Here is a 144,179-nt window from a genome sequence, read left to right as displayed (position 1 = left end):
TATGGTAGGGCAACAGAGCTTTGCTCTGATCCTTCAGTAATAGGATTGCTTATCCCAGCCCATAGCTTGCTGCTCTGTGTTGTAGATTTACTAGGCTGAGGTAAAGTTGACTTTGTTCCTATCATTTCATTCTGCATTGCCCATTGAGTTAGAGGGTTACAAGTGTTGCATTATTTAGTTCTATTGTTCCACAATACCTTATAGATGTCCAGATTTGACTACTTCTATCCCACTTAATACATTGGTATGCTACACTGCATGATGGAAGGAGTCTTCAGTGTAAAGACGAAACTTTAAGCTAGAAATTAATCTCAGGAAATGGCATAAAACAGGGTGTTATCGGATCAGCCACCTGTTATTCACCGCTCTTGATATACAGTTCCATTGCAGTCAGTAAAATTAAATGGGCGCTGCATATAGCAGGCAGCCAATCTGATACCATACAGCTTAAATCACCGCCCTAGACAAATTTCTCTTTACCTTCACAAGGTTGTGCGTTGAGCATACCTACTACAGCTATTGGGGACAACCATGTTTCTAATAGGTAATTTGATGAGGGCAAGGTCAAGTGGGCTCTCTCAAAGTGGATCTGGTGGAGAGGGGTGCCATCATGGCAATGGGTGAGAAGTGGGAATGAATTGAGTGGACTCTACTGTGGACAACCTTGGCAGAGAACAGTGATCTAAGGCCACAGTTCTGGTACCCTGTTTAAAATGGCAGACAAGATTGCATGGCAATCATCATGGCCTGAGTGGACTTTTCTTAGAGCCATCCTTGAAGCTCTATGATGGCAGATATTCACTCCATGGCAGACATTCTCACAATTGCCTGTGCCACCAATCCTTTAGTGGTCGAGTTGGGCTTTTCCAGCTTTCCCACAATTTCAGTACTTGGCTAAGTTGCTGATGCACAGCCAACATTTTCCTTCTTAACAATAGCCTCAGGGTATCAGCATACGTGCTCAGCCAAGCAAAGCTTGGAGAGTGTTCTGCCACCCATATGCTGTCCCTGCTATGATTGTCTGTGCTCATTGTGAATCACCAGGTGAAAACCCAAATAACTGTTTAACAAGACCACCGTAGTGTGAGTATTTACACAGCTGCACAGCTGTATGTCCTGTGACAGTGGGTCCTCAGAAGGAATGAGGTCCTCTGAAGAGTTGTCCTTGTGGGTGTCCTGCAACAATTGCTGTGTGTGTGAATGCCCAGGATGAAGAAAGAAAGGGATACGATTTTGTCATGGCAAGGTCACAATCTCGACAGTCACCATACTCAGCCTTCTCATAGTTCAGTCATTCATATACAGTCAGCAGATGTTTGTTAAAGATATCTGTAATTCTGCCATCAGCTACCTGCGAGCTCATGGTTGCTCTTGCTCTGACTGAGCAATGCAGGTGTGCCACTTAACTCACCTCCAGGACCTCTTACTCTGCATCTGTGGGCTGAACTATTTGTGGTGGTCAATGTCCAGTCCTCTCTCTTCATCTCCCTTGCATTTTTCTCTCTCCTCCTACTGGTGCAAAAAAATAGATTTGTGCTTGAGCGAAGGTCACCTGATGGATGCAGTGCCTTTGTTGAGGGTGATTATGAGACTGATGCATTGCTTTGCATAAGGATTGGGGTGAGTGGCAATGGGTGGATGAATAACTGGGGAGGTGATGAAGTGTATAGAAAATGAAGGCTGGGGTTTTTTGTGTGTGATGTGTGCATTGCTGGCTAGGCTGACATTTATTGCTTATCTCTAATTACCCTTGAGAAGGTGGTAGTGAGCTGCCTTCTTGAACTACTACAGTCCATTTGGTGTAGGTACACCCACAGTGCTGTTAGGAAGTGAATTCCAGGATTTTGACCCAGCAACAGTGAAGGGATGGTGATGTATTTCCAAGTCAGGATGGTGAGCGACTTGGTGGGGATGTTCCAGGTAGTGGTTTACCCATATGTCTACTGCCCTTGTCATTCTAGTTGATAGCAGTCATGGATTTGGAAGGTACTGCCAAAGGAGCCTTGGCGAGTTTCTGCAGTGTATCTTGTAGATGGTGCACAATGTTGCCGCTGGTGGAGGGAATGAACGTTTGTGGATGGGTTGCCAATTAAATGGGCTGCTTTGTCCTGGATAGTGTCAAGCTTCTTGAGTGTTGGGACTGCACTCATCCAGGCAAGTGGGGAGTATTCCATCACACTCCTGACTTGTGCTTTGTAGATGGTGGACAGGTTTTGGGGAGTCAGGAGGTGAGTTACCCACCATAGGATTCCTAGTCTCTGACCTGCTGTTGTTGCCTGTCATAAAGAGATATTAATGTCTATAATGTTATTGAAAATTATTTTTAAATTGGAATTGTAGTAGGGTCTGTGCCCATGTGGGTGTCTGTGTGTGGCTTAATTAGATTAAAGTCAGCTAGCCTGGGTGCTTTGATGTGTATTAGTTTTGAGATGTTAATTAGATAACTGTAAGGAGGAGAAGGTAAAGTGTAAATTTGCATTTGTTGAATAAACCATTCAAGAGAATTTGTAAACTCTTGCACCTAGCTGGGAGACACCAAGCAACGTGTTTACATTACTAATGGTGGAATGAAAGGATTATTGTTAGGAGAGGTAAAATTAAAAAGCCTAGAATACAATGGAAAACTTACATTCAAAGGAAACGCTAGGTATAAATGGAAAGGAGTTTGTGTGTGCAAGCCAAAGGCATTTAAACAGCCTGTAAGCCTACAACTGTATCTGCAAAGGAACCAAATTGAAAGGAACCTTATTTTGAATTTGCAAGGTCAAATGTGCTTTGCCTGGTGGCTGTTTAAAGTCTATGGGCTGAATTTTCCGCTGAGCAGGTGAGCGTGCGCCCACCCGCTCATGCGTAAAATGACACGCGATGACGTTGGGCTAGCGTCCCAACATCATTGCACACTTGCGCAATATTTCGGTCAGCAGGCACCCACCGGAATCGGCAGTGTGCCCGCCAACAACTAAACGGCCCATTAAGGCCATTAATAATGTAATCAAATGTTATTTTTTTGCTGCCCATCCAACCTTAGGCTTGGCTGGCAGGCAAAAAGACCAAGCGGCTTTTGCATTTTTTAGGAAAACTCATGCACAGGAAGAATGAGGTTTCCAACAGCAAATAAAAATAAAATTAAAATTTTAAAATTGAATTAATAACATGCCCCTGCTGATGTGACAGGGTCACATGAGGGGACATGTTTTATAACATTTTAGAAATCTTTACTTTTTATTTTGAAAAATGTTCATCTCCCTGAGGCAGCTCTGTTGTTAAATTAATAAATGTATAATTCAGTTTTATATAAAAAGCATTTCGCAGCTCAGTGATCTTATTCCAGAATTCAGAACTGCATCTCAAACATACCAATTGAAAAATATAGGTTATGACAGTTGTTCAAGTTTCCCTCTGGGATTTAAACAACACAGCTTTTACTAACTGCTGTGTCATAACAATTGGGGCGCTTGGTGGGATAATGTTTATAATTCCTTGATTGGTTTGGAATTGGTGAATCTTAGGGCTATGAGTACGAAGCGTACTTTGAATTCGAGAGTTAGAGAGGTTTTTTATAAGCGGTGAGACAGCAAGGTGGGTTTGGCAATTGCTAAGACTTTTCTGGGAGTAGAAGATATAACTCTGACTGGGTTACAAAAAGTAACCAAGAAAAAGTTAACAGAGTTGGCAGATAAGTTAAAATTAGGGTTACCTGTAGGGATGAAGAAAGCAGATATAATTAAAGGTATAGCTCAGCATTTACCATTGGAAGTGATACCTGACACTAGTTAGTCACAGCTGGAGGTAGTGAGACTTCAGTTACAAATGAAGACACTTGAGCTTGAACAAGCAAAGGGACTGAGAAAACTTGAATTAGAAGCAAAGGAAAGAAACAAGGCATTCCAAAGGGAATAGGCAATAAGGCAGGAAACAGAAAGGGAGTTTTAAGTTGTGAAGATAGAGAAGGATGAAAGAGAAGAAGAGAGAGAGAGAATTCCAACTGAAAATGTTGGCAGTTAAAAAAGAGATGTCAGGAGATGAAGAACTTATCTGCCAGCTCTGTTAACTTATTCCAGAGTAGAACCCAGCTGGGAGATGTTTAAATTTGTACAAGCTCTTGCAAAGCTTAAGGAAAAAGATATTAAAGCATTCAATGGGTGGAATTTTCTGAGCCGGCTGGTGGCGGGCATGATAGGTGGTGTGCATGGAAAATATGGTGCCACCTGCTTCATGATGGTGTGGAGACATACGCGATCATCTGCTCAGCCCGCCAATGGTGTGCCATGTTTCCCGCTGTCAGTCCGCAGGGAATTAATTGTAATACATCAGCATGTAATTGAAAGGCCATCCCGCCAGGCTCTTGGAACCCCACCATATTGTCCATCCACGTTGGCGGGAAAGCACGCTGATGTGTTTCAAAACAGCACGCAGGTGAGGGTCAGGGTAAATGAGGAAAGTAGCCACACGTAAGCCACCTGTATAAACTGACCATGCCTCTGGACCAAAGTCTCCATGGCGGCTGCCATCCTGCCAGTGTTGACCTCGGTGCACTGGCATGCCGGCGCTATCACCTCAGTGTCTCATCCATCATGCTTTGAAATCTGAAGAGTGCAGCGGGCACCCCTCCCTGATGTTCCCAAGCTTGCTTTTGTAGCTCCAGCAACTGTACCATGCCCGAATCCAGAGGCTCGTCACCTGACTCGGACTCAGCAACATTCTGGCCTCCAGCAGTCCTCCGATGCCGGAAACCTGGGAAGTCTCTGCTTCCGCCTGCTGTGAATCAGAAAATGAGATGCACTGACCAGATTGTGATCCCGAGGCTACTCTAAAGCTAGGTCCCACTGAGGTGTGTGTCTCTGCACTGATGGAGGGTGTGGGTGAGTGCTGTGATGAACTTCAGGGAGGGTGCCTTCAGGTTCCTCTTCAGAGGTTTCTTTGGGGCTTGATTGGAGGCCCTGGGTCATGGACTCCGTCACCTGTTTCCCAGATATGCCTGCGAAAGCAAGGGGAGATAATTAGTGCATGGCAGTGGCCTGTGAAACAGGAAACATCACTCACAGCAGGGTGGTCTGATAGATGTTGCATTGCTGGATCCTCACTTGGTAGAGCAGCACCGACCCCACTGTCAACACAGGAATGCTCCCGGTCATCACCGGGCCAGCTGGATGGCTCTGTTTTTGAATCCTGTCAGAACTTTGATCTCTGGCATCTTTCCACTTGCCTACAGCCTTTCTATCCTGTTGTGCTCCAGTTTGTCCTGCATGGATAGAAATGGGGAGAGTGTATCAGGATGCCTGCCAGGCCAGATGGTAATTATGCCTGGCCTGTGTGGATGGTGATGGACGGGATGAGGGCAATGAACATGTGTGTGAAACAGTTAATGGTGATGTCCCTTGCACTAGCATTGAGTGAGGGCCCTGTGGATGTGTGATGGGTTTGTGAGTGTGTGAGTTGAGAATGATTAAAAGAGTGATTTACCTTGATGGAACTGAGGAGATCATTCATCCTTATGCAGCACTGGGTGGCTGTCCTCCTCTGCAGGGCATTTTGCTGACCACCACTGCCACAGCTCCCAAAGCAGGTTGGTGACTTTGCCATCCATCCTGCGGCCAGAGGGCGGGGGTTGAGCACATCCCAGCGGTCCTCCACAGCACCCAGCAATCGCTCGAGGGATCCTTCATTGAAGCAAAGGGCTGCAGTCTTTTTTCCTTTGCTGGCCATGCCCCCAGTCAGAGGTGGTGAGCTGGTGGTGATGAGCGCTTTGCTGGCGGCTGCCTTTTAAAGATGGCGGCTGGCATGATGCAACAGTGGGGTGATGGCGGGTGGGCGAATGAGAGCCCGCCCACCATGGAAATGGCATATTTTGTGGGACTGAATAAATATTGAGGGGAGCTAAGGACAATACAGCATGAAAACCCGCCATTTTCATCAGTGGGTAGGACTCCATTTTACCAGCCTGCTCCCGTGCTTAGTGCAATTCTGAGAAAATTCTGCCCTTTATTTCATTTGAGAAGATAGCTAAGTGGATGAAATGGCCACAGGAAAACTAGACGTTATTGTTACAGTCTAGGTTGGTGGGTAGAGTGCATGAGATATATGCTTCGCTATCTGAAGAAGTATTGGTGAGTTATGATGTGGTGAAAAAGGTTATTTTGAGTGCTTATGAGTTGGTACCTAAGACATACAGGCAGAAATTTAGGATAATGTGAAAATAGCCTGGGCAATCTCATATTGATTTTGAGAGAGTAAAACAAAATAATTTTGATGGTGGATACGGTCATTAAAAATAGAACAACATATGCATCTCTTAGAGAGGTAATTCTATTGGAAGAATTTAAAGATTCAATCCCTTCGATAGTGAGAACTCATGTGGAGGAACAAAGGGTTGATTTTGTAAGGCAAGTGGCAGAGATAGCTGATGATTCTGAGTTAGTTCATCGAGCTAAACCTTTTATCTGTCACCCTTTCAAATCGGAAAAAGGATAGAAAGTGGGAAGATGAAAGGAAGGTAGGTGTTCAGGGAAGAGAAGGAATAGCTGGAATTTCCCAGGAGGCTTTTCTCAGAATAGAAAGGAAGGTGCTGAGGATGTAAGTGACATTCAAAAGTTGAGGTGATTTATTGTAATAAAGTAGGGCATACAAAGTCAGTGTGTTGGAAGTTACTAGGAAAATCTGTTGGAATTATAGGGGTGCAGAAAAGTTCTGCAAGTAAAAGTACTTTGAGTTCTGAGGTTCAGGCACAGGAACCGAACAATGGTTTGTGTACAATTAAAACAGGGAGAATCAGTAATAGGTAAAGAAGTGGGAATGTTTCACAGTCTACCCAAGAGAGTTCTGAGGAGCAGGTTGCAGAAATGTTTAAAGATTTTGTGTGTGAAGGGAAAGCCTTTCCATGTGTATAAGGTGAAGTAGATAAAGATGTTAAAATTTTAAGGGACACAGGGGCTAGTCAATCCTTAATGTTGTGGGATAGTGATATCTGTTGGTCAGAGGGAGAATTGCAGGAGCAGGTGGTAATAAGTGGGGGTCATGAAATTGAAAAAATCTTTTCCATTGAGGAAGATAAATTTAAAGAGTAAGTGGAAAATAGGTTAAGTTACTGTTGGAGTAGTGGAAAAATTGCCCATTGCAGGGGTTCAATTTATTCTGGGTAATGATATAGCTGGATTAAAAATGTGGATGATGCCTATGGCAGTTGAGCAGCCTGTAGAAGTATTTTCAACAGAGTTGTTACAGAGAGAGCATCCTGGATTGTTTCCAGATTGTGTGATAATGAGATCACAGGCACACAGGTTGAAACAAGAAAAGCAAGAAGGGTGCCAGTTCAAAGGCAAGAAGGTGTCAAAATCCAATTAGCTGACACTGTTATTGATAATAATTGACTATAGGACAATTCAGCTGAATTGGTGGTTAGTGGAGTTAAAGAAAAAGATTTGCAACTAAAACAGTTATATGAGGCAGCTTACTCAAAAACAGAAGCAAAATGTATTCCGGTATGTTATTACCTTAAGTGTGATATTTTAATGAGAAAATGGAGGCCAGATTATGTCTCAGCAAATTAAAGCTGGAGGGTGATACATCAGATTGTTACCTAATTATGGTTTGGAATTGAGATTCTGAGGATTGCTCATGTAATTCCAATGGGGGGACATTTAGGAATTAGAAAGATACAGGCAGAAGTACAGAAACATTTTTATTGACCATAATTGCATAGGGATGTAGTCAAATCTATAGAACATATCACACTTGTCAGGTAATAGGGAAACCACAAGCAGTGATTAAGCCAGCACCTTTAATTACAATTCCTGCATTTGAAGAACCTTTTTATCAGGGTCATAATTGATTGTGTAGGACCCCTCCCTAAGACTAAAAGTGGAAATCAGTACTTACTGACAATAATGTATGTATCTACCAGGTTTCCTGAAACAATACCTTTAAGAAACATTACAACCAAGGAGATTGTGCAAGAGTTAACTACATTTTTTTACAAGATATGGTTTAACTAAAAAATTCAATCAGGTCAGGGTTCAAATTTTAGCTGTTTAAGGAAGTAATGAACAGTTTGAGGATAAAACAATTTAAATCAACAGCTGATTATCTGGAATCACAAGGAGCTTTGGAAAGATGGCATCAAACTTTAAAAACCATGAAGACACCATACTGCCAGGATTATCCTCAAGACTGGAATACAGGAATTCCAGTTTTGTTATTCACTATTAGAGATGCCCCTAATGCGTTGACTGGTTTTAGCCCTTTTGAACTAGTTTATGGCCATGAGGTAAAGGGGTCACTGAAATTGACCTATGAGAAATTTGTGGGTCAAATTCAGAAACTATTCTCCTGGATTATGTATCAAATTTCAGGGAAAGATTGAACAGAGCATGCGAGTTGTCTAGGGAACATTTAAAGATGTTTCAGCAAGTAATTAACAAGAAGGCAAACAAGAAAGCAACAGTTCAGTTTTGTTTCTGGAGATAGAGTACTAGTTCTATTACCAGTACTAGGTGATTCATTAAATGCAAGGGTTCGAGGAACTTACAGGGTTGAAAAGAAATTGAGTGAAGTAAATTATTTAATAAATACTCCAGATAGAAGAAAGAAGCAGAGTGTGTATCATGTAAATATGCTTAGAAGTACTTTGAGAGGGGAGAGGAACAAAAAGAGGTGTTAGTGATGGTGGATGATAAGAAAGAGGTGCAAGTGTGGAATATTTAAATGGAATGTTGAGTTACCTTCCAAACAAATGTCAAAGTGATTTGGAAAAGCTATTGCAGTCACACAAACCCATTTTTGGGAATAAGTTGGGGAAGACAGGTTTAGCCATACATGATGTGTCTGTACAGGTTTCATCTTCAATAAGTCAACATAGTTATAGATTAAATCTGGCAAAGTTATCACAAGTACAGAAAGAAATTGATTTCATGCTTCAAAATGATATAATTGAGTCTAGTTGCAGTAGCGAAACCGGATGGGACACTAGGACTGTGGGTGAACTATTGAAAAGTGAATGTGAGAACAAAAGCTGATTTATATCCTACACCACAGTTGTAAGATTGCTTTGAGAAAGTGGGACAAATTGAAATTTATCACAAAGATTGACTTGCTAAAAGGGTATTGGCAAGCACTGTTGTCGGAAAGAGCAAAGGAGATATCGGCTTTTGTGACACCAAATGGACTATATCAAGGGGCAATGGTTAAGTTTTAAGTTTTCTCTTGTTGGACATGGTCATTGCCTGGCAACTTGTGTGGCACAGATGTTACTTTCCAATTGTCAGCCCAAGCCTGGATATTGTCCAAGTCTTGCTGCAGTCTTGAACATGGATTGCTTCAGTATCTGTGGAGTCACAAATGGCATTGAACGTTGTGTAATCATCAGCGAACACCCCCACTTCTGACCTTATGATGGAAGGAAGGTCATTGCTGAAGCAACTCAAGATGGTTGGGCCTAGGACACTACCCTGAGGAACTCCTGCAATGGTATTTTGGAACTGAGTTGATTGACCTTCAACAGCCATAACCATCTTCCTTTGTGCTAGGTATGACTCCAACCAGCAGAGGGATTTTGCACTGATTCCCATTGACTCCAGTTTTGTTGGGGCTCCTTGATGCCACACTCAGTCAAATTCTGCCTTGATGTCAAGGACAGTCACTCTCACCTCACCTTGGGAGTTCATCTTTTTTGTCCATGTTTGAACAAAGGCTGTAATGAGGTCAGAAGCTGAGTGGCCCTGGCGGAACCCAAACTAGGTGTCAGTGAGCAGGTTATTGCTAAGCAAGTGCCATTTGATAGCACAGTTGATGACCCCTTTCATCGTATTATTGACGATAAAGAGTAGACTACTGGGGTGGTAATTGACCAGGTTGGAATAGTCTTGCTTGTTTTGTACACGTCATACCTGGGCAATTTTCCACATAGCCTGGTAGGTGCCAGTGTTGTAGCTGTAATAGAACAGCTTGACTAGGGGGCGTGGCAAATTCTGGAGCACAAGACTTCAGTACTATTGCTGGAATATTGTCAGGGTCCGTAGCCTTTGCAGTATCCCACGCCTTGAACTGTTCCTTGATATCATGTGGAGTGAATTGAATTGGCTGAAGACTGGCATGTTTGATGCTGGGGACCTCTGGAGGAGGCTGAGATGGATCATCCACTTGGCACTTCTGGCTGAAGATTGTTGCAAATGCTTCAGCCTCATCTTTTGCACTGATGTGCTGGACTCCTCCATCATTGAGGATGAGGATATTTCTGGAGCCTCCTCCTCCAGTGAGTTGTTTAATTGTCCACCACCATTCATGACTGTATTTAAGACCGAGATAGATAGATTTTTGATTGGTAAGGGGATCAAAGGTTATGGGGAGAAGGTGGGAGAATGGGGTTGAGAAACTTATCAGCCATGATTGAATGGCGGAGCAGATTCGATGGACCAAATGGCCTAATTTTTGCTCCTATGTCTTATTGTCTTATGGACTGGATGTGGCAGGACTGCAGGGCTTAAATCTGATCCGTTGGTTGTGCAATGCTTAGCTCTGTCCATCACTTGCTGCTTACACCTTTTGGCACGCAAGTAGTCCTGTGTTGTAACTTCACCAGGTTGGCGTCTTAATTTAGGTATGCCTGGTGCTGCTCCTGGCATGCCCTCCTGCACTTTTCATTGAACCAGCATTGATCCCCTGGATTGATGGTAATGGTAGAGTGGGGGATATGCTGGGCCATGAGGTTACAGATTATAGTTGAGTACAATTCTACAGCTGCTGATGGTCCACCACACCCCATTGTCCAGTCTTGAGTTGCTAGATTTGTTTGAAATCTATCCCATATAGCATGGTGGTAGTGCCACACGACACGATGGAGGGTATCCTCAATGTCAAAGAGGGTCTTCATCTCCACAACGACTGTGCAGTGCTCATGGCCAGATGCATCTGCGACAGGCAGGTTGGTGAGGATGAGTTCAAGTATGTTTTTCCCTTTTGTTGTTTCCCTCACCACTTGCCAGTCTAACAGTTGTGCCCTTTTGAACTCAGCCAGCTTGGTCTGTGGTGGCGCTACTGAGCCACTTTTGGTAACGGACATTGAAGTTCCCCACCCAGAGTACATTCTGCACCCTTGCCACTCTCAGTGCTTCCACCAAGTGGTACTCAACATGGTGGAGCAAGAGGTTTCCTTGCCCATGTTTGACCTGATGCCATGAGACTTCATAGGGGCCGGAGTCATTGTTGAGGATTCCCAGGGCAACTCCCTCCAGACTGTATACCACTGTGCTGCCACCTCTGCTGGGTCTGTCCTGCTAGTGGGACAGGACATACCCAGTGATGGTGATGGTGGTGTCTGGGACATGATCTGTAAGACATGATTCCGTGAGGATGACTATGTCAGGCTGTTGCTTGACTAGTCTGTGAGATAGCCTTCACAATTTTGGCACTAGCCCCCAGATGGTAGAAAGGAGGACTTTGTAGAGTCGACTGGGCTGTGTTTGCTGTTGTTGTTTCCAGTGCCTAGGTTGATGCTAGGTGGCCCATCTGGCTTCTAGCTTTTTTATTGACTTTGTAGCAGTTTGATACAACTAAGTGGCTTGCTAGGCCACTTTAGAGGGCATTTAAGAGTCAACAACATTATTGTGGATCTGGAGTCACATGTGGTCCAAACCAGATGAGGATGGCAGATTTCCTTCCCTGAAGGACATTAGTGACCCAGATGGCTTTTTATGACAACAGCCAATGGTTTCTTGGTCATCATAAGACTTTTAATTCAAGATTTCTATTGGATTCAAATTCCACCATCTGCCATGGTGGGGTTTGAACCTGGGTCCCCAGAGCATTACCTTGGTCTTTGGATTACCAGTCCAGTGATCTGCGATTGAGTGGAGGTCACATGTTCACCTGTTGCCAAAAATTGGGTGGGTGTGAGGAGTGGTGATGGAAACACTTAGCAAGACAGAATGCAAAGGGAAAGGGGGCTTACAGCACAGAATTTAACTGAATCAGCAAATATATTCATTTTTCTGACCTAGTTAAACCACTTCCTGCATTGCATCCAAGACCTGGGCACAGCATTCCTGCCCCTCACCTCCTCAGCTACCTCCACACCTTCTTGGTAAACCAGAAGTTTCATCCGCTCATTGTTGGGGCAAAGCCTGTCTATCCTGCTCCTCCTGATAGCACCAAGTAGCAATTCCAATGATGCACCATTGAACCTGGGAGCTGTCCTTGCTGTCCATCACCCATCCTGAACATCTTTCATTTTCTATTTTTTTACTGTTCCTTTAAATATAGCTGAGATAGTATCAAGTCTGTGTACAAAGGTCTATCTGGTTTTAATTTGTTGCCTCAAGTTCGTCCAAATATTATAATAGTAATCAGTTATAATTCTATTTTAGCTCTTGTTTTTACAGGTGTCAGAATATTACATAATGTATTTGAAATGTACTTCAATTTGCAACCTTTAATTACAATGGACTAGTCATAATATGTTCCTGGTTTTTGATAACATTATTCATATGCACTCTCACCATAACAATTTTGTTTTGTGATTTGATACATATAGCTAAATGAGTAAGTAATTGTGCATCAGATAGAAAGCTATCTTCATGTTTGTCATACGATCTTTATTTCAGTGACGGTTGTTTTCCCACCCAGCATAGTAGGTAGAAACCCCAGGGCATAACATAGCAACAGGAATGTAATCTCTTGTTAGGCCACCAGATGGTGCTCATAGCAAGACATGCATATCCACAGGTACAGTATTCTTGAGCATTCTATCGACTTTAAAGTGGTGTCACAGACAACAATTTAAAATTACATCATCCTCTTCTGAGTTTATTGTTGAATAATAGTGGATAACTAATGTTGGCATTATAAGATTGTTCTACATATTTTAAGTTAAAATGTTCACCAATAAGCCTGCTGCATTGTCATTTAAAGAGAGCAGTTCACCTTTTAGTTTTCATATCCAGTACAATAAATGCAACCTTTACAGCAAATCAGCTATCTAGGTGTATTGCTAAAGGCTGTGGAGGAAACAAGAGTCTGATGACATAAATGTATGAATACACAAATAAAAATTGGTCTTGTATCTGCAATTATTCTCAGACTGTATTCCCATTGGCATATCAAGAAAATGCTGGCAAGAAGATCAAGACTTCACATAAGGAAGCACAGGAAAACGACAGGGCACATCACACTGCATGATTCTCATACACTCCCCACTTCCCAACCGCCAGCTGGATAGCAAAACTACCAGAAATCTGGCAGTAGCTTCCTTGTCCTTCCCTTTGCTCTGTCACTTGAAAGGGGAACACAAAATCTAAAAGCAGAAGAAAATAAAAAGTAGCAGGGAAATAACTTATAATATTTATAATTAAAGCAAAAAAAAGGAAAATTGTCCTTCCTTATTCAAATATGCTTTGACTATGTAATTATAGCCTGTGGTACTGCTCATGAAGTTCTGCTGTTTATGTGGTCAGCAGCATTATACTATGTCACGTTCAAAGAAATAAGTGGTGTGCTGTACAGTTGGCTGATTTCCCAATGCTTATTTCACACTACCTCATAAGACCAATTTTACTCCCTATGGTGCCTTTCAAAGCAGATAAGCGATGAACAGTCAAACATGGTGCTAAAATTGTTGTAGTTCCTGTGACACATTACTCTTTTTGTGTCATGTATAAGCTTGCAAGTTTCATGTTTACAGGAGACTTTGTTTGCCTAAGAGTACTGCCTTTTTGCTGTGAATGTGAGTTGAAAGTGTTGTGAGAAAGCCCAAATTGTAAAATGGCCGCCTCCTGGAAGTAGTCTTGCACTGCTTCATATTCACACTGACTGCAGTTTAACTGAAACCGGTGCAGAGCAAACATTAAATTAATTGCAAGGCAGCCCAAATACTAACCTGAAAAGAAATTAAACCACATTATTAGCTGCAGCAAAAAAAGCTTGATTTTCATTAAAATTGAAATTCAACTGGTATTGGGCATTTTAAGTGAAGCTGTGAACTTTCATACTTGTGCCTACAAGTACATGGGCCCATTTCCCCTAGACACTGTCTTGCAGAGCTGGCGGTCCCACGGTCTGCCCGCTCCATGCTCAATCAACCCATCACTAGGCTCAAACTTGTACCTGTAGCACGGGAGTATCATGGGCCACTTAATTGTGCACTTTATAGGACAGAGAACTGGGCATTGATAACAAAAAAGATAAACTTTGAGGTACGGTAAATGACAAAGATTAATGGCATGGTTGAGGTGATTGGTATCTTATAAGAAGTTGGCACTCCATCTGATGCATAAAAGCCTACAGGAACACAGTCACTGATCAATTGGCCTTTGGTGGAGGAGCAGACTGGGGGAAGAAGAACTGTAGCAATTTAAAATTGGAGGTGCAGAAGGCATGACCAGAATGAATAACTCAGTATTGTGTAGTAAGTCCGTGAAGACCTCTGAATAAGAGGGGAATGAGTTGACTTAATTTAACTGTATCTCACTCAGCTGTTCATTCTGTTTGATGCCTCAGTGATCTGAAATAGACCCTTTTCAAAGATATGGAATATAAGAGTGAAAAAGGTAACTGGGATGAAGGAAGGCGGAAATTAATGGTGGGCATATAGTGAGGGACAGGGAAATGATAGGTAAGGTGCACACTGAGGGGAAATACACTGATAAAAGGATATTGGCATCTAGTTGAAACAGTAATTCAAGATAAATTTAGCAAGCATTCAGGAACCCATGAACTAATCTGAGATATCCAAAGGGGGGTGTTGATGGGGGAAGTTGAAGGGGCGTTGGGGGGAAGTTAGCTACAGATTTGAATTGTTTTGTAAATGTAGTGATTTCTTTGCAGCCACTTTCCTAATATCAGTTGATTGCTCTGTGATTAATTATCTTTAGAGAATCAGCATTGGGCCCCCAATGTCAACATTGGTACTGTCAATTTGCCTACTGCATGCAGGTGTAATGAAAGAAAGACAAATCCTTATTTATACAGTTCCTTTCATTCTGCCCCAAATCATTTTACAGCCAATTCAGTACTTTTGAGTTGTAGTCTCTGGTATTATGTAGGCAATGTTATCAAATAGGCTTGAGGGGCCAAATGGCCTGCTCCTTCTCCGAATACATATGTTCATATGTCATTCTGGATGGATGAGATGAGCTGGGCTAGATGGCCTTTATCATCCATAATTATCTTGCGAACAGAGGATGGAATCATGGTTGGATTTCCGTTTATTTTGTTACTAATGAAAGTTTACTGTGAGCAGGTTTTGTGCTGTAAAATCGCAAGGGCAGGAGTGTGTAATGGGCTCATAGTAAATCAGTGACCTGTTTTACACTGCACATGATTCCCATTTCCATTGACTTCAATCTTGTCCTTTTGTCTACTTACCTATTATCCTAATCTATCTTGGTGCTTTTTATGGGTTTTTTGAGGTATTGAAATATCATGATAAATTTGTGTTGCATAGTAGATATTGAAAATCTATTTTAGTGAGAAGCAGCAATCAGCGGAGTCTTCAGACTTGCTGATTACAAAAACACAGATACAATTGTGAAACATTCAGCCTTCGTTCTCTAGCCTCTTAAAAGTTTTGTTCCATCCAGCATGAATTTGTTAAAGATAGATTGTGTTTAACAAATTTAACAGAGGTGCTTAAAGTTATGAAGAACTTTAATTCTGTGAATAAAGGAAGTCTGTTTTCTCAAATTGGGAATCAGTAATAAGGGGTTATCAATTTAAAATTGTCGCCAAGTTAGGAGGGGGTTAGAAGTTGTTGGGAGCATCACGTCACAGGAATACTTCAGTGTATAGCTCGTGAATTTCTATCTATTAATTATCCAAAATGTATGTTTTTAAACTAACACTGCAATTCAATTAAGAGTGTGGCAACTCTGTATTGTCCCTTAAATGTTTAGAATGCAGATAGCAATGCCTGTACTGTCTGACCATTTAAATGAAGCATGGTAGGCAAAATGTGCCCAACATTTGATGCTGCATTGGGTGTTACTCCAAGTCAAAACCAAGCAGTGTGCAACCATTCCATCCAAGGATTCTCACTTGGATCAAGTTGAGTATTGACTCTGGATTTATACAGCAAGGGTAGAGCTGGTGTGAAACAGAAACAACTTTGTAGCACTGCAAAAATGTTCAAGCAAATAGAATCTCAGGTGAATCATGGCATCTGCACAGCTGTTAGTGTTTCAACTCTGGGTATTTAATTAATTACAAAAAGAGGTTAAAAATCTGACATAAGTCATTAGTAACCTAATCAGTTAGACAGGTGTTTAGTTATATAAAACTGTAAGCACAAAAGCAAAATATTACAGATGCTGGAAATCTAAAATTAAAAAACATAATGAAACCCCTCAACAGGTCTGGCAGCACCTGTGACAGGAAAAAGCTAAATTCGGAACATTGGAACCTGGAACTCCCACCCTAACAGCACTGTGCGTGTACCCACACCACATGGACTGCAGTGGTTCAAGAAGGCAGCTCACCACCACCTTTTCAAGGGCAACTGGGGATGGGCAATAAATGCTGGCCCAGCCAGCGAAGCCCACATTCTGTGAATGAATGAAGAAAAAATGTTTTTTTTTCTCTCTCCACATGTGTTGCCAGACCTGCTGAATGTGTTTGCAGCATTTTCTGTTTTGTAAACCAAAAGTACTTGTCTACAAAGTTACACGCTGTATTGCCAGGGTAGTAAGTTCCACGTTTATAGCAAAAATAGCTCGGCTAAAGGGATACTGGCAGGTCCCCTTAACAACCTGGGCTGAAGAAATATTGGCCTTTGACGTCTCAGGTGACCTGTTCCAATGCCGAGTTATGCCATTTGGACTATAAGAAATGCTCTGGCCTCCTTCTAGGGGCTAATGAAGTAGGGAGTGACCAGGCTCCTTCACTGTGTAGTGTACCTTGATGACCTGCTAGTGTACAGTGACATCTGGAGGGACCACTTGGAACAGCCGGAAGCCCTTTCTGGAAGGTTACAGTTACCTGATTTAGTGGTAAATCTTGCAGAGAGCAAGTTTTTAAAGGTAAGTAATCTGCCTTGGGCACATAGTGGGTCATGGACACGTGTGGCCAAGACCTGCAAAAGTGCAAACATCGATGAACTTCCCCACCCCAAGGCTGAACAGGAAATCATGGGCAGAATTTTGCCCTAGGTTGGCAGACGGGCCCCACAGGTTCGGCAGCGGGCGGGCAGCCGAACTCCACCACCAAAGCAGGCTCCACCGCCATTTTGAGTGGGCGGGCTATGTGCTTCCTGTGACGGGGGGGCGAGGGATTCCCCATCTGTCAAAGTGCACTCTTTCGCGCGTGCGCAGGAAAGAACGCACTGCCCCCTGAGACTAAGTGCTGTCTCAGGGAAATCACTGAAAGTTTTACAAACTTAAAAAATAGAAAAATAAAAAAATTATTAACATGTGCCCCTCATGTGACAATATCACACGAGATGGGACATGTTAATAAATATCACATAAAATTTATTAAACATTTTTAAAGCGGACATGAAACCTCATCCCGCCAATGGATGAGGTTTTATGTTCTTTCTATTGCCCGCTGGGGCTCCTGGCCTGGCCGCCAGCCTTAAGGTTGGACGGGCAAGGCCTTTAACTACCTTAATTATCCTGTCAATGCCCTTAATTGGCCATTGACAGGTCGGCGGGTGGACAGCTGATTTCGCCCTCCGTCCGCCTTCCTAAAAATTTAAATAGACCGGGATGACATCGGGGGTTCCTCCCGACATCATCCCACGTCATTTTCCTGTCAGCGAGCAGGCCCCACCCCCAAATCGCCGACAGGAAAATTCAGGCCCATGCGTTTTTTAGGGATGTGTGCCTTCTACCACAAGTTCGTCTCAAACTTCAAGCACCATTGCTGCCCCTCTGACATGCTTGTTCCAGAAAAAAATGAGGGCAGTGTGGTCAGGGGTGTGCCAAACAGCCCTCGAGACCCTAAAAGACACCTTAGTCAATGAACCAGTGCTGGCCACTCCAAACTTCAATAAACCCTTCAAGGTAGCTTTTGAAGCTAACAACATGGAGGATGATACTGTCCAACTCCAAGAAGATGAGTCGGGCATAGAGAAGCCAATGAGATGCTTCTCCAAAAAGTTAAAGCAACATCAAAAGAGATACTCCACTGTGGAATAGGAAATCCTGGGACTATTAAACACTTTGAAGTATATGTCCACCGTGGATACAGGAAGACCTTAGTATACTGACCACAACGCCTAAGCTTTGTGGAGAATTTCACACTCAGAATGCCAGGCTATTTTGGTGGAGTTTGCTACTACTGCCAGTGCCAGGGAGAGAAATCAGGGGCCCTATGCTTCCCCTGTTTCCTGGCCCTTAGGTGTGTCTGTGCAAAAGAACGTTTAAGAGACTAGAGAATGAAGACTGAATGCTTCACAATTGTATGGTTTTCATGATCAGCAAGTCTGAAGACTGCTGATTGCTGCTTCTCACCACAATAGATTTTCAATATCCACTATGCAACACAAATTTATCATGATATTTCAATTCCTCAAAAAACTCATAAAAAGCACCAAGATATTGACAAAAGGACAAGATTGAAGTCAATGGAAATGAGAATCATGTGCAGTGTAAAACAGGTCACTGATTCACTATGAGCCCATTACACACTCCTGTCCTAGCAATTTCACACCACAAAACCTGCTCACAGTAAACTTTCATTAGTAACAAAATAAACAGAACACCAGCCATGATTCCACCCTCTGTTCACAAGGTAATTATGGATGAAAAAGGCCATCTAGCCCAGCTCATCTCATCCATTCAAAATGACACACAAACACAAGTATTCGGAGAAGGAGTAGGCCATTTGGCTCCTCGAGCCTGCTCTGCCAATTGATAACATTGCCTTCATTATACCAGTGACTACAACTCAAAAGTACTGAATTGGCTGTAAGAGTGATTTGGGGCAGAATGAAAGGAACTGTATAAATAAGGATTTGTCTTACTTTCATTACACCTGCATGCAGTAGGCAAACTGACAGTACCAGTGTTGAAATTGGGGGCCCAATGCTGATTCTCTAAAGATAATTAATCACAGAGCAATCAACTGATATTAGGAAAGTGGCTACAAAGAAATCACTACATTTACAAAACAATTCAAATCTGTAGCTAACCTCCTCCCAACAACCCCTTTTTAACTACCAACCCCCACTCCAATCTCTACCCAACCCCCTCCAACTTCCCCCCAGCCTCTTCTCTAACCTATCCAAACATCCCCTCCAACCACGCCCCCCGCAACCTTTTCCCCAACCACCCCTCTAACACTCCCCAACCCCCCAAACCTCCCCCCCAACCTTCACCTCAATCACCCTCCAATCTTCCCCAACTCTCTCTCCAATCTTGCCCCAAACCTCCTCCAACTCACCCTCTAATGTCACCCAGCCCCACTCCAACCTCCTCCCAGCCTTCCTCCAACTACCTCCACCAATTCCCCAATCTCCTCCAACTTTCCCCGCCTTCTAACCTACCCCCCAACCATCTCCTAAGCCCCCTCAACATTCACCTAACCCTCCCCAACCCCATTCCAAACTCCCTCAACCCCATTCCATCCTACCCCGAACCCCCTCCAACCACCCTCCACCCTCCCCATCCCACTCAAAACCCCCTCCAACCTTAACCTCAACCCCACCATTCCCCCCAACCTCCCCCAGCCCCACTCCAAATTTCCCCTCCAACCTTTCCCCCAAACCCTCCGTCCATCTTTTCCGTTCTCACAACCCTGAGGTGTAGGTACATTGTGCGTATACCTACACCACATGGACTGCAGCGGTTCAAGAAGGTGGCGCACCTCAACCTTCTCAAGGGCAACTAGGAATGGGCTATAAATGCCGGCCTAGCCAGTGAAGCCCACATTGCATGGGTGAATTTTAAAAACCCACACAAACATCCAATTGGTTCTAAAGTTACAGAGATTTGGCTTAGAATTTTTCAAGCAGGAACACTCTCAGTTGCTGCTGCTGCTTCCCAACTTCAGGCAGATTTGAGGGTTCCTGGCGGGCTTCCCAAAAAAAATTGGAATTTTGAAGTTGCCCAAAGGTCCAAGGTTGCTGTAGCAACTGAAGTTAACCTGACGCTGACAGACTGGCTAAAAGACATAGGGATTCTCAGCGCGGACGATGAGAAACTGTTTGAAACACTGAGCCTGGGCCCACCTAGACCCCGGGCCCCAGTGTTTGGGATGATCTGCGCTTCCCTCTGCTGTGCCCTGATTACCGCTCTATCACTTGAAGATCACCCACATTGCTGGGTGAAACAATGGGTGGAATTATCTGTGCCCGTTGGCAGCAGGGCATGTTTGACGCTGTGAGCATACAATATGACAAAAAGGCCAAAAATCGGTTTCACGATGTCATGAAACCAGTTTGCAATCGTCCACTCTGGCTGTCAATGGAGGGCTGAGTTTCCACCGTCAGACATCAGGAACTTCCTTGTAAAACATCTGCATATCATTATAAGCCCAGATCCCGGAATCAACCAACCCCCCATGTGCTGGATCAACCAGGCACATCGGTGTAATTGCACGCCAACATGTTTCACAACAGCATATATAAGGTGTGCACCTAGAGAGCTGCACTTCAGTGGGGACTCGGAGGTGAGTGCACACTAATGCTGCACAGCGCTAGTGAGGGTCACCTGTTGAACTTCAAGGTTGAAGCACCACACATTCAGGCACTAGCACAGGGAAGTCGCTTTTTCCCAGCTTACTGACAGTGCGGTGCCAAGACAAGGGCTGCCCTACAGTTGAGGGAATTTGGGAGGGTAGGGAGCAAGGGCTGCACTGCAGTTGATGGTAGCTCACAAACACGTGCAGGGTGGGTGGAGGGAAGCAGCCACACATTAGGAAAACCTTGTATAAAGTGACCATTCCTCTGCAGCTGAGACAGTTCAGACTCAGCCACATTGCTAGGGTTGGAGTCAGGTCTCTAGCTTATCTGCCCACTCAAACAAAGCAGAGGCATGAAAATGCCAAGGTCTCCAGAGCTTTTCACCCCTTGGACACAGACTGCAAAGTAATGAGAATTTTAGTGGACTGCAGAACAATCGGACAACTGGGCAAGTTGTACAATCTCCTTGCTAAAGCTGGAACAGTCACTGGTGGAGGCACTCACAGGCTCTTGCAACATCATCGTTCCAGTTTGAACTAGTTTCCCCCATGGTTCAAGCTAACAATGCAGCCTTGCAGTGTGGGTTAGGAGAATGCCTGCACTGAGCTGAAAGCACAGCATGCAGTCTAGTGGGCAAAGCTATGGCCAATCGGTCAGGTGGAGTGGGGCGGAGGTGGGTGGGGTCTCGGGCAGCCATGCAGTGCACTGAGCTCTGGCCATCCAAGTGATGACCAGCACTCTCTAGGGTGTGCTAAGGGTCCTTCAGACTTAACCAAGACAGGTTCTTAGAACACTGTCTCTCTCTTTCATCCTGCGGAAGGAGTACATCAGGAGCATGGAGACTGGTGACCTAGCTGTGTGCCTCATGGCGTACAGAGAAAAGAGATGAAATCTAGGGAACAGGTCGGTCACATCTGCCACAGGGACAGGGCATCCACTGCCCGTGGCCATTTATACTCGTTCATGGGATGTGGGCATCACTGGCTAGGCCAGCATTTATTGCCCATCCCTAATTGCCCTTGTTTAGGGGGCATTTAAGAGTCAACCATGTTGCTGTGCATCTGGAGTCACATGTAGGCCAGATCCAGGTAAGGACAGCAAGTTTCCTTCCCTAACGGACAGATGGGTTTTTACAACAATCAGTAATGGTTTCATGGTCATCATCAGACTGTTAACTCCAGATTTTTGTTGGATTCAAATTTCACTGTCTGCTGTGGGATTCATGCCCTAGTCTCCAGAGGACTGGGTCTCTGGACTACTAGTTCAGTGACAATACCGCTATGCCACCACCACTGCAGAACTCAATGGTTACTTTCATGGCTCCACAGGTGACCTCTGTGGGATCTCACAAGCCTCCACCCAAACCGCATCCATGAGTTCACAGACACCATCTTCTGGAGGGCACACAGCTTCGTGCATTTTGCCCGGGACCAGGAAAGCCAGGATGCAAGAGTGTTGGGATTTGCCCAGATCTCAGGTTTCCCACAGGTTCAGGGTGATATCGACTGCACTTATGTGGCACTCATATCTCCATGACAAGAAGTGGTCAAGTATGTCAACCACAAGGGCTTCCACTCGCTGAATGTGCAGCTGGTGTGCGACCACCACAAACACATCCTGCAGGTCTGCACACGGTTTCCAGGGAGTGTGCATGACTCCTACATTCTCAGTTAGTCACAGATCCCTGACACCTCCCAGGGTCCACAGAGGCTGCAGGGATGGCTCCTTGGGGATCGGGGCTACCCACAGAGGCCGTGGCTGATGACACCCGTGCAGCGGCCTCAGACTGCAGCAGAGTGAAAATATAACGAGGCTCATGCTGCAACTCACACTTTGGTGCAGCAAACCACCGGGATGCTGAAAATGAGGATCTGGTGCCTGGGCTGGTCTGGTGAAGCCCTGCAACATAGTCCACAGAGCGTGTTACACATTGTTGTTGCCTGCTGCACTCTTTACAACCTGGCACTGCAGTGGGTAGCGGAGTGGAAGGGGAAGCCGAAGTGAGATCAAGCTGCCCCGCACCCCTCCCAAATTGATACTACTGGAGGCCAATTATGGTGTCAGCGATGGAGCTCAGCCCACGCAGCAGTGCGGGGCCAATGTCCTGGACCAAGGTCACCATGATGGCCACCATTCTTCCAGTGTTGACCTTGATGCATCAGCATGGCAGCACTATCACCTCAGACTGAAGGCGGACGGACTCTTCCATCGTGCCTTGCAATCTAAGGAGTGAAGTGGACATTCCTCCCAGATGTTCCCAAGCTTGCCTTTGCAGCTCCAGCAACTGAAGTATGACCGAGTCCAGAGGCTCATCATCTGACTGGGACTCAGCAGATTTCTGGCCTCCAGAAGTTCCCTGAATGCCAGAAACCTGGGAGGCCCCTGCCACTGCCTGTTGTAGATCAGGCAGTGCGATGTGCTGACCAGACTGTGGTCTTGAGGCTACTCTAGAACTAGGTCCCACTGAGGTGTGTGCCTCTGCACTGCTAGAGGGTTTGGGTGAGCATATGATGGGTCTTTAATAAGCATGCCTTCAGATTCTTCTTCCAATGTGTCTTCAGTGCTTGATTGGAGTCCCTGAGTTATGGATTCCCTCAGTTGTTTCCCAGATGTGCCTGCGAAAGCAAGTAGAGATAATTAGTGCATGGCAGTGGCCTGTGAAAGAGGACACATCACTCACGGCATGGGCGTCTGAAGGATGTTGCACTGCTGGACCCTCACTTGGTAGAGAAGCACCGACCTCACCGTCAGCACAGGAATGGTTCAGATCCTTGCCGGCCAGCTGGATGGCTCTGTTTTCAAAGTCTGCAAAGGCCTTGATTTCAGGCAATCCTCCACCAATCTGCGAACTCTCCCTCTTGGTGTGTGCCAGCTTGTCCTGCATGAATAGAGATGGAGAGAGTGTAAGCAGGATGTCTGCCAGGCCAAACAATAACCATGCCTGGCATGTGTGGGTGGTGAGTGGTCCCATGGACAGGATGAGGACAATGAAGGTGAATGTGAGAGAGTGAATGGTGATGTCCCTTGAACCGGCAGTAAGGGCCCTGTGGATGTGTGATGGGTTTGTGAGTGTATGAGTGGAGAGTGATGAGAAGGATGGCTTACCCTGGGGAAATGGAGGAGATCATTAATCCTCTTTCGGCACTGGGTGGCTGTCCTCTTTTGCAGTGTATTGGCGCTGAGCACCGCTGCCACTGCCTCCCAATCTGGGTTGGTGATGTTGCTGTCCCTCCAGCAGCCAGAGTGCGGTTAGAGGATATCACGGCGAGCCTCCACAGTGTCCAAAAGGCGCTCAAGGGACGTGTCGCTAAACTGGGGAGCTGCAGTCTTTTTGCTTTTCAGGGCCATGTCTTATTTGCAGCAGTCGTGGCTGGAAGCACTGAGAGGCGTTTGTGCGGCTGGACTTTAAATATAGCGCCCGGCATGATGAAGCAGCGAGGTGATAGCATGGCAGGTAAATGAAACCCCTCCCGCCATGTAAACGGTACCTTCCCCAGGGATGCATGATTAATGAGGATGGATTGGGACAACACAATGTGAGAAGCCACCATTGCAGCCAACGGGTAAAGCATTCTTTTTCCCGTCTGATAAAGTACTTAGTGCAAATCTGGCACAATTGCGCTTAACGTAATAGCTATGACTAGAACTTAACTCCAGTCATAACTACCTGGGTACCAAGAAATTTAGAGAGCATTGTTGTATCAGTTAGACTGAAAGAGTAGATGGCTGTGCAAATGTTTCACATTTTTATATTATTTTTTGACACCTTGTAGTGAAACATGTCTACAACTCACATTTCATTCTCTGTGAGGTGGAGATCTTATGAAGATGTGTTATATCGAAAATTAATTTATAATGTCATCAGCTGGACATATAGAGGTGAAATTTTTTGAAAAGAACACTTTTGCTAAGCAAAGGGCATTGATCAACAGAAGCTATTATTTTGCATTTGTGAAGGATACATATTGGCTTATGGAGACACAGAAAGCTGAACTTTACGTCCCACGGCCGACGCACGCCCAGCCGGATCGGGTGTAAAATCACCCGAGAAAACGTTGGGTGAACGTCCCAATGTCATTGCGCACTTGCTCGATATTCCGCTAAGTGGGCACACGCAGGAGTTGGAATTGCTCCCCCCGATAATTAACAGAGCAATTAAAGCCCAAAAATGATGCAAGTGTCTCCGATCTTTTGTGGTCTGTCCGGCAGACGAGCAAATTGGCCAGGCAGACTTTGCATTTTTCATCAAACCTCATCCAAGAGCGAGATGAGGTTTCCATTAGCAAATAAAATTAAAATAAAACTCTATGGACAGCATCTTTATCATTTATATGTTCGGGTGCCTGATTGTGATGCTTGGACATTTTTTTTCTGATTTTCAAAACTTTATTTCATGGATTTTGGGTTGGCAATTCCCTGAGGCAGCTCTCTGCCTTCTGGGAGCTTTCTCTCAGTGCTCAACCGTGCCTTTGTTAACATCATCGCCCGCCTTCCTCCCACCCCCACCCCAGCAGCACTGAGCTTTTCAGTATGCACTTCACGCTGACTGACCATTAATTGGAGGATGTTTCTGCTTATGGTGGAGACTAGAACTTGGGGACATAGTTTAAGAATAAGAGGTCTCCCTTTTAAGACAGAGGGTCATTAGCCTGTGGAATTCTCTTCCACAGAAGGTAGTGGATGCCGGGTCTTTACATTTATTCAAGGCTGAATTAGATAGATTTTTGTTAGACAAGGAAATAAAGAGTTTTGAGAGGCAGACAAAGAAGTGGAGCTGATCGAGACCACCATGATCTTATTGAATGGTGGAACAGGTTCAAATGATGTACTCCTGCTCCTAAGTCCTATGTTCTTATGTTACCAAGTTAAACAAGACAGAGATCAGGACAATTTTTTTTCACTCAGAGGCTTGTTGGTCCATGGAGTTCTCTTCCCCAGAGAGCAGTGCAGGCAGGGTCATTAAATATATTCAAGGCTCAGTTGGATAGATTCTTGACCTACAAGAAGTCAAGTGTTTTTGGTTGGGGGGTTGGGCTGCGGGAGGAGCAGGAAAGTAGAGTTATGGATGTAATCAAATCTATGACCTTATTGAATGGTGGAGCAGGCTCAAGGGGCTGAATGGCCTACTCTTGCTCCTAATTATTGTGTTCTTGTTTATGTTCTTATATTGTGGATGTTACAAAATATTTGGGTTAATTCCTGGGAATAGGACAGGATCTTATGATTTTGAAGTTAGAAAATCACAAGCCATTATTGAAAAGAGTAGGATGTTACCATACAAGGTTAAAGACTATGAAACAGAACATCTAGCATCCTCAAAAATGGACAGTTGCATTCCTGGAGAGATCGTAAGAAAGAGAGATTCTGAGAATGAAAGAGTGAGACACCGATTTTAACTCTACATGAGCAAACAGATTTTGAGTGGGTTAAAATTTCATCCTGAGATTGCAAGCAAGAGAAAAACTAGTTCAGAGAGGAAATTCCAGAGCTTGGGGCCCAGGTTGCTAAATACAAGTCGGTGGTGAGAAATGAGTGGGGGATGTAGAAAAGAGTTTGTGCCAGTAGTTAGAGGCAATGTCCTTGGTTTTCAAAATTTTATTGGAGGAAATTGCATCTCATCCAGTACCAAATGTCAAAAGCTGACAGTGCAAACTGTGGAAGGGTCAAGAAAGATGGTGGCAAAATAGAGCTGGGTCAGAGTTCATGTAAAACTGGACATAGGGCCAGATTTTCAAATTGGGATTGCGGGTTTGGGACCTGGTGCAGGTGCAGACCCAGAGGTCATTTTGGGATCCTGAAGCTCACTGCCAATTAATGGCCCAGTAAGCTCCTTTAGGAGCTTGTCAATGGGCTTGGGAGGTGGGGAAGGCGAACTTTAAATCTTATTTCATCAAACCCAAACAGGCTGGTACATGTTAGTGCACAGATGTCTGAGTTTACTGAAGGGGCAAAGAAAAGTTCTGCTCGTGAAGGTAAAAGTTGGGCAATCTCTGGCAGAATGTGCACCTTACCATAGTTTAGCCTGGTCACCCTCATTATCCTTCTAGCCCTTTGAGGAGCTGTCTGTTCTCCTCAGCAAGGCTGTGCAGAAAGCCACTGCAGAAAGGCTCCCATTGAATAAATAAGGGTAGAACCATGCAAAGGTAATCCCACTCACCTGGATAACAAAGGAGAGGCTTTGATAACCAAATCAAAGGCTGCAGGAAGGAAGGCTGGGTGGTCAGTATTTAATGCAGGAAGTGAGCCTCATGTACAATATGAGCTCAGAGGGCACATAAAGGGACATAAGAGAGAAACTAGAGGGATTAAGGCTTCAGGGCTATTGTGAGGGCAGGGGGAAGCTTGGCTTAGTAGGCAAGATGAAGAGAGAAATTTGGCAGAGGCAGCTGAACGAATGGTGTCAATCTTAGTGACAATGAGGTGGGGTGAATTTTCCTTCAGGAAAAGCTGGAGTCAGCCGCCTACTTTACCATGGGCAGAATTTTACATTCCCCCACTGGCAGGTTTGTAGTCGGGGGTGTGGGGGCATGGGGCACTGGTGGGAGTGCCCGTAAAATTTCTCAGATGGCCTTCCCACCACTCCCGCCCACCCCGACATCTCTGCAATTTTACATTTGAACAGGCTGGCCCACCCACCCTTACCTCAGTTGAGGCCCCTAAGTAGCCAATTATTGACCACTTAAGGGCCGTTTCCCATTCAACCTCAATTTTTAGGCTGCCAGGAGGAATTCAGGGGTGAGCCCAAAAATGAATCATGTTTAGGCTTTGGGCGGGAAGTGGGTCAGTGGTGGGGGTTGGGGGGGGTGGGGGGGGTGGGGGGTGCGGGGGGGGGTGTCTCCATCAGAAGCCCCCTTTTAAAATCGGCCACCCGCCCAGAAGGTCTGGCCCTTGCAGGTCCTCCCTTCCCCCCAACCTCTCTACCAACTCCCCCAACCCCCTCTGCCCACTCCCCTGAGCCTCACCTCCCTCCCTGCTGTGAGACCCCCACACTTGGTTGGTTCTTGACTCCAGTGACTGCATGCAGTCCCAGTCCTGTCCACCATAGCTTCTGGCATTGCAGGGACGAGAGAGCTGCTGATCCATCAGATTGGCTGACAGCTCTGAGGCAGGACTTGTTCCCGAGTGAGGGGCGGAAATCCCTCCCCCAGCCAATTAACGTTTGTTGGAGCATTAAATGGCTGCAGAGCAGGCAATAACAGCAAGGATGTGTTCTCCGCCAACACTTTGGGTCACAGGAAGGGAAACCCCACCATTTCAAAGATCCTGGCCCGTATTCAATTTGTTATGATTGAATTTTAATAGTTACTCTTGTAGCTATTTTCATGAGCAAGAAAAAGGAAGACAAAAAAATTGTGAAAACTGAAATAAAACACTGAAAGTACCAAAAACAAACTACACGAGAGGCTCTCTGCTTAATGTTAACTTGTCTTTTGCAGATGTTGACAGATCACCTCTTACATGTTCCTACATTTCCTGAATTATGAATTTAAACATTTTTAAAACATTCAATCAATTGAAAGATAGATTTTCTTCAGTAGCTGAATGAAGTGTAAAGAGATGAAACAGGATAGCTTCAGGAGCAATTATTATGCCTCAGGGCCCATATGAAGTCATTTTTCTAATTATGAAGCTGGGAGTTGGTGGTTAATCTCCATAGATACCAGCAAAGGATATTGTAGACACATAATTCATTCACTCAATGGAGCCAAAACATTACATAGGTGTTGGTCACATGATTTCAGTAGCTTGCTAGCTTTGGTATTTCCTTAATTAACTTGCCAGGAAAAAGTTTATTTTCCATGCTGCAGCTAGGATCAAATTTGCAGTTTTGACCCCATGCGATCGAGGACTTAAATCTGTGTAATATGCTCAAATCTATTTTACAGTATAATGAAATACATAAATATATTTCTCTTCTTAATTACATTCCCTAGTAATAACTCAGACACATTTTACTTAAACAAGAAGTGCAGTGTCATTGTGCATTAAGGTGCCAAATCAGCTATTGAAAGTTGTCCTTGCCCAATTTGTAACTCAGTGGAAAATAGCTTTCAGTACAAAAGGGGAAAAAAAACAAAGAATAATCAACAGCAGTCAATATTAGCGTCGATCAGGAAAGTATTATCAGGAGTAATAGTAAATTTATTTCTTTCAACAATTATAATTAACTCTCAGACATTTTAATATATTATGCACCATTTCGACGGCTACAGTTAATGACAGCTATGAAGCTAAGACTTGCAATATGCTGGGAGATGGAGGATTACTAAGCAATTGTCAGGTAGTTTTTGTGCAAAGTAACAAAAGGTCCCTTCGGAAAAACCCATACAAAGTTTACTACTCCCTCCCTTTTAACAACAGAAATCTACAATTTTGAGCATTAGAATGTGAAATGTATTTGGAAATCAAACATTTAATTCTATGAGTACATTTTGTATTAGTGTACAGACTCACTGAGAATGAAGATATTTCTCATGTCTGCTTTGTGCAATAGTCAATCAACAAGAGTCATTAGGAACCACTATTATGAGGTGACACCCAGAACAGGAGTGATTGACTGCAATGAGGAACAAGATAGCAGTGCAGCAGCTCCCCAGTTTGTCATGTCAGAAGCACTCACTATGAAGAGAGGAAACAATACAATGTCAAATAAAAATGCTCACAAATGAAATGAAGGAACATAGGAATGGGTGAGTTCAATAGACAAAATGATCTGTCGCACGACTCGACTCCTGGCCTCATCACAGCCTTGGCAAAACTGGACTCAATGAGGATCGGGGGAAAACTTTCCACTGGTTGGAGTCTCACCTAGCACAAAGGAAGATGGGTATGTTTATTGGGGGTTAATCATCTCAGTCTCAGGACATGGCTGCAGAGATTCCTAAGGGTCGTGTCCTAGGCCCAACCATCTTCAGCTGCTTCATCAATGAACTTCCTTCCATCATAACGTCAGAAGTAGGGAAGTTGGCTGATGATTGCACAATGTTCAGCACCATTGGCGACTCCTCAGATACTGAAGCAATCCATGTCCAAAAGCAGCAAAACTTGGATAACATTCAAGCTTGGGCTGATAAATGGCAAGTAACAATTGCACCACATAAGTGCCAGGCAATGACCACCTCCAACAAGAGAGATCTAACCATTTCCCTTTGACATTCAATTGCATTACCATCACTGATTCCCCCACCATCAACATCGTGGGGGTTACCATTAACCAGAAAATGAACCAGACCAGCCAAATGAATACTGTGGCTACAAGAGCAAGTTAGAGACTGGGAACATGGAGGTTGGTAACTTACCTCCTGACTCCCCAAAGCCTCTTCAATATTTACAAAGCGCAAGTCAGGAGTGTGATGGAATCCTGCCTGATGAGTGCGAATCCAAAAACACTCAAGAAGTTCCACACCATCCAGGACAAAGCAGCCTGATTAATCAGCACCTCATCCACATTCACTCTCTCCACCACCAATGCACAGTGGCAGGAGTGTGTATTTTATACAAGATGCACTGCAACAACTCAGCAAGCCTCTTTTGACAGCACCACAACTTCTATCGCCTTAAAGGACAAGGGCAGCAGATGCATGGGAACACCACCACATGCAAGTGCCCGTCCAAGCCACACCCCATCCTGACTTGGAAATATATCACCGTTCCTTCACTGTCGCTCAGTCAAGATTCTGGAACCCTCTTCCTAACAGCACTGCGGGTGTACCTATACCAGATGGACTTCAGTGTTTCAAGAAGGCAGCTCACCACCACTTTCTCAAGGGCAATTAGGGATGGGCAACATATGCTGACCCTGCCAATGATGCCCAAAAGGTAGGAAAGAATTTTAAAAATGCATTAGCAAAATACAGTGCACATCATCAGCACAGCTGGAGGAGTTCTACAATGGAGCAGTATTTATGTGAAAAGTGGATGGTGACCAATCTGTCCAAATATTGTATGGGATGAACAGATAAGCTTTGGTATTAAAATTACATTATCAAGCAGAATCTGTGCTCAAGAAGCATGATTTTTTTTTTCACTCACGGAATGTGGGCTTCACTGGCTGTGTCAGCATTTATGTCAGGAAACGTTCATGAACAAGAAATGACGTTTGCCAGTACAATTGATTGAGGTATTGTATGATGGTGTACATCAGATGAAAAGCTGCAACCTGCATTTATTTTCAGTCAGACAGCTTCACCATAGAATATTCAGGCCTGGAATATGAGCAGGTCTATAGTCCAGAATTTGATGTAGAGTACCATGATGCGGAGAATGAAAGGAATGGTGTGTGCTGGTTCAGAATTTTGTAAATGCCAAAACAATGTCAATATGGAAGCAAATATAGAACATCTGAAAACAAATCACCATATTGCTCTTAGATGGTCCTCAGAAAAATCTCACTCTGAAGCGGAAAATGTGGCTCCATCAGAAATCACCGAGTGAAGTGCATTGGACGCTACGTCCCAAAGTGTTTATATCTAATCAGATTAAACAAAGAGATCCACAAATTGTTTGCATTTAACTTAATGTCAGATATTGCCCATTTATTCAGGCTTCACTCTGATGGCTCATTAAACATAATTATGCTCTATGTGTGTACAATTCATTCCAGCTACAAAAATATTCCGAAACCTAATATATTTATTAATAGGTCCGCTGTGGCCTAGCTCCCGGCGGCCTAGATTTTTGCCGAGTCCGGCTGACTCTAGAGCCCTGTAAAAATGGCTGGTAGCACCCTATTCCAGCATTCCTGCCCCCTATTCCCATTTTTCTTCCTGGCACAGCATAATGGTGCATGTAGCCCACCTGTAAGCAGTACTCATGCCCTTGCTGACTCCTTTGCAGGGATGGGCAATTTGAAATCAGCACCTGAATCTGAAAAAGAAACTGCCTGGGAAATCTACAATCATGATCTGAAGTGATGTAAATGTCCACAGCAGTTTAAAATTGAAAACAAAATGGTTTACAGCTTTAAATTAAAGCGAAGAAAACAGCTACCTGCTCCTGGACTGATTTTATTGATAAGCCATCTGGTATAGCATGGGGGAAAAAGAACCATCTGTTTTTGTGGTTTCAATAGCCTACATTGTTTGCATTTCCAAGCCATTTGGTTTGCATTTGTTTTGACAGATGGGGTCATTATGAATGGTTGGCTGAGTTTCAAAAGCTACAGAACCAAATATCTCAGCAGAGGGATGTGTTCACTGTTCATTTGACAAAGTTTGGTTTTAAGAGGTTAAGAAAGGATTATCTGTCTTTGATGTGGTTTCTGAATAAATGTGTGTTTGTTTTAACAACTGGATGCCGCTTGAGGGGGCATAGGTTTTTTTCCATTGGGTCAAGTTTTTTAAAAAGTGTGGTTGTGTTTGACAGTGATAACTCAATTATATGGTTAGAGGTGTACTTTTTAACATCCATTTGAGGGATTCCCATTGCTATTAGCCATCTCCTGAGGACTGTACATATGACTATAGAGGATGTGTAGGGTATGAGGCGGCAAGGGAAGTATGAGGGAGATAGAAGGGGAATGGGAATATGAGGGCCCATAGAGGGGACATGGGGGTATGAAGAGGCATGGAGGGGGCATGGGAGTATGACAGCACATGTTCATGTGTGAGTGGTTGTGAGGGCGGTGAGGGGTGGTGAGGTGGCGAAGAATGGGGTTTGAGGGCCTGACATTCATCATTACAACTGGGATGATGTCCCAGTAAATGGAGGTGAGTGCTTTAGCCTGCTAGGCTGGTCAACTATCCACCTCCATTGCCACCTCGAAGCTGCCTCCCCAAAATGAAAATGTGGCGGGCAGGGGCCTTTTTAAAGGAGCTGGGGCTGCCAAGTCAGGAAGTTTCCTGACTCGACCTTTCCACCTCCCTCACAAAAATCCAAGCCAATGAGTCAGAGGATTTGCTATATTACGATGGAATTGATTATGTCATGTTGGGGATAGCATTAGGATGGCGATTTAACAAGGGTGAAATAGGTCAAATTCGCATTTAATTAAATAGTTTTCTATGATTTTTCCACATGTTATCAGAATTTAACTCCATGACTGCCCATCATTTAGTGAGACTGTCCATTACTTAATGATAACAACAGGTTATTTGAAATTAATGAGGCCCATTTGTAACCTTCAAATGCACTACAAAGTAAAAGAAGGACATCATGGAACACTGATTGGCACTGTTTGTATTGTGAAGTCCAGCACAAATGTATTTTTAAATGATACAAACCTGCAATAAAAGATGAACAATTTAGTCTTGGTGCCAGAGGGTAACGATGACACGCAAATTGCATCAAACATCTTGGGCATACAATGCACTGTGAATGTTTAAAAACCAGATAGAGTTATTGTAATAGCTGACAACAACTTTGGGTGAAGAAAATGTATAAACTACGAACAAATGTACAAAATGAACAAACTTGAACCGTAAGGTCTGAAGGTAGGTAGTGTTATGGTAATAGATATACAATAGGAAAGGAGTTATAATCAAAACCAACAGCTATCACAGTTAACCAAATGTAATACATGAAGTTCCCTTTGGCTGTCTCAATACTGCAGCAAATAATTGCACTACTGTCGCAGCACCGAGTCACACAGGCCAGGAAGCTTCCAGAACAATTCCTAATCTATGCTGAATTTATTGATTTCAGCTAGGAGTAGTAGGGATACAATAAGCCTTCGGCCAGAATTTTGAGTTCGACAGGAGGGCGTTGTCAGTGGGCTGGAAGTGGCCCGCCGCCTGCAATTTCATGCTGGTGGGCCAACTAAGGCCCGCTGAGCATGGACAGTGGTTGGGAAGGGGCGGGCTGGGGCGGGGGCCTCTTGGCCACTGGGTCCAATGGCGACCCAGCGGCAGGTTTAAAACAGGCCTAGTCAGGCCCTGGAAGGCTGTGGGAGAGGCAGACATCTTCAGCTGGAGATTAAAAATGATGGATTCCAATGTAGTTGCTGATGCCAGGCTGGAGGGTAGGTCAGGTGGGCACTCAGGCGCCCCCCCCACCCCCCCCACCCCCCCGGCTTTTGGATGAGTGCCTTGCGGTGCTCCTGAAGGAGGTGGCTACCAGTAGGGACACCTATGTCCCCAGGGATGGAAGGAGGAGGCCACCACACCTAACAAAAAGAGCTTGAGAGGAGGTGGCAGCGCTGGTCAGCAGCCATGATATGTTGTGGCGCACCTGGGTGCAGTACTACAAGAGGTTTAACAGTCTGCTGTGCTCAGGAAGGGTGAGTACCATGGTGGAATGGATCAGTGTGTTGAAGTGTTAAGGGCTGCCGTCCCCTGTGGAGCTCAGGGGTGCTACAGTCTGAGTACCAATTGTCAATGATGCTGGAGTTGGCCAAGGGGGTGAGCCCTGGCTGCTTGGACTGAGTGCCTTGTGGCTCAAGGGGAACAGCTCAGATGTACCCTGCAAGGTGTTCCTCAGGTGGGGTTGGCCAGGCTGCAATGGCGCTGCAGGTAGAGAGTGGACTAATCAATGCTCCTCTGTCCTTTCAGTAGAAGACGCCCCATAGCAACATTGAAAGGTCGCGGACAGGTGGAGGCCCCGCTAACCTCCTAAGCCTAACCAGGTACAAGCAGGAAACCTTGGAGCTAGAGAGGTGCCACACACCTCAGTCAACCAGCTGCAGAGAGGCTGGGGTGTCAGATGAATTTAAAAATGCAATGCACAGCGGTGAGAGTTTCAGATGGTGCAAACATTTATGTGTAGCCTTATCATTGATGGGATCCTCCAGAATGATCATTGAAAGATAATGACACCATGATGTAGATCTCCATGGTCTCACCAGGGTGCCTGGCATGTACAATGACAGTGTAATAACTTAAACGAATGCCATGTCATTGCTCTCCCTTAGGTTTGCCACCCCGCACCCAATCGCAGGACCCTGAAGATCCACCCCTGACACCAGAGGACCTCCTGTCTCCAGATGCAGCTGCGTCACACCTACTCTCTGAACCAGGCACCAGCGTAGATACCAACACCTCAGTGGGCATTTGATCTTCAGCCAAGCACACTGCCTTCCCCATTTAGAGGGTGGTGATTCTCATTGAGAAGCAGCTCCAAGAACAGAATCAGAGGTTCCCGGAGTTGCGCTCTGACCTGCAAGTCCTCATACAGGCGCTGATCTCTGATGGGAGATGGATGAGCCACCCAGTACCCCAGCTAGATGCCTGTCCATCAATAGTGAACAGGGAGGTCCAGAGCGACCTCATGTTGGTGCACAAGCTGCCTGTCTTTTCTGCGGGCTCCTGTTAGGGTGCTCTAGATGACGGCAGCAGCTCCTCCGTCCTTCTACCAGTGACCGTGGCATCTGATGAGGCAGCGGCGACTGGGGAGATGCCAGCAGTGGAACTGGCCGCTTCCTCCAAGGTGGGGCCAGCATAGGCTCCATGGGCCAGAGGACAACCGCCAAGGTCATTAAGGGCAACAGGACTGCAGAGTCAGCAGGTTGTGTCCAAAACTGGTGCCAGCGAGGAAGGAGCACCAAAATGTAGCACTAACAAACGTAAGTTTAAGGCACCATGAGCACAAGAGGGACTGGTCACGGGTGATCTTCTGTTTTGCAATGTTTCATTTATTTTAACTGGTCTGCGGTTGGAGAGCAGAGGAGGTTCTGTTAATTTGTATTGACTGTTAACATGAGATAATTTTTTTGTTGTAATGGCCTGAGAATGCTTCACTTTTTTTAGTTAATGTGGTGCAGGACATGCCACTATATAATGCTGGATGTGTGTGGCTTGAAACTTTATTGCACAGGCAATGAATGGACTTTGGGGTCAAACAAAAGGGCCATTTCAGGTATCCGGGATGGAGACGGCAGACTCAGCATGAGGTGGTAGTGCTTATTTGACAGCCTAGCTGAAGGAGCACTGGATCAAAGTGTCCTTGCCTCCCTGGAGGTTACAGAGGCCTGCCTCCATGCCCTCAGTGTTCTCCTCACTGTACTACTCTTCTGACTTACTGCTGGATTCATCATCTGTGGCTTGTGCAGCTGCATCAACATCCTCTTCATCCACTGCTTCCCCCCTTGCCAGTGCCATATCATAGCGAGCGCAGCATGCGGCCACTATCAGTGACACCCACTCTGGAGGTATTGTAGTGCTCCCCCTGAATGGTCCAGATATCGGAAGCGAGTATTCAGAAGACCTATGATCCTCTGTATTGCCATCCTTGTGGAGGCATGGCTCTGTCTCTGCCTCTGTTCTTGGATGGTGGAGAGGCGCTGTAAGCCACCTTTTCAAGGGATAGCCCTTGTCACCCAGCAGCTATCCATCCAGTCGGGCTGGAGCGCTGAATAGCCTCAGCACCTGGGAGTGTCTCAGGATGTACGTGTCATAGGAGCTGTCAGAGTACCTTGCACAGACTTGCAGAATCTGCATCCTATGGTCACACACTGGAGAATATTTTCCCCTTGGTGGGTGGGCGGGCCTGGGAGTGGCCTTTAACTGACTGCCGGATGCAATTGGGCCCCGACCACGATTTCACACTAGCTGGCCAATTAATGGCCACTGACAGAAAGCTCCCTGAAGGCACGGAGCTGGCTTAGGGAGCTGAAGATTTTTAACTTCACACATAATGATTTTAAAAATATGGAAAACATATCCCCTCATGTGATTCTCTCACATGTTAAAAATGAGTTTTAAAAGTTTTTATAGTTTTTTAAATCAATGGTCAAAACCTCATCCCACCTGTGGATGAAGTTTCGCAAAAAATGCAAAGGCCGCTTGGCCTATTCGTCCGCCCACGAACCGTAAGGTTGGACAGGCAGCGAAAAATTCAATTCAATTTATTGATTAAGGGTCTTAATAGGCCTCTATATTGTCGGCGGGCACGCTTCCATCTCATCGACTGAAATATCGCACGAGTGTGCAATGACATAGGGATGCTCACCCGATGTCATCGTGCACTATTTTTCTCCCTTTTGGGTTGGGAGCACGCCCACCCACCAAGGGAAATATTCTGTCCACTTTCTGCATGTTCTTGGAGTGGAAGCCCTTCCTGTTAACAAAGGCACCCAGCTGACCCACTGGCGCCTTGATGGCCACATGTGTGCAGGCCATCCAGTACCCTGGATGCGGGGGAACCCAGCAATCACTGCAAAGCCTTTGGCTCACTCAGCCTGGCTGGCCTCATTCGTATGGAAATGAATGAAAGTCAATACCCACCTGAACAGAGCTTCTGTCACCAGCATAATCCAACTATCGACAGCTGATTGGGAGACTCCACAAAGATCCCCCACTGACCCCTGGAAAGAGCCGGAGGCTTAGAAGTTGAGGGCAATCGTGACCTTCAGAGCATGGGGTGTCGACCCACACAGTTGGAGCTGATCTCAGGCCCGATCACCTGACAAATGGAGGTCACTGTCTCCCTTGACAGGCGGATCATCCTTCAGCATTGCATATCGGACATATTGAGGTAGCTGCATCAATATTTGTAAACCCTGGCAGCAGAATAGTGGCATCTTCTGTGGCCCCTTCTGCCTTGGACTACCTGCTGGCCCTGCACCCGCTGGGCCTGCGCCTCTCTTCCCACAGGCCGCTCCCCAAGAAGCTGCATTGGGACACCTGGCCTCCTCTCACTTCTACCCCTCTCTTCCTCCTCCTCAGAGGTGCCCCCAACGGAGACCACAATCCCCATTACCGGGGTAACAGAAGGCTGTCTGATACCTGGAAGGGTTCACATGGTCTGAATTCGCCAGGGTCCTTGGAGACACCAAGGAGTCCTGAAATGAAGCCTGGAAATGCTAAGAATGAAGCCCTGAACAGAAATGAAGCTACCATATACCAATAAGGCACCAGGAGCAAACTATCTACCAAACTCCTGGCTGCTCACACTGGCAATGCTGCTGACCCATTTTATCACGCCCATGGATGAGATTTTTGAAATTGTTGGCTGGTCATTTTTCCCATACGACAAGCGCAAAATGGCATGGACAATGAAAAATTGGGGACAATTGAATTTTTAGTTCCCTTAACTGGCCTCTTAATTAATGGCGGATGTGGCTCCGGCACCTGCGCGTGCTTGCTGAGCTATTAAGTTGGGATGCTCACCCACGTCATCATGTGCTATTTTACATTCAAAATTCTGCCCTTGGATTTTTTGGGCTCGAAATTGAAGAATTATTGGAGAAATGATTTTCATCCAATGACACTTTCCTCCCTGGCTATATATGTGCAGGTGCCTGCGGAAGAAGGGATTCGATTTTGCTGTGATATGCTCACATGATTAAACAGCCTGCTGACACTAATCATCTCGCAGCAATACAATGGTCACTTCAATAGGGTATCACTGATGTAGCAAAGCATCTCACAGAGCATTGGAAAAGATGATTAAAAGTTTAAGGTAGATTTTCATAAGGTTTTTAAAAGCAGAGAGATATGTGGAGATGTGGAGATGTGCCTTGGGGAGGGAGGTTCCTCTGAAATCTGCCTCATTCAGCTTTACATTAAACTTTGAGTGCCTTCACAACGGGCGGCAACACTTCAAAAGTAATGAATTGGTTGTGCAGCAATTTAGGATATCCTGAGGATGCAAATGTAATATACATAAATGTAAGTTTCCTTCTTTTTAGTCTCTGCTCTGCTGTGATATTTAAACTTTCAATTTACTCAGGTTGGATTAAATGTCAGTGTTTATTAAGTCATTGCATTCACAGAGATATCAAATGCAAAGCTCTGTACTATTGCAATAACCCTAGCTTCTCTTGTGAAAATGCTAAAATTTGCATTGGGAACAAAAAATGCAAATAATAATGTATTTGGGTTCGTATTTTTAAAACTACTCAATTCAGTTATTTTGTTACTTGACAAATTGGAGCTGTCTCCCTTATACTATGTAATGTTTTGAATCACAAAAGAAGAAAATCTATCAAGAAGTGCCACACCCTAAGATACCGAAATAGATGACTAGTAGTAGTTTTGTAAATTATTGCCTCCTTCCAGTTCCAACCCTATTGCAGAAGTAAATGTCCCTATGACAGCCAGGCATATAAAAACAGAGGTTTCTGCTTTCATTTTCACAGTATAAAAGGAACTGACTTGATTCACCATTCTAAACATCCTACAAGATTCATTTTCAAGAACAATATAAATATTTTTCAGAGTTCAACTCGAAGAGTAAACCCTACCTCACAGATGGAATCTTCTGCCCTCCATAGTGGTGTATTTGGAAGTGGGAGAGACGTTCAATTGGGCGGCAGGGTGGTGTTGAGCACCTAGCTGCCCTCCTGACCCCAATCCAATTAAATCCGAGGTGGGAAGGGCAATTAATAACCACTTAAGGGCCTCATGCCCCCACTGCTGGTATTAACCCAGGTGTGGGTGGGCCTGTCGCCAAGTGGTATGCATCATAAATAAACTTATACAGGCTTCTTTTTGACTCCTGGGTGGGTGGGGGATCCCTCCTTCAAAGGCACTAAGTGCCTAATTGGGGGACCCAGCATCAGAAAGTGGGGGGCCCTGCTGATAGCCAACTCCCTGCCCTTGCTTCTGACTCCCCTACATCCCCTACCCCATGACCCCCACCCTGTGAAAGCCCTCCCACCATTACTTACCTGTGGTCTGGGTCGTTCTTCAATCCTGGGCCTCCAGTGGCTATCATATTAGCAGCAACCACAGCTCCTCTGCCCACAACCCCCTCTCCCCCCCACCACCCCCATTGGCACTGCTGAGCAAAACAGCTGCCAGCCTCTGATTGGCAGGCAGCTCTTGGTAGGCAGGATCTCCGCTCGCCAGTACCCTGATTCCAGGAAAAGGCCCACCACTGACCTCTCCGCTGCCTGATTCACTTGTGATTTGGCTGGTCTTCCCCAAAGGAGGCAATGACTTGTGTTGGCCTGAGTCGAGTGGAATGCCTGAGATGGTGGCTGCGGCCAAGGGCGGTGAGTCCCTCAAGGTGCCGAAACAGTCGCTGACTCAAGTCACCAAGAAGCCGCTTAAGAAGTGGAAGCAATCCCACAAGCAGAACTATTCCGCTTAAGTGTACAGGGTGCTGACCAGGGTCCACCCTTCCACCACGATCTCATCCAAGGCCATGAGTGTTATGAATTCATTCATTGTCGACATTTTCAATTGCATCACCTCCGAGGCCTTGCACCTCATTCACTACAACAAGTGCCACACCATCTCAGCCAGGGAGATCCAGAGCGCCTTCTGCCTCATGCTACCAGGGGACCTGGCCAAACATGCCATCTCTGAAAGCACCAAAGCAGTCACCAAATACACCAACTCCGTTTAGGTACATCATTCCAAAGATTATATTCTTTCGGCATGGCATGTTAAACAAATGGTGTGAAAGTGAATATTAGAAAGGCCAAAATGTGGCTTCCAGTTATAATGAATAGATTTTGCAACGTTTTAGTTTAGTAGGGTATTTATTGAAGAAGCCACAACATGCAATGTCACTGAAGCATGAATAACATCCATAACAAAGGATCATGAATTGTGCTATGATAGTGGAAGTTTGTTCAATGATAATCTGTTTAATGCCAAAATGTGTTTTACAGAAATAATCCTGGTCATTGAAACGCATGAAAAAATGAAACAGCTCATTTCACCAGGGTCATCTTATCAAAAACAAAAACAGAATTACCTGGAAAAACTCAGCAGGTCTGGCAGCATCGGCGGAGAAGAAAAGAGTTGACGTTTCGAGTCCTCATGACCCTTCGACAGAACTTGCGTTCGAGTCAAGCTGTGACGTAAATACAAATTTGGGCTGGATTAGTGAAAATTTTCAGTATAATGAGAGGCATCCAACAACAATATTACATTTATTAATACTTAATTTAACACTTTCATCATTTACAAAATCATTTAACCCTTTTATTGTCTGGTAACAATAAAAATCAGAATGCCTTGCTGCTCCTCCCAACTGTTGCCAACATACAGAAAGAAAATACCTGAGCTAGACAGGAGGATCCACACAATAAAGCCAGATTACTCCTTGCTGTTGTCAGCAGAATCTGATTCTAGGCTCCAGTTTCTTTTAATCATTTATGGGATGTGGGTGTCACTGGCTAGGCCAGTATTTATAGCCCATCCCTAATTTCCCTTGAGAAGGTGGTGGTGAGGTGCATTCTGGAACCACTGCAGTCCATGTGACGTAGGTGCGCCCATAGTCCTGTTAGGGAGGGAGTTCCAGGACTTTGACCCAGTGACAGTGAAGGAACGGCGATATATTTCCAAGCCAGGATGGTGATTGGCTTGGGGGGAGTTTTCCAGTGTTGGCAGGAGCAAGTTCTGGGGTGCACCATCTGGTCCGTGAACAGGTCAGAACAGAGGGTCAAATGCCGATCATGAGTGATTTTTTTTTTATTCATTTAAGGGATGTGGGCTTCGCTGGCTGGGCCAGCATTTATTGCCCATCCCTAGTTGCTCTTGAGAAGGTGGTGGTGAGCCGCCTTCTTGAGCTACTGCAGTCCATGTGGTGTTAGTACACCCAGAATTCTGTTAGGGAGGGAGTTCCAGGATATTGATACAGTGGCAGTGAAGGAATGACGATATTTTTCCAAGTCAGGATGGTGAGTGACCTGGAGACGTACTTCCAGGTGATGGTGTTCCCATCTACCTGCTGCCCTTGTCCTTCCAGATGGTAGTGGCTGTGGGTTTGGAAGGTCCTGGGGAAGGAGCCTTGGTGAGTTTCTGCAGTGCATCTTGTAGATGATACACACTGCTGCTACTATGCGTCAGTGGTGGGGGGAGTGAATGTTTGTGGATGTGGTGCCAATGAAGCAGGCTGCTTTGTCCTGGACAGTGTCGAGCTTCTTGAGTGTTGTGGGAGCTGCTCTCAACCAGGCAAGTGGAGAGTATTCCATCACACTCCTGACTTGTGCCTTGTAGATGGTGGACAGGCTTTGGGGAGCCAGGAGGTAAGTTACTCGTCACAGAGTTCCTAGCTTCTGACCTGCAGATAAAATACATTCAAAGGCAATTCAACCCACAAGTGAGTTTTATTTTTAAAAAAAACTGAAAGTGTGAAGTGGAAAGGTAGAAGGGTAGTTAAGAAAAATAAACATACTGATGAGGAATGGCTGATGAAAAGAGAAAATATTAGATAGCATGTTAATGAATAAGAGTCAAAGCTAAAGAGAGTCAATGCGTCGACAATTTAAAAAGTCAGTAAATTTAACAGAATAAGATAGGTAGAAGATCAATAGATAAAGAACTGAAAATCTATGGAAATAGCTGACAGTGAAACTAATGAAAATAGTTCAAAAACATGAGTTAGAATCAATTTAGAAAAAAACTGATATCACAAAGAGTCAAAGCTGCATGAAGTCAAGCACTTTGTGCCCTGCACCAATATAATATAGCCTGGCCCTGACCAAAATGGTGTCACAATCCCCACTCAGACTGAAGCCATGGAATTAATGCCTTGAATCAATTGGGTTGCCACAAAATGTGCATTGAGAACATGGTTAATGCTGCAGAGAACAAGTGAAGAGGGCACTCAGTAGAGTGCATACCTTTGCCATGCTGTATTAACTCAAAATTATTAGAATGATGGAGCTCTTTCTTGAAGCTTTTCCCTGCTGGTTGATGCTCTATAACTATAAAGCTGAAAAAATAAATATTTTTGTTAAGAACTTACATCCCACCGAGGAGGCTTCAGACCAATCCACGTCCAACAACCTGCTCTGAAAACTATGCTCACATTTTGACAGCTGTGACAAATTCCACCACAACAGCTGAGAGAATTCATAACATTCTAAAATAATCAGCAACATTCTAAATAAAAGAACCCACGACATTCTAAAACAAAAAGTAGCTTCCCATTGTTAATAGAACTTTTAAAAAATACCAAGGTCTGGATCCAATTCCACATCTTTACCAAAAGCTAATTACTTCCTCCCAGGGTCATACCCTGTCTGTGTGCCAAGTTTCATTGAAATCCATCCATTAATTTTTGAGGTATATTGTTTGCGGGCAAACAGGCTAACAAGCAAAAACATTCCCTCTGCCCATCTTCTGTGTTGAGAACTTAAATGACGATGAAAAACAGGAAAGCAAGTAGGGTGTGACAAGAGTAAAGAACTGTGAGCCAGGGAAAGTGGACTAAGGAATTAATCAAAAAGTGAAGTAACTGAGAGGCAGCTGCTGAACATAAGGATAAACTGACAGATAAGTGATTTTGACATTTAGAACTGTATAATTAGTTACTTCACATGCCAGGAAGATATAATAATTTTCATAATGTTACTGGAATTTATTGTAGAATAATAGTGGGGTCTGTGTCTATGGGTTTGTGTGTGTGTGGTACTTAATTGAATTAAAGGCCGCTGGTCTGAAGGCTTTCATGTATCAAAAGATAACCTAGGTTTGAAATGTTAACTAGGGGAAGAATATTAAGCTCAGCCGGCAGGCGTGCGCCCAACCCAACCGAGTGTAAAATGACATGTGATGATGTCAAGAGAGAGTCCCGATGTCATCGCGCAGTTCCATGATATTTCGTTCGGCAGGCGCATGCCGGAGTTGGCGGTGCGCCTGCCGACAATTAAAAGGTCTGTTAAGGCCATTAAAAAGGTAATTAAATTCAAATTTACACTACCCGTCCAACCTTACAGTTGGCAGGCAGGCGAAAAGGCCAAGCAGCCTTTGCACTTTTTAGGAAACCTCATCCACGGGTGGGATGAGGTTTCCTAAAGCAAATAAAAATCAAATAAAAATAATACACTTGAATTAAAAACATGAGGGGACATGTTTTATGACATTTTTATTTTTTTCATTTTTTGCTTAAACAGCACTACATCTCCCTGAGGCATCTCTGTGCCTAAGGGAGATTATGGGCTGAATTTTTCCATTTGCGAGAAGGGGGCGGGGCCCGCTCGCCAGGCGAAAATGATGTGGGATGACATCGGGGGGAGACCCTGACATCATCCCACCCCATTTAAATCTTCAGGAAGGTGGGGGCACAGCGCAATCAGCTGTACACTCACCGACCTGTCAGTGGCCAACTGAGGCCATTGACAGGATAATTGAAACAATTAAAGGACCTGCCCGTCCAACCTTAAGGTTGGTGGGCAGGCCAGAAGCCCCAGAGGGCTTCTGGAAAAACATGAAACCTCATCCACCGGCGGGATGAGGTTTCATGTCGGTTTTTAAAAAGTTTATCAAAGTTTTTGTGCGATTTATTAACATGTCCCACCTTGTGTGACATTATGAATTTTTTATTTTTCTATTTTTAGAGTCTCAAAATCTTTCAGCAATCTCCCTGAGCTTAGTCTCAGGGAGATGTGCGCTGTTTTGTGTGCATGCGCGAAAGAGCGCACTATTGCATTTGGGGAATCCCTCTGCCCGCACAGGAAGTGCACAATGCTTCCTGTCGGGCGTCGCACTGAGCGGGCCTTAATTGGCCTGCTTGTGCAAAATGGTGGCGTGGCCCGTCTTGGCAGCAGTGACTGGCTGCCCACTTGCCACCGAGTCGGTCGGGCCTGCCTGCCCGTCAAGGGCAAAATTCAGCCCTATGTAGCGAAGCTTGACCCACTGGCCCTCCTGCCCCCATCCGCACAGGCAATGCTTAGCGCTACCACTTGCATTCCGCATTAGGTGGGCCTTAATTGGCCTACCAGTGTGAAATCGCAGTGCGGTGCCAATCGCAGGCAGTGGTCAGCTTCCCAACTGCCCCCGCCAGCTCTTGCCGAGCCTGCTCGCCAAGGGCAAAATTGTGCCCTAGGTAAACATGGGGGAAGTTTTAGAATGTGAGACGTAAAGGGAACATTTGCATTTTTAAATAAACCAGGCTAGTTTGAATTCAAAAGAGGGGGTGAATTGTTTCACATGGACAGGAAAAGTTAAGAAACAGTATGTTTATTTTCCCCAAAGATTACTGGTAAAGTTGATACTATGAGAGATTTTTATTATTAGAGGTAAAGTCCAAGGGCATAGTGAAACAATAGGAACTTGCATTCAAAGGGAAAAATATATCTAAAGGAGACAAGGCTGAATGCATGAAATGGCATCCCAAGAAGTTATAAGTGTGAAAAGCCCCCAGCCTCTGTGCCCAAACTGCTGTCTGCAAGCTCTGAAGTTAAGATAACTCACTTTGAATTCAACTGTTCAGAGTATCATGCTACTTTGCCTGAATCTTTCAAAATATATGTGTTTTTACTGTTGCATTAATGGAGGTGTAACTGAGAGTTAGATTAATCAGGGGATCTAGAAGATATTACAGCAGTAATTTGGAAACCTATTTATGTGCTTAAAATATTTTTTTATTTAATAAAGGTTTAATTTAGTTTTTTAAGAACCCTATAAGGCTTGGTTGCCTTCTTTTTACTGAATTCAAAGCCCACATCTCGAAATAAGAACAAATTGCAACTACTTGTGGCAGCTTCTTCAAGTTTCCCTCTGGGATTTGGGCAGCTTGGCATTTACTATTTGCCTGCCATAACAGAAATTGGGGACTCATCCGGAATATTTGAAATTCCTTGACTGGTTTGAGTTGGTGAATCTTAAAGCAGCACTTTGAATTCAAGAGTTGGTGAGAGGTTGTTTTTTTGAAGAGGTGAGACTGCAATATGACTTGGACAGTTGCTAAGACTTGTCTGGGAGTTGAAGTTATAACTTTGGCTGGTTTACAAAAGCTAAATAAAGTTAAGTTAATGGGATTGACAGTTACAACTGGGATCACCTGCAGGCGTGAGGAAATCAGGAATTGAAGGTATAGCACAGAATTTGAAACTGGAAGGAATACCTGAGAGACTGAGTTCTCCAAGGGTTGGTTGATTCAGCTGCAAATGAAAAAAATAGAACTGAAGTTCAGCAGGTAAAGAAAGGGCAGAAAAGGGAAAAGAAAGAGCATTTCAAAGGGAGCAAGCAGAAAGGCAGGAGAGAGAAAGAAAACAGGAAAAGGAATTAGAAATAGTGAGGTTAGAAAAGGAAATAAAAAAAGAGAGAGACAATTCCAGCTTAAAATGCTGGCAGTTAAAGAAGAAACACGACAAGGTGAGGAAGGGCTTATTTCCAGATCAGAACCCTGTGGCAATATGTTTAAATTTGTACAAGCTCTTCCAAAGTTTGAGGAAAGATGTTGAATCATTCTTTATTTCACTTGAGAAGAGAGCTAAACGTACGAAATGGCCTCAGGAAAACTGGACATTGTTGTTACAATCCAGGTTGGTGGGTAGAGCACATGAGGTTTATGCTTCACTGTCAGAAGAAATGTCAGTAAACTATGATGTGGTAAAAAAAGGCTATTTTGAGAGCATATGAGTTGGTTCCTGAGACATATAGGCATACATTTAGGAATATGACAAAACAGCATTGGCAAACTTATATTGAGTTTGAGAGAGTAAAGCAAAGTAATTTTGACCGGTGGATACAGGCATTAAAGATAGAGATAGAAATATGCAGCTCTTAGAGAGGTAATTCTATTGAAAAAATTTAAAGATTCAATTCCTTTGGTAGTGAGAACTCATATGAAGGAACAGAGGGTTGAAACAGTAAGACAAGCAGCAGAGATAGCTGATGATTATGAGTTAGTTCGTAGAGCTAAAACTTTTTACATCACCCTTTTAAACCAGAAAAGGATACAAAGTGGGAAGGTGAAAGGAAGGTGGGTAGCCAGGGAAGAGGAGTAGATGGAAATTCCCAGGGAGCTTTTTGTCAAAATAAAAAGGAAGATGCTGAGGTTAGGTGACACTCGAAAATTGAGGTGTTATCATTGTAATAAAGTTGGACACATGGAGCAAAATTTTACAGTTGGCGTGCATGGGCAGGACCCGCACACACGCGCGGAAAGTGCTGCGCGGTGATGCCGGACGAGCGTCCTGACGCCACCGTACACCATCATGATATTTTGTTGGGCAGGCACGCGATGCTCTCCGATGTGCACCTGCCATTAATTAATGGGCTATTTAAGGCCCTTGAGGCGCTAATCGACCGCGATTTTTTGGCGACTGTGCAATCTTCGGGTCAGCGCATGGGCGCAACAGGCAGGTGGGTAGGGCAAATTTGTATAAACCTCATCCACAGGTGGGATAAGAGGATTCAGAGGGGTCGTGAGTGTGCTCTGAAAATATTGATGTTTTAAAGTTACTAATACTTGCCTGTGACCTGCAATACTTCAAGACGCATACCAGCTGCTTGGTCTGGACTCACAACCTTCAGGTCAGCACTCTACAGTGAGGAATCATTTTTGGACCGCATGTTTCAGGAAGCCTTCCCTTAGCCTAGGAAGGGGAGGCACCTTCTCTGAAGAGGAAGGGAGGGCTAGAAGGGGGAGGAAACCAGGAGTATACATTCGGACTCCAGGGGATCAACCTTTGAGAGGTCAGGCACAGGCACAAGGGGTGCTGGGCCAAGAGGTTCTCCAAGGCGGAAGGGGCCGCAGAAGATGCCACTATCCTGCTGCCAGGTTACAGGCGGCAAAGCAGCTACCTCAATAGGTCTGAGGTGCAGTGCTGAAGGAGGCTCCTTCTCTCAAGGGAAACAGTCAACTATACATGTCAGATGTTTGGGCCTGAGATCTCCGCAAACTGTGTGGGTGGACACAACATGCCAGTGGCTCGAAAGGTCACAGCTGCCCTCAAACTCTATGCCTCTGGCTCTTTCCAGGGCTTGGTGGGTGATCTTTGCCGTGTCTCCCAATCAGCTGTCCCTACTTGTGTCACGCAGATTACAGATGATTTGTCCAGGCCTGCATTGACCTTCATCCCCTACTGTTGGGACCAGGCAAGCCAGAGACAATGAGTCAGAGGCTTTGCGGCCATTGCTGGTTTCCCCCGCGTCCAGGGTACAATAGACTACACATATGTGGCTATCAAGGCACCAGCAGGTGAGCCCAGTGCCTTCATCAACAGGAAGGGCTTCCACTCCATGAACGTGCATATAGTGTGTGATCACAAGATGCTGATTCTACAAGTCTGTGCAAGGTACCCAGGCAGCTCCCATGATGCCTACATCCTCAGACACTCTCAGGTGCCGGGGCTCTTCAGTGCTCCAGCCTGGCTGGATGGTTGGTTGCTGGGTGACAAGGGCTATCCCCTCAGAAGGTGGCTCATGAAATCTCTCCGCCATCCAAGAACAGAAGCTGAGCAGCGGTACAATAGGAGCCACGTATCCACAAGGGCTGTGATGGAGAGAGCCATTGGTCTTCTCAAGATGCACTTCTGATGCCTGGACTACTCAGGGGATGCAGTCCAGTACCCCCCAGATCGTGTGCCGGGGATAGTGGTTGCATGCTGCGCTCTCCACAACCTTGTGCTGGAAAGGGGGGACGCAGTGGACGATGAAGACGTCGGTGCAGTGTCTGAGGCTGCACACGATGAGTCCAGCAGTGAGTCCGAGGATGAGCATGAACAGGGAAATGTTGAGGGGGTAGACGCTGAGCCAGGCATACTCCAGGGAGGCAAGGACACCTTGGAGGCTTTACTCCAATGAACCTTCAGCTAGCACAACACAGATGGACCACCAGGACAAGCCTGGGTTGTATATTCCATATTTGAGACCTGAGTGCAAAATCTGCCTGGTTAGGAACATTAACTAATGTTAAAAAGCTGAATGCCCCACAAAGCACTCTACATTTTTGGAAACCATCCACCTGCAGAACAAAAAAAGCAACCTCAGACACGGTGACATGTCTGAATTTAATATTACAAGCAAAGAAATTTAATGAAACAAAATGAAAAAGATGTTAAAAATCACATCAACTCATAAGGACCTCATTGCAGGCCATCACAAAAACACCAGTGATAAACCCGTGGTGTGCCTAAGGTTCCTTATGTTTATGCTTTTGGGTGCTACATCTTGGTGCTGACCCCTTCGCTGGGAGTGGCATCTGAGGCAGTCTGCTGACTCTGCTGTCCTGTTGGCCTCGATGACCTTGGCAGTCATCCTCTGGCATGTGGAGCCTGTGCTGGCCCCGCCTGGGAGGAAGCTGCCAGTTCCACAGCTGGCAACTCTCCAATGTTGCAGCCTCACCGGATGCAACGGTGATTGGCAGAGGGGCAGAGAAACTGACACCCTCATCTGGAGTGCCCTGAGAGGAGCCCGCAGAGACAACAGGCAGCTGCTGCGCCAACGTGAGGTCGCTTCGGACCTCCCTGCTCATCGTGGATGGATGGGCACCGAGCTGGGAAACTTGGTGCCCAGACCATCCCCCACACTGGCACTAACCAGCTGAGGTCAATGCCGATGTGAGGGCTTGCTGGTCCGAGCGCATCCCCAGAATGCCCTGATGGGTCTCCTGGAGGAGCCTCTCCATGAGAGTCGCTACTCTCTCCATGGAGGACACATGGCGCTCAGACATGAGGCTCATTGCTTCAGCGATAGTCTGCATAGACTCCTTCACCACGGAGACCAAGCCAAGCATAGCCTCATGTATCTCCCCAGATGCTCCTGTATACCCAGCCGTATTTCCTGCGCTTGCTACGTCACGGACAACTGCAGAGGCACATCATCAGGCAATGACTGAGTATGTGCCTGGTACCCTGCAGTCCTCTGACTGCTGGTGCCATGGGCACTCTCTGTCTCTGCCAGCTCCTCCAGCGACTATGAAGTGCCCTCACCGCTGTGCCCTGGGACACTAGCTGATGTTCTGATTTTCATCGAGGTGCTAGTGTCTGCGTTGGTGAGACTTCAGAGCCCTCAGGTGTGAGACAGGGCCTCTCCTGCTCCTCCTCCTGGCCCTGCTCCACTGATGCTGAAAGGCAGAATAGGAAGATTTGATTAGTTAATGTGGAGACAATGTTGATGTGCATCCCTGTCCCCCAGATCATTATGTGCTCATCCTTCAATAAACCATGGTCAAGCCATGTTGAAAATTTCAATCTCTGAACATTCAGCACTGCCATGGCTGCTGGGAGAACAATGGTGACCTCACTGCTGGGCAAGCATACCTGGCCATGGCACCCCAGCCTCACTGACTCTGGACCTGGGCGCATGGTGTCTCTCCAAATCTAGGGCCTCCTGCTTGAAGTGACTCAGAATCACTAACTGTGCTGGGCTGTCACCAGTCCTCAGCCACTCGGTTGCATTATTTGCATTCTCTTTCTGAAGAGGGAGATTGATTAGTGCTAATTGTACCTGGAATCTCTTCGTAGATGGCCCACCCCAACCAGAGTGGGACATTGCAGGGCTCCAGTGCCTCCTCACCCCACTGCTGCTGAACACTCACACAAAGATGCTAGGCCTGTCCCCCGCAACCACCCCCCCACACATCCTTGGCCACATGCTGCCTACATTGCATTAGGCACCACATGGTTTAACCTTCCATAGCAAAGAGGCGCAAGCATGTGGAGTGCAGGGGACAGCAGATCAATTGGTGTCACGCCACCTTGAAGCTCCCTTACCAGCATGTCATCACCCTGACTTTGGCATATCCTGGAGTTCCAGCATTGCGCCTAGGTATAGCTCCTCCAGGTTGTCCCCAAAACAGTAATGTTGGTCTCAGTGCACCACATACTGCGGGGGCAAAACGCATCTCTTCACCACCCTCTCAGGGTGACCTCAGCATGGGCAATATTTGTTGGCCCACCCAGCGAAGGGCACATGCTGTCAATGATTCAATGCAGCTACTACACTCAGACTTTAGTGGGGGGCACCGGGGGGAAAGCCTACCTGCTGGTTTAAGTGACCAATGCCAACATGGTACTCACCCTTTCTGTGCACAACAGATCATTGAAGCACTTGCGACACTGGATCCAGGTGCACTGCACCACGTCGCGGGAGCTCACCACCTCCACCACCTCCTCCCAGGCACGTTTGGTCATGTGGAGGGGCCTCCTCCTCCTGTCCCGGGGTACCAGGACCTCGCGCCACACTCCCTCCTCCTCGAGGATGGCAGCAAGGCAGTCATCGGAAAAATGAGGGGCACAGTGCCCCCCCTGCCCTGCCCTCCAGTCTGGCCTGCTCACCAGCAGCGCTCTGGGGAGCCCTTCCACTGGCCATGATTCACAGCCTTGGAACGGCTGCAGGAGCTTTTTAAAACAGGAACGCCGGGTCGCCACAGGACTCAACGGTCACTGCAGTCCCGCCGCGGCCCATCCACTCCCGCTGTCTTCAGGAGATGCAATTCATGCTGGGCGGGCCTTAATTGGTCTGCCCACACAAAATGGCGGTGCAGACTCGATCGTGGGTGGCGATCGGATCGCCGCCCACCCACGCCCATTCCCACTCCGCCCTGCCCCCATCCCCCACCCCCCTCCACCACCCCCACCCCCGCTCCACCCCCCACCACCCCCCCACCCACCCCCCCCACCAGCCAGAAAATTCAGCCCATGAATGCAGTGTGTTGGAAATTGTAGGGAAAATCTGTTTGAATTATATGGGTGCAGAAAAGTACTGGAAGTAAAAGTACTGTGGGTTGTGAAGTTCAGGCACAGGAAAAGCCAATGGTTTGTGTACAGGTAAAACAGAAAGAATCAGTGGTAGTTAAAGAAGTGGGAATATGTTCACAATTTACCCAAGAGAGTTCTGAGGAGCAGGTTGCAGAAATATTTAAAGATTTTGTAAATGAAGGGAAAGTCTTTCCATGTGTATAGAGTGGAGCAGGTAAAGATATTCAAATTTTAAGAGATACTGGGGTTAAACAATTGCTAATGATTTGGAATAGTGACATGTTTTGTTCAGAGGGAGTATTGCAGGAAAAGGTGAAAATGAGTGGGGTTCATGGAGATGCTAAACCTATTCCATTGTGGAATGTAAATTTAAAGATTAGGAGGAAAACAGGTGAGGTGATTGTTGGATTAGTGGAAAAATTGCCCATTTCACAGTTTCAATTTATTTTGGGTAATGATATAGCTGGATCCCAGATGTGGGTGATGCCTATGGTAGTTGTGCAGCCTGCAGAAGTGTTTTCAACAGAAGTGTTGCAGAGACAGCATTCTGGATTGGTTCCAGATTGTGTGATAAAAAGATCACAGGATCATAGGATAAAACAAGAAGAACAAGAAGTTCAAAGGCAGGGAGAAGCTGCTCACACTGTGTTTGATATCATTGTTCAGGAAGAAAGGCTGGAAGACAATGCAGCTGAAGTGTTTAACTCAAGGCAGTTAGTGGGGTTACAGAAAAAAAATTCACAAATAAGACAGTTATATCAACCAGCTTACTCAGAAACAGAAGCAAAATGTATTCCAGAATGTTACTGCCTTAAGGGTAATGTTTTAATGAGAAAATGGAGGGCTTATCATGCTTCAGCAAATTAAAGCTGGAGGGAGGTGCATCAGATTGTAATGACAATTGAATAAAGAAATGAGATTCTGAGGGTTGGTCATAAAATTCCAATGGGGGAACATTTAGGAATTAGAAAAAAACGGGCAAAAATACAAAAACATTTTTATTGGCCTGGATTGCATAGGGATGTAGTCAAATTCTGTAGAACATGTCACACATGTCAGATGATAATGAAACCACAAGCAGTGATTAAGCCGTCATCTTTAATTCCAATTCCAGCCATTTGAAGTACCTTTTACTAGGGTCATGATTGGTTGTGTAGGATACCTCCCTAATTCTGAAAGTGGCAATCAGTACTTACTGACAATAATTGATATATCTGCCAGGTTTCCTGAAGCAATGCCTTTGAGAAATATTACAACCAAGAAAATTGTGGCAGGGTTAACTAATTTTTTTCAAAGACATGGTTTACCTAACAAAATACAATCAGATCAGGATTCAAATGTCATGTCATAACTGTTTAAGGAAGTAATGAACAGTTTGGGGATAAAACCGTTTAAGTCAACAGCTTACCATCCTGAGTCAGAAGGGGCTTTGGAAAGATGGCATCAAATTCTAAAAATTATGATGAAGGCATATAGTTAGGATTATCCGCAGGATTGGGATAGAGAGTTTCATTCTTGTTATTTGCTATTAGGGGTGTTCCTAATGCATTGACTGGTTTTAGTTCCTTTGAACTAGTTTATGGTCATGAGGTAAGGGGACCACTGAATTGATTCATGAGAAATTAGTGGGTTAAAATTTAGAAACTACTGTCTTGGATTATATATCAAAATTCAGAGAGAGATTGAACACAGCATGTGAGTTGGCTAGGGAACATTTAAAGATATCACAGCAAGTGAGGGAAGTGAAGGCAGACAAGCAAGCTACAGCTTGTAATGGTGTTGCTGGAGAGAGTGTGTTAGTTCTGTTACCAGTACTGGATGACTCGTTAAAGACAAGGTTTAGTGGACCTTACAGGATTGAAAAGAAATTGAGTGAAGTAAATTGTTTATTAAATACACCAAATAGATGAAAGAAGCAGAAGGTGTGTCATGTAAATATGCTTAAAAAGTATTTTAACAGCGAAGAAGGGCAAACGGCAGTGTTAGTGGTGGTAGATAATGAGAAAGAGGTAGAAATGCAGGGTTTTGCAAGTGACTTTCCTCTAATCAAATTGGATAGTGAGGGGGCACTTACAAATTTAAATGTAATATTGAGTTACCTTTCAGACAAGTGTCAAAGTGATTTGAGGAAGTTCTTGCAGTCACACAAAGCTATTTGTGGAAATACATTGGGGAGGACAAATTTAGCTATACATGATGTGTCTGTACAAGTTTCAAGTTCAATAAGGCAACACCCTTATAGATTAAATCTGGCAAAGTTATCACAAGTACAAAAAGAAATTGACTTCATGCTTCAAAATGATATCATTGATTCTAGTTGCAGTAACTGGAGTTTGCCTATTGTACTGGTACCAAAACCAGCTGGAACGCAAAGACTATGTGTGGTTGTTCGAAAGGTGAATGCAGTAACAAAAGCGGATTCATAACTTATACCATGGTTGGAGGATTTTATTGACAAACTAGGATAATCAAAATTTATCACAACGATTGACTTGCTAAAAGGATATTGGCAAGTACCATTGTAGGAGAGAGCAAAGGAGATATTGTCTTTTGTGATGCCAAATGGACTATATCAGTTTAAAGTCATGCCATTGGTATGAAGAACGTACCTGTGACATTTCAAAGGCTGACGCACATAGTAATTGCAGGTCTGAGGAATTATGCTGTCTATTTTGACAGCTTGGTAGCTTTCAGTCAGGTATGAGTGGAGCATTTACAACATCTGGAAGAATTATTTATTCGATTACAAGAAGATAATTTGGTGGTGAACTTGGCTAAAAGTGAATTTGCAAAAGCGCAAGTTACATATCTAGGCCATACCATTGGACATAGTAAAGTGGCTCTGAGAGATGTGAAAGTCAAGGCTATCATGGGTTTCCCCATGCCTACAACAAAACAAGAAGTTTTGCGATTTCTGGGCATGAGTGGGTTTTATCAGGAATTTGTTCCAATTTTTAGTAGTGTGGCTGCTCTATTGAACTATTTAAGAAGAACAAGAAGTTTCAATGGACACAGGAGTGTCAGAAGGATTTTGACAGTTTGAAAATGTACTAACTACGACACCAGTCTTGGCAGTACCCAATTACACCAAGCAATTTAAGTTGGCCATTGACGCAAGAGATATAAGCATTGGGGCCATATCATTACAAGAAGATGCCACTGGAATTGAAAAACCTATAGGGTATTTTACACGGAAGTTGAATGTACCACAGAGAAGATATTCAATGGTTGAAAAGGAAACTTTGGGTTTGGTGTTAGCGTTGCAGCATTTTGAGATTTATGGGACAGAAACAATTGCTCATACAGACCACAATCCTTTAAAGTTTCAGGACAAATTTCAAGACAGAAGTGCGAGGCTGTTTAGATGGAGTTTATTACTGCAACCATTTAATCTACAGAGTTTACATGTGGTTGGATGAGAAAATCTGATTGCAGATGCATTGTCAAGAGTTTGAAGCTTAAAGGAAAAATTGGACATTTAAAACCTGAACACTGGACTGGAATGATTTCTGTCATTACAGAGGATTTGAATATGTATTGTTACATTAATGCATGCATCTGGTAATGTAATAATGTTATAAGTATAGGAGGTAATGTAAGATGGGTTCAGAAAATGAAGCCGTCTTTTTAAATTATTAATAAGGAGGGGGATGTCAGGAAGATATAATCATTTTCATTATGTTATTGGAATTTATTGTAAAGTAGAATAATAGTAGGGTCTCTACCTTTAGGCCTGTGTATGTGGGGGACTTAATTGAATTAAAGGCAATTGGTCTGAAGGCTTTTATGTATCAGAAGATAAGCGAGGTTTGAAATGTTAAGTAGGTAAACATGGAGGGAATTTTAGAATGTGATATGTAAAGGGAACAGTGGCATTTTTAAATAAACCAGACTAGTGTGAATTCAAAAGAAGGGGTGAAATGTTTCATCTAGCCAGAAGAAGTTAAGAAACAGTGTGTTTATTTTTCCTAAAGATTACTGGTAAAATTGGTACTATGAGAGATTTTTATTATTAGAGAAGTAAAATCCAAGGACAAAGTGAAACAATGGGAATTTGCATTCAAATGGGAAAATATGTATAAAGGAGACAAGACTGAGAGCAAGGAAAGGAATTCTAAGATCTAACAAGTGTGAAAAGCCTCTAGCCTCTGTGCCCAAACTGCTGTCTGCAAGAACTGAAGTTAAGAAAACTCACTTTGAATTCAACTGTTACTTTGCTTGGGTCTTTTAAAACATATCTATTTTTACTATTGCCTTAACGGAGGTGTAACTGGGAGTTAGATTAATCAGGGGAGCTAGAAGTTATTATAGTAGCAATTTGTAAAGCTATGTATGTGTGCTTAATGTAATTTTTACTTATCTAATAAAGGTTTAATTTAGTTTCTTAAGAAACCTATTAGGTCTGGTGGCCTTTTTACTAAAATCAAAGCCCACATCTTGAAATAAGTACAAATTGCAAATAATTGTGGTAGCTGCTTCAAGTTTCCCTCTGCGATTTGGGCAGCTTGGCAATAACCATCCGCTTGCCAGAATGCATATTAGAAGATTTAACATTTTCAAAACAACAATAAGTGGACATTAAAACATTTGAAATGGTACTAAAAATTCTGCTGGAATATATTTGCAAATGGGTGCTGCTGAGATGAACAGATTTTACTTTTATTTCAATGCACTGTTTACAAGTTATTAGTGAGTGGCAAATGTGTTCCAGGAAAAATGAATACCCAGGGTATAAAGCTGTTTTACAACTAATTAATTTCTCTTCATGATGGAACTCCTTTGTTTGTATAGCCATCACTAAGCTTTGTGTGGCAGGCAAACATTCATGTTGCTGGGTTCAGTAACTTCCAATGAACAAAATTGAGTTTATCCCAGAGTCATGAGCCAGCACATATTTGCAGTTTTTCAAAATGTAGTAATGTGGTCTAGTTCAATAAATGTATCCCGACTATCAGGAAGGGCAGTAGAGATCATTGGTCGACATGGCAAGGGTTTAGTCAATGCTTTTATTACAAGCTATACACTAATACAAACCTAGGGGCCAGATTTATCCCTCAGTGCATGCAGTAAGTGCCATGACAGGCATAAAAATTGGCACTTTACCTGCTAGCCGCAATGGTGAGTTTTCGTGCCATATCATCTGCTTCCCGCTTTATTAAATATGCATGCAAGGGAAATATGGTGGATCACTGGCGGGCAGCCTCTGATTTGCCTGCCCTGCCGTGAGCTCACTGCTTCCTCACTCCAGGCGCCACGTTTAAAGTGCAGCGACGCACAGTGTTCTCAGTGTCTGTAGCCCAGGTCTGCTCCACTGAAAGCATGGCCCCGAAAGCTAAGAAGACAGCAGCCCCCAAATTCAGTGACGCCTCACTGGAATGCCTTTTGGATGCAATCGAGCCCCACTGCAATGTCCTCTACTCCCGTTCTGGCCACATGAGGTTTAGCAAGCTCATCAATCTGGCTGGGAAGGTGGTGGCAGCAGTTGTCACTGCCAACACTACAGAGAAGAGGTCAGGCACCTAGTGCCAAAAGAGAATGAATGATCTCATCCACCAGATGCCACCAGGGTAAGTCAAACATCTCACTCACTGCCATTTCAAGGGATATCACCACTCACTCTCTCACCCTCACATCTCCATCTGGCCTCATCTCCTCTGGAGACTGTCCCCTCATCCCGTCCATGGCTCCCTTCACCACCCACACATGCCAGGCATCCTTATCACCTGTCCTGGCATGCATCTTCTTAACACTCTCTCCATCTGTCTTTGTGAAGGACAAGGTTGCACACAATCACAGAGAGAGGTCCCAGACCAGGGGTGGAGTGCCAAAACACAAGGTCCTTTCTCAGTTCAAAAACAGAGCCAATGAGCTGGCCAGAGAGGGCGTGGGCTGTGCCTGCGGCAATGATGAGGTTGGCAGCAAACACCAACATGAGGACCCTGCACCAATTCATCCCTCAACTATACTGTGAGTGCATTGTCCTGTTTTAGAGCTGTTTCCCATGCACTAATGATCTCTACTTTCTTTTATAGGAATCTCAGCCAAGCGCCCCAGGATCCAGGCCCCCAGTGGGCCAGGCCCTTAGCTCAAGCTCCGACGACACCTCAAATGAGGATCCTTAGGACACCACAGCAGAAGACCCATCACAGCGCTAATCCACACCCTTCACCAGCATAGAGACACACACCTTTGTGGGACCTAGTTCTAGAGCAGGCTTGGGGTCAAAATCTGGTGAGCGCAGCACACAATCTGGTCCACAGCCTGCAGAGGCAGGGACATCCGAGGTCGACGGCACTTGGAAGACTGCTGGAGGCCAGAAATCTGCGGAGTCCAAGTCAGATAACGGTCCTCCAGACTCAGTCCTAAATCCATTGGTGGAGTGGCAGTGACAATTACAGGAAGATCAGGAAGGGATAGCAGCTGCATTTCTCAGATTGCAACAGCCGATGGAGAAATCCGTCATATTCAGTCTTATAGTGCTGGCAAGCCAATGCACTGGGGTCGACACTGACAGGATGGCAGCCGCCATGGAGACCTTGGCTCAGGATGACAGTCTTGCACTGGTGCAGGAGCTGCACTCCATTACTGTGGCCATTGGAAGCATCCATCAGTGGCTGTTCAAAAGGTGAGCAGGGCTCTTCGATCCCACTCCAGCTGCCCCTTCTCCTCAAGGAGTCAGCCAGGGGCCCTTGGGCACCGAAAGGGAGGAGGACCAGCAGATGGACATCCTGGGACCAATCGCCCAGGTGACTCCAGGAGTGTCCAGCCAAGCCCAATCCCCTCTTCCTGTAATCCATTCACCTCCAGCTCCACAGGCCACTGAGGGTTCATCTGCCCCATAGCAGGGCACCCAAAGCAGGCCGGGGTCCTGACAATATTCCAGTAATAGCACTGAATACAAGCTGTTCCAGTATAGCTACAACACTGGCATCTCTCTGGCAATGTGGAAGATTTTCCAGGTATGCCCTGCACACAAAAAACAGGACAAATTCAACCTGGCCAATTACCGCCCCATCAGTCCACTCTCAATCATCAGTAAAGTGATGGAAGGGGTCATCAACAATGCTTTCAAGTAGCACTTGCTTAGCAATAGCCTGCTCATCAATGCCCAGTTTAGGTTCTGCCAGCTCCTGATCTCATTACAGCCTTAGTTCAAACATAGGCAAAAGAGCTGAACTCCCGAGGTGAGGTGAGAGGGACTGCCCTTGACATCAAGGCAGTGTTTGACAGAATGTGACATCAAGGAGCCCTAGCAAAACTGGGGTCAATGGGAATCAGGGAAACACCCCACTGATTGGAGTCATACTGAACACAAAGGAAGATAGTTGTTGTGGTAATCTGAGGTGTAATACACCTTGAAGAGAATGTCGACGACACCAAGGAAAGCCGCGAAAACTCAACTGTAGAGAATCAGCCGTGCCTTGCAGGCCGATTGTAAGTACAGTACAATTGTAATAGTCATCGAAATTACTCCCCTCCAGTATGCCACAATTTGGCTGCATCGAACCGTTTGATCAGACCACCAATGACGGGTCACATTATATTGAATGCCTCACGGTTTTCTTTAGGCAAACAGCATTTTGGGAGAGGAGGAGAAGCATGCGACCCTCTTATTGACATGTGGCAGTAAAACATACGATCTAATTCATAGTCTAACGATACCCAACACTCCAGGTTTCAAGAGCTTTGATGAGTTGGTGAATCTAGTGAAAAGCTACTTTCAGCTGAAACCCTCGGTAACAAACGCAGCATTTCAAATTTAACTCAAGGTGTCACACCCCTGGAGAGGCAGTTCCTTGCTATGTAGCAGCTTTAAAACAATTGACAGAGCACTGAGAGCTCGGGACGTCAATTAATAGCATTTTAAGAGATTGTGTGGGATTAATGACAACACCATTCAAAAAAGGTTGTTATCAGAAACAAATTTAGACTTCAGCAAGGTGCTGGAGTTGGTCCTTGCAATGAAGAGTGCAAGTCAGGGGCTCAGAAGAAATCAAGGGAGCAGAAAATGATGCCGTTCTTCACGTTGGGAGGGAGGCACCAGCTAGACATGGCGCGGAAGCGCACGGCTCTGCGGAAAGGCGGGAAACAGCCGCCATTAACAAACCAGCAAAAAGCAATGGTTTAACAGATAAAAACCACATTAATAAGAGCAGGATTGGAAAAGACAGCCTGCAAATGAACAACAATTTAAAAGAACCGAGTGTTTCTACTGGCATCGCAATGGGTACATTATGCGGTATTGTAAAGAAAGTTTGAGGCCAAATTTCAAACTAAAAAGACAGAAATTGTGAAATTTATATAATTTATAAGCCATAGGGGACCACACGTTTAAGTATCTGAATGGAGGAGGCCACTTACTAAAGCTGGAAAACTCAGATGCCAGACTAAAGACATATACTGGCGAAAACATATGAGTAAACGGTATATGCAAGGTTCCAGTACAATATGAAAGCCAGTCTGCTAACCTACCCCCTGATAGTGGTAGCAGGGGAGGGTCCAACACTATTTGGTCAGACTGGCTTAAGGAAATAAAGTTGGAGTGGACTGAGGTTTTTCAACTCAGGATGAAAGATCTGACGGAATTATTACAGAAATATGCCTCTGTGTTCAGCGAAGAGCTCGGGAAGATTCAGGGATTGCAAACTAAAATCCACTTGGATCCTGGGGCAACCCCCAGATACTCGAAGGTGAGGCCAGTCCCCTATGCATTACAAGAAAAAGTGGATATTGAATTGGATAGGCTGGAAAAGTTGGGAGTCTTACAATCTGTACAATTTTCAAAATGAGCAGCACCAGAGTGTGCGAATATGCGAGGACTACAAGTTGACCGTTAACAAAGTAGCCAGACTTGATAGGCACCCTATACCATAAATTGATGAATTGTACTCCAAGCTGGCAGGGGGAACCACATATGTGAAACTCGACGTGAGCCACGCTTACCAGCAAGTCGCAATAGAGAAGGCCTCTTGGGATTTTGTGACTATCAACACACATAGGGGGTTATACCAGTATACCAGGTTACCCTTCAGAGTCTCATTGGCTTGTGCCATTTTCCAATGCACTATTTGTGGTCGTTTATCTTGCCGACGTCCTAGTAACAGGACTAAATGATGAAGAACACCTGGCTAACTTAGAAGGAGTATTGAAGCGTTTCTCACAAGCCTGAATACCTTTGAATAGAGAAAAATGTATCTTCCAAGCAAAAGAAGCAATTTACCTGGGTCATAGGGTCGAATTGCAGGGCCCTCACCCAGTAGAAGACAAGATGAGAGCTATTCGTGAGCCCCAAAAAATGCCCCCCAAAAAATTCCACAGAACACAAGTCCTTCTTGGAAATGGTTAACTATTATGGTCATTTTCTCACAAATTTGTCGATAGTACTGGCTCCATTATACGGGTTACTCAAGAAAAACCACAGGTGGACTTGGCAAGCCTCACAACAACAGACTTTTATGGCAGTAAAGCAGTTACTGCAATCATCAGCCCTGTTGTAACATTTCGATCCAAAGAAAGAATTAGTTTTAACCTGCGATGCAAATAGGGACAGTATTCTCCCACTGGATGATGATTGGCTCCGAACTGCCCACTGGCTACATCTCAAGATCACCAGTGTGGCAGAATGATGATACTCACAAATAGAGAAAGAAGTCTTACCCATTGTATTTGGCAGTAAGAAATTCCACCAATGGGTTGCCACTTCACCATCATATCCGATCACAAGCCACTACTAGGTTTGTTTGGGGAAGATAAGGCAATACCCCCAATCACCTCGGCATGCATCCAAAGGTGGGCACTGATTCTAGCTGCTTACAAATATACTTCTTTCCACTGGCTGGGAAGGCAGATTGCCAATGCCGACGCGCTGATTTGATTACCCCTCAAGAACCTGTCTTGTTATTGAATCTTTTGGATTCATCACCAGTGAATTCCAAAGAGATCGGAGAATAGACAAACCGCGATCCATTTTTGTCTCACTTCAGGGAACAAGTCTTGCAGGGGTGGTCTAATGAGCCAAAGTCAGATGAAATTAAACCCTATTTTAACTGGAAATATGAGCTCACCTGCAGTCTAGAGTAGGGTCTGGTTGGAAAAGCACACATCATTTTAGTGTTCTGTTGTTTGTGTAAATAAAAAGCTTGTGCTTCATTTCATATTGGTCTCTGCATCTGCAGTATATTGTAATTGACTCACCTGCTGGCACATAAGTGTGCAACTGGTTTACAAGCAAAGTCACCCCAATGTAAAACATAACAGTTGTAGTTGTTCGAGGTCAATCATCTCAGTTCCAAGACATCACTGCAGGAGTTCCTCAGGGTAGTGTTCTTGGCCCAACCATCCTTATCTACTTCATCAATGATCTTCCTTCCATCATAAGGTCAGAAGTGGGGATGCTCATTGATGATTACATAGATGATTACCATTCATCACTCCTCAGATACTGAAGCAGTCTGTGTCCAAATGCAGCAAGACTTGGGCAATATCCAGGCTTGGGCTGACAAGTGGTAAGTAACATTCATGCCACACAAGTGCCAGGCAATGACCATCTCCAACAAGAGAGAATTTGAACATCACCCCTTGACATTCAATGGCATTACATCACTGAATCCCCATTCAACATATCAACATCCTGGAGGTTACCACTGACCAGTCACTGAACTGGACTAGCCTAATAAATACTGTGACTACAAGAGCAGATCAGAAGCTAGGAATCCTGCAGCTGGTAACTCACATCCTGACTCCCTAAAACCTGTCCACCATGTACAAGGCAGGAGTGTGATGGAATATTCCCCACTTGCCTGGATAAGTGCATCTCCAACAATATTCCATGAAGTTTGACACCATCCAAGACAAGCAGCCCACTTGATTGGCACCCCTTCCACAAACATTGACTCCAACCAACACTTCCACTACAAATGCACAGAGGCAGCAATATGTGCCATCCACAAGGTGCACTGCAGGAACTCAATAAGGCTCCTTAGATAGCACCTTCCAAACCCATGACCACTACCATCTAGAAGGATAAGGGAAGCACATACATGGGAACACCACCACCTGGAATCTCCCCTCCAAGCCACACATTATTCTGTCTTGGAAATATATCGCCATTCCTTCAGTGTCGCTGAGTCAAAATCCTGGAACCTCCTCCCTAACAGCACTGTGAGTATACCTACAGCACGGGGACTGCAGGGGTTCAAGAAGCAGCGCACCACGACCTTCTCAAGGGCAATTAGGGATGGGCAATAAACGCTGGCCCTGCCAGTGAAGCCCACATCCTATGAATGAATGTAAAAAGGTTTTGGCTCTCCAGAGGATGCCCGCCAAAATTGCCACAGACAACAGGGCGTAGCAGTCAACAGGCTGCCTCCACATCTGTTGTCGATCCTGGGGATATACCCAGACATCGCGGTAAGGTTAGGAAAGTTAGAAAAACTTAGGAGCACAACAGTGGCATGGGTGTTGACAACATGCATATAATATTCGCAAAATTAAAAAGAATTTCACCAATTTCATATCTCCTCTTGTGTATGCCTCCTTATTATGATGAGTTGTGGTGCTGCCAAACAGGTGTGATGCCATTGTGCCTCCCCTGACTTATCGCAGCTATCATCATCATAGGCCTCTCACCTATGTAGCGTGCTTCCATATCACCAGAGTGTGTGCCCCTTTTTCAGATCATTCTCAACACAATGTTACAATTGTTAAATGTGCTTTTGGAACAAACCTCGTCCACTTACTTTGCAGGGTCATGTCGTATTTATTCTTGGCTGTGAGGCAGAGGTGTTCTTCCCTCTCATCTGCATTCTTGAAAGGTGAAGGTGCAGTGTATAAGGACAGATATGTTTACTCATGAAGAAGGATCGTACATTGTGCAACTCAATGTGCTCTCTGTCATTCGGCAGGGCTTTCATGGTATGAGCTCATGTATGCTCCTGTCTGCCAAGCGTGTTTCCAACTTTCTGAAGGTACATCTGCTAAGCTCAACAATAAGTGGGAGCACCTTGCCACTTCAAGGTGTCAAAGCTCTGCCCCTCTCAGCCACATCATTGCCCTGGCGCTCAAACCTAAATGCTTGATCATTTCTCAATCTGTAATTGTCTGTATTGCAGCCACAAAGCTGTTGTCACAATGTTCAGATGCAGCATTATGCATTCTATCATCTAAACACTTGCTGAGATGTATGATGCTAATTGCAAATGGCTGTCAATAGAGCCTTTGAACATGCTCTGGAAGTACACATTATAGCTTTACACAATGTTGAGGGGAGTAATGGGATAGGAGAAGTTTGCTCTTTATTCGTAACGACTCATCATGGTTGAAATGAGAGGAATAGCAATGTTGGTGTTCATGTTGGCCCATGATGGAGGGCTCTTGTCCAAGAGGGTGCTCACTGGAACTCCTCCTCCTCTTGGGATCTGGTGGCTATGAGGGCCTCACATGTACTTTTGCCTCATCTGGCCCATGCTATGGTCTCTTCCCCTACAACCTCAGCCTCCTTAAACTCATTTCCCTTGATGTCCTCCTCATCAGAGGAGATGTACACTTCCTCCATGTTGGTATCTGGCAAGTCCTCCCCACTTTGGAACACCAGGTGATGTAGCGTGCAGCAAGCCACGATGATCTGTGAGACCCTCTGGGGCGTGTACTGGAGTGCTCCACCAGGTCTGTCCAGGCATCGGAATCGCATCTTTAAGATTCCTATGGTGTGTTTTGGGTCACAGCATGAACATTGTTGTACCTTCTCTCTGCAGGAATCTGTGGCTGCCACACGGAAGTCATCAGCCACATCCTTTGTGGGTACCCCTTGTCGCCAAGGAGCTAAACCTGGATCCTGTGTGATTCCTTGAAGGTACCTGGGATCTGCGATCTGCTCAAAATGTATGAGTCATGGCAGCTTCCTGGGTTTCTGGCGCAAACCTGCATGATCAGTTTCCTATCGCCACAGACCAGCTGTACACTAAATGAGTGGAAGCCTTTCCTGGTTATGTGTTGCAGTGCTTGTTGCCAAGGAGCCTTTATTGCCACATGAGTATAACCAATGACACCCTGCACTTGTGGGAATCTGGAAATCTCAGCAAAGCCCACTGCTCTGTGCCCTGACTCACTTGCTCTCTGATGACGTTGACGTTATTGTTGGCCAGGGCAAAAAGGATGTCTGTCACTTCAGGAAAGCATTTGTGAGTGGACGCTTGAGAGATCCCACAGAAGTCCCCAATGGACCCCTGGATGGAGCCACTGCTGTAGAAGTTCAGTGCAGTGGTGACTTTCAGAGTCACTGGCAATGGATGTCTTCCCAGTCCCCATAGTGCAAATTCCTGGAGAATGTGGCAAATTTGAGTCATCAGGATCCTGGACATGCAGAGGTGTCAGCAACATGGTCTCTCATTCATCTACAGATAAGACATGTAAGTTATGTACACCCTTGGTCTTACAAGCTGCCTATGCACAATATTTCTGTGAACCTCATCTTCTGCTTCTGGAGGGGCCCCCATTGCCCCTTGGACTTGAGGGTTTAGCTCCTCCCTTTGGTGAGCTTGGCACCACAATCACAATCTTCTCTTCCTTCTCTCCTGTCTGTATGTGATCAATAAAAAAACAGATATGAGTCAGGATTAGCCTCCAAAGACCCTATTTCTGTTAATGACTCATCAGTGAATGTGGATTCAAGGGCTTTGTTCCTGTTTTGGAAACTAATTGCCCCAAAAATCCATGCTAGCACAGGGGTCATTCAAGGTACACCTCCCTCACTCACACACCCCCTCCCACAAGTCCCTTTACATGACTGACTGCTATGGGATTGCTTTGGCCAGGTGCTTGGATGTGCTGCTTTCAGCCCAGGCACTTGGATCCTCATTCACTGTACTCTAACACCAAATACTTTTGAATAAACCTGAGGGAAAATGTTTAGTCAGGAGCTGAAATTATTTGAAGAGGACCTGAGGCTTCCTTTCTGCAAACCTGCCAGTGCCACAATACGAACACACATCTGAAGCTTGTCCAGTCACCCAATTGCTCTGGAGTTCATTATCACTCTGGAGAATCTCCACACTGTGAAAACAAGGGGTCAATACAAGGAGATCAATTAGTGCCACTTTGCGGATTAGTCTCACATGAAAGCACATCATAGCTTCACTTTCCTGATTTCCTGCATTGTCATTGAAAGGCTCCTAACATGTCTCAGCTGTGCATCTCTCCTCATTTGGAAATGCACAGTTCAGTTGGGTGCCTGTCATGAAGCTATTAATGTATATATTATTGGAATTTTTTTTAAATAGAGGTTTAGTCTGTGGGTGTGGTATGTCACATGTCACATGTTCAAGGAGATTAGTGGAGTTACAGAAAAATTATTTGCAATTAAAACTGTTATATCAGAAAGGTTATTCAGAAACAGAAGCAAAATGTATTCCAGTCTGTTATTATCTTCGAGGGGAAATTTTAATGAGAAAGTGGCAGTCGGATCATGTCTCAGCAAATGAAAGCTAGAGGGAGGTGCATCAGATTATAATCACATTAGGGTATAGAAATAAGATTCTGAGAACTGCTCACAAAATTCCAATGGGGGGACAATTAGGAATTAGGAGAGTGCAGGAAAATGAGGTGATACAATGAGAATTTACATTTAGTGAGATGTGCTGGGTATAACCAATAGCAGTTTTGTGTGTGAAGGGCAGAGGCAATGTAAGATCAAAGCCTGTAAGCCTACGACTGTGTCTGCAAAGGAACCAAAGTGAAATGAACCTCATTTTGAATTGTAAGGTGAAAATGCTTTGGCTGGTGTCTGCTTAAAGTCAATGGGTTGCTGTTGCCTTAATGGAGATTAGTTTGGGAATTTGTTAAAAGTTATGATAGTAGTAATTTGTAGCCCTGTGTATATATTTAACTTGTGTAAATTAATAAATGTCTCATGTATTTTGATATAAAACTTCTTGAGAACTGGTGGTCTGATTCCTGAATTTAGAGCTGCATCTCAAACATACCACTTAAAAATATAGGTTATGGCAGTTGTTTAAAGTTTCCCCCTGGGATTTTTAAAATAACTCAGCTTTACCAGTTGCTGTGTCATAACAGTGCCCCTTTAATTGACCACCCCAGTGCATGCATCGGCCCTCCAATCGGCCCTCAGAGCCCTCATCAGCAGAGTATCTCCTCATTTTAATTTTGTACTGTGCCATCGCTGCAGGTTGGAAGATGGTGGTGCTGATGTCTCACTACCAGATCAGCTTGGACCCTGCCTGTGTGGAAATCCATCCTCTTATCATGCAGGAGCTTGACGTTCAGGTTTCCCTCCCACTTTCAATCCTCCCCTGTATTCCTTGATCATATTGTGATTGTGGTGGATATCCCTCTGTTACCCCCAGGACATGGTGAGGTAGATGTGCCTATGCCTTGTATGGACCCACCCTTCCCCATCTTGAGGACATTTTCACATATACAACCGTCCCCCCCCCACCCCTTCCGATACCCTCAAATGCATTACCTTTTTATCTTTTCCCCATTCGTAGGCTGCAGATGCCTTACCTGACTGAGTGTGGCAACTGCAGCCCAGAATAATGCCGGGGCCTCCCCGGACCAACGCATGTAATGTTACAACCATGCCCTGTACAAAACATCCTGGACATGACTAAGACTGGACTGACATGCCCTCCCCTGCCTGGACTGGGACAAGGACAGTCTTTGCAAGCTCAACATTGAAGCGCTTCTTCACTCAATGATCCTCCTATTCTGGCCCAAAATTCCATACAGCCATTGTGTAGCTGACTTTCTCCCCATCCTGGCGCTGAGGCCACTTCTCCACCTGTCGCCCTCTACACCCACAGTCATGTGTCTGATTGGAACTGTCCCCACTCTTACCTCCCCAGTAGAGCCCGTGCCCTGCAGCCCCTTCCCTTGCCTCAGGCCAGTTTCCCCTCTTCTCCCATGGAGTCCTAACCCTGCAGTACATTAAAAGCCACCCCTGCCTTACTGCTAGTCTGGTAGGCAGAGACCTGCCTCTGGCACCGCCACTGAAAGCAATGTGGTGCTGTCTGCAAAGCCTGGCACTCAGTCTGAGTTGTCATGAGTGTTGTGTGATGCACAGTAGGTGTATGAATCTCGAAGTCATGAATGAAATGCAGGTCACCAGATGCACATTGCTTGTATGCTATTGTGAAACACGTCAGTCTAATTGGGCACTGACATGCCATCTTCATCCAGCGTGGGGGTATGATTCCTGCGAACAGCCCTTATAATGAGATGCAAAAGTATTAAAACGATATCCTTGACGTGCTGCAGCGGGAAACGTGACCCGCCATTGATGGCTGGAGAGGACTATCCCAGACTGCTTTTACGACAGCAGTAAACTGATTTTTCTGATTTCGCGGACAGGGCCGAAAAATCACGCCCTAGGTCTGTGGGAGATGTGATCACTATGTGGTTGAGAGAAGGGAATTCCTCTTATTAGTTCAGAAATATCACATGAATAAACAAGCCGTGGGAAGCAAAAGGAAGGCAGAGAAATAGAAAAAAAATACCGATAAGCAGAGATAAAAAAGCAACAGTGGTGCATAAAAGAACAAACAAGACAAAAGGCAAGGGAGAGGAAAGACATGCTTAAATTGGCACCTTAATATTTTAAGGAATATTAAATCTACATTTAATTATTACCTTTGATTTGTAACTTACCTAATAATCTGGAACTGAAGGGTCCAATCATTGCAGTGAAGAATGATATTGTGTTACTCATAATTGTGAACCAATACGGAGCTTGTTCATAGTGTCCCAGAGACAAATTAAAAATAATTAATCCAATTAGATTGATTTACAACATCAGAAACCAAATGAACACTTGTATGTCATCATTATAACATAGTAAAATGGTAAATCCCAGCCTTCAAGTCTCAACTGTATATTGAATATTAAAATTTGAAGTTGAAGTATACAGAGTTCTGTTATTTTCATTTCTAATGGACACAATACCCTCAGAACCATTTAAGAACTAGCAGGTAACATAGAGTTAGAGGAAAGGGTTAGAGGCAGGAAGAATAAAAATTAGAGGAAAGGGTTAGAGGCAGCAAGAATAAAAAGCAATGAAATGAACATATCTTTTATTTTTATTGGATTGTTATAAAGAATATATCTTTTTATTTTCTGTTGGATTGTGGATTTGAATTACAATGGCTGCAGGTTGAAAAACATGTCCATTGGAACGGAAGAGAAATATACACAGTGCTACAGTCTTGGAACAGAGCGTGCCATGAATGACAGATGGTACCGGAAAGGAGTCCTGGACCAAGGGAGCTGCCTGACAACAGCATTTTAATTGGCTCCTGACCAGGTGACCAGGACTTAGTGTGATAGCAAAGCAACAGAAAGCTCCTGGCCTGAAAAAAGAAAACATTTAAAATTTCTTTTCCACCTATCTTTATAACCTGCTCTCTCTGAGAAAACCCCTGTACAAAGGAAAAGGGGAAAACCACTATTAGAGGCATCGAAAGGCATGTTCTCAACCAGTGAAATAAATACTTCCAGTACTGGAAGACCACCTCATTTCATCAACAAGAACTAAAAGGAATTTGGAAGACATCAGTCAAAATCAACCCATCGAATCCTGTGCTCCAGATTGGTGCTATTGAACTCTTTTATTCCACCCTTAAAATCCATGTTTTGTGTGTCTTGTTTGTGTATATGTGTGTGTGTGTGTGTGTGTGTGTGTGTGTAAATAGGGATTTAAGAAGGGGGTAGAGTTTAAGCTATAGTGCTTGAAGTTAACAGTTCATATTTCTTTCTTATGCCACTAGTTAAAGACAATTTGTTCAATAAACAGTTATTTACTTGTTAAGTTTACTTATTAACCTGCTGCTTGTATTTTGTTAATCTAAATTAAACAGGTAGAATTGGGGCAATCTGTTGGTCTGATCAAACTTTTCCACACTTGTCGTGGCTCGGGGAACAGTGGAGCTTGATATTACAGCTCACTATCCCCAGTGAGTCGTGACAAGCAGCGTATTACTTAAATGGAGAACAACTGCTGAATTCCGAAGTGCAGCATCTTCTGTTCGCCTTGCGAGAGCGGGCCCCACAGGCCCATACGTAAAAATGATGCACGGTGACATCGGCCATGTGCTCCAATGTCACCACGCCTCATTCCGTCTTTCGCTCGGCGGGCGCATGCCAGAGGTGGCTGCCCACTCGCCAAACTGTCAAAGGCCTGTTAAGGCCATAAATAAACTAATTGAACTAATTATGAATGCTGCCCATCCAACCTTAGGATTGGTGGACAGGCAAGGAGCCCACGCGGCCTTCGCATTTTTCATGAAACTTCATCCACAGGTAGGATGAGGTTTCATGAAGGGTTTATTAAACTAATAAGTATTTTTCAAACATTTGATAAACATGTCCCAGCTCATGTGACACTGATTTTTCAGTTTCTTTATTTTGGACTTTGAAACTGAACTAATCTCCCTGAGATTTCTGCGGTCTTTCACGTGCATGCACGAAAGAACACAGGCCCCAACTCTCCCTCCTCCCCTACCTGCACAGGTAGTGCTGGGTGCTTCCGGGTGTGCGTCATGCTGGGCGGACCTTGATTGGCTCACCCACATAAGATAGCAGCGTGTAGCCAACCGTGGACAGCTCCCGACTGGCCCGCCCAACGGGGAGAAAATTCTCCCCTAGTTGTTCTTGTGCATGAGTCACAAGAAGTTAGTATGCAGGAACAGCATGTAACCAAGAAGGCAAATGGGATGCTATCCTTTACAATGAGAGGGATTGAACATAAAGTCAGGACGTTTTACTTCAGTTATACAGGGCATTGGTGTGACTGCATCTTGAATACTGTTTTGGTCTCCTTATTTAAGGAAGGTTGTGAATGCATTGCGAGACACTTCAGAGGAGGTTTAGCAAATTGATGTCTTATGAGGATAGGTTGGACAGGCTAGGCTTGTTTCCACTGGAGTTTAATAGAGTGAGGGGTGGCTTAATTGAAGTATATAAGATCCTGAAAGGTCTTGACAAGGTGAATGTGGAAAAGATGTTTCCTCTGGTGGGTGAGTCCAGAACTAGGGGGCACTGTTTTACCATTAGGCGTTGCAGCTTATAGGACAGAGGTGAGGACAATGGGCAGGATTTTCTGTTTGACGTGTGGGGGGCGGGCCCCGAAAGTCAGCGCGTAAAAGGACGTGCAGTGACGTTGGACGAGCATCCCGACAGCACTGCGTGCCATCGCGATATTTCGGGCACGCGATGAAGCTCAGTGCGCAGCCGCCATTAATTAACAGGCCACTTAAGGCCCTTTAGTGTTCAATCGAAGCCGATTTTTCGGCCCTTAATTCATCAATCAACAGTGATTTTCAGGCACACATGCGATCTTTGGGTTGGCTCATGGGCCAGCAGGTAAGAGAATTTTCTATGAACCTCATCCATGGGCGGGATAAGAGGGCTCAGCGGGGTCGTCAATCTGCTTTGTGGAGAATTTATTGGAGAAAGAATTTTAAACCTGCCTGTGTGATCTGCAGCAGTTCAGAATGAATTCCAGCAGCTTCCTGTGTACTTTGAACTTTCAGATCAGCACTCTGAAGTCAGTTATCTTTATCAGGCTTGCAGCTTTCCGGCAGCCTCCCCTTAGCCTGGGGGTAGGTTCTGACATGTCCACTGGAGGCTGGGATGAGGAGGAGGCCAGGAGTGTACATTCAGCCTCCAAGGGAGCCACCTTTGGGAGTACAGGCACAGGCACAAGGGGTGCAGGGACAAGAGGTTGTCCAAGTTGGAAGAGGCCACAGAAGATGCCACTGTCCTGCTGCCAGGGTATACAGGCGACGAAGCAGCTACCTCAATATGACTGAGGTGCAGTGCCGAAGGAGGCTCCGACTCTCAAGGGAGACAGTCAACTACATCTGTCAGATGATTGGCCCTGAGATCTCTCCTAATTGTGTGGAAGGACACCCCATGCCAGTAGCTCTGAAGGTCACAGTTGCCCTCAACTTCTATGCCTCTGGCTCTTTCCAGGGCGCGGTGAATGATCTTTGCGGTGTCTCCCAATCAGCTGTCCACACTTGTGTCAAGCAGGTTACAGACGCTCTATTCAGCCATGCATTGACCTACATCCACTTTTGCTGGGACCAGGCAAGCCAGACACGGCGAGCCAGAGGCTTCGTGGCCATTGCTGGCTTCCCCTGTGCCCAGGGTTCAATAGACTGCGCATATGTGGCCATCTAGGTGCTGGCAGGTGAGTCTGGTGCCTTCACCAACAGGAAGGGCTTCCACTCCATGAACGTGCAGATAGTGTGTGATCACAAGATGCTGATTCTACAAGTCTGTGCAAGGTACCCAGGCAGCTCCCACGACTCCTACATCCTCAGACATTCCCAGGTGCCGGGGGTTCTTCAGTGGTCCAGCCCAGCTGGATGATTGGCTGCTGGGTGACAAGGGCTATCCCCTCAGAAGGTGGCTCATGACACCTCTCCACCATCCAATATCAGAAGCTGAGCATCGGTACAATAGGAGCCACGCCTCCACAAGGGCTGTGGTGGAGAGAACCATCGTTCTTCACAAGATGCACTTCTGATGCCTGGACCACTCAGGGGGCGCACTCCACTACCCCCCAGATCGTGTCTCGGTGATAGTGGTCGTATGCTGCGCTTTCCACAATCTTGTGCTGGAAAGGGGGGACGCAGTGAACAATGAAGACATTGATGCAGTGGCTGCGGCTGCACACGATGAATCCAGCACTGATTCTGAGGATGAGGAAGCACAGGAGCATGCTGAGGGGCTAAACGCTGGCCCAGGACTATACCAAGGAGGCAAGGACACACAGGAGGCTTTAATCTAATGAACCTTCAGCTAGCTCAACACAAATGGACCAGCCTTGCCTGGTGCTTCCATTCTTAGCACCTAAGTGCTAAATCTGCCGGTCATCAGCAGGAACCAAGGGCTTTGGACATAAACTTGAATGTCGAAACATGCACTCATGACATTTATCTTAAACATACACATGCAGAACAAAGGAGCCACCCTCAGCCATGGTAACACATCTGGTTTTAATTTAACCATCAGATGTTCTCACAAATCCACAAAAACAAAATGTTAAGCAACCAGAAAAAAATTATAAGGACCTAATCTCGGGCCAACACAAAAGCACCAGTGAGAAACCTGTGGAGTGCCAAAGGTGCCTTATGCTTTCTTTTACAGATGTTACGTCTTGGCGCCGCCCCATCGCTCGGAGTGGCATCTGTGCCAGCCTGCTGACTCTGCTGTCTTGCTGGCCTCGAACTTGGCAGTCGTCCTCTGGCCTGTGGAGCCTGTGCTGGACCCGCCCGGGAGGGATCTGCCAGTTGCCCAGCTGGCATTTCCCCAGTCATCGCAGCCTCACCTGATGAAGTGTTCACTGGGAGAGGGGCAGAGCAGCTGGTGCCCTCATCTGGAGCACCGTTAGAGTTACCCGCAGATATGACAGGCAGCTGCTGTGCCAAAGTGAGGTTGCCTCAGACCTCCCTGCTCACTGTGGATGGATGGGTAACAAGCTGGGAAGCTTGAAGACTAGACCATCTCCCACATTGGCACTGACCAGCTGTGGGCACTGGCGCTGTGAGGGCTTGCAGGTCCGAAATTAATCCCAAGAGAAGCTGTTTGTTCTCCTGGAAGCCCCTCTCCATGAGAGTCGCCACTATCTCCATGGAGGAAACATGATGCTCTGCCATGAGGCTCATTGCGTCACTGATGCTCCGCGTGGACTCCTCCACCACAGACACCAAGCGAAGCACAGTCTCATGTATCACTCCCAGATGCTCCAGCACACCCGGCCACATTTCCTGCAGCTGCTGTGTCGCGGACGACTCCAGAGGCACATCAACAGACACCGACTGAGCATGTGCCTGATCCCCTGCAGTCCTCCGACTGATGGTACCATCGGCACTCTCTGTCTCTGCCAACCCTCCAGCGATTGTGAAATGCCCTCACTGCTGTGCCCCGCGACACTAGCCGATGTTCCAATGCCCACCAAAGTGTTAGTATCTGCGCTGGTGCCTGCCTCGCAGAAATGATGTGACGCAGGTGACACTTGAGGGCCCTCAGGTGCGAGAGGGGGCATCTGCAGTTCCTCCTGGCGGCCATGCTCTGATGATGCTGAAGTGAACAACAGGGACAGTGCATCAGTTAGCGTGCACACAGTGACACACTTCATCCCGTTCCCCTGGCTCATTATGCACTCAACCTTCCAAAATCAATGGACAAGAACATTAGTGGGGTGGCAAATAGTGAGGAGGATAGCCTTATACTACAGGCAGAAAAAGACGGGCTGGTCAGATGTCCTAAGGAATGCCAAATGGAATGTGATGTGGAAAAGTGTGGGCAGGACAACCAAGGCATGGGAATACATGATGAATGGTAGGATCGTGAAAAGTAAGAAGGATCAGAGGTACTTTGCTGTGCTTGTCGACAGGCCCCTTAAGGTAGCGGGACAGGTACATAAAGTGTTTAAGAAGGTAGATGCCATACTTGCCTTTATTAGCCGAGGCATAGAATATAGGAGCAGGGAGGTCATGTTCCAAGTGCAGAAAACGTTGCCTAGGCCATAGCTATAGTCCTGCATGCAGTTGTGAAATGCGCTTTATGGGAGGGATGTGATTGGAGTGGAGAGAGTGCAGGGATCATTGACCAGGGTGCTGGCTGAGCTGGAGAGTTTGATTTATGAGGAGAGATAGCATAGACTGGGGTTATTTCCCCTGGAGCAGAGGAGATTGAGGGGTGACATGATTGAGGTGTATAAACTTATGTGGGACATTGATAGGGTCAACAGAAATGAACTTTTCCCCTTAGCAGAGGGATGAGTAACCAATTGGCATAGATTTAAGGTAAGGGGCATGAGGCTGACAGGTGATGTGATGAGCACCTTTTGCACACAGAGTATGTTGGGAATGCAGGACACACTGCCTGAAAGGGTGGTGGACGCAGAAACCCTCCTAACATGTAATAAGTATTTGGATGTGCAGTTGCGATGCCATGACATACAAGACCATGGGGATAGTGCTGGGAAATGGGATTAGGAGACTTAGGAAGGTGTTTGACGCGCGCATCTTCGAAGGGCCGAACATTGACTCTGCATGCGCACACCGCACCCCAACCACAGTGGCCCATATCAGGCCTCCAGGGCCTCCTCTCCCTGCTACTGCTGATCAGTCACACAAAGATAGTATGTCTGCTCCTAACCCCCCCCAATGGCTACCTTGGACACATTCTGTGTCCATCACTTTAAGAAACACACGGTCTTTGCTCCCATAGCAAGGAGACGCAACTAGGTGTAGTGTCGAGGGCAGCAGATGGCTCTCAGTCTTGATATCTTGAGGCTGCCTTTCCACAATCTCATCATGTGTTGGAGTTCTGGGTATGCGCCTAGCTGCATCTCTTGTAGGTTGCCCCCAGACTAGTCATGTGTGACTAAGAGCAACACATGGTGCGGGGGAGAACTCATCTCCTCATGAATCACTCAGGCTGACCTCAGCATGGGCACTATCTGCTTGCCCACCCAGCATAGGAAAAATGCCCAACATGATACAATGCAGTCACAACAGTAAGACTTGAAGGGGTGGGGGTGGGGGCCTCAAAGGCTAAGGCTACCTGCTGAGTTAAATGCCCAATGTCAACATGGTACTCACCCTTCCAGGGGGCAAGAAATCATTGAAGGGCTTACAGTACTGGATCCAGGTGCACTGCACCACACCACGGGAGCTCACTACCTCCACCACATCCTCCTAGGCACCTTTGGTCATGTGGAGGGGCCTCTCCTCCCATCCTGGGAGACCAACACCTCCTGCCGTACTGTCACCTCCTCAAGAAGGGCAGCAAGGCAGTCATCAGAAAAGCGAGGGGTGCATTGGCCCCCTGCTGGCCTACCTTGCAGCCTGCGCTGCTCCTGTGGTAGACCCTGCAGCCTGGCTTGCTCTTCTGCCCTTCCCTCCAGAGTGTCCTGTTCAGCCAACCCCCTGCGGTGTGACCTGGAAGTGGCCATTGTGAGCAGCCTACAGGAGGCTGCCAGGCCTTCCTTTAAACAGACTGCTGGGCCGCCATTGGACTCAGCGGCCTGTGCATGCCCGCTGCAGCCTGCACACTCCCGCTATCCATGGGAGTTGGCAAATACGCTGGGTGGGCCTTAATTGGCCCACCCGCGTAAAATGGCAGCATGGACCCGACCGTGGGCGCCAATCGAGTCCACGCCTGCTCCCATTCCGCCCGCCCGACAAGCAGAAAATTCTGCCCAATGCTTTTCTCTCAGAGGGTTGTGAGACTTTGGAACTCCCTGCCTCAGGAGGTGGTAGAAACGGGGTCACTGAATATTTTTAAGACAGAGGTACCTAGATCCTTGTTCGGCAAGAGAATCAAAGGTTATCGGGGTAGATTTAATGTTTTAATCGTTAATGCAAATTTAAAGTTTGCGGACATCTCTTGGAAAGTTTTTGGAGTAACAAAATCTTTTAACTTCAAAAATATCTTAAATCAATATTACTACATCACAGAAAAAAAAATCATTCATATTACATAAGTTCTCGTATGTTTTATATGTATGTTTAATCATACTGCTCAAAGGCAATTATATATTCATATTCATAACGGCAAAATCTTGTGCTTCAGCAAGCAGTTATGTTTGTATGGCTTGTTGTCATTATACTGGCATCTTTTTAGTCTGTCAATTAGTCAAAAATAACATTCATTGTGTTTCTGGCAGCCTGTAATTTTCAGCTGTAGGATCTGAAGGCACTTTTATACCAATTGTGCAGTCAACAGTAGATGTACAATTCTCTCATATTTGTGTGGAAAGATGGCTCATGGGTTGACAGCACCTGACTAACTCCTGTTCTTTACAACTATATCCATGGCCATCAATTGTCCTTTCCCACCCAATGTGTGGTACTTCCTTATTTAAGATTTCCTGCTCCTACTAGTAGATATACTTTAACTCCAGCTACAAGTTCACGCTACCATACAGAGCACATTGTCCATCACCTGAAACTGGTTGTTCTGTATTCATGTCACATCTCTTTTCAAATGCTAAGTCTCTGCTTCCATTTAATTTCCTAGACTCCTGGTCTCATCTGCCATCAAGCCTGTTCTCTGCAGAACTGCACTGTATGCCTTAATTGGAAGCTGTGACTCCAGCTCCCTGTTTAAGATAAACTAATCCAGGCTGTAGCAACCATCCCCCACCTGCAGCTGTTAACTGCTAGTGCAGTAGTCTAAGGCACTGCTTGCTTCTTAGCTTTACTCTATTAGTGTTTGGTTCTGGGCCTAAGCTTGCTTTCTGCTCAACCAAATCCCTTTAATGGGCTTAATTGTGACTTTCAGCACCATTTTTTACTGCTAGACTGAGTCTTAGATTCTACTCCTCCACTAGCATGTTTCTTTTTAATGTGCTGATCTGCTCCCACTGTTTCCTATCAAGCTTTTGATTCTGCTCTCCTGCTGGTGCTTTACTAGTATTTTCTTGTTTCCTATGGGGTTTGATTCTGCTCAACTTCTCTTGTACTTTAAGACTCCTCCATTACCCTTCAAGGAACTAGTTTGGGCAATCTCCTCAAGCTTCTGCTGCTGCTACTGATCTTGTATACTCCTCACTCCCCTGTTAGCTGTTCCTTGAACTAGCTCCCCCATTTGCACTGACCTTGTGCAATTATCCTTCACCCTAGCCTGACTCTTTGCACTTCACTATTCCTGGTCTTTGAGTTTAAAAGCCACTGCTTCCTGTTCTTCTGATGGCTTCCAGGTCTACTAATAGCCCTGCTAACATCTGAAGCCACTATACACACCTCCACTGAATTCTTGGATCAATTTATGTTGGTTCCCTGTCAACTCTTTACACAACCTCGGTCCTCTGATTACACTGGACAACTTCTAATAATGACCAAGCTGCCAGTTCGATTAATCCTGGCTCAGGTTCTCTCTATAACTGTCTGTAAACCCAGACTCTGGCTTAAATGCATCAAATTGTTTCCATCCAATCTTCAACTCATCCTCAACCAACACAAGACTTCAGACTTGAATTTTGGGCATATTGTTTACAAGTAGGAAATCACATTCCTTGGGCCGGATTTTGTGGTGTCGGGCCAATTCCAGAGGCCTTTAAAAATAGCAGGTAGGATCTGGATGTGGAAGCCGTGCCCCTATTTGCAGCGCTTCCCACTTTTGCCAGCAGTGGGAAAGGGGCAGTGTGGAATTGCACGGCAGGAAACCCCAAACTCAGCAAGGTCATTTGAAATTAGTGCTGAGTTCAAATGGACAGTTTTGGCTGTTCCAAGGGCCATAACCCGCAGTGTAGAAGCCATGAATTGATGGAGGAGATGTAAAAGCTCTTGAATGGTAGATAAAATCTGTTAAATGCCATGATCAGAAGTTATTTAAATCCACAGGCCTTTAAACACAAAAAAACAAGCTGCTGCTGTCAGTTCGAGTTAAAAAAAAATGTGTGCTGCTGCAGTGCATTGATTGGCAGATATCTGGTGTAGTTTAGGAAAAAAAATTACCATGTGTTACTGCTCTTTCAATAGATTTCATTGTTGATGTTTCTCAGGGGATATTATTATAGCTGAGACATTATGAACATGTGGCTGAGTTTCAAAAGCTCAAAAACCACTTATCCTGGTGGTGGGGTAGTGGTGGGGTGGGGGGAGTGGGGGGAAGGTGGTGGGATTGAGTTCCACTTAAACCAAATCTGGAGAATGTCAGTTCTTCAGTTTTCTCTTGTAACTTGTTGGTTAACTTCCTATGAATTTTTAAAAACAAATTCTGTATAAAAATTAGAAACAGAACTAATGCAAAAAACTCATGCTCCATTTCACCTATTGCCTATTCCTTCTGCGAGCAATATTAAATATCCATTAATAAGGAATAACATTTCAGCATTCTGTAAAGTTGTTATGCATTTTCTCCATATAAACAAGTACAGTAATCCTTTTCAGGTACCTCAGCCCTAGGTCCTCTTGAGGTAGCAGCTATTCAGGAGACTGGTGCTCTGGACATGCTGGAAATAAGAATAAAGATTATGTCATTCTCACTGTTCTGCAAACATCCCCTGCATCCTTACCTTCTATCACGGATCACATTTCTCAGCCTGGTTAGCTCAAAGAGAAACTAAATCTCAAGAGAGAAGGGATCAAGGCAATGTTTCATATGTAAAGCAGCTCCACTTTTCAAAAGGAGTAGAGCTGGAAAGGAAGCAGTAATTAGTCGATATCTCCAATGCTTCAGGACCACCTGCTCACACATCCATGGAATTGCCTTTAATGTTGTGTAAGACCCTGATGAGAATCACATTCATCAATCAAACAATGACATTTGTGATGAGCCACCACTTCAGAGTCACTGCCTTACTCGTTAACTCACACTTTTATTCCTTCCCCTCCAGATGACAATAGTCATTGAGTTTATCTTCCCTATATTCAGTAAGGGGGGAAATAGGTGTTCAGTAAGGAGTACAACTACTCAGTGTGGTCATGACTTTCACATTCTAACTATTCTCTGGTTAAAAGAGCTGACATGACACTGAGCACTGAAGTTATGTGCGCTGCCATCAGCCACACAAGAGTCAAACGTTCACAGATGCAAGGTGAGGGTGTCAGAACCGTCCTCACCGCATCTCCTCATCATCCTCCATGAATCTTGCAGTTATGAGGCCTCGCAAATCCACCTGCTCTTCTGACTTCATCGTTGGCATCCTTGCCTTTGAGGACCTCATCACTGTCATCCCCTTTGACGTCCTCCTCAATGGAGGAGGCTTGCAGCCTTTACATCTCCTCCACAGCCAGGTCCTCTCCCCATTGCAGCACCGGGCTGTGTAGTGCGCAGCAGGTTACAATGATGCGTGACACACTGGGGACCCTCTGGGAACTGTGTTGCAGTGCTTCAGTTGAAACACCAGAATTTCATTTTCAAGATGCCTATCATTTGCTCCACCAAAGTCCGAGTAGCAGTATGAGCCTTGTTATACCATCACTGTGCTCCAGTCTGAGGCTGCCGCGCAGGTATCATCAGCCATGTCCTCTGTGGGTAGCCCTTGACCCCAAAGGATCCAATCCTGCATCCTCTGTGGATCCTGGATGATGTCAGGGATCTGAGATCTACTAAGGATGTAGGAGTCGTGGATGGTCCCTGGAAATCATGCGCAGACCTGTAAGTTGCATTTTTGCTGGTCGCACACCAGTTAAACATTCAGCGAGTGGAAGCACTTGCTATTAATGTAATTGATTGCTTGTTGCCACGGAGATCGAAGTGCCACATGAGTGCAGTCGATGGCACCCTGCACCTGTGGGAAACCTGAGATCACCACAAATCCCAGTGCTCTTGCTTCATGGCTTTCCTGATCCAGTTTGAAATGCACAAAGTTCTGTGCCTTCGTGAAGATGGTGTCCATGACCCCCTGGATACACTTGTGCATGGAGGCCTGCGAGATCACAGACACATCACCTGTGGAGCCCTGGATTGAGCCACTGGCATAAAAATTGAGTGCGGCAGGCACCTTCATGCCCACTGCCAGTGGATGCCTTCCATGCCCCCTTGGCACCAAAGCCTGCATCAGGTGGATATGTAACTGACCAGTTCCCTGGACAAGTACAGTCTTCGGCGAAACTGGTTCTCAGTCATCTGGAGGAATGACAAGTGCCGTCTATAGACCCTGGGCCGAGTGAAGTGCCTACAAGCGACAGCCCTCTGTGGATCTTCAGCTGCGTGTGCAGCAGGCCCTGCCGCCCCTTCATCTTGAGGGAGGTGCTGAGCCAGGCATCTCCATAGCACTCTTTTTCTTCTCTGCTGAACTCTTTTTCTTCTCTGCTCCCTGTAAGCCGTGAGGCATACCGCTAAATCACCAGGCTCCATGGTCCTGATGTTCTCCTCCTGCAGGATCAAAGAGTGAGATGCGTGGGTTAGCAAATGTGCCCTAAGAATCTCTCTTGGCTAGGCCAGCACTTTATGGCTGTCCGAAACCCCACCCACTTCCGCCCCGTTCCACTTGACCGATTGGTGGCATCTTTACCCACTGGACTGCGTGCTGTGCTCTCAGCTCAGGTGCAAGCATTCTCCTAACCTGCACTGCAAGGCTGCACTGTTAGCTTGAACCATGAGAGATACTGGTCCAATCCTTAATAAAGACATTGCAAATGGCTGCGAGCCTCTCCACCATTGATTGCACCATGGCCACTTTTCACAAGGGGATTCTACAACTTGCCCAGTCGGCCAATTGTTCTGCTGCCCCCTAAAATGCACATTAATTTGCAGTCTGTGCCCAAGGGGTAAAAAGTTCTGGAACATTTGGTGGCACTTTCATGCTTTTGCGTTGCTTGACTGGGCAAGAAAGCTTCAGAGGTCCAACTCCAAACATGTCAATGGAGCTGCTGCTGAACGGTCTCAGCTGCGGAAGAATACTCACTTTTAACAAGCTTTCCAAAATGCATGGCTGCTTCCCACACCCCAACCTCACTCCCCCCTTCCATCCAGCATGTGCTTGTGTACTTCCATCAGTCCTCAGCCTGTGCTGCCTTAAATACCCCCATTCCCACCCCTGGCATGTGGCATGTGCTTGCGTACTTCCTCCAGTCTGTGCTGCCTTGCCCCCACATCACCCCACACTGGTCTGACCTACACTGGAGGCCTTGTCCTGGCACGGCACTGAAAGCCAGCTGGGAAATAATGACTTGCTTGTGCCCCCTCCCCCCGCCAAATGCGCAGCTCCTCTTCCTTGGTGTCCCATGAGCGATGCTTGCGAATGCTGTGCGAGGTTATGTGCACTCACCTCCGAGTTCCCCTCAAAGTTCGGGTCACAAGGGACATGCCTTTTAAAGACAGTCGTGAAGCACATTGTTCTGAAGCCACACGAAGGTGGGCGGTAAATTTGTCATTGGGGAGATGATTCCAGTGAGCAGGGCTTATATTGAGATGCTAAAGTACTGAAATTAGCATCCCGATGTGCGATGCACACGTGAAAACAATTTTTAGCCTTCTCGCTATTGTTCACTCATGCTCGCCATGGTGCCCGCCACCAATGGGACTGGACGATTCCACCCTAAACCTTTAGTCACCTTACCTAGTTGATTCTTTCCACTTCAGATCAGCAGTTACATTACGACTTGAGTTCTTCCATTTCGTATTCATCAGAAACACAAATTGTGCTAAGTGAAATAGCATATCCACATAGTAAACTTATTTCTGTTATAGAATATAATCTCAATCATTTGATTTGTAGGAGATCAAATCTGTGTTCTATTCTGCACGTACCATGCTGAGAGTTGACCCTCCTGCAACGTCATATTTCTGTACTAACCAAATTGATTGCTTTTGTAATAATCATACAAAAAGTAGACTAACTTTGGCAGAAGACCAGCAAGTGAGTAATCATTCTATTTAAGATCTTTTCCATCTTCATGTCAAGCATCAATCCAAGACAAACTGGGAAAACTGGATTCAGAGTTGATCACTTTTTAAACTGGTCTGACCTTAACTTAAATGATTAGTGTGGGATTCTTCCAAGGTCTCATCCTCTAAACATTACGGCTTAGGATTTGTACACAACAATTGTATCGTTTTTGCCTCAATAGAAAACATTTGCTCCAGCTACAGGTCTGGCAAGGCATTTGCAAGTGTTTCCTGGACTGGCTCATTTGCATAGCCACTGGAGAAGTCATTGGCAAAAACTTGTGTAAACTTGTGTAGTATGCTCGGCTGCATGGCAATCAGAGAGCAGCCTCCAAGAATACAGTTCTGGCAAAATGCTGTGACAGCAAATTGGTCAAGCAGGTAAGTAAGGAGGAATGTTTGACTCAATTACTTGAATGTCAGCTAGCTTGACTGCAAATTTCATGGACCTTTTCTGTCACTTTTCTAGAATACCTACTATAGGAGCTGTTGGCAGCTGCAGCCAAGGAAGGTAGTAGGGCATGGCAGAGAGGCAACAAACATGTCACAATTTCACAGAGTTTAACCTACAAGCTGTCCTCAAGGAAACTGACACCAGGAGGCACACACTGCTGTGAGTCTATGGCAGCAGACATGCCAAACATGTCAGTTGTAGCACCTGGATGGCATGCCAGCTCTCTCATCCCAGGACGACAGACAATTGCCACAGGAGAGGTGGGGAGCAACTTGGCGAAGGAAATGGCTTGTGTCCCATTTTCCGGCCACAAAAAGCTGCTTGTTCTGTATGTGCACTGGAGTTAGGCCAAAAACGGTGAGAAAATACACCCTTACATCTTTAATTGTTGGGAGAGAGCTCTCAGCATGTAACCAGAGCTCTTCTGAGCAGGAAACTTAGAGTTACAGCTAAACAGAAGCCAAGCAATATATCAGACTTTTGCCTGGCTGAAACTCAAAGTGCTGCTACCAGCCTGAGCTGCTACCTGTGGTGTAAATGCATATTTACAGTGAATTCACATTATAGGAAGCAAACCAAAGAAAAGATTCACTTACTTATTTATGCTGCCTTCTCCAAAACCCAAAACCCAAACCCTGCTGATGTTATTGTGCCATGAAGTCTATGTGATAAATTTTGTGATGCTTAGGGGAGTGTGTTAAATTTAAGAGCAATTGGAAAGCAAGTGTCATGATTGCCAAGAGGGACACTTGACAAAGATTTTTATTCCATTTCATTATTTCCTCCTTTGTTGGCAAAACTCCAGCCATAGCCATGCTCTACTCTAACCTACGGAACTCACACTGAAGATGGTTGTTTACACTGGGTGATTTCTGATGTGAGTCTTGTGTCTCGAACCTAAGAGTTGCTAGGAGTTCCACTGAACGTGCTGTAGATCTATCTGTGATGATGACTCCACTATTTACATCTTTAGCATTGCAGCAAAGTGGAAATTACTGCTCTGCTTAATTGTGTGAATGCATATTAAGTTGTAGAAGACAAACATGTAGGTTTTAACTTTTGGACAGCATTCGTGCTGCTCCTGGCTGCCCAAAATGTAAGTTTTGAGGATCATTTTTGAGTGATAAACAGCGGTCCTTTTAAGGACCAGCAGCAACATGAGGAAACATCTTTATAAGGTAAGTTGTTGCGATCAGGAATGCATTGCCTGAAAGTGTGGTGGAAACAGATTTAATAATAACTTTCAAAGGAAATTCGATATATACATGAAGGAGAAAAAATTTACAAGGCTATGGAGATAGAGCAGGGGAGTGGAATTAATTGAATAGCCCTGCCCAAGAGCTGGAAAAGGCACAATGAGCTGATTGGCCTCCTTCTCTGCTCTATCATTCTATGGTTCTATATCTCTGTCATTCTATACATTAAAGGGCTGATTTTAATTTCTGGAAGTGGCACAAAAAGAAGCAGTGATACATCAACTATTGCCTCACCTAATTTTCCTTTTCAATGACTTTAATAGAAAGACAAGTCATTCAGACAGGGTGTGCAATGATCAACCAATCCACTATCCCCTTTTATTCATCACTGCCGAAAGGTAAAATCAGCCCTCAAGAATCCACTGTCATTACAGGCATTTCCTCGTGGCCATTTTTTAACTTTGTCTCCTAGCCTCATTCTCCAAATGCCTTTGAATAAATTCAACCTAGTGCTGGAAAAATGGCATTTAATTGTTAGGGATTGAATGTAGATTCTCAGGCACATTGCCACTTAAGAAAAATCCTACAAGGTATGAAATGCAAAAACTAAAAATAGCTATCTAATTGCAACAGGAAAACAATGCTTTCTACTTTATATTTGCAGTTTGGTAACTATCAAGTAGAAAGAAAAACACAAAGACAAGATTTTCTCTGGTCACTAAGAGACCAATTTTCCAGTTCTTGCTAGCATGGAATGTGTAAACAGGAATGGGAAATTGGGCAGGGAATCACTTTTTTCCCATTCCAATTTGCACTATAGAGTCTTCCATTGGGATCTGAAGTGTGTGCTATGGTGCACTTGCAGGAAATATGTGAGCAATTCATTAAGTGGCTGAATATTTTTCAAATCGCTGGAAGCCAAGTTTTTCGTTTCTCACCAGGACTGTTTATGCACTGATCTAACCCATGTCAAGTGGGAGGTACTATGAAGGCACATTCTGTCCTTGGAGAGATTGAGCCGTTTACATCTCAAATATGTATTGGAATTTTTCCTGCTGCCGTCTAGCTCCTGGTTTTGTGTTTCTGCAAATAAAAAGGTTATTTACTCATGTCCTGGAGACATCATAAACATTAAAGTAAGTTTTTTTGTGTTTGTTACTTCTAGCAAAATCATAAATACATCCTAAAAGAATATTCATTTCAAAGCATCTCAACTGGCCCATGATAACCATATGATTGTTAGCATTATCAGTCAGGAGTGCTCCTCTGCTTGCTCTGGCCTCAGGTAACATTTCCTCATCACTCCACTCTCCGCCTTATTTGTTTCTTGCTTCCTCCTAACTTCAGCTGATTTTCTCTGTGGCCTCATTGCTTGGTTCTTGAATCAGGCCCTCTCAGGCTAGCCACAGTTTTCACTCCCTTCTAGCCTGGTCTGAGACTCCTGCTCCCTCTCACCCCCATACTCTGACTCTGATTCCCAGTTTCTCACTCACCATGCATTTTGTAGTAGCTTTTCCCCACCCAGATGCAGTCCCAAGCTTTTTCCAACTGAATCCTGCAGTTCACCTCTAATCCAATGCAGCTTAACCGCTGTGTTACTCAATACCTTTTGACTTCAAGGCATGTATTCAGTACAAATGGAGCAAGTCAGTAAAGAACATTTGTGAATGGTGTACAGAAACACTGAAGGAGGAAATGGTGACAGGAAGAAGGTATTAATGGACAGAAGAATAGAGAAAGAGTCAGAGAAACAGAGACACTGACCAGAGAAAGTGTGTAAGATTCTTACAAAGAAAGTGAGATTCAAAATGGAAACAACTAGAGAGATGGAAAGCAGCAGGAATCCAGACAGAGATGAGAAACACAGATATGTTGACCAGCGGCACGTGATTTGCCATATCCCAAAAGATCTGGCAGGAACATCAAAATAACAAAAGACAAAGTGTGGGGGTGAGGGAGGGTAGTGGAGGGAATTGTATACAGAATGCCTGAGAAGCAGATAGGCCCCGATATTAAAGGGGAGATAGAAGGATGTAGGGGGAGTCGAATAAACTGGAAAGGTAGGAATGTGGAGGGGAGGCGGCGTAGCCCAGTTCAATGATACACAAGGCTTCAGTCTGAGACCCAAAGGAGAACTCCTTTCCACTCCTGACCCACAAAAAACACTAAACCATTCTGTCTGGACCTCTTGTGGCCTTGATCCTTCTCCTAGAGGGTTTAGCCTGATCAACACTTGCCCACCTCTTCCACTCAGGCCACTTGGTTAATATTGCAGATTGGGTCTTTCTTATCATCAAACTTGATCTGCACATTTAAAACAGGGCTCCAAATCCTTCCTGATTGTGTCTGTACTTGCCTAGGTTAATATGGGAACATGCTCAGGGTGGAAACAAGATTTGTAGGGCTAACTGAACCCCAGTAGATTAACTGATGCCCCTGCTCAGTTTCCAACTAGCGGGCACTGTTAAAATTGGGCCTTATTTACAAGAGAGAGAGAGAGAGAGACACAGGTCATTGCCTCATGGTTCAAATTTAACAAAGGCAAATCGGGCCATTATCAAGGCCCCCACAAAGGCAGACAAAGGCCTAATATTTTGTATTCACTTGTGGTATGTTAGCATCACTTTCATGGCCAGCATTTATTGCTCATCCTGAATTGCCCTTTAAAAGGTGATAGGGAGTCTTATCCCAACCAGGTGAGGGTTGCAGGGTGCAAACTGCATTGGGTGGGCCTTAAAAATGGCAGGCAGGACATGATTATGGGATTCCGGCCTCCATTCCCATTGTTGACAATTTGGAGGCACAGGAAAGAGGTGGGTCACGAGGCCAAGTCCAGCTGTCACACAGTTGCTGGCTCCATTACAGGTGTGGGTATTTCAGACATTCCACAATTTTCAAAGGGCAAGCTTTGTAAGGTAAGACAGCATGTTTCACATCAACACAGAGAAGCTGAGGCCAATGGTTTTGAGTCAGGAGCCATTTGAAAGGTAAGTTCAAAAGAAATTTCCGGCTTCACATGCCATATTGAAATGCTATATCATAAGTTAGAAATGTTTTTAATATAGTGTTTGATGATAGTGCTTTGTTCTGAAAAGGAACACTATCATTAAATTGAAGAGCATTGTGAAAGTGGAAACGTTTTCAGATGCATTAGAGCATATTATCCACTGGATTGCACAAGAGTGAAATTCAGATTTTTTTTGCTTCATGTCTTCCTTGACAGCCACCTCTTTGGCTGTTTTAAAGCTTTGACAGATGGCTGATTTAAATAGCTATAATTGATTCAATGCTCGAGGTTCTGTTCACAAAAATTTTCAATGCAATCTCATTATGAATGCTTGACTGAGTTCCAAACCCACTAATGGATTCTGCTCAGCCAGCATTGTTGTCACAGCTGTCAAGGGGACTGTGAGCTTGCTTATATTGACAGATTTATGAACTGTTAAGAGGACTAAGTTTTTAAAGTGGATGTTCAAGTACTGTTTGCTTATTTTTACAGATTTATGGCTCTCAAAGACCTTACAATATTATACAGTTCATGAGTTCTGTTTATAGCGGATAATGGGTGAAGGGTAAGGTGAGCATGGGCGGGAGAGGTGGGTAAGAGGGTATTGTGTATATGGGGTGAAGGGCATATAGGGGTATGGGATGAGCTGGGGTGGGATATGGGTGTGAAGTGGGAGTATGTAGGGTGAGGGGACATGAGGTGTGCATGGATGTGAAGAGGTAAGGGGGACATGGGGTGAGAGGGGGTAAGGGGTTATGAGTGGGTGAAGGGATTGTAGGGTACAGGGAGTAAGGTGGAAGAGGGAGAATGAGGTGGATAGAGAGGTAAAGGTTACGTGCCTTACACTCATCTCCAGACCTGGGCCAATGTCTCAAACCTAGCCACTTCGGCATTGGCCTACCTCCACCTCCTCTTTGATCCAGCTGCAGAAGGCAGCTGGGCTGACTCGAGTCTGCCCCCACCAGCCTACCCTGAGGATAATGTGGGCAGGCACTGCCAGTCAGGATTGCAATGTCAGGAAATCCCCTGACTCTTGCTTCTCACTTCCAAAATGAAAGTCCAGCACATCATGTTCCCATGTGCCTGCTGGCTTTGATCAAGGTGGTAAAGGTCATGGATTTGAAAGGTGCTGTTAAAAGAGCCTTGGTGAGTTGTTACAGTGCAATTTATAGATGGCGGACACTACTGCCACTGTGCATCAGTGGTGGAGGGAGTCAATGTTTAAGGTGGTGGATGGGGCATCAATCAAGCTGTTTTGTTTGGGATGATGTCCAGCTTCTTGAGTGTTGTGGGAGCTGCACTCATCCAGGCAAGTGGAGAGTATTCCATCACACTCCTGACTTGTGCCTTGCTGATGAGGAACAGGATTTGGGGTGTCAGGAGGTGAGTTACTCTGACCTAGCCTCTGACCTGCTTTTGTATGTATAGCCTTTATGTGGTTTGCCCGGTTCAGTTTCTGACAATGGTAACCCTAAGGATGCTGATAGTGGGTGATTCAGTAATGATAATAACATTGAATGTCAAGGAGAGATGGCTTGAATCCCCCTTGTTGGAGATGGCAATTGCCTGGCACTTATGTGGCATGAATCTTATATGTCTCTTTTTAGCCCAAACCTGAATGTTGTCCATGTCTTGTTGCATGTGGGCATGGACTGCTTCATTATCTGAGGAGTAACAAATGGCGCTGAACATTGTGCAGTGAATACCCCCACTTCTGACCTTATAATGGAGGACAGGTCAGTGATGAAGCAGCTGAAAATGTTTGGGCCTAGAATACTACCTTGAGGAACTGCTGCAGCGATGTCTTGGCACTGACATGATTGACCTCTCACAACCACAGCTATTTTCCTGACACCGGGAGATCTTTTCCCTTGATTCACATTGACAATATTTACTAGCTATTATATTGTTATTTATTTGTAAAGAAATAGGAATGTACATCCAGGGTGCCATATGTGCACTGAAGTCAGGTGCAGAGCAACAATGTATCAGTCCACCAGCCACGTGAAGAACTGCAAAAAATACAGTCAATGAAGCTCCAGCATTTTGAGCCTAAAAGGGTGATTCAGGCCTTTTGTCCATGTTTAGACCAAGGCTGGAGCTGAGTGGTCCCACTGGAACCCAAACTGAGCATTGATGAATGCTAACATTCCCAAGTCATGGCCTGGACGACATCATCGGCACAACAACTGAAATTCAACTGTATGGGGTTTTTCCGAACTGTGAGCTGCCTCACAACAGACGCAAGGCAAAAGGTGAGAATGCTAAAGACCTGATTGTTATACCTGTGAGCCAGCAGGAGCAGGAATGTTTATCATGGGCCTCACAAGGATGCCTTACCCCGCACACCACCACCCCTCCCCACCCCACCCCAGCACCCCTAGCCTGGATCAGCCCCATTGTCTTTTCTCCAGTAGTCCTTCATTGCCATATACCACCTCCCCATGCCACAACTTGATGGTAGCCCCAGAGCTTCCATATTGTAATCACTGCAGAGGATCATATTGTCACCTGTTTATTCTCCTTCCTCGTGGCCTGGTTGTCAACTTGATCAGAGGTCAGGCAGATGAGCTACTATTAAGATCAACTATGTTTTATAATATCACGTGGTGTGTGTTTGGCAGTAAATAAAAATATTTCCTGCGGCTGAAGCTAAACCTTACATACATCAACTTCCAATAACAATTTTCGAAGCAGCACAGCAGCAGGAGATGCAAGTGACTGAACCATGCAAATTTGTTTGCAGTTCTATAATGGATGCACAAGGATATTTTAAACATTTGCATTGGATTTCGGTTCGGGATCCATGTGTCTGACATAACACTTCACACACTTACCCAGGCCAAGTTTCTCAACACAACTTATTATAACAAGGATGATTTGAGCTATGTATATCAGTATTCCACATTTTACTGCCTAGCTTTCAATATTTATGAAAGCTAAAATAATTTGATCCTGACTGCACAGCAGTTAACACAGGGAAGGAATGGATCACAAAATTAATTAAATGATGATGTTTAATTTATTTTACACTGTGGCCTGTCCCTCACTAACCTGATTAGCAAAGTACTTTTCAAATAATCTGACAACTTCATGACAACCATAAAATATTGTTTCCTTTCTGACTATGATGTTGATTGCCCGTCCTTCCATTCACATTAACAAGTTGTCTTTTCCTGTGCAAGATTTCACTCAAAGCTTGTTTTTTTTCTTTCAGCTTGATTCGGTCACCTCTTACTTACAAAGGTATAGCTCAAATCCTCACTATTGGTTTGAACACATGTTAAAGCAGACACTTCAGTGCAATACCGGGGAATGGCTGCAATGTGGGAGGCACTGCCATTTGGGTGATATGTTAAACAGTTCTGTCGAAGGGTCATGAGGACTCGAAACGTCAACTCTTTTCTTCTCCGCCGATGCTGCCAGACCTGCTGAGTTTTTCCAGGTAATTCTGTTTTTGTGTTAAACCAGGGTCCTGTCTGGCTGTTCAGGTACATGTAATGGATCCTGAAGTATTATATTGCAGAACAAAGCATTCTCCTGGTATCTGTATCAACATTTTCCTTCCTCTGTCAACATCACCAAGAAAGAGATTGGAATAGATTTTCAACTTTCCACCAGAACATAACAAATATGCCTGCGAATAGCCCGCACACTGTGAAAACCACCAAATTTTCATTTCCATTCTTTGGCTGCCTGTGGGCCCCTTGTGTGCAAATTGGCTAAAACATTGCATAAATAACAAATGTGACTGCATTTCAAATATAATTCATTCGGTGTAAAATCCTGAGGATGTGACAAAGTGTGGTAAAAATACAAATTCTTTCTTTCTTCTTCCTCATATATCCGGCGCTCTCTTACTTCAGCAATGTCTTCCATTTTCATTTCTTTTAGGTTAGTTCTACGTATGTTCGTATCAAAATATATATATATATTTAAATTGTTGTGTTACTATGATACCTAGAGCATTATGCGAGATGTAGCTACAGAGCAATATATTTTACAGTAAACTATTTACAGGCATTAAGGTATAGCTCACTAATGTTTACTCGTTATCACGTCAAATCATCGGAGCAATCCGTGCTTCAAGGAAGCTTTGTCTGTCCACATTCATTTTATAGGGGCTGGATCATTCCATATGTATCACACCGTTTTCAGCTGAAAACTAGGACTTTAGATGGAGATGCTGACAAATAAATTGCACACTGTCTGTTTAATATTTGCGGCATATCGTCTGCAGCATTTGAAACTGCTGGCTGGATGCCTGAAGCTGTCAACCATAATAATGGCTGTAAAAACCATTGACGGGTAATGCTGCTGAGCTGCAATGTACAGTTTAAAGACAATACAAGCTCTTTAAACTTCGATTTTCTTCTGGCAATTATCTGTTGTACAGTCAGTACTTACTAAAGTAAGTACTGTAGTTTGCGATCATATTCAACACTTCATGGTTTACATCTGGAAACCATTGAAAAAAAATTCTTCAGTACAGCGGCATGACGTATATTTTAATGAATTATTGTGTAGTGTTGTAGCCTTAATGAAATGTTTAAAAACTTTGTTAACCTTGTACTGTGCACAATGCAATACCTCTACCTTTCTATGGGAGGTGAATTTTTGAGGTTGGAGAAAATAAATACAAACATTCAACAACCAGCAAATGATATTTTTCACAAAGTGTGAATTGTTTGCTTCACTCCCTTAGAGACTAAACTTTCGTCATTCATTCTAATGACCAGAATTGTGCTCCACTGAGCAAGATACCACGCTGGAAGCAGAAACTCGCAAAATCTATCTATTCTTTTGACCGCAAGATCAATAGTTCTGCTGCAATTGATTTTATGATCAGCTTTTATGATCATGAAAGAACTTTATTATACCATGGTACAGTTTATTACATAGTGCTATAACATGTAAAGTGTTAAACTTCTTCATTGCCATTCAGCATTATATTTAAGATTTCTATTTTTCTTCTTTCCATACATCTATCACTGCATCAGAATGTCAGTTTTGATATTCAAGTTGTAGAAAGGGTTTGAGACAGGATTGGAATATCTCCAAATTCTCACAATCGATCAAACAAACATTTTCCCCTGAAAGGAGGCAGATCGTGAGGTCAGTCAGGGGATGAATGCTGATTTGACTTTAGGGATGCCAACTTTTACCTCAAAATTTCAGCTAATGTCCTCTGTTAATCTCATACAGCTGCAGGAATGATCGCCCATCCGCTCTATTTAAAGGGGCCATCAACTGCAGAGAGTCAGATAAATTGCTCATTGATTGATTTGTACTGGCCGTGCTTGAGCAAGCAGAAGTGCGTCGAGGCTTGTACTGCAATTTAAATTCGGCGAGGTCTACAGGGAGCGACGTGGTACCTGGTGAAGCCCTTGCTTTTCATCAAGGGTTCTGATCAGATCTCTTGCTTCCAGTCATAGGTGCAGTAAGTTTCTACTGCTCTTAGCCGACAGCATAACCGGCAGAATGGGCAGCGGCAACACAAAAGAGGCCAAACTGCTCGCAGGGGGGTGAGGAAGAGGGGAGAAGGACTCTCAGCAGGAGGCCACATCTATCCAGGAACTTCAGGGTGAAAATCTCCAACCTCAGCCTCACTGAGAAATAGTGTGTGCGACATCTTTGCTCCACTAAGAAGGTTTTTAGTGAAACCTAGCACCTATTGTAGCCAGAACCACAGTCTCAAAGCAGGGAGAGGACAGTATTGCCAATGGCTGTAAAGGGGACAGTGGCTGTGAACTTCTTGGCATCACATACCTGCTAGGTTGGAGCAGGCAATATCACCAACATCTCACAGTTCATCATCACCTAGAATCTTAGAAACTTGCATTCAGCCCAAATGTCTCTGTGTTGGCCAGCCTAATCCCATTTTCCATCTTTTGGCCTGTAGCCTTGTAGATTACAGCACTTCAAGTGCAAAACCAAGTAATTTTTAAAAATGCAGTGAGGGGTTCTGCCTCTACCACCCTTTCAGGCAGAGAATTCCAGACCCTACCACCCACTGGGTTAAAAAAGTGCTCCTCAGCTACCCTCTAATCCCCCTACAAGTTATTTTAAATCTATACCTTCTGCTTCTTACCTTTCTATCCATTCTTTCTAGACCATTCATAATTTCATACAGCTCAATTAAATCTCCCCTCAGCCTCCCCTGTTTCAAAGAAAACAACCTCAGACTATCTAATCTTCCTCATAGCTAAAATCTCTATCCTTGACAAGAGTCTCTTAGATCTCCTTTGTACCCTCTCCAGTATGATCAAATCCCTCCTGTTATGTGTTGACCAGAACTGTATGCAATACTTTAGTTGTGGCCTAAAATTCTATCATAACCTCCCTGCTCTTATATTCTATGCCTAATAAATGCAAGTAGCCTTCTTAAGTAACTTATCTACCTGGCCTGCTGCCTTCAAGCATATGTGGACATGCAGTCCAAAATCCCACTGTTCCTCTAATACTTGAATATCCACCCATTTATTGAATATTCCCTTGCCTTGTTTGCCTTCCCTAAATGCAGTGCCTCACAATTCTCTGGTTTGAATTCGGTTTACCATTTTTCTACTTGACCAGTCCATTGATATCTTCTTAACATGTCCCTTACATTTAAGTCTAAATCATTGATATATACCAAAAAAAGAAAGACACCCAGGAGTCAGCAAATAGAACACTAATGGGAGCAGCTTTCCAGTCACAAAATACCAGTCAACCATTACCTTTGCTTCCCACCACCGAGCAAAGTTTGGGTGCAACTTGCCACTTTACTTTGGATGCCATGTGCTTTTATTTTTGTGAAGGGGGGTGGGGGGGGGGTTCACTGAGGCTCTGTATGCGAAGAAAATGAATACATTGCATTATCTCTTTCCAGAGTAAGCATGTGGTTTCACCAGGAAAGCAGCTTGCAAAGGTGTCGGATGCCATTGACTACCCACATATTACATTGGGGGTGCCGCAGATAAATTCAAACTGCAAAGAGTTTCATTCCTCAAAGTCCAGTTTGGGTGCAACCATATTCAGCACATCATGCTTCTCAATGCTGGTATCCTGGCATCAGTCATGGTGCTTTTATTTTGCACAAATTAATTGTACCATAGAATTTGAAACACCTCAAGAAACTGGGTAACAAGGGCTATCTGCTGACCATGTGCCTTATGATTCCAATATGCTGTGTGGATAACATGCTTATAATGAGAGCCATGACATGAATGTCATCAAGCAGACCATTGGGATGCTTAAGCAATGCTTCTAGTGGGTTGTGTACTGCTCTGGAGGACCCCTGCAGTACTTGCCAGATCATGTGTCATAATTCATTATGGTTTGTTGTATCCTGCACAAACTTGCCATCACGCTAGCACTGCCCTGGTCACCAGGTATATAGCAAGCAGCTAAAGAGGAGGAAAGGAGGAGGCAACCAACATTTCCCTTTTCTGGTTGGGCTGTCTGGGATTATCTCATCCAGTTGTGGTACCATTGACCGCAACCTCAATTTTCCATTCAACAGCAATCAAATGCATTATTACCCTCCTGTTACTGACCATCATAGAATCACAGAACTATTACAGTGCAGAAGGAGGCTATTCAGCCCATTGTTTTGCACTGGCTCTCTGAATGAGCAGTTCACTTAGTGCCATGGTTATCTTGGTCAGGACAATGAGAGCATTCCTTAACATTTTGGGGGAAAATAGTAATTGATGTTTTTTAAATTTTCATAGAATAAGAGAGGAGCATTTATCTCCCATCCTCTTCACTCACTTTTGCCAGCTACATGTTCTCTTTGTTGATAGTGGTGAAAATCCATAGTTGGAGGATGATGAAAAGGTTCCTGATGCCAAAGAGAAAATGGCAGGATAATTCACCCCTCTCCTATTTTTACTCAGTTCTGTTGAAGGGTCATGAGGACTCGAAATGTCAACTTTGTTCTTCTCCGCCGATGCTGCTGGACCTGCTGAGTTTTTCCAGGTATTTCTGTTTTTGTTGTAGAGAATGACAGGAGATTGTTTCCAGAAGTCTCGTGATGAGCCCTTCATCGATGGATGTCATACGTCAAGGGCAGAAGCACTATTGTTTGTATTATCCTCTTCCAAATCTTTTCTACTCACTCAACACATCCACATCCCCTGCAGGGTCCCCATGTTCTCTCCACAACTCACTCCCCCACCTATCATTATGTCATCAGCAAATTCAGCAACCAAACATTTAATCCCTTCATCATAACATTGTCTTGGCCACAATGCTAAAAGTCAACACAAATTATACATTCCAAGCCAACTTTACCAGACAAGCCATTCAATATTCCTTACAAAACTCAACTATTTACCATTGTGCATTCCCTTAGAGCCTGTTTTGCAGATGTCATTGTCTGGCCCAAAGCTCCTACACAATGCTACCCCAGAATCAGAGCATGGTTGATGGAAAGCTGCAGACTTTCAGTGGAGGAGACTGCAGATGGCTTAGCGGGACAACCTCACACAGTGCTGGGCCTAGAAGACTCAATTCTTGATGGCACCACCTCAGCATGGGCAGCAGCAGGCTGTTCTGTTTGGATGGCATGGCAGTGCTGTGAAGATGAATGCTATCATCCTGGGAGAGGACAGTATGTTCATGCTTCAAGAAGCCACTGTCACATCCCTGGAGCAGCATCTCAGCACCTAGCAATGTTTTGGAGGATAATTTGCTGGGCTGTTGTGATACCCTGAAAGCACCTTTGAGCACTGCTTTCCACAGCTATGATGGCAGCAGTCTGAGTTTGCATGGCAACACGCTGAGCTTGAATGACAAGAGCCTGAGTGTCCACTCCAGCCAGCAAATGCTTCAGCTTGGGCTGCAATGGAAATTTAGGCATTAGCCATCAGACGCTATCCATGGTTGAGTTTGGAAGTGTTCTCATACACTTCGCCGCCACTTCCACACTGGAAAGAATGGACTCAAAGCTCTGCAGATAAACCTCTGTACAGCATTGGTGCTGAACTCCTCTATCCCCATGGCAGTGTTAGAAAATAGAGATAGTTAAGTAAATAATATTAGTATTTGTGAGTGCTAGGAATGAGTTTTAGCTTTAAAGTTTGATTTGTATTTCTGTATCTGTGTGTTAAGAAAGGCCAAGTTGGGTTTTAGTTTCACTTTAAAAGGGTGCTTGCATTTCTAACAAGTTTTATGACTCCTAAGGAGAAATTTAACAACCACACCCATAGAAAACTGGCTGTTGACTAGCAACAGGGGGCCAGAGAGGCAGGTCCCTCCCCAAGACATGAACAGAAGAAGAGAAACAGCAGTTTGCTTTGGAAGTTGTTGGAGTTCAGCTGGTTTTGAAGTTGCTGCCAGGAGAGACTGGAGCAAAAGGGACAGATAGCCAGTCCCAAGCTAAGGGAAAACCCCAAAAATCCATGAGAGTGAAAGAGGAGAAAGTACAAAGAAGACCTTCTAGTCAAAGGAAGGATAGGATCCTGGAAAAGGTCCTGTTAAGTGAAGTTACGAGTGAAGGGAAGAGAGAAAAGCTCCAAGCTTCAGATTTAAAGAGACAAAAGTTGCAGAAAGCAGATTAAAAGGGAGAGGAAACAAGGTCCAAAGAGACAACTGAAGGCCTAAATCTCTTTGCCTTTGGCATGTAAAGCAGTGGTGTACTGTTGATGGGTAAGTCAGAGTGAGACAGTGCGTGGAAGGCAGCTTGAATGCATGTGGTGACCCAGGGAAGAGGAATGTCGGAAGGAGAGTTCGAAACCCTGGAGGTGAACCCTTGCGGAAGGTGTCTGAGAGAAAGCATCAGCTTGGGGAAGATTCCAAGATGACTTCTTGGAAAGTGCAGATTGGAAACCCTCGTGTGAAAGACAGAGTGCAGTGAGACTGGTTGGCTTGCGGTGTAACAAGCATCTGGGGGGAGTTGAGGAGAGATCCATGAGATCTGTCTAGGGTGGCATCTGCCACCACATTAATTATGCATTCCTTGCAAACATGCCATTTCCATGGCGGGTGGGCTCTTATTCACCTGCCACGTCATCACCACGCCACTTCATCAGGCCGGGAGCCATATTTAAGGTGCAGCCATGTGCACACCTCTCAGTGCCTACAGCCCACGACTGCTGCAAAGAAGACATTGTCCTGAAAGGCAAAAAAGACTGCAACCACTAGGTTCAATGATGCGTCCCTCGAGCATCTTTTGGATGCAGTGGAGGCTTGCCGTGATGTCCTCTATCCTGGCTCTGGCCACAGGATGGGCAGCAACATCACCAATCTGGCTTGGGAGGCGGTGACAGCTGTGGTCAGCACAAACACCTTGCAAAAGAGGACAGCCACCCAATGCTGAAAAAGGATGAATGATCTCCTCCGTTCCACCAGGGTAAGTCACCTTTCTCATCACTCTCAACTTAAACACCCACAAACCATCACACATCCACAGGACCCTCACTCGCTGCCAGCTCAAGAGACATCACTATTCACTCTCTCACACACGTCTTCATTGTCCTCATCCCATCCATGGGACCACTCACCACCCACACAGGCCAGGCATACTTATCATCTGGCCTGGCAGGTGTCCTGCTTACACTCTCTCTATCTCTTTTCATGCAGGACAAGCTGTCACACAACAAGAGGGAGAGGTCACAGAAGAATGCCTAAAATCAAGGTCCTCACAGACCTTGAAAACAGAGCCATCCAGCTGGCCGCTGAGGACCTGGACCGTTCCTGTGCTTGGCGGTGCTCTACCAAGTGACGATCCACAGTGGAACATCCATCAGAAAACCATGCTGTGAGTGTGCCCTGTTCCGCAGTCCCCTGCCATGAACTAATTATCTCCCCTTGTTTCCACAGGCACACCTAGGAAACATCCGATGGAGTCCACGACCCAAGGCCTCCAATCAAGCCCCAAAGAAACCTCAGAAGAGGAATCTGAAGGCACTGTTATGATCCCCAACTGAGGTTGCTCCTGGACAAACTTGATCCCAGAGTGGCACCCAGCTTGAAAGATCCCAACTTTAAATGTGTTTGTTTAGATACTTGGAGAGTAGCTACTGAACAGAGTTATAGGAGTCAGCTGATGGACTTTTTACAAAAGAATAAAACATTTATTAAGCAAGAAAAACAAACTATATTACAATACTCCTTCACCCACAACTACACCTTTATAGATATGTACAGATTTATAAGGATAACACAAGTTACAAAAGCTATCCTATATTCTAATATTCATAGTAAGCACCCAGTCCATGTAAACTAATAGGCAACCTGTGGTCAGACACACCACACTCTGAAACTAAGTGACAAATGCCACCTCAACCAGATGCTATGGATCTCTCCTCAACTCCCCCTAGACACTTGTCACACTATGAGCTAACCGATCTCACTGAACTCTGTCTTTCAGATGAAGGCTTCCAATCTCCACTTTCCAAGAAGTCGCCTTGGAATCTTCACTCAAACCAACTCTTTCTTTCAGATGCCTCCCTCAAGGGTTCACCTCCAGGGTTTCGTACTCTCCTCCTGATGTTCCTGTTCCGTGGGTCACCACATGCATTCAAACTGTCTTCCACGCACTCTTTCTAACCGACTCAGCTATCAACAGTACCACTGTTTCACATGCCCATAGCAAAGAGTTTCAGACCTTCAGTTGTCTCTTTCGGCATTCTTCCCTCTTGCAAGCTGTTCTCGATTTAACTCTGCTTTCTGCAGCTTTTGTTTTTTTTAAATCTGAAGCTTGGAGCCTTTCTCTCTGTCCCTCACTCTTAACTTCATTAACCAGATCTTTTCCACGTTCCTGTCCTTCCTTTGACTGGAATGTCTGGTATCTCGCTCCTTTGGCCTTGGGACTTTTTGATTCTTTCAGGAAATCTGCAGCTCCCTCTCCCAGTGTCCAGTCTCTCTGGGGTCTTGGCTTCAAACTGAGCTTAAATCTGCTGGTTCTTTAGTTTTTCTATGTGTGCCTGTGGGAGGGACCTGCCTTTCTGGACCCCTGTTGCTCGACAATAGCCCAATTTTTCTACTTTTGTGTTTGCTTAACTTCTTAAGTTGTAAAGTCTCAGAAATTCAAGCACCTTTTTAAAATGAAACTAAAACTCAATTTAACCTTTCTTAACACACAGATACAGGAATACAAATCAAATTAAATATTAAGGCTATAACTCATTCCTAACACCTACAATTACAAGTCTATAACTTACTTAAACTATTTCCTCTATTTCCTAATAGGCATCTCCAAGAGCTCCCATCATAGCATTTGCCCACACACTCCCCAATCACAGAGATACACACCTCAGTGGGACCTAACTTAAGAGTAGCCTCAGGATCAATATCTGGAGAGCACATTGCACTTTCTGATCCATAGCAGGCGGTGACATGGACTTCCCAGGTGTCCAGCACTTGGAGGACTGCTGAAGGCCAGAAATTTGCTGAGTCCAGGTGACTCCAAGAGTGTCCCGCCCATCCAAATCCCCTCTTCCTATGACCTTAGCAGCTCCAGCTCCACAGGCCGAAGACAGTGCAACTACTACACAGCAGGGCCCTGAAAGCAGGCTGGGACGCTGCAGATCTCAGCCCTCCGGAGGACACCCACCAAGATCATCACAGAGTTAGCAGGCTGCCACAACCTCCACTGTGGATGTCTGGGGGCAGCAAGACAGAATGGCAGGGTTAGGAAAGTTAAGAAGATGTAACTCTTTCGAGTACAAACACATTTCCATCTGTTTCAGATGAAGTTACATTGTGTCATAGTTTGCCATTGTGAGATTTGAGCTCTTGATAATCTTTTAAATGAAAACCAAATCAACAAAATTGGGATAAATCAGGCACAGCCCCTAATTCAGGTCAGCTGTAAAACCAAGGACAAAAATTTAAAGGAACCTTACACACTTTAAATCAAAATGTGATTAAAGGGGTCAACAAAACACCCCAGTCCCCGCGGTGCCCACCGAGCACGGAAGGCCTCGAGAGTGCCAGCAGACACTGCATGCTCCCTCTCCAGGGACATCCGGCAGCGAACGTAGCCGCGGAAGAGGGACAAACAATCGGGCGGGACTCCCCCGTCGATCGCCCGCTGCCTGGACCTGTTAATGGCCAACTTGGCCAGGCCCAGGAGCAGGTTCACGAGGAGGTCCTCCTCCTTCCCGACCCCCTTCCGCACCGAGTGCCCATAGATCAGGAGCGTGGGGCTGAAGTTCAAACAAAACATCAATAAAAGGTTTTTCAAGTAACTAAAAAGGGAGTGCAGCCTACAACACCCTATGTATACATGGTCCACGGACTCCACAAGACCGCAAAAAGGGCATGTGTCCTGAGAGTCCGTGAACCTATGCATCCTCTTATTATAGGGGACTGCTGCATGCAACACCCTCCAACCCAGGTCCCCGATAGAAAGGGGGAGGACACCTCCGTAGAGGGCCTCCCATCGGGGGCCTCCGCCGCCGGACGGCAACAAGGCATGCCAGGGTGTGTCCGTTCGACGGACAAGGGCGAGAAAATGGAAGGTGTGCAGCAGCAGTTCGTACAAAAAGCCCCTCCTTGCCATGCCAAAAGGCACGGAGGGCATGTCCCCGAGGCGGCTCATATTGCGGGGCACCAGCACCCGAGGGAGGGTTCGGGGCTTGGGGCCAATGTGGAATTCTGTCCGAACAGGGGAACGTTCAGACGGAAGACCACCGCGCACCTGGGCCACCTCAAGACCCAAAATAACGTCGGGTCCGAGCACAACTGTTCTCAGGTCTTGGATGGCATCGGCTGCGACCTGGACACTCACAGATGCGCGTCGCGCCAACTCCTGTGGGAGCATCCAGCCCAGTCCTCCGCCACCCAGCACGTCCCCGATCCTGGTCACCCCTGCGGCCACAGCCCTCCTCTCCGCCAACCACTGAAAAGGACGGAGGGGCGGATTCCTGAGCAGCAGCTCTCTGACAATAGCCGCTACTCCTGACGGGGGAGAGCTGCGTCGCGAGGCGACCACTTTCCAGACTTTGATCAGGTTCTGGTAAAAGACGGACAACGCCTGCAAGGAGCCACCGAGGCCCAGCTGTTCTATAAACAGGAGCTGCACGTCATAATTCAGGCCGTGCACCTGATGGAAGAAATACGTCGTCAGGGCACACCATCTAAGAGGAGGCTCGACGTAGAGGTATCGCTGCAGGGTCTGAAGGCGGAAAGTCGCCACCTGTGTGCGTAGGCACACTAGCGCCTGACCACCCTCCCTAAGCGGGAGACTCAGAACCTCGGCAGCGACCCAGTGCAATCTTTTGTCCCAGAAGAAGTCGACTAACAATCTCTGGATTCTTGTGACAAAGTCCAGGGGAGGGGTCAAAGTGACCAACCGATACCACAACATGGCAGCGATCAGCTGGTTTATGACCAGAACTCGACCTCGGTAAGATAGCACTCGGAGCAGTCCTGTCCAGCGCCGCAGGCGAGCGGTGACTTTCGTCTCCAGTTCCTGCCAGTTTGCCGGCCAGGATTCCTCAGCAAGGCAGAGATGGACCCCCAGGTAGAGGAGGCTGGTCCTGCTCCAGGTGAAAGGCCTGAGCTCCTCGGGTAGGGGATCCATCTGCCACTGACCGACCAGGAGTCCAGAACATTTACCCCAGTTGATCCTGGCAGAAGAAGCGGCAGAGTAGACCTCCTGGCACTCGCGCATCCTCCGCAGATCAGCTGGGTCACTAAACATAAGGAGCACGTCATCGGCGTAAGCCGAAAGGACCACCCCGATGCCCGGCCCACGCAGAACCAATCCCGACAACCTCCTCCGCAAGAGGCGCAGGAAAGGCTCCACGCAAATAGAATACAACTGGCCAGACAGGGGGCAGCCCTGACGTACCCCTCTCCCAAAGCGAAGGGGCGCCATCAGGGACCTGTTAACCTTCACTAGACACTCCGCGGCGGTGTACAGAAGCCGGATCCGGGCAACAAAATGCGTCCCGAACCCGAACGCTCGCAGAGTTCCGAGTAAGTATCCGTGATCCACCCTGTCGAACGCCTTCTCCTGATCAAGAGACAGGAAGGCGCTCGACAGACCAGCCCTCTGGGAATGGTGGATGATGTCCCGGACCAGATGGATGTTATGATAAATGGTTCAGTCCGGGACGGTGTAGGACTGGTCAGGGTGGATCATGTGGTCCAGCACGATGCCGAGCCGAGAAGACATGGCTTGGGCGAAGATTTTGTAGTCCATGCTGAGGAGGGAGACCGGGCACCAGTTTTTAAGAAGGTGGAGATCCCTCTTCTTCGGCAGCAGGGCAATCACGGCCCTGCGCCACGAAAGGGGCATCTCCCCGGTAGCAATGCTCTCCCCCAGGACCCCCGCGAAGTCGCTCCCCAAGACGTCCCAGAACGCCCTGAAGAACTCCACGGTCAGCCCGTCTAGTCCCGGGGTTTTGCCCCTAGAAAGACCGTCGAGTGCGCCGGTCAGCTCCCCCAGACTTATAGGGGAGTCGAGCTTTCCGGCGCACTCCGGGCCGACCTGCAGCAGGTCCTCCCACAAAACTCTGCAAGCTTCCTCACTGGATGGATCCGGAGAGAACAGGGCAGTGTAGTAATCTCGGGCGATGGCCCTGATGCCCTCCGGATCCGAGGCAAGGGATCCGTCGTCGGCCAGCAGCGTAAAGAGCTGCTTACGGACCCCGTGCCATTTTTCCAGCGAGTAGAAGAAGGGGGAGCCACGGTCCATCTCCTTAAGGAAACAGATCCGCGACCTCACGAACGCGCCCCGAGACCCGACCAGTTGCAGGTCCCGCAGTGCGCCCTTCTTCTCATCATACACCGACCGCAGGGCCGGGTCCGCGTCGGGCTGACGGAGACGTGCCTCCAGGTCGAGCACCTCCTTCTCCAACTCCTCGACCCTGGATTTGCGTCTCTTTGTCGACCCCTTCGCGTACTCTTGACAGAAAACTCGGACGTGAGTCTTGCCCACGTCCCACCATAGCCTCAAGGAGGGGAAGCCTCCCCGCTTCCTTCTCCAGCCGGCCCAGAAGCGACGGAACGAGTCCAGGAACCGCTGGTCTTCCAACAACAGGTTATTAAAATGCCAGTACGCGGACCCCGTCCGAGCGCAGAACGAAGTGAGCTTCGCCCACACCAGACGGTGGTCCGTGCATGGAACCTGCTGTATAGAAGCAGCCGGAACGCAGGACACGTATGCCTTCGAAACGTAAAGGCGGTCGAGTCTGGACGCTCCGACTCCAGGTGTCACAAAGGTGAACACGCTGGAGTCAGGATGGAGATTTCGCCAGACGTCCACTAAGTCGAAGGACCTGACCAGGTCCCGCAACTTACTCACACCTCGCGTGCAGTGCGGGGTACCGTGACGGTCCCGGACCCCGAGGGTGCAATTGAAATCCCCCCCGAGGACGATGCACTCGCCAGCGTCGATGGAGCCGAGATGAGTGGACACTTCTTCGAAGAAGCTCGCTTGCTGCTGCGTGCCCAGGGGAGCGTACACATTCACAAAGTGAAGCACCGCCCCCCCCCCAGACGCACAGTCAGGTGCAGCAACCAGCCTGGCACCGGCTCCTTGACCCCCAAGATCTCCGGCTGAAAATGCGGGGCCAACAAGATAGCCACCCCGCCCGAACTGGAGGCTAGGTGACTCATGTAGACCCCCCTCGCCACTCCAGGAGCCACGTGGCTTCGTCTCCCAGAACGGTATGGGTTTCTTGCAGGAAGCACAACGCATACTTCCCATCCCTGAGGACCGAGAAGTTCTGGAACCTGCGCTGTGCGCCCCTGCTGCCGCGGATGTTGAGGCTGGCTATAGTCGTCTTCATTGTCAAAGGTACATCAAACCTTCACCTTAAGTAATTAAAAAGAAGAAGAGGACTTTTTAGTCCTTCCTCTCCTTCAGGAGCCCAGCGAGAAACATTTGGACCCTCCGCCGTGCATTCCTATCCAACTCGGGATACTTGAGAGCCTCGCGAGTGGACCAGAACACCAGCGGAAACGAATGCCACCGGTCCAAGGCCAACTGAACCCTGTCTCGGCGACCGCGGTGCCCCGACAAAAAGTCCCGGTGTTCCCTTGGGGGGATGAGGGGGGAGTCAGTGGAAAGCACCAGGGGATCCACCTGTCGAAGGGTCATGAGGACTCGAAACGTCAACTCTTTTCTTCTCCGCCGATGCTGCCAGACCTGCTGAGTTTTTCCAGGTAATTCTGTTTTTGTGTAGGGGATCCACCGCCTCGCTTGAGAGCAACTCCGCGTAATCCCCAACGCTCACCACCGACACCCCGTCCTCCTCCGGGTCGTCGCCTCCAGCTTCCGACCCTTCCCCCGCATTGAGTACGGGGGCTGATTCGGAGCTGCCAGCTGGCTCTATCTGTGCTTCGATCCCACCCCCAGGATCAAGGCCAGAGGAGTCCTCTCTGGTCTCCTCTAAACTTTTTGGGCCAGAGGGCAGCGGCACTTCTGATGCCCGCTCTCCTCCCGGGTCGTCCGGGGAGCTCAGGACAAGCTCCTGACCTAAACATAGGATGCCCGGTGTCAAGGTTTGGGAGGGAGCGGGAAGGCCCTCCTTTTCGCCGCCACCCAATGATCCATTAACTTCTTTAAAAATTTCAAATCTGCAGTCCCCCGACGAACCAGAAGGTACCTCGGGGGTATTAAGTGCCCTGGAGTCGGACACCACCTCAAGGGAGCTGCCCTCAGTGACCCCCGAGGGGCCCTGTTCAGGGGACTGCAGCAGACTGGTAGGGGGCACAGTGGTAGGGGTAGGGGTTTCAGGTTCCCCCAGAGGGCAGGGCGAGGTTTTACTGGGTGGAGACGCCACCACCTCTTCATCAAGGGAAGGGACATGCCCAACTACTTCAGTTTGGGCATCGCCTACTTCCTCCTCCGAAGCGTGACGTCTCTTCCGGGTCAGGCTGGGGGCTAGGGAGACCTCCATTTCCGAGGCCCCCTCCTCCTTGTCCAGCCCTCCCGGACACTCCACCCTCTGGGTTTTGGATGTTTGTTTCCCCGGCTCGGGGTCCCGCATCTTTTCTCCGCCGGCCCCGGGAGCACGCGCAGGGACGACGCCGGGCCCAGCACTTGGCACCTTAGCACCCACGGACCCGGGAGCACACGCGGACACGACGCCGGGGCCAGACGATGTTTTTTCCCCCGAGCCGGTTTTTCCATGTGTTTGGGGGGTTTGGGGCGTTTCACGGGCCACCTCCAAATTTCGGGTCTTCCTCCGCGCCTTCTTATGGCGCGGGGGCTCTCCCCCCGCCTCACCGGCAGCCGAGATGGCAGCTGCTGCTGGGGTCGCTTCCCCTTGCAGGGAGGGAGATGGAGTGGTGGCGGGGGGAGGAGGGGCGGTGCCAGCCGCGGCCGCTTAGGTGGGGCTCTTGGCCTTGGAGGCGGGGCAGTTCTTTCTTACGTGCCCCACCTCCTTATAGGCATGGCACCGCACGCCCTCCGCGGTCCAGAAGACCCGATAGGTGGTCCCCTCAAAATTAACTGAGAAGGCCCCCTCCAGGCACTCCTCCCGGGCCAAGCGGACGAAAACTTGGCGCCGGAAGGAGTACACGTGGCGGAGGGCCGAGTCTTTGAGGCCGAGCGGGACTGGCGCAACCCCCGACCTGACCTCCCCCAGCTTATTAAGGTGGGGGAGGAGGAGCCCACATGGTATAAAGGGCGGGACATTTGAAATAACAATCTTCTGGGCGGTGGCCTCAAGGGGATCCACCGCCAGAAAAGTCCCGCCCACAGTGAGCCCCTTCTGCAGGGCGAGTTGAACCGCCCGCTCGGACCTCAAGAAAAAGATGGCCCTCCCATACATCTTTGAGGCCGCGACAATGGCTCAGGGGCCGACAACCCCAGCCATAGCCTTTACGCAGGCCTCAATAGTCATCTCAGGGTGAGCGTAGCATTTTACCCCGAGGGCCCTGGTGAGGAGACGGAATGGCGACAGGGCAGCGGGAGCAGCAGGAGCTGCAGAAGCAACCACCCCCGCATAGGTCTTTTTTGTAGGCCCTGCCACCGGTGACAAAGCCGCCTCCACATTAGCCCTCGAGGGCACGGCCACAGGAGATGTTGAACTGGCCTTAGGGCCAGAGCCACGCCCACCCTGGGAAGGATTGGCCATTTTTTTTTAATTATATATATTTTTTAATATATATATATATTTTTTTAAATATACAATGTTCCTCCCTAGGGAGAGAGGTAGTAATAACCTCCCCCTTTTGTACAGGAGAGGAGAGGAGGGAGAGGAGTGAAGGACAGGGAGGCACAGGAGGGAAAAGGGAAGAGTCCAGGTGGGTGTCTCCAATGAAAGGTGGACGTTGGGTGGGGGCCTGATGATCTTCTTGCAGGGGGAGGCGATGTCTTCACCAGCCACCGCTGGTCTTACTGGGAAAGGGCTGGGTGGGGCGGGGGGGGTAGCAGAAAGGTGGTTTTAACCACACACCCCCCTCTCTTCCTTCCCCAAACCTTCCTGCAGTCTTCTTTCCTCCCCCTACAAAACACAGTCCTTTATTGCCCCCACCTTACACAAACAATAACGTTGGACACCCACCTAGGATGTTGTTTTGAGACACAGTCCTGGCCTCCTGGCCTTCCTGTCCTGAAGCAGCAACAGAAGCTGTTCTTCTTCTTTCCCTCTCTCTCCTTTTGCTCCACAGGGGCAGGTCCAGCAGCAGCTGCAGCAAACACCCTCAAGTCCAGGAGCAGCAGCAGCAGCAAACACCCTCGAGTGCAGGAGCAGCAGCAGCAGCAAACGCCCTCGAGTGCAGGTCCAGCAGCAGCAGCAAACACCCTCGAGCGCAGGTCCAGCAGCAGCAGCAAACACCCTCGAGCGCAGGTCCAGCAGCAGTAAACACCCTCGAGTGCAGGTCCAGCAGCAGCAAACACCCTCGAGTCCAGGATGGGCAGCAAACACCCTCGAGTGCAGGAGCAGCAGCAGCAGCAAACACCCTCGAGTGCAGGGGCAGCAGCAGCAGCAAACACCCTCAAGTGCAGGTCCAGCAGCAGCAGCAAACACCCTCGAGTGCAGGGGCAGCAGCAGCACACAGCAGAAGCAACCCCAAAGGCAGCAGCAGAAACAGTTGAAACACTAAGGAGCAGCAACACCAACACCACACACCTTCTCTCCTCAGTATCAGGAAACCAACTGAATCCACAACTGCCTCCACGAGATCGTTAAGAAAATGAACTCTTGATCTTGGGATTACAAACCCAGTACCATAACCACTTGGCTATTTAGGCCAAGCGTTAAGAAGATGTAACTCTTTCGAGTACAAACACATTTCCATCTATTCCTATTCAGATGAAGTTACATTGTTTCATAGTTTGCAATTGTGAGATTTGAACTCTTGATCTTGGGGTTACAAGCGCAGTACCATAACCACTTGGCTATTTAGGCCAAACATTAAGAAGATGTAGCTGTACAGCCTGGGCACGGGTGTTAATCACTTGTACATACTGTTCACTGTTGTCAATAAACTCCTAACAATGTGTCCCTGCCTATGGCTCCTTGATCTGATGAGCAGTGTTTATGTCACTCAGATGTGAAACCTTTCTGCACAAGATAAGGACAGGTATCTCAATCCAGGGCCTCTTCCCTGTGCTTTGTGCAACCTTCAGACCAAAGTGATGCTCCAGCCTCACACTCCCTGTACACATTACTGACACCTGCACCTCAATGGTGCTTGCCATTGCTGCCTGAGTGTCGTGGGCAGGCATCACAGGGATCCTTCATTCTGTCTGTGTGCTCTCAGCATCTTTATGGTGGGGCTGGCCCTCATCTCTTCAGCACCTGTGACCACTGATGCTGTGCTCCTGAAGGACTCAGGTGCTGAAGGCGGACAAAGGATCGGATGCTTTTAAAGTTTCATGGCTGCGTCTCTTTAATATGACCCTACTCACAGTGCACAAGTGAGCTGCCCTCGGCCAGACAGTAGTCAGATATTCTCAGAGTCTATGTGAAGATCTATCGAGTGTCCTCACTGCATGTCATCATCATCCTCCACAAATCCAGCAGCTATGAGGGCCTTCCGAGTGCACCAGCTTCGTCTGGCCAGTGTGAGGGCCTCATCCCCGTCATCGTTACCTTCGAGGACATCTTCATCCTCATCACCGTCAATGTCCTCCTGCATCTCCTCCTCAGCCAGCTCATCTCCCCTTTGGAGTGCCACGTTATACAGGGCCCAGCAGACAATGACGATGTGTGACACCCTCTGTGAAGTAAATTGCTGGGTTCCACCAGACTGGTCCAAGCACCGGAACCTCATTTTCAGCATCCCAATGGTTTGTTTTACCAAGGTGCGAGTTGCAGCATGAAGCATGTTCTACCTTTGCTCTGCTGCAGTCTGAGGCAGCCGCATGGGCATCATCAGCCATGTCCTCTGCAGGTAGGTCCTGTCTCTGAGGAGCCATCCCTGCAGCCCCTGTGGACTCTGGAAGAGAATGTAGGAGTCATGCACACTCCCTGGAAATCATGTGCAGACCTGCAGGATGCGCTTGTGATGGTTGCACATCAGCTGCACATTCAGCGAATGGAATCCTTGTGGTTGACATAGTTGACTGCGTGTTGTGACAGAGATCTTAGCACCACATGAATGCAGTCAATGGCACCTGCACCTGCACATAACCTGAGATCTAGAAAACCCAATCGATCTTGCATCCAGGCTCTCCTGGTCCCGAGTGAAATGCACAAAGTTGTGTGCCCTCATGAAGATGGCACCCGTGACCTCATGGAGGTATTTGCGGTGGAACATTTGTGATATCCCAAAGAAGTCACCTGTGGAGCCCTGAAAGGTGCGTAGTAATTAAGTGCTGCTGTCACTTTCTTGGCCACTGGCAGTGGATGCCTTCCATGTCCCCGTGGTGCCAAATCCTGCAGTAGCTGGCAGATGTGACTGACCAGTTCCCTAGACATGCGCAGTCTTCAGCGACACTGGTTCTCGGTCATCTGCAGGAATGAAATGCGATGTCTATAGACCCTGGATCTAGATAGGTACTGACCAGCAATGGCTCGTTGTGGTTCTTCAGTGGTGTGTGTGGGAGTCCCAGCAACCCCTCCATCCAGAGGGTGCTACTCCTTCTTCTGCACAGCCAGGCAGCTCAGTCATTCTCTTATCTATTGTCTTCGCTCTCTGTATGCCATGAGGCATACAACAAGTTCATCCATGATCCTGATGTATTCCTTCAGCATGATGAAAGAGAGAGATGCGTGGGTTAGCATGGGCGTACTAAGAATCTCTCTTGGTTAAGCCTGAAGGCCCCTTAATGCATTCTGGAGAGTGCTGGCCACCACTTGGATGGCCAGAGATTAGTGCGCTGCATGGATGCCCAAACGCCCCCTTCGTCCGCCCCACTGCACTTGACCGATTGGCAGCAGCTTTGCCCACTGGACTGCATGCTGTGCTCTCAGGTCAGGCGCAGGCATTCTCCTAACACACACTGCAAGGTTGCACCGTTAGCTTGAACCATGGGGGAGACTGGTCCAAACTAGGATGATGACATAGCAAGGTACTGTGAGCACCTTCACCAATGATTACTTCACAGTCAGCTTTAGCAAGGAGGTTGTACAAAGTGCCCAGTCATCCAACACTTCTGCAGTCCACTAAAACACTCATTAGTTTGCAGTCTGTGCCTGAAGGATGAAAAGCTCTGGAGCACTTGTTGACACTTTGATGCCTCTGTGTTGCTTGAGTGGGCAGGTAAGCCAGAGGCCCAACTCCAATCATATCAATGTGGCCGCACATGAACTGTCTCAGGGGCAGAGGAATAGTCATTTTATACATGGTGTCTCTAATGTGTGGCCCCTTCCCTCGCCCACTTGCACCCACCAACCCCCATCCACCCCGCACATGCTTATGTGCTATCATCAAATGCAGAACAGCCTTTGCACCCCCCCCCCCACCCCAAAGTTGCCTCAACCACAGGGCAGCCTTTGCCCCCATCTCCCAAAGTCGCCTCAAACGCAGGGCAGCCTTTGCCCCCTCCCCCAAAGTCACCTCAATTGCAAAGCAGCCTTTTCCCCCTTTCCCTCAACAATCTCAGCCTTGAAGTTCAACAGGCGTCCCTCGCGAGCGCTCCGCAATGTTACTGTGCACTCACTTCTGAGTCCCCCTCAAAGTGCAGCCCGATAATTGCACGCCTTTTATATGCTGCTATGGAACATGTGGCATGCAATCACACTGACATGGGTAGATGATCCAGCCGGAGAATGAATCTTGCAGGCTGGCCTTTTAACGATATGCTGATGTATCACAATGAGGTTCCCGACGTCCGATGGTGGGAAACGTGGCCCAGCATCGACGGGCTGAGTGGAAGATCACAAACTGGTTTCACAACATTGTGAAGCTGATTTTTGGCCTTTTTGCCATATTGTCCACTCACGCCACCAAACACGCCCAACGCCAGTGGGTACGGACGATTCCGCCCTATGTCTTTCAGGCAACAACCGACAAAGACCATCAATCAATTCTTAAGTAGGTGCAGAGACAATGGACTGAATTTAAGTTCCCCCGGCAGACTGCTTTCCCATTGGGGGGGGGGCATGTAAAATAGGTTGGATGCCCATCCCTCTACCTTCTCGCCCACCACCAAGTTCATCTCCATAATACGGGGCCAGGTGGGCCCCAAAATTGGCAGCCCGCCCACCATATTTAAAAACATATTTAAGGGTCAATGAGTAAAAGGGTAAATGAGACTTGTTATCAAGCCACTTGAGCTTGAGAATATGCTGCCCGCGCCATAAAACGTTTTATGGCGCGGGCAACAGGATGGGAGCGGGAAGCCCGATTTTTTAACGTGCTTAAACTGTGGGAAGGAAGGGGAGGGTCACTTTTTGGGGGACGCCCTTTGCCGATCACAGGGAAGCCCCCCACCACCCCACTTAGTTCGAACCCCCTCCTTCCTCCCCTTCCACTCCATCCCTTAAACCCACTCCCTCACTCTCCCCCGTCCCTCTCCCTAATCTGCCCAAGCCTTTCCAGTCCAAGACCCCAGATTTACCTGCTTCAGGGATCCATCATCTTCTTCTGTAGTCCTAGCAGCTGCATGGCCAGGACTGATGGAGGGTAGGACTTACACCCCAGTGAGAGGCAGAAGACAAATTTGGACCTCAATTGTTCATCCCGGTTGCTGGGTGGGTTGGCGTGGAATATATCAGCTCCACACCCACATTGTTCCCGGGGGGGTGGGGGGGGGGCGTGGGGGGCGGTGTGCCATCTGCCCCCTGTACTTTCAGCCCAAGGTGTGTATTGTGACTTTGTGCTGTCAGAGCTAGTTGACAAAAAAACTGAGCTTGTGCTAGCCCAATGTAAGCATTCCAAAAAGATCTCTTGGACCAACCCAAAGATTACAACATGGAAGCACAAAACTGCAAAGCAGACGCAAGTACAAAGCCATACAATTGGGTAGGCAAAGTCTACAGGCTATGCATAATTTGTCCACCATTGGCACAATAGCCAAATTAGGGAAGCCTAGTAAGCAATGCTGGCAGGGCAACCTCATACATGCACCCAGGAAATGCCCATCGTTTAATGCTGTATGCAAGGCATGTGGCACCAGAAGACATTAGAAGTGCCAATGCAGAAAGCAAAGGCCAAAACAAGAATTTGAAGTTCATGAGAGGAGGCAGTGGCATAGTGTCATTGTTACTAATATTCAAGTAAGCCAAAGTATTGTTTTGGGGACATGGTTCAAAACCCAATCATGGCAGATGGTGAAAATTAAATTCAATACAAGTCTGGCATTAAAAGCCTGATGACCATAAATCCATTTTGATTGTTGTAAAAACCCATATGGTTCACTTCTGTCTGTTAGGGAAGGAAATCTGCTGGCTTACATGCGACTCCACAATAATGTGCACTTTTTTATCCATTCATGGGATGCGGCCTTCACTGGCTGGGCATTTATTACCCATCCCTATTTGCCCTTGAGAAGGTGGTGGTGAACTGCCTTCTTGAACCGTTGCAGTCCATGTGGTGTAGGTACACCTACTATAGGTACAGTGCTGTTCGGAAGGGAGTTCCAGGATTTTGACCGAGCATCAGTGAAGGAACGGCGATATATTTCCAAGTGAGGATGGTGAGTGACTTGAAGGGGAACTTGCAGGTGTTGGTGTTCCCATCTATCTGCTGCCCTTTACCTTCTAAATGGTAGTTTTCGTGGGTTTGGAAGGTGCTGTCGAAGGAGCCTTGGTGAATTCCTGCAGTGCATCTTGTAGACTGTACACACTGCTACTATGCGTCCATGGTGGAGGGACTGAATGCTTGTGGATGTGGTGTCAATCACAGTGGGCTGCTTTGTCGTGGATGGTGTCAAGTGTCTCGAGTATTGTTGGAGCTGCACGCATCCAGGCAAGTGGGGAGTATTCCATCACATTCCTGACTTGTGCCTTTTTTGATGATGGGCAGGCTTTGGGGGTTCAAGAGGTGAGTTACTCATCACAGGATTCCTAGTCTCTGACCTGTTTTCATAGCCCCAGTATTTAAATGGCTAGCCCAGTTCAGTTTCTGGTTGATGATAACCCCCAGGATGTTGATAGTGGGGGATTCAATGATGGTAATGCCATTGAACATCAAGGGGCGATGGTTGGATTCTCTTTTGTTGGAGATGGTCATTGCCTGGCACTTGTGTGGCTTGCCACACAATGTTACTTGCCACTTGTCAGCCCAAGACTGGATATTGTCCAGGTCTTGCTGCGTTTGGACATGGACTGCTTCAATATCTGAGGAGTCGCAAATGGTGCTGAACATTGTGCAATCATCAGCAAACATCCCCACTTCTGACCTTCTGATGGAAGGAAGGTCATTGATGAAGCAGCTGAAGATGGTTGGGCTAAAGACATTACCCTGAGAAACTCTTAAATCTCAAGGTTAACTCTTAAATGCCTTCTGGACAAGGGCAATTAGGGCTGGCCTAGCCAGTGATGCCCACAGCCCATGAATGAATAATTTTTAAAAATGAGAAACCACAACCAGAGGCCAGACAGTTACAGCATTCTAAACAACTAAGAGCACGTGCCAACCAGCATCAAGACAAGATTGATGAAATGTCTAGCCACGCTATATGGTCTGATGATGAGGATGACCAGCATCAACACAGAAAGTGAGTCGACATCCAGCATGGTGAATATCAAAGAATGTATGGGACAGTGGAGCCAACAGAAGCCTTTGCCACCATCCAGATTAAATGCCCACAGGTGAAAGGTCAGCATAATCTATATGCAACCTTCCACTTCATACACTGAAATGTATGTATCCTCAGGAGTGCCAAGTAATGATTCAACAACGAATTCCAAACTTAACACATGCAGGGGCTTGGAGAGTCCATCGTTGGGATCCATTATACTCAAGGGTTGCTACAACAAAATTTGGTCACCCCAGATATTTCATGTTGTGAGCACCACGGGTATCCAAGGGCCTGTCCTTGGTCACCACCCATGGTCTCGTCAAGACAATAACGAAGACCACAGACTACAGGGCGCCAGAGGAAAACCTATGTACACACTGGGAGAAGGTCATCTAACTCTGTAACACAGATCATCAGCCAACAGGCAGAGAGGAGCAATTTAAGCTGAATATGTACACCGTTCCAAACATGCACAATTCAGTGTGCAGTGAAATGAATGTGGAATTGCTGTTCGGCAGACAAGTTTGGACAAACCTCCCCAGTCATCACTCGTCAATACTCCCAGGATTGTAATACGTGATGTTTTACTCGAAAAACTTGAGAAAATGAAAGATGCCCATGATCGGTATGCAGGTAATGAATTACCAACCCAACAGTGAATATAAAGTTTGAGTATAACACCCAACTGATGGCACATGGGTCCAGCAGAAATTGTCAACATATGCCCAGAATCAAGATTGTATCAAGTACGAGCACCAATGTCAGTTCGACAAAACAGTTGCCAAATCAGAGCGTTACCACAACCAGCAACAATGAACAATCTTATTGCCAACAGAACACGTTCTATGACACAATACAAACAAAGTATCCCTAACCAACATTCTCAAAACATATAGCAACCTCCAGCAAAGATCACCATAAATAAGCCTGGAAGGCTAAGCAAACTTCTGATATGGTTCTGAGGCATGTAAATTTATTGCTTTTGTATAATGGTTTATTCAGAAACAATGGGCTGAATTTTGCCCTTGACGGGCGGGCAGGCCTGACCGACTCGGCGGTGGGCGGGCAGCCGATCGCTGCCGCCGAAACGGGCCCTTGTGCCATTTTAAGGGGGCGGGCCAATTAAGGCCCACCCAGCTATGCGCTTCCTGTGCGGGTGGGGGGGTGATTCCCCAAATACAAGAGTGTGCTTTTTCGCGCATGCGTGCGAAAGAACGCACATCTCCCTGAGGCTAAATGGTGCCTTAGGGAGATCGCTGAAAGGTTTTCAAAGTTTAAAAATAGAAAAATAAAAAAAATCATTAACATTTCCCCCTCATGTGACAATATCACACGAGATGGGACATGTTAATAAAGTGCACAAAAACTTTATTAAACTTTTTTAAAGCCTAAATGAAACCTCATCCCTCCACTGGATGAGGCTTGTTAAAAAATCACTTATGCGCCTGCCCATTGGGCCCGTGGGCTGAGCCAAAGTTCACACAGGCTCCTCAAAATTGGCATCAATTGCTGAGTTAAGGGCCTTAACAGGGCCTTTAAATAGTGGTGGGCGCGTCTCGTGCTGCATAGCGCGCCCGCCCACCTAAATATCGCAATGCTGCGCACTAACCTCGGGACGCTTGTGCGATGTCAGCGCGCAACATTTTTAGCACTGACGTGCGAGCTCTGCCACCCGTGTGTCAGCCAGAAAATTCAGCCCAATGTTATTTTCTTTTGCTGTTACGTAAATAGTTTGATTCTTTAAAAGTAAACCTTCAGTTAGAAAAAAGGGGGTGTTGTGAAATAAGTTACATGTATCTTTAAGGGGGTGTATCTTAAATTGTCATCAATCACCACCACCTCAAGAGAATGTTATGTATTAGCCCCATGACTTGTATATAATCTGCAAGCAGAAGCTGTGGAAATCAGATATAATATCCATAGTCCCCCAGTTAACATTGTATGTATATCATCCTATCTTCAAATGAAGAACCCACATTGCTGTTTCACCAATCCTTGTTGAATAATTGGTACATTTAGATTCAAGAGAAGAACGTAACAATATTGGTCATATATGTGTTAGCGAGTCTTTTTCATTGCAGTACACAACACAGCATGTAAAACTGGTTTTCCTTCATATCAGCTGCCTCACAGCAAAGCCATCTTGCAGTGGGGAGCTGCAAACAGTGATCAGGCTCCTTATTTACATATGCCAATGATCTTGTGCCTGTTTCAGGTGCGAGAACTATATGCCAATTTTTGTTTTGCATTTTTCTAATCTGTGCAAGACACCATCCTTCCAGTTCGTAATGAGCGTGCACTCTCTGCCTACCATAGTGCTCAAAAATGGGTGCTGTATGGTGGGTTACCTACATTAATAGCTTCAGAATTAGGCCTCTGCCATTTTTGAATGGGAGGGTGGATTATAAATCGCACATCCGTCATTCCCAGTGGCAGCTGCCCATATAAATCAGCAGCTGCCTCCACTCATATGTGATTTTGATGAGGTCGGCATCTGAAACCCGATGGGTGCAGATTAGATCAGATAAGAGTAGGGCTGAACCATGTGGATTAATTTGGACAGCCAAAGTACCATTTTGGAGCAGTAAGGTACCCCTTTTGATATGGTCCCAGGACACCTTTGTGAGAGATAAGACACCCTTTGGAAGAGGTAAAGTACACTTTGAGGTTAGTCACATGTTCTTTTGAATTCTTAAAAGTAAACATGATTGTGTGTAAAAAGTGCATGAACTTATTGGAACTATCAATTCTGTCAAAGAACTGATCAAAGCTATCAAAAAACTGTCAAAGCTGTCAAAGAATTTATCTCTACTAGGCTTTAAATTTTCTTCAAAAAATGTGGCATTTAAAAAATATCATTGCTTGATACATTGTCTGTGACATAAGCCTGAGGGGTATCATTATAAGATTTGTGCTGTATGACTCATTTTACAACCTAACATTGTCACTAGGGCAGCCTGTTAAGTAAGTGATTTCATTGACAGCTCCAAGTGGTTATAGAATAGAAATGTTTGTTTTCATAAGAGATTAGTTGAAGAAATTTCAATGTGTTGAATGTTTTATCAATGAGTATTTTTAAAAATAGTGACATCATCAATAGACACATAGCTTTATTTTTTGTCAGCCTGCCTCCATGGGGTTTACGCATGGTGGACAGTAGGTGAGTTGGCATGGAAGAGGTAAGGGCAAAGGGTGATGGATATATGGCATGGTTGGCAGGATGTGGCCCTAAGTTGTTATGGGGCTATAAAGAGCCATGTGGAAGAAAGGGGTACATGGATTGGTATGGGGTTATGAAGAGCCATAGGGAGCAGGTAGAGGGGCTTAGGGTTACATAGGGAGGTATGAGGTGCCATGGGGTGAGAGGCTCCTATGGTGGTATGGGTTGACATGGATAGGCATGGGGTGTATGTGGGCGGAGTAACGGTTGAGGGCCTGCCTCCGCACCTGGCATCCTCCACACTCATTCAGGGCGCCTGTGCCTGACTTCTAATCCAGCCCACCTCCCGGAATGAAAATCCGACCTTCCAGGCCTATTTTTCCTGTAACAGCTGGGTAATGTCCCTTCTCTGTGCTGCCGAATTGGGAGTGAAATGTCACATCTCAGTCTTTAATTAGCATGCAATTAAATTTACCATGCTGTTGATCATGACAAGTTCAACAAGCTGGTGCAAGTTTAGCATGTTTGTAGATAAAGGAGATGAGAGATTAAAGGTGGCACACAGACCTGCACTGGGGAAGATGTGAGAAGACTAAGTTCCAAGAAAATGAAGCTTCAAAGCAATTTTTGATTGGTTCCTGTGAAATGCTAGTTCCAAGATTGTTTTGAATCAACAAAAAGCGTGACATTTTGAAGTGTGGCAAAATGCAAGATGGAAGTAATGTTTTCACTGAGTGCAATCAGCATTCCAAGGGCAAATTGCGCCCACAATTTCCCCCATTTGAAAAGGTTTCTCACCGGGTTTCTGTTCAAACTTATTTGCATGTCGTCTGCCATGAATCAGGCTGCTTTTTGAAGTGTGTTTTTTAAAATTAAAAGACTTGTTTTAATATTCCTTGACATATTTAGGAGTTGATGGGTTGTCGAATGAGCGGACCAGTCTGCTGCACCAAATTACATCCTAGTTGTTGAAAGTGATAATCTGTCCCACTGTTATATTAAATATAATAGTGCAGAATTTCCCATGCTGTTGCTCAAAGTAAGTCTGAAAACAGGTTGTTCACTTAAAGAGTGAGTCCATATCATGTAATACAAATTGTACTAAACTTAAAAGTGGAGGTGTATCCCTTTAAGGCTGCCTACAAGAATACACATGGAAAGGTTTTTATATGGGCCAAGAGGTGTATGAATGGCCAATCACCACCTACACTGGGTAAGTGTGACTGGCCAGTTCCCAGGAGATCTCCAATACCAATTTTGAGAGGGACGCCAGGAGGTGCTTAAGAACATCCTAGAGACAATTCAATTTGTAATTTCTTCCTGCACAACAACATGCCTAAGACTAGCAGTTCAACAGATTAGCAGGCCAGAGGAACAAACCAGTTTTGCAATGATTTGATAGTGCCACACTCTGAGATCTGCTCCATCACTCTCAATCCCGTCACCCTAGACTAAGGGACTTTCATTTTTATTTTTACATAAATAGCTACATCAGCTTCAACTTAACTTAGTCAATCTGACAAGTATCACATTATCCTATGTGAAGTATTATGATTAAGTGGCCATTTCAGAATCCTTGGGTCAGGACAAGGGTAGGATTTCATTCTGCTATGTTTTGTGAAATTTAAGTAACTTATAGAATATTTATAATTGATAAATGCTCTTTTACTTCAGTGCCCTAAGTGTCAAACAAAAAAGAACTAATTAAAAGAAAAAAACGACATTCTAAATTCTTTAAAATGTCATTTGCGCAGTGAAGCAGAGTATAATAGAAGGCATAACAACGCACTTGTATTTGGAATGGATCCTAAATACCCTTTGTAGTTTGAACATGAACAGCCACAATTGCGCAAGTAAATTGATGAATTTACATCAGGGTGAAGTCTAATGTAGAATTAAATTAATATTTATGTCAATAGAAAAAGAATCATTTTGTAATATCAGAAAATGGCTAAAACAAAATTGTTACTTTTGTAGAATTTTGTACACAAAAAGGATTGTTGTTGCCATAGTAACTTGGACAACTATATATCCTACTCTGTGAGTAAACACCACCTTCAGTAGAAAAAGATGGATCTGTTGATTCCATGCATTCACACTGACAGATTGACTAATCATAGAAATTTGCATTTTCAATGCACACAAAACAAAGTGGTCCAGGAATATACAGGCAAAAATCTCTATCTACATACTGAAAGAAAAGGTTACATAAAAAAGCAATTGTGTAATCATTATACATTCAAGCTAGGTAAATAAAAGAAGGTAGAAATGTTACCTGTTCCAAGCACAATCTGCTGTTTTTGTCTAGGTACAAGGGTAAAAACAGAGATTTCAATGATTACAGTTACTGAATTACCTCCAATTTTGACTGGCAAGACTGCGATTACAATCAGACAAACCATGCCATTCATCTGAAGACATTTTCTTTCTAGTCAACACTCATAATTTTAAGATGAAAGTTTACTATCAGTAAAGGAAATGCCCATTGTAAAACTTTTAACTGTTTATCCCTCTCTGTAAGTGCCGACAGCCCCTGCTTTGTGAATTTTACTCTTAACCATCCAAATTTGCTTCTATAGCCTCTCCCAGTAACCTTTCAGATAAATATATTACATGGTGTGGTAATATTTCATACATGCATAGGAAGGTCCCAATTTAATCCTTGGGCTCAGCTGAATGTACCTAGCACCAATGGAGCTATGGTAGGGAACTTGCAATTAGTTTTACATCTAGATCATGAAGAGCAAAAAAAAAGCAGCCAAGGTTTCCACTCCTGATCACTTTCCAGGAACTCAGGAACCTCCAACTGGAAGGGGTGCATCTGCAGATGTTAGGCATGGTCAGCACCTAAATCAGCCATGATGCCCTACACAATTGAAATTGTAATTTTGAGAAGAAAGATGTCAGGTTCTAGGATAACAACACACAGGAACCCATTTAAGACACTGATGTAGAAAGAACTTGGTACTACTAGTTGGAGTTATTAAGATGGAAAGTAGCTAGCGAAGTGAGACTGGCTAGTGCCACTGTTTGAGACAAAAATCTAAAGGAAGTGCCACTGAGTAATAGATTAAGTTAGTCAGCTGTTTTGCACAGCCAGGTGGCTTGTAGGACAATGAATAATTTGAACAGCCAATGTCTCTGCTACATCAGAAATCATGAAAGCTTAGCATTTTTAACATTTTATACACACAGGAAAATATATCCCTCATATTCATTCCTAATGTCAGTATCAACATGAGAAAATGTCTTTGTCTAATTGAAAAGGTGGTTTTTGTGTTACCTGCTGCCCCATCCCTGTCAACTCCATACTCAATCCTTTGTTGTTAGATCAAAATGATTCATTCTGTAGGTATCTCTCTGGGTTTCAGTTTTATTTTGGTCATTTTTTCAGAAGGCACAAATTACCAACCTTGCTGAAAGTGATGATTGAATGGTAGAATTTATTAAAGCGCTTTCATTTCTCTTCTGGGAGGGGTTTGATTCAAGTCCATGTTGATAAGTTGATGCAATGAAAGTCTCCTCCCCGTTGCCTATAGAGATTGCGTGAGCACCATTTCAATAATTTCAACCCATTCCCTAGTGGGCACAAGTTCACAGTACAAATCTCAACCAAAAATCTGTTGAAAGATTGGCCCAAACTGACGGCATAGTGTCAGTGAGATTATAAAAATGGCCATGTGGGAGGTGAAAAGAATTCTCAGTGCTGCAATTTAGATATTCTTCTGTCACTGGGCGTAAGGCTCATTGGGCTAGATTTTATCTAGAGGCCAAAAGCAGCCAATCAGCCAGTTGCCTGGAGGTATTGGTGAGAGATTCAGTCTATTTGAAGGCCAGCCCTCATCACAATATCCATAGCAACTGGAGATAGGGCAGCCCACCAGCTCCAGCCCAGCACATTGTCAGGCAGTCTGGAGGCTGAATTAGGTGAAAGTGGGTTGGGACAATGGGACCTGGTGTGGTATTTGGCCCAGGTTGCTTTTGGGTAAACCAGAAGAACACATCTGTTCCTCTAGGCCCCTTTGAAGGTGGCAGCAGCTGGAGTCCTAGCATAAATGACTGCCAAGCTACCTTTGGGCTGCTTCAATGGCCAAATAAAAATCTGACCTGTTGTTGGGCATAAAAATGGGTCCTTACTGGGTATGTAGCCATCTTGCACTTGACTTGGAAGAATCTAAATAGCCACATTTTATGTCTGAGCATAAGCAACATCCACAAGCCAATCTAGCATTATTCTGTCAGTCTATTTTACTCTATCAGCATTGACTTTATTGTACTGTCCCTACCTCAACATTATTAATGTAATGTCAATAATATAGAAAACTCCTTACAAGGTGCTTCACAGAGTTGTAAGAGAAAGAATTGAATGGGAAACCAAGGAAAGAGAAAACGGGAACAAAAACAAAAACAGAATTACCTGGAAAAACTCTCTCTCTCTCTCCGCCCCCCACACACACACCTTAAACCAGCTTATATTCCAACTCTTTCTTGGACTCGAACTCAAGTTCTGTCGAAGGGTCATGAGGACTCAAAACGTCAACTCTTTTCTTCTCCGCCGATGCTGCCAGACCTGCTGAGTTTTTCCAGGTAATTCTGTTTTTGTTTTTGTTTTGGATTTCCAGCATCCGCAGTTTTTTTGTTTTTATTATTAAAGAGAAAACGGGGACTGAGAACAATGCCTTCAGCCTTCTCAATAGTTAGCTGGAGAAAATTATTGTTCAACCATGGCTGGATGTCAGACATAAGCCTGATAGCCCAGAGATAGCGGAGGTCTCAAGACACGTGCTGGAGATGAAGAGCTAGGTGTCATCAGTGTATGTGTGGAAGGTGTGGATGATGTCAACAAGGGCTGCATAATGCTGAGTAAAGGATAACTAAGATTTCCCTAATTACAGAAAAACAAAGCAGAATTGCTACAATGGTTATTGTTTAATTGGACTGTGATTTGTATTAAATAAAAACAAAAGACAGCTAAAAATGTTGTCTGCTCTATTTAATATATAGGGGAAGCATGTTGCTTAATGCTTAGGCAACTTTTTATTTAGAACTACTCAATATAACTGAGTTTGAGTTACTAAAGTCAGGTTAATGTTTTGAAGAGTGTGAATATGAATAGCCATTGGACCTGAGTGCAAGTTTTCTGAATTTTAAAAGTGATAAGTTTCTTATGTACGTTATCAATGAGTTGATTATTACCTGATTAATACTACAGTGCTGAATGACCAGCTTTCATTTAGTGCATAACTGTTCAGCATCAAGGAAATTGGGCTCTGTAGTGCACTGATGCTGGTGCTATGAAAGCCCCAAGGGCAGAAAATTATGCCTGCCACACGGCAGCCCACTTCCAGTACAGTCCCCAGGGCATTCTATGCTGGAAAGGGTGTGTCCTGCATGCACAGGAAGCAGAGGAGAGCTTGGATATTGATGACAATCAGTTCTTCTGGCTGATTTGATGCCCATTTTCATATGCACTGGTCCAGTGAACATCTGTACTAATTATTCACAGCTGAACATGCTGCATGAGGGAAACCCTATACCACCCTCAGGCCCTTCCCATCACCCACAAGCACTGTTTAAAGGGCCAACCATCAACTTGGTGCCTTTAACCTGCCTCTGCTGTAGCAAGATTTGTGAAAATTCAGTGGATTGTTTTTGAATACCTGTTGCTGATTTGGTGCATCCTATCTGGGAGGACAGAGGATTGGACACTTGTACACACCAAGTCTGCAGCAGATATTTGCAGTGATTAAGAAATGGAGCAAAGACTGCAAAGAGGGCATGTTCTACAAAGAGGCAGGAGGAGAGTGATGACTTTTCACAGAATGCTCTATCTGCCTTGGATTTTCAGAAAGCACTTCTCCTATCTCCACTGCAGCCAAGAGCAATATCTGGCCACTCAAACATGGTTGTCGCTAAACTGTGCCACCTCCTTTGAGAGAGCCTGAAATTTCACAGCAGAGTAAGGACAGCACTGCAAGTGGCTGCAAAAGAGGCTGTCTCACTAAACACCTGTCCCAGGCAGGAGAAGGTGATTCATCCATAATCTTCCAGTACGCTGTCCTTCGATGCATCTGGGAAGTGATATTGGCCTAGAGACAATTTCATTGTGTTCTCTTAAGTAGTGAGAAACAGGATGAGAGAGTACCTGGCTTTGTCAGAATAACAGGAATCCCTGTAGTATAGGAAGCCATCAATTGCATGTATGTGGTACTGCCTGACCCCTGTCAACAAAGTGAGTTACAGGAACTACAAGGGCTTCAATTCTATTAATGTGCATTTGACATGTGACCATGCACAAACATCATGCTGGTGAATGCAGATCCTGGGGCCCAGAATCATGGAGGGAATGATCCTCAGATCTGAGAGCATTTGGAAGGAAAGTCTCAAGGTCTGGGAAGATTGGGTGCAATTCGGGATCAAGAAACCCAGTGAGGAGAGATGCCATGGTCTGTGAGAATAGCAGATGATGCAGAGTCCAGAGATCACTGAGATTGCTTTTTAGGGATTGTAAATACTGAGATCTGGAAATGAGAGAGGGAATTCCTGGGGAAGAGGGCCTTGTTCCAGAAGTGGAGAGCTGGAAACAGGGATTTGCCAGGATTCGTTTGTACTGAGGGCACACCATCTAACAGCTCTGTGCAAGAGGTGTTTTTAGGAGGGTGGGTTCCAAATTGTCATTGTACAAATATATAAAAAGGAAAAGAGTAGCTAAAGTGATCATTCAGGCCTTAGAGGGTGACAGTGGGAAATTAATAATTCGAAATGAAGCAATGGCAGAGGCTTTGAACAGCTATTTTGTATCTATCTTCAAAGTAGAAGAAAGAAAAAGTATCTCAAGAATTGTAGAATATCAAGAGGCTTAAAGGAGGGATGAGTTTAAAATAACCACTATCACTAGAAAAAGTAATGGGTACACCAATGGGATTTGAGGCTAAAAAATCCCCTGGACCTGATGGCCTGCATCCTAGGGTCTTAAAGAAAGTGTCTACAGAGATAACGGATGCATTGTAATCTTCCAATGTCCTCTCGATCAGCGCTTACCAAGCTTTTTCCTGGTATGGCCCCATTTTAATGCCTCATTTTAATGGTATGACCACAGAGTGAAAATCTGGGGGGTATACAAGAGCTGCTGTGCAGAGGAGTGGGAGGTTGACCTTCAGCTTTGAGCAGGTGGTGGGGTGGACTGTGTTGAGCAGTGGAGGCTAAAATATAACAATACATCAGGATAGTAACCTTTACTATTTTATTATTAATGTATAATTAACTTTACACATTCAAAAATCAAGTGTTTTTAAATTCAAACTGTTTTGTGAAAAGGCTATCTTACTCACTGGGCCTAATGAGACCCATGGGCATTTATGCTGCGGCATGATATCTCAAAATCTGGCAGTGTGGTTGATAGTGCAATCTAATCTCCGATATGACATCTCTGAGATTGCCTGTGCAAAGCTTGTTCACTACCCTCCCAGTGAATTTTGAGCCAGAAAAAGCAGATATTGAAACTATCTGTATAAACCTTGTTCACTCCCCTCCCCTTGCAATGAACTGTAAGCCAGGAAAAAAACAGGTTCACACATCATGGGACCTCAGAGCCAGTCCCAGGAGTTCCCCGACACAGTCTCCGCTCTATACCTGTCATAACGACCTCAGAGCTCACAACCCCAAAATTTCACCCGCAATCCCACTTGGGGCTGTGGCCTATAGTTTGGGAACCCCTGCCCTAGATTCTGGAAAGGTTGCAGCAGATTGGAAAACTGCAAATATTGCACCTCTGTTCAAGAAAGAAGGGACACAGAAAGCTGGAAAGTACAGGCCAGTTAGCCTTACGTCTGCCCTTAAGAATTTTCTTTTATTTGTCCATGAGATGCGGGCATCACTGGCTAGGCGAACATTTATTGCCCATCCCTTATTGCCCTTGAGAAGGTGGTGGTGAGCTGCCTTCTTGAACTGCTGCAGTTCATGTGATGTAGGTACACCCACATTGCTGTTAGAGAGGGAATTCCAGGATTTTGACCCCACGACAATGAAGGAACAGAATCACAGAATCACACATTGCAGAAGAGGCCCCTTGGCCCATCAAGTCTGCACCAACATGTGAGAAATACCTGACCTACCTACCTAATCCCATTGACCAGCACTTGGCCCATAGCCTTGAATGTTATGATATGCAGGTAATTTTTAAAGGAATGGCGATATATTGGTGAGTGGCTTGGAGGGGAATTTCCAGGTGATGGGTGGTAGTGCTCCCATGTGTCTGCTGTCCTTGTCCTTTTAGGTAGTAGTGGTCGTGAGTTTGGAAGGTGCTGTCCAAGGGGCCTTGATGAGTTCCTGCAGTGCATCTTGTAGATGGTACAAAGTGCCATAATGTGTTGGTGGTGGAGGGAGTGAATATTTGTGGATGGGGTGCCAATAAAGTGGGCTGCTTTGTTCTGGTTGGTGTCAAGCTTTTAGAATGTTGTTAGAGCTGCATTCATCCAGTTAAGTGGAGAGTATTCTATCATACTGCTGGCTTGTGCCTTGTAGATGATGGACAGGCTTTGGGACATCAGGAGTTGAGTAACTTGTCACAGAATTCCTAGCCTCTGACCTGCTCTTGTAGCCACAGTATTTATATAGCTAGCCCAGTTCCGTTTCTCCTCAATAGTAACCCCCAGGACGTTGATAGTGGGGATTCAGTGATGGTAATGCCATTGAGTATCAAGGGTTAATGGTTAGATTCTCTCTGATTGGAGATGGTCATTGCCTGGCACTTGTGTGGCATGAATGTTATTTGTCACTTTTCAGCCCAAGCCTGGATATTGTCCAGGTCTTGCTGCGTTTGGACATGGACTGCTTCAGTATCTGACGGGTCACGAATGGTGCTGAACATTGTGCAATCATCAATGAACATCCCCAATTCTGACCCTATGATGGAAGGAAGGTCATTGAAGAAGCAGCTGAAGATGGTTGGGCCTCGGACACTATCCTAGAGGAACTCCTGCAGTGATGTCCTGGAACTGAGATGACTGACCTCCAACAGCCATGACCATCTTCCTCTGTGCTAGGTATGACTCCAACCAGTGGAGAGATTTCCCCCGACTTCCATTGACTCCAGTTTTGCTAGGGCTCCTTGATGCCACACTCAGTCAAATGCGGCCTTGATGTTAAGGGCAGTCACTTTCACCTCACCTTTGAAGTTTAGCTCTATTTTCCATATTTGAACCAAGGCTGTAATGAGGACAGGAGCTGAATGGCCCTGGTGGAACCCAAACTGAGCATCAATGAACAGGTTATTGCTAAGCAAGTGCCACTCGATAGAACTGTTGATGACCCTTTCCATCACTCTACTGATGATGGAGAGTAGACTGATGGAGTGGTAATTGGTCAGGTTGGATTTTTCCAACTTTCCACATAGCTGGGTAGATGCCAGTGTTGTAGCTGCACGGAACAGTTTGGCTAGGGGCACGGCAAGTTCTAGAGCACAAGTCTTCAGTACTATTGCTGAGATATTGTCAGGGATGATAGACTTTGCAATAATCAGTGCAAAATGCAAGTGACACACTTGTATTGGAAGCAGTTCAGAGAAGGTTCACTCGACTGATTCCTTGGATGAGGGATTTGTCTAATGAGGAAAGGTTGAGCAGGTAGAAACTTTTCTCATTGGAGTTTAGAAGAATGAGAGGTGGTCTTATTCAAACATATAAAATTGTGAGGGGGCCTGACAGGGTAGATGCAGAAAGGGTGTTTCCCCTCATGGGGTAATCTAGAACCAGGTGGCACACTTTCAGAATAAGGGGTCTTCCATGTAAAACAGAGATGAGGAGAAGTTTCTTCTCTCAGATCGTGATCACTGTTTGGAATTCTCTTCCTTGGTGAGCGGTGGAGGCTGGGTCATTAAATATGTTCAAGGTTGAGTTGGACAGAGTTTCTGGCAAGGAGGTCAAAGGTTATGGAGAACAGGCAGGAAAGTGGAGTTAAGGCCACAATCAGATCTGCCATGATCTTACTGAATGGTGGAGTAGGCTCGAGTGGCCGAATGGCCTACAGCTGCTCTAATTTTTATGTTCTTTTGTTCTTATTGACCCTTTTAGAACAGGCTTAAAAATCCAATCATGCTGGCACCCATCAGCTCCATCTCCAACCTACACATAGGACTGAATCATCCCAGATTTGCACTAAGTGCAGTAGCACTGGTGGGGTGGGGGTAAAAGGACCTTTTACCTGCCGGCTGCAATGGCGGCTGTTCATGCCGTATCATCCTGTTCCCGGCGTGTCTCACCTCATTAATAATTCTTTCCCGGGAAACACACCAGGTCGCTGGTGTGGCAGCCTCAGATTCTACCACCCCGCCATCACCTCAGGCCTTCAGTAAACCAGGCACCATATTTAAAAGCTGCCCCTGCACAGAGCTAGCAATCCTCAAGGGATAGGAAGCTGCTTGGAATTCATGGATGCCAAAGGGAGGAAACATGCTGCCACCAGATTTAGCGACGCCTCCATTGAGCACATACTGCACGCAGTGGAGGCCCGCCACGATGCCCTCTACCTCAACTCTGGGTGAAGACCAACAAGCAAGGTCACCAACCCAGCATGGGAGGCAGTGGCAGCAGTGGTCAGCGCCAACACACTGCAAAAAAGAATAGCCACCCAGTACCAAAAGGGGATGAATGATTTCTATTCTGCCAGGGTAAGCCACTCTTCTCATCACCCTCAACTCATAAACCCATCACACATCCACAGGGATCTCACTCACTGCCAGATCAAGGGACATCACCATTTACTCTCTCACACACACCTTCATTTGCCCTGCAGATCGTGTCCTCAACTTGTCCATGGCACATGGCGCCACTCGCCACAAACACACATGCCAGGCATCCTTGTTATGTGGCTTGGCAGGTGTCCTGCTTACACTCTCTCCATCTCTATTCGTGCAGGACAAGCTGGCACACAACAAGGTGAAGAGGTCGCAGACTGGTGGAGGAAGGGCTGAAATCAAGGTCCTCATGGGCTTTGAAAGTAGAGCCGTCCAGGTGGCCGGTGAGGATCTGGATTGGTCCTGTTCTGACGGTGAGGTCGGTGCTGCTCAACCAAGTGAGCATCCAGCAGTGCAACATCCATCAGACAAACATGCCGTGAGTGATGTATCCTGTTTAACAGGCCAATGCCATGCACTAATTATCTCTCCTTGCTTTTGCAGGCACATCTAGGAAGTAGCAAGGCAGCCTACGACCCAGGTCCTCAAGTCAAGCCCCAAAGAAACTTCGGAAGAAGAATTTGCTGACACCCTCATTGAAGACCCATCACAGCACTCACCCACACCCTCCACCAGTGCAGAGACACACACTTCGGTGGGACCTAGTTCTGGAGTAGCCTCGGGATCACATTCTGATGAGCACATCACACTGTTTGATCCACTGCAGGCAGCGGCTGGGACTTCCCAGGCGTCCTGCACTTGGAGGACTGCTGGAGGCCAGAAATTTGCTGAGTGCAAGTCAGATGATGAGCCTCTGGACTCAGTCATGTCACAGTTACTGAGGCTGCAAAGGCAAGCTCGGGAACATCTGGAAGGGACGTCCCCTGCGTGCCTCAGATTGCAAAGCACGATGGAGGAGTCCATGCACCTTCAGGCTGAGGTGACAGTGCCGGAATGCCAATGCACCGAGGTCAACACTGATTGGATGGCAGCTGCCATGGAGACATTGGTCCAAGACATAGCTCCTGCACTGCTGAGCGGGCTCAACTCCATTGCTGCACCATAGTTGGCCTCGAGCAGTGTCAATACAAGAGGGGTGTGAGGAAGCTCAATCTCACTCCAGCTTCCCCTTCTCAAGGAGTCAGTCAGAGGCCCTCAGACACCCATAGGGAGGAGAATCAGCAGGTGCACACCCTCGGCCCATCCACCCAGGTGACTTCGGGAGCATCCAGCCCATCTGAATCCTCTCTTGCTGTGCCCCCTAGCCGCTCCAGCTTCACAGGCCAAGGAAGGTGACACTGCCACACAGCAGGACCCCGAAGGCATGACGGAGCCCTCCAGGTCTCAGACCACCAGAGGCTGCCTGTGAATGTTATCATAGACAGGGCTTAGCAGTCAGCAGGCTGCCTTCACCTCCGCTATGGATGTTGGGGGATCACCAAGACATAGAGGCAGAGTTAGGAAGGTTAAGAAGATGTACCTGCACAGCCTGGGCACAGGTGTCAATCACTTGTACATAATGTTCACCATTGTAAATAAACTCCCAAGAATATCTGCTTGCCTGTGGCTTCTTGTTCTGATGAGCAGTGTTCGTATCACTCAGATTTATAACCTTGGTTCCTGCTCAGAACCAAGGCCTCTTCCCTGTACTTTGTGCAACCTTCCCAGCACGCTGATGGTACTCCTTCACAGTCACTGGACACATCAGTCATGCCTGCTTGTCATTGTTGCCAGAATGTCCTGGGCCAGTGGCAGAGTTCTATCATTCTCTTTGTGCGCTGTCAGCACCTTTGAGGTGCAGCTGGCCCCCATCTCTTCAGTAACTGCGTCCATTGACATTGTGGTCCTGAAAGAATGTTGTAGGATCAGGAGAAGTTACATTTTGCCTACTGCATATCCATGATGTGACCCTCTTCACAGAGCACAAGTGAGCTGCTTCAGCCAGACAGGATGCTGACATTCACATGAGCTGTTGAGGGTCTATGGAGTGCCCCTACTGTGTGTTGTCATCCTCCTCCTGGAATGTAGGGACCATGGGCATCCACTGTGTCTCCTTGACAGGAGCCTTATCACAGAGGGTATGTGTGCTGCCATCAGCCAGACAGGAGTCAAATGTACAAATATGCAATCTGAGGATCTATAGAGTCTCCTCACGGCATGTCGTCATCATCCTCCACACATCTAGCAGTTATGAGGACATCCCAAGTGCGCCTACCTCGTCTGGACAACGGGGTGGCCTCATCACCTTCATCCTTTCCTTCCAGGGTCTCATCACCCTCATCCCCATTGATATCCTCCTCATCGGAGGATACACGCCGCATCTCCATCTTCTCCTCAGCCAGCTCCTCTCTCCATTGCAGCAGCAAGTTGTAAAGGGTGCAGCAGGTAATGACGATGTGTGACACCCTCTGTGGACTATATTGCAGGGCTCCACAAGACCGGTCCAGGCACCAGAACCTCATTTTCAACATCCCAATGGTTTGCTCCACCAAAGTGCGAGTTGCAGCATGATCCTCGTTATACCTTCTCTCTGCTGCAGTCTGAAGCCGCCGCATAGGCGGCATCAGCCACATCCTCTGTGGGTAGGCCTAGTCCCCGAGGAGCCAATCCTGCAGTGTCTCTGGACCCTGGAAGACGTCAGGGATCTGAGACCTACTGAGAATGTAGGAGTCATGAACATCCCCTGGGAATTGTGTGCAGGCCTGTAGGATATGTTTTTGGTGTTACACACCAGCTGAACATTCAGCGAGTGGAAACCCTTGCAGTGGGTATAGTTGGCAGCTTGTTACTACAGAGATCTGAGGACCACATGAGTGCAGTTGATTGCACCCTGCACCTGTGGGAAACCTGAGATCTGCACAAATCCCAGCGCTCTTGCATCTTGGCTTACCTGATACTGGGCAAATTGCATAAAGTTGTTTGCCTTTGTGAAGATGGTGTCAGTGACCTCCTGGATGATTTGTGTTTGAAGGCTTGTGAGATCTCGCACAGGTCACCTGTGGAGCCCTGAAAGGAGCCACTGGCATAAAAATTGAGCACCACGGTAATTTTCATGGCCACTGGCAGTGGTTTCCTTCCGTGTCCTCATGGCACCAAATCCTGCAGCAGGTGACAAATGTGATCCTTGGACATACGCTGTCTTCAACGACACTGGTTCTCAGTCATCTGCATGAATGACAAGTGCTGTCTATAGACCCCTGGGTCTAGCTGATCGCCGACCAGTGATGGCTTGCCGTGGCTTTTCAGCAGCATGTGCAGGAGCTCCCATCGCCCCTTCTCCTTGAGTGTACTGCTCCTCCCTCTGCCCAGCCAGGTTCCTCTGTCGCTCTCTTCTCCTTCATTCTCTCTCTCTGTATGCCATGAAGCATGGAGCTAGTTCACCAGGCTTCATGCTCCTGAATACTCCCCCTGCAGGCTGAAAGACAGAGACCTGTGGGCCACTTGGATGGCCAGAGTTTAGTGCACTGTATGGCTTCTCAAAACCCCACCCCACCTGACCGAATGGTGGCAGCTTTAGCCATTGGACTGCATGCTGTGTACTCGGCTCAGGCGCAGGCATTCTCCTAACCCACACTGCAAGGCTGTGCTGTTAGCTTGAACCATGAGGAACACTGGTCCAAAACTGAATGAAGTCATTGCAAGGGGCTGTGAGTGCCTCCACCTGTGACTGCTCCATGGCCAGCTTTCGCATGGAGATTGTATAACTTTCCCAGTTGTCCAGTTGTTCTTCAGTCCACTAAAATTCTCATTAGTTTGCAGTCTGTGCTGGGGATTGGGGGGTGGAATGAAATGTTCAGGAACATCTGGTGGCACTTTGATGCCTTTACGTTTTGAGTGGGCAGATAAGCTGGAGGCCCGACTCTAAGCATGTCAATGTGGCTGCGCCTGAACTGTCTCAGCTGCGGAGGAATAGTCACTTTATACAAAGTTTCCCTAATGTGTGGCCGCTTCCCTCCCCCAACTGCCCTGCATGTGCTTGTGAATGACCATTAGACCGTGCTGCCTTGCCCCACACCACCACTCCAACCCCCACCACCCCCCCCAACCGCGCACCCCCCCCCCCATCCCCAGCAAACCACCTCAACCGCAGGGCTACTTCTTATGACATCCAGTCTTTGTTTCAACAATATTGCCACGTTTACAGTTCCAGCACTGACTCACACACATTGTGAGTTCTTACAGTACCTTGAGCCTCCTTTGAGTTTGAATAAAGACTTGCATTTACATTGCGCCTTTCACAACTTCAGGATGTCTTAAAGTGCTTTACAACAATTTAAGTATAGTCACTGTTGTAATGCAAAAAATGTGGAAGCCAATTTGTGCACTGCAAGATCCCACACACAGCGTTGTAATAATGACCAGATAATCTGTTTTTGTGATGTTGATTGAGGAATGGCTGTTGGCAAGGACACTGGAGATAAGTCCCCTGCTCTTCTTAGAAATGGTGCCATGGGATCTTTTACATTCACCTCAGAGGGTAGAGAGGGCCTCAGTTTAACATCTTGTCCAAAAGGCAGCAAATCCAACTGTGCAAAACGCCCTCAGTACTGCACTGGAGTGGCACTTGAACTGAAAACCTTCTAACTCAGAAGTAAACGTGCTTCCAACTGAGCCACAGCTGACCCACAAATGTTAATTAGTTTCACTTTCTCAAGCCGAGTACCCATCTGCTGATTCCTACACATTCCATAGCAAGGTTAAAACCAGACAACTAACAGCTTCCAGGCAATGCTTCCATAAACAGGAGTAACAATAGAGACAGGGTGTCTCTTGATGTAGATACAATGAGAATGCAGTATTATAACAAGGTTTAAACAATATTTAGCAGATGGTTGACAATATTCAAAAGGAGACAGACAGTCTACAAAATTGCTTTTCTTGCATATTGTTCAGGGGCTGTATGATCCTTGAAGTTTACTTCACAAACATGAACGTCATATTAGCAATGCGTTCTATGATTATTTTAGTTTTATTACATTGAATTTCATCATTATTCTTTTTGGAGATTGTGTTTCACAATTTCATCCATTTATAACTAAACCCATTCGCTTAAGGATACTGATTCCAGGATTTTAACCAATGTTTAAGAAGCATATTCTTCAATCCGTTTTCTCTCTGAAAACCAGAAATTAGTGGTTTTGGTTATAGTGGGAATTGTTATGTTATCTGATGTATCTTATCATTGAGCGGGGAGGCCAGGAACCACAAGTCCCAGCATACCCTAGGAGTTTCCACTCATACGCAGACTGGGAGTTTAGTTCTGCGGGCTGACAACATGGGCTCAGTGTGCCTATATAAAAAGAAAATGGTGCAAAAACCAAAAAATGGTGCTGGAGTGCAGACCCGGGAATCCAGGGGTATGGAGTTTTGGGAGACAAGATTGAAACCCTGTGAGGTGGGCAGCCATTGAGGCAGTCCAAGTCAGAGTGACTTTTGGAGAGAATTCCAAGGCTTCATCTTTGGAGACAGGAATTTCTCATGAGAGGGACAGAATTTCAATGAGTTTGGGTGTCTCACTTTGTTTCTCGGTTTGTGGTCGCTAAGAAATCCTTGGGATAGGTCTTGGTCGCATTTGCCATTTATTGTGCAGTGTAGTATGTTCAACCAGTTTGCTTATTAATTCACATGTACCTCATATTAACCCTGAATATTAGAGTATAAGATAGATATTGTAAATTGTTTTATCTTTCTGATCTTGCTTAGTAAAGTTTATTTTGTTGATTCAAAAACCGTGGAATCTTATGGCTTTATTCTCTTAGCAAGATTCTTGAATCTCCACCTTTGTCTATTTTAAGCAAAAAGTTTTTGGTCCTTAACCAGATCACACCAAAACCTTGAGGATCTAGTCCAGGATCATAACAGGTTGAATCAACTTAAGTGGGGAAGCAGAGTAGGTAGTAATGGATCAGCCGCACATTATATACCCTGTCGATTTGCCTCTTCCCTTATCAGTCTCCTACCTCTATCAAAGCTGAATTTCACTGGTTAACTTTGTTCTATGCAAAAAAAAAAAAATTCTAGTTAAGTGAGTGTAATTCCAATGCAGTCATGCCCTCTTTTTTCATCATGAACTGAAGACACAGTTCTTAAGGTCTGTCTTCAATTTATTGACTTACAATGTTTTAAATGAAGTTGTCAACCCCAAAGTGCAAAAGCCTTCCCTCACTGACCAGTCCTAACCTCGCCCAACCCTGACAATGCTCACCCTCCCTCAACCTCCAATAGTACTCACCCCTCACCCCCTGACAATGCTCACCCCTGAAAAATAACCACCCTCCCTCACCCCTGACAATGCTTACCCTACTGCAATGCCCTCCCGTACACCCCTGAAAATGCTCATCCCCCAAAAATGCTCACCTCCTCCCTCATCTTTGACAATGCTCATCTCCAGAAAATGCTCACTTCCGCATCCCTGACAATGCTCACTCCTCCCTCACCCCTGACAATGCTCACTCCTCCCTCACCCCCGATTATGTCCACTCCATGACAATACTCAACCCCACATCTCTGAAAATGCTCATTCCTCCCTCAGCCCAGATAATGGTCACTCCCATGACAATGCAGACCCTCTCCCTAAACCCCCAGCCTCTTCCTTCCTTAGGATAAAATCGGGAGAAAGTGTCCCGGATGATCTAATTTTCATTCCAGAGGTTGGGTATTAACTGGATTAAGATTGCCACCACTGGATGGAGATCAGAGGCAGCCACTAGGGCTGCTGGGCATGGAGACAGGCTGTGGAAAAGGCCCACCTCAGTAACCTGGGACTTCATTGCAGCTGTAAATAAAAATGATGTAACCAAAAACAGCCCTCCGGCCCTCACCCCTCACAAACAATCCCTCATCCCACTGCACACTCCCCAGGCCCTATTCATGCCAACCTATGCCATTTCATGGGTGACACCCCCCATAGACCCTCATACCCTCCAATACCAAACCATGCAGCTCTACCCATCCCAATAACCCCTATGCCAACCTATGCCCACACCTACCCTCATGGTCCTTCATATGCATAGCTCCCATGCCAACTATGCCCATTGCTCCCATGTCAACTATGCCCCTTGACCAACACCCTCATGGCTCTTTATAGCCCATTTGTCAACTTAGTGCCAACTTACGCAAACCATACTCCCCCACCCACCACCCTTTGCTCTTACACCTTCCGTGCCAACTCACCCAGTCTCCACCATGGGCAGACCTCAGGACCCATGATGAAATGAAACAAAATACATTTCTAATTGTCTATTGCAGACTTTATTTTTATTGAAAAAACTCTCTCATTCATAAAAACTCATTCACTACATTTTTATTCCTTCAACTACATAACCGTTATAAAAACAAAGATTTAATTCAACTGCTTAATCCCTTATAAAATTAAACATTTCATTTAACTGCTTAATACCTTATAAAAACAGGCATTTGTAATCATAGCCCCAAATCAAATAATTTATAACCATTTGGACCTGTCAATCAAACTGTGATAATGATAGGTTGTGAAATTAGTCATGTAGCACAAATCCTATATTGATAGACCATTTGGCTTATGTCAACAGGAAGAGTGAAATTGCAAGCACTGATTTTTTTTTTAAACCTTCACAATGTATTCTTTAAATATTTAAAGGCCAGGAGTTTTAAATACCTTGACAGCCTGATGGTTCCAATGGACTTATACACATTTTACACACATTCATGTCTACTTTTTCAAATTCCCAAAGGGCACATTACTTCTCCAAAAAGGCACCAGCTTCCCCAAAAGGGAAGTTGACCGCTCCCAAAGAGCACATTACCTCTCCCTGGACCTTTCCAAAAGGATACCCTACCTTCCCAAAGGATTCTGGGCAGCTTTAGACGTTCTCATAAAAGATTAAAGCACACAAGTCATGTTTTGGCCATCCTAATTATATGTTTTACATGTGCAGCTGCCTCCATGAGCCATGGATATGCAAACAATCCACTGCTGCTTCTTGCTCAACAGCTTGTTAATTGGTGATTTAAAAATTGCAGACAGGCTTCCTGTTAACATGCCCACTCTCTTTGCGTAATATCTGAGGCTGGTGTGATAGCGTTGCATTGCCGACCAACATCATTATTCTGTATTTAACGTTCAAGTGGTTGGAGAGAGGGGGGCACGCTGCCTGATTTGCAGTGGTAAAATCCAACCCAATGTATTAGATTATGCAGAGAGTGTGAGGGGGGAAACAAGTTGGAGGAGTTTGAAAAAAACAGCATGGGATAAGGATGAATTTATAAAGGAAAATATGGATTTTTAATTTGATAAATTAGGGGATGGAAAGCTGATGTAAGACAACAGTATGAGAGTGATTAGATAAGTATGGGATAGGACATGTACAGTGAGAGTTTTGGACAAATTGGAGTTTAGATAAATGTTAGAAGCCGGACAGCGAATGCACTGCAGAGGGCAAGCTTAGGAGTTGTAAAGATACAGGTAAGGGACTGCAGGGTAACGTAGACCTATCACAGACCTTCCTTTGTCCTTGTTCCATCCACCTCTTGCTCTAAACCTATTACATCTCTAACCAACCTGAAACATTAACTTTGTTCTCTATCCACCGATGGTGCCTGACCTGTTGAGTATTACCAGCATTTTCTGTTTTTACTTGGTTTTCAATATTACCTAGCTTCCTAACAAATTTTGTTAACAGCTTTACTCTTGACATCTTTCTGAACCCATAGTTTTCTCGGAATATTGCGCTCTTAACTATTCTATCCTTTCCTGATATCAGTGGCTTATTTAACACATCCAGCACTTTGTATTCCTCTTTCAGTGAATCTATTGTACACTTAATATGTTTCTTCAGATCATGCAAGGTTCTGGCTGAGTAATTTGTATTCATTGGAAAAATTAAAATCCCATCCTTCAAATTTTCAAAAACATATTTTCTTCATGGCTTTTAAAATTCTAAACCTGCAGCCACCACCTCTGATGTCACCATGCTTATCCCTTCTTCACTTATCAGTATTATTGACCCCAATGTCTCATCTGTCATCAACAAACAATTGATTTTTCTATAAAATTCAAGTCTGGCCGATTTATATTGAATTAAAGTACCTACAATGCTAATGATTGCTATACTTTTAACATCTTATCTTTATTTTTGTAAATTAGAGATGATCAGAACAAAATCATGTACAAATATTTACAGGAGATAAAAAGGCCCTCTCTTACCAAGAAAATGTACCCACATCAAAAGACTCAAACTGCACAAAAGCTACAAACTGCACAATTTCCGATGTGTAAAGAATTTAGGAATTTTCTCCTAAAAGATTAAAGCTGGTTTAGTCAAATTGAAGTGTGAGCCTAAGAGGAAAGCAGAACAGAACAAACAGCGAGATGATAAAGCAAGAGATGATGTCAGCTGATTGTGCAAAGGTCAAATACAGTTCAGATGCTGCACAAAAGATGCAGTCACATTCCCATGATTTTGGAGATATCTGTAGCAATGATTGTTGCACTGACCATGATTATCACACAAAACGACTGCTGGCCAAATCATTTAAAATAATTCCTTTGACAGCTGAGAGGTGAAATGCTTCATAACAAAAGGACTGTGTAAGTAAGAAGCCAATTGAATCCATTGCTCTGAGGAGCACGTGTCTGGAAAACTAAGGGGCTGTGCTATTCGTGGTCTCCTAAACTTTAACATCACCATGGTGATTGAATTTGGAAAATTCACTATGAAAATGGCTTGGAGATTGGAGCATGGTTGCTCTGATTGAGTTTGAGTCAGGTAAATCCAGGGAAGTGAAAAGCTCTCTCTGAGCTGCTCCCTGTAATGAACTATTTGAATTTTTAAAAATTCATTCACGGGATGTGGGCTTTGCTGGCCAGGCCAGCATATATTGCTCATCCCTAATTGCCCTTGGGAGGGTGGTGGTTAGCTGCCTTCTTGAACCGCTGCACCCCCATGTGGTGTAGGTATACCCACAGTGCTATTGGGGAGGGAGTTCGAGGATTTTAACCCAGTGACACTGAAGGGACAGTGATATATTTCCATGTCAGGACGGTTAGTGACTTGGAGGGGAACTTCTAGGTAGTGGTGTTCCCATCCATCTGCTGCTCTTATAAAAACAAAAAAACTGCGGATGCTGGAAATCCAAAACAAAAACAGAATTACCTGGAAAAACTCAGCAGGTCTGGCAGCATCGGCGGAGAAGAAAAGAGTTGACGTTTCGAGTCCTCATGACCCTTCGACAGAACTTGAGTTCGAGTCCAAGAAAGAGTTGAAATATAAGCTGGTTTAAGGTGTGTGGGGGGGGCGGAGAGAGAGAGAGAGAGAGAAGTGGAGGGGGTTGGTGTGGTTGTAGGGACAAACAAGCAGTGATAGAAGCAGATCATCAAAAGATGTCACCAACCACACCAACCCCCTCCACTTCTCTCTCTCTCTCTCTCCGCCCCCCCCACACACATTAAACCAGCTTATATTTCAACTCTTTCTTGGACTCGAACTCAAGTTCTGTCGAAGGGTCATGAGGACTCGAAACGTCAACTCTTTTCTTCTCCGCCGATGCTGCCAGACCTGCTGAGTTTTTCCAGGTAATTCTGTTTTTGTTATCTGCTGCTCTTGTCCCTCTAGATGGTAGTGGCTGTGGGTTTGGAAGGATGTGGATGAGATGCCAATCAAACAGGCTGCTTTGTCCTGGATGGTGTCGAGCTTCTTGAGTGTTGTGGGAGCTGCACTCATCCAGGAAAATGGAGAGTATTCCATCACACTCCTGATTTGTGCCTTGTAGATTGTGGACAGGTTTTGGGGAGTAAGGAGGTGGATTATTCATCATACAATTCCTAGCCTCTGACCTGTTCTTATAGCCACAGTATTTATATAGCTAGTCCAGTTTAGTTTCTGGTCAATGGTAACCCCCCAGGATGTTGATAATAGGGGATTCAGTGATGGTAATGCCATTGAACTTCAAGGGGCGATGGTTGGATTGCCCCTTGTTGGAGATGGTCATCGCCTGATACTTTTGTGGCACGATAGTTACTTGCCACTTGTCAGCCCAAGCCTGGATATTGTCCAGGTCTTGCTGCATTTGGATATGGACTGCTTCAGTATCTGAGGAGTCATGAAAGGTGCTGACCATCATACAATCATCAGCGAACATCCCCACTTCTGACCTTATGATGGAAGGAAGGTCATTGATGAAGCAACTGGAAATGGTTGGGCTGAGGACACTATCCTGAGGAACTCCTGCAGTGACGTACTGGAGCTGAAATGACTAACCTCCAACAACTACAACCATCTTCCTTTGTGCTAGGTATGACTCTAACCAGCGGAGAGTTTTCCCCCTGATTCCCATTGACTCCAGTTTCGCTAGGGCTCCTTGATGCCACATTCTATCAAATTCGGCCTTGATATCAAGGGCAGTCACTCTCACCTCACCTCGGGAGTTCAGCACTTCTGTCTATGTTTGAATCAAGGCTGTAATGAGGTCAGGAGCTAACTGGCCCTGGCAGAACCCAAACTGTGCATCAGTGAGCAGGTTATTGCTAAGCAAGTACTGCTTGATAGCATAGCTATTAACCCCTTCTATTACTTTACGGATGATGGAGGGTAAATGATGGGGCATTAATTGGCCGGGTTGGATTGTTTTGCTTTTTGTGTACAGGACAAACCTGGGCAATTTTCCACTGCACAATTTCAGATGGCCAGGTAGATGCCAGTGTTGTAGCTGTACTGGAACAGCTTGGCTAGGGGTGCAGCAAGTTCTGGAGCACAAGCCTTCAGTACTATTGCTGGAATATTGTCAGGGCCCATAGCCTTTGCGGCATCCATTGCCTTCAGCCATTTCTTGATATCACGTGGAGTGAACCAAATTGGCTGAAGACTAGCATCTGTGATGCTGGAGACCTCTGGACAAGGCCGAGATGGATCATCTACTCGGCACCACTGGCTGAAGATTGTAGCAAATTCTTCAGCCTTATCTTTTGCACTGATGTGCTGGGCTCCTCCATCATTGAAGATGGGGATATTTGTGGAGCCTCCTCCTCCAGTGAGTTGTTTAATTGTCCACCACCATTCACAACTGGATGTGGCAAGACTGCAGAGTTTAGATCTGATTGGTTGGTTGTGGGATTGCTTAGCTCTGTCTATTACTTGCTGCTTATGCTGTTTGGCATGCAAATAGTCCTGTGTTATAGCTTCACCAGACTGACACCTCATTTTTAGATATGCCTGGTGCTGCTCCTGGCATGCCCTCCTGCACTTTTCATTGAACCAGTGTTGATCCCCTGGCTTGATGGTAATGGTAGAATGGGGGATATGCTGGGCCATGAGGTTACAGATTGTGTTTGAGTACAATTCTGCTGCTGTTAATGGCCCACAGCACCTCATGGATGCCTCGACTTGAGTTGTTAGATCTGTTCGACATCTATCCCGGTTAGCACAGTGGTAGTGCCACACCATGCCAAGGAAGGTATCCTCAATGTGAAGGCAGGACTTCATCTCCACAATGACTGTGTGGTGGTTACTCCTACCAATACTGTAATGGACAGATGCATCTGCGGCAGGCATGATGTAGCAAGCTGATCCAGAGCAGCTCTTATGACATTCGTTGTGTTGAATAATTCTTCTTGCCTTTCTATCTAACACGATATTTGATTTTTTTTTAACAACAGAAAAGGGCTGTAGCTTCCCTGAATGAGATTTGCATAAGTGTCCACCCCTATTACAAATTATCTTAATTACTGTGGTTGCAACCTACATGCAAGTTAGATCACCTTGAATGAAATTTAATGGTCACACTGGGGGGGTCCCATCCATTGGCTGGAAGGCCAGTGGCAACCCCTCTGTGGTCATTTCGCGAGGCCCGATGGGACCCAATCGGGCAATTATCTCCCTGCCGTCAGGCTTCTCTGCTCCTGTGGGGGAAGTCTCCCTCAGAAATCCAAGTGCAGGATAGATATCCCACAGATGTGAGCTGCCAGCCAATAAGAGGCTGGCAGCTCTACAGTACCGTCAGCGTCACCGAGAAGGGTGGCCACTGCCGGAACTGCATTGTAGCCTGGACAGATGATTAGTCATAGAGCCCCAGGAAAAAGGTGAGTGAGGTAGGTATGCTAGAGCTAGACAGGGATGCCCCGGCAAGAGGAGGGTATAGGTAAATTTTTAGGTCCAGGGCCGGAGGGGGTGTTCTTACTCCAAGTCCCTCCATTCCTGCTGACCAGTGTGTCTGTCAAACACAGAGTGCCCAACAATGAGGAACCAATCCACCCCACCCCCAAGCCTACCCACCAGGGTATTCCTAGCGGTAGACCCAAGTGACAAGGCCCTCATTGGCATCTGGTTAAATACGTAAGGGCCTCAATTGGCCTCTGGGTGGAAAGGTTGTCCTTGAGCTGGGAAGGGCATTAAATTCTGCCCTTCATCTCAGTGGGAGCGAAGGTAGAACTTGAAATATGTTCACAATGTTTTGTCAGAAATGTATTGTTCAAAATTCAAGCAGTAAATTATATGAATAAGATTCCAAATATTTAATGTTTATTAAATTGTTTGTAGGTTGTATTTTCAGGAGATTTTGGTTTTACTGGTGTATTAATATTTATGCCTGTTAATGCTCTAGAGCCTGTCTGTAATTTAATATTTATCCTTCATTACAGTGCATAAATGCACTGTTTTCCAAAGGGTGACAATATTAAAATAATAATTGCATTCTTATTGAAATGCTGCAGTACTTACTGTGCAGAATTTTAAACGGTCAACTCTTACATTTAATGTACAGTATTTTCCACAGTAGTTTCATAATTTCTGTGCTGTATATAAATGGATAACAAGCAGCAAAAGAACACAGTAAAAAAGAAGAAAATGTTTGAATTAAAAAAACACAACATAATTTAAAATGTAATTTTTCAACCGTATGTTTTTATTTTGTAAATTTTCACTTCTGTGATTTCATGGTATTCATGATTGGAGAGGGATAGAGAATGATGTATGCAAAGCCTTTGCAAAAAGCATCACTAGGCCCGTTCTCCTGAAATCCAGCCTTTTCATATGATTATCAAAATAAGTAAAAGTTGTGTGCCTGGCATGGTATCATCAAAATGCCAAAAAATGTCCAAAGGACAAAAGTTGGGATCGTCCCAGATTTGCACTAAGTGAGGTAGTGGGCAGATAAAATGATGTTTTACTCGTCGGCTGCAATGGCGGCTTTGCAAGCCATTTCGTCCCAAACCAACCTCATTAATTCTGCATTCCTGGGAAACACACTGTTTCCATGGCGGCAGGCTCTCATTCACCCCCCATGCCATCACCTTGCTGCCTCATCACACTGGGCGCCATATTTAAAATGTGGCCATGCACGCACCTCTCAGTGCTTCCAGCCCGTGACTGCTGCATGGAAGATATGGTGCCAAAAGGCAAAAAGGCTGCAGCTCCCAGGTTCAATGATGCATCCTTTTGGACACAGTGGAGGCCTGTCCTCTACCCCGCTCTGGCTGCAAGATGGGTGGGACTGGGCACCCATCTCATCAGAATCTGCGAACAGTGACGTTGTGCTCCTGAAGGGTCAGATGCTGAAGGTGGACAAAGAATCAGATGCTTCTAAAGTTTCATGGCTGCAACCTGATTACAGAGCACAAGCGAGCTGCCCTCAGCCAGACAGGAGTCAGGCAGACAGGAGTCAGGTATTCTCAGAGGCTATGTGAAGACCTATGGTGTCTCCTCGCTGCATTTCATCATCATCCTCCACAAATCTAGCAGGTATTAGGGCCTCCCGAGTGCGCCCGCCTTGTCTAGCCAGTGTGAGTGCCTCATCACCATCATCATCACCTTTGAGGACCTCCTCACCCTCACTGTCGACATCCTCCTCATTGGAGGAGACCTCCAGCTCCTGCATCTCCTCCTCAGCCAGCTTCTCCCCCCTCATAGCGCCAGGTTGTAAAGGGCGCAGCAAACGACAACGATGCACGACACCCACTATGGACTATCATGCAGGTCTCCATCAGACCAGACTGGAGCCTCATTTTCAGCATCCCTATGGTTTGCCCCTCCAAGTTGCGAGTTGCAGCTTGAGCCTTGTTATACTTTCATTCTGCTGCTGTCTGAGGTCGCCGCAAAGTGTCTGGGTAGCCCTTTTCCCCGTGATCCAACCCTGTAGCTTCTGTGGACCCTGGAAGATGTTAGGCATCTTTTATTGAATGAGAATGTAGGAGCCATGGACACTCTCTGGAAACCATGCTCAGACCTGAAGGATGTGTTTGTGGTGATCGCACACCAGCTGCACATTCAAAGGTTGACATAGTTGACCCCCTTATTGAGACGGAGACCTGAGCACCACCTGAGTGCAGTCGATCGCACCCTGCACCTGTGGGAAACCTGAAATCTGAGCAAATCCAATCACTCTTGCATCCTGGCTGTCTTGATCCCAGGCGAAATGCACAAAGTTGTGTGCCCTCGCAAAGATGGCGTCCATGACCTCATGGATGCATTTGTGGGTGGAGTCTTGTGAAATCTCACAGAGGTCACCTGGGGGGGCCCTGAAAGAAGCCACTGGCATAAAAATTGAGCCCGGTTGTCACTTTCACGGTCACTGGCATTGGTTGCCCTCCACGTCCTGTGGTGCCAAATCCTGCAGTAGCTGGCAGATGTGACGGACCAGTTCCATAGACATGCGTAGTCTTTGGTAACACTGGTTGTTGGTCATCTGCAGGAATGAAAGGTGGCGTCTGTAGAATCTGGGTGCTGCTAGGCGTTGACCAGCAATGGCTCGCTGTGGCTGTTCAGCTATGTGTGAGGAAGCCACAGTCACCCCGTCTTCCTGAGGGTGCTGCTCCTCCCTCTGCACGGCCAGGACACTTCTGTCACTCTCTTCTCTATCATCTTTACTCTCTCTATGCCACGAGGCATACAGCTAGTACACCAGGCTCCATGCTCCTGATGTACCCCTCCTGCAGGATGAAAGCAAGAGACGTGTGGTTAAGTCTGAAGGCCCCTTAATGCATGCTGGCCACCGCTTGGATGGCCAAAGTTTAGTGCGCTGCATGGCTGCCCGAAACCCCACCCACCTCTTCCCCATTCCACCTGACCAATTGGCAGCAGCTTCGCCCATTGAAGCTCAGGCACAGGCATTCTCCTAAGCCACTCCACATGGCTGCAATGAACCATGGGGGACACTGGTCCAAATCGGGATGATGACATTGCAAGGGGCTCTGAGCACCTCCACCAGTGACACCTCCACCATGGCTAGCTTTAGCAAGGTACAACATGCCCAGTCGTCCAGCTATCCTGCAGTCCACCAAAATGCTCATTAGTTTGCAGTCTGTGTCCGAGGGGTGAAAAGCTCTGGAGCACTTGGTGATACCTTGATGACTCTGCATTGTTTGAGTGGGCAGATAAGCTGGAGGCCTGACCCCAATCATACCAGTGTGGCTGCGTCTGAACCGTCTCAGCTGCAGGGGAATGGTCACTTTTCCAAGGTTCCTCTAATGTGTGGCCAATACCCTCCACTCCACCCTGCACATGCTTGTGCACTACCTTCAATCGCAGGGCAGCCCTTGCTCCCAACTAATGTGCCTCAACTGCGGGGTGGCCCTTGCCCCCATCCCCAAGTTACCTCAACTGTGGGGCTGCCCTTGCCCCCATGCCTCCAACGTGCCTCAACCTTTAAGAGTAACAGGTGACCCCACCTAGCACTATGCAATGTTACTGTGCACTCACCTCCGAGTTCCCCTGAAAGTGCTGCCCAACTTATATATGCTGTTGTGAAACACGTCAGCGTGATTGTGGGTGGACAATCCAGTGGGGGGGAGGGGAATGATTCCGGCGGGCTGGCCTTATAATGATTGCAGATGCATTACAATGAGGTGCCCGACATCCAATGGTGGGAAACGTGACCCGCCATCAGTCGGCTGAGCCGATGATTGCAAACTGGTTTCACGATGTCACGAAACCGATTTTTGGCTTTCTCGCTATATAACCTGCTCATGCCCAGCGCCAGTGGGCACAAAAGACTCTGCCCAAAAAGTATGATGTTTATGTTGAATGTCTAAATCATGCTGTCGTCTCTTTAGTTACTCAGTAAAAGGCGACTAGTCAAAAAATGACTTACAAATACAGACAGTACATTTTACTAAAACTAAAATCATTCCTAATTAAGCCAGAATGAGTGGCCCTGAAATAAAATTTATGGAATAGTACATAAAAACTTAACAATCCTGAAAAAAATCTTACCTTTTATTATTTGTTCAATGGATGTGATAATCGCTGCCTAGGCCAACATTTATAGTCCCTTCTAATTGCCCTTGAGAAGATGGTGGTGAGGTGCCTTCTTAAACCATATGGTGTTGATACATCCACAGTGCTCTTAGGGTGAGTGTTCCAGGATTTTGAACCAACAGCAGTGAAGGATCCAATGTCTAGGTTGGTGTCAGTTAGTCCGTCCTGTTTTATTCTTATTTAACTTTTCTGTAGCTGCTTGACACAGCTGAGTGGCTTGCTGGGCCATTTCAGAGGGAAGCTAAGACTCAACCACTGCTGTGGATCTGGAGACATAAACAGGGTAAGGATGGCAGATTTTCTTCCCTAAAGAGCACCAGTGTACCAAATGGGTTTTATGACAATCCGAAAGTTTTGTGGTCACCGTTACAGTGACTAGTTTTTTTTATTATAGATTTATTTCATCAGTTGAATTTAAATTGCCTCAGCAGCCATGGTGCAATTTGAAACCATGGCCGGGATTTTCCCGCCCCTCCACGATGTGACTCGCCACAGGGATGCGGCAGTGCATTGACTTTCGGTTGGACCGGAAGGCCCCGGCAGTAGGTGGGGCTGGAAAATCCCTGCCCTTGGCGAGGGTTTTCGCCTCGTCAGGCCCAGGAATGACCACAAAGCGATCCACAGCCTGCAACTGGGCCTCGATCGCAACTTCACACTGGCTAGCCAATTAATGGCCAGCGAGTGTGAAACGCATGCTAAGAACCTCAGCGCTGCCAGGGTGCAGGCAGGAGGAGTGCGAGGGCTGAAATTTGCACATGCGCAGGGGTGTGCTTACCTACAGCTCCCTGGAGGCACAGAGCTGCCTCAGGGAGCTGAAGGATTTAAAAATGAAATATAAAGATTTGTAAAATAAAAGAAACGTTCTCACATGTGACTCTGTCACATGAACAGGGACATGGTGAAAATGAGTTTTAATTTTTTTTTATTGACTGTTGGAAACCTCATCCTACATGTGGATGAGATTTCACAAAAAAAATGCAAAGGCCGCATGGCCTATTCCCCCACCTGACAACTGTAAGGTTGGATGGGTAGTGAAAAATTCAACGTAATCACCATCTTATGGACCTGAATAGGCCTCTTAATTGTCAGTGGGCGCACTGCTGACTCTCGCATACACCTGCTGACTGAAATATCGTACGAGATAACTTCAGGGTGCTCACCCAATGCTATCACGTGCTATTTCACATTCGGGTGTGTCAGGCACGC

Source organism: Carcharodon carcharias, chromosome 8 (genome assembly GCF_017639515.1).
Source record: "Carcharodon carcharias isolate sCarCar2 chromosome 8, sCarCar2.pri, whole genome shotgun sequence".
NCBI classification, from domain to species: Eukaryota; Metazoa; Chordata; class Chondrichthyes; order Lamniformes; family Lamnidae; genus Carcharodon; species Carcharodon carcharias.
The sequence above is the reverse complement of the archived record's forward strand: the minus strand, read 5'-3'. Positions refer to the sequence as shown.